The sequence below is a fragment of the Colossoma macropomum genome, unplaced genomic scaffold (genome assembly GCF_904425465.1).
Source record: "Colossoma macropomum unplaced genomic scaffold, Colossoma_macropomum, whole genome shotgun sequence".
NCBI classification, from domain to species: Eukaryota; Metazoa; Chordata; class Actinopteri; order Characiformes; family Serrasalmidae; genus Colossoma; species Colossoma macropomum.
This window is the reverse complement of record NW_023494799.1, coordinates 8,770,555-8,914,733: the sequence shown is the minus strand read 5'-3', so window position 1 is coordinate 8,914,733 and position 144,179 is coordinate 8,770,555. Positions and strand designations below refer to the sequence as shown.

The window sequence follows — 144,179 nt, the reverse complement described above, 5'->3', positions numbered from 1 at the left end:
AACAGAGTTAAAAGCATTTCCATTTGAAAAGTAAAACATGGGCCTTGAGGACACTGCGCTCTCTCATTACATCCCAAATGGCAGTTTGGTCACTCCCCCTTATTTCTTTCTTCAATCTTAAGTGCTAAGCTAATAATTGAGGAGACAAGTGGAAAAAGTAAAAATTTCACATACCTCCATTGTAGAGAACAATTGCAGGTTTTTCCAGTACATTCTTTGTGGAACAGGATGATCTGTGCATGCTGACACCCCTGAACTGTCTTTTAATGAATGCATGTCTGTCCTTGTTGAATAACTGGGTGGCACCTGCAGTTAGTTGCAAGTTCTGAATGTGTTTTAGCTTGCATGGGTCGATTTGTATTTTATGGCAGTAGAGTAGTAGGCTACTCTATTTTGCTGTAGTTAAATAAAGCAGAAAGTCCAAGTGTCTTGGTGGTTTGATCGAAAATTTAGCTGCATAATAGAAGATGCCAAAGATCAGTATCCACATTTACTAATCATGGTCTAAAATACACAAAAGGTAGCTAGCTAGGCTAATTTCTAAGACGTAAACATAGTAATGTACAATCATGGGCGTTGCTAAGCCAATTTTAGTTAGCCCTCAGTAACTGTTATCATCTAGTTATAGTTTATTCTCGTTCACAATACAGCCTACTGTAATGGCAGTGCGCGACCTGGGGGAGGCGCTACTGCTGCTGCTGTTCTAATGCAGTGCTGCCTCTGCCCAGAGCCATGTAGCCATCTAGAAATCTAGCCACGTAGCCATCTAGCCATCTAGCCACGTAGCCATCTCTCTACATGGCTCTGCCTCCGCAGTGCCTACCAGAGATTGACTGACGTAACGTTCAGCCAATTATATCAGACCTCACACACTGTAAGCCAATCATATCAGACCTGGGGGAGGGGCTGAAGACAGGATTTTAGCTGAAAGCTCACTAAAATAAACAGTAAGAGACCTTACTCAAAATCTGTGATATACAGAGTGAAACCGTGTCAAACAGAGTGAATATGTCCACCTACAGTATGGATTTGTGGCAAATTATGGTCAGTACAGCTGGATATCTGTGTTTTTACTTAGCTGCTTCACTCTAGCTGGCTAACTTTAGTTAACATTGGGTTTAAGTGAGGTTAAGAAAGGAGGCTAGGCTAACACTGACACTAGCTAACTAGCTAGCCAGCAGGTAGTTTATCCTCACTTCATTGTGAGTGCGAGAGGGTGAACGAACAAGAGGGATAGAAATAACATTGATAGCTCTTTATATTATTTGTTTTTAGATTTCTCTTCAGTATTTGGACACCAATATTTGCCCTGTATTGCTGTTTAGAGTCAGTTAATGGAAAATTCAAACAAGAAGCTGCTTCAGCTTTGTGTGAAAAGCTCATCATAACACAGTTTTATGTCCCTCAATTCCTCAACCTGTAGACAGAAATTAAGAGACAGCAGCTCCGTCGAAGGCCAGTCAGATAAGATTTCTAGCAGTTAAAAGGAAAAAAAAAAATAAATTGATTGATTATTATTTCCTTGTGTTTTGTAAATGAGTCGAATAAATTAATGTATTACTAAACACAGGAAGAGAGGGAGAGAAGGAAGATGAAGGAGACTGACAGGACTGAAGGAGCAGATCTGACGGAGGTTAGTAATCAACAGGAAAGTGAGGGAGAGAATTGTAGAGGAGAGCGGGGCACAACAACAGATTTTGTTTTTTGTTGAATAATTTTAAATATTTAAGCTGGAATAATCATATTTTAATACAAACAACACATACATCTCTGCTACAAACGAACACTTGAACTTTGTTTATAGCACCTACCGTGTTATAATTTACCCCATTGGTGGTGTTAACTGTAACAGACAGATGGTCAGTTTTAACACTTGTTAGAAAAGTCTGATGAATTAGTGCAAAGACAGTCAGTTTAATATAATTGTGTGTTGTAAGAAACAAATGTATTTTCCAACCATAGTGCATTATATATTATCTACTTATAAGACAGACGACTCAGTTGATAGATACACACACACATTAACTTACATATGAAACATCACTCATCAGTAAAATAGATGGATCATTGTTTCTGAATAATCACAGCTTTACCAACTGTTAATGTCAATTCTATTAATATACTTATTTAAAACCAAAATACCAACATCTGAAAGATAAAGTAGAAGAAAACCTCTGTTTTCAGATGTTTTCTGTTTTTCATTTTAAAATCTGTGTAAACATATGGAACAAAAAGACAAAATTTACTGTATTTGTCTTTGTTTACTAAAAGTGGCTTAGTTGTTATGCTGTATAAGAACTTACCCTGCTGTACGGAGGCTGTACTTAAGCCTAACTAGCACTTGCTGTGAGCTTGTCACCTGCTTCAAGATGGTGGTTAAAGTAATATAAGCTTGCACAAACAGCTCAGTAACCAAAACAAATTGTGTTAAAAATAAATTACTTACATGCCCTGAAAACACTCTTTGGCTAAGATCTCTTCAAAACACTGACGAGTTGCTCTGAATTTTCGCAGGAGACCATGGCTGGAAATTGTGTTAATGTGGCCAGAAGCTCACACTGCTTGATCTTCTTTAGCAACATTAAAAGTCCGTGTTAAATTGTGTCCTGCGTTAGGTTGTTCCCTACGCTCCCCTATAAGCTTTCAATTAATTTAACTGAGAACATACAATTTTTTATACATTTTATATTTTGTATTTTTTTCCAATATATTGAATTCAGTAATGAAATAGAAATTGCGCAGTCAAATTGGCAGAAATTGTAGATGTGTTAACTTATTTTCTCTAAGAAACATGTTGTTTGGCTGTTGGTGTTCAAACTTTTGCATACAACTGTGTATTTGATATGAAAAATGATTTGAATGGATCTCTTCAGTGAAATGTATAAATTGAACACAAGTCCAAGTCTACTAGGTCTAACGCTGGTTTAAGTGGCGTAACTCTCCAAAACATGTAACAAAAGACAACAGTGCCATTAAAAAGACTGACATTCAACCCTTTGGCATAATTGTATATTAGCAGTCTTTAAAAAGTGGTGAAATAATTTTGTTTTAAAGGCATCATTGCTATAAAAGTTTTGTCTGCAAGCATGGTATAATCAGCAAGCATAAAGCTGTATTGCTGTGCAACAATAAAACTATAAGATGAATAATTTAATAATAAACTATATTACAAAACAATCCCTGAGGACCCTTATGGTATGAAGTTCAGTGAATCTTTTAGAAATATCTGACCTCTTTATGTCACAGCATGGTTCACTCAGAGGTAGAATGGTGTAACCTCAGGAAACAGTTTTTGAAGTTATACTTGTATAAATGAAATGTAAAGATGAGAAAAGGAGAGAGGCTCTTTCTTCAGTGGCCATAGCTGGTGGTTACTTCCGATTCCAAAGCAAGCCATGTGACACACATTAGGTTTTATTACAGCGATTTTTCACTACTAAGTGTCAAATTTGGTGGCGCAGCCTTTGCCTCAAGGTTAAAACACGATTAATGGACTAATTTCATGTGGAGACGAAAGAGGAAAGCATTAGCACGCCATAAACTGCAAAACAAATGCTTTTCACTATACAGCCTGCAAAGCCTTCAAGTCAGAGACCACCCTTCGTCTGTTTAATTTCCAGTCAAAACAGCCATTAAATACACTTTATTTTCCGCACCAGGAACAAAACCAGAAGGCTCAATAACTAAACATATATATGTATTTTCTAATGCTGTATTTAGTGCACCCACTCTTTACCTTTAATACAGCTTCTCTCTTTTTAGAAGCCTTGCTTTCAGTTTTTCAAAGAAATCTGCAAGGATATTTTTTCGCACCTCCAAAGTTTTGTCTTGGAAGTTGGTTGTATTTTCTGCTTCTCACGAACCAAGTAATCACAAACATATTCAGTGATGTTGAGGTCTGGACTCTGAGGTGGTCAGTCCATTGTTCTGAGAACACTAGCGGCTTCTTTCTTTAATTTCTTTGTTTGTTTGTCTGTTTATTTTTCTCAATAAGAGCTTTTTGACCGCTCCACATCCTTTAAGACTTATAGTGTTGAGTTGTCTTCTCACAGTGGAAGGATGGACAGAAACACCTGTGGAGTTTTTCAGATCTGAAGCAAGAATAGAGCTTGATAGTTAAAAGCTTTAGGTTTTTTTGCTTGTTTTCCTTTCATGTTCTCCTTCCTCATACATCTCCTGAAAAACAAATAACTTGGACTTCATGGCATCCTTGTCTGTGTGTATCAATGTTTGTATACTGTACATTTGAAAAAGTGAACATAGCCAATAGTGCCAATAGTGTAGTGAACCAGCTTTGGCTAATTACTTTATTGAAAAACAAGAGCTTGTTTTATGCCTGTATCTCTGCCTGGATAGCGATGTACACTGGGAAGGGATTAGAAGTGAATTTGTTCTCAAGAAATGTTTATTTACAGCTTCTGCAAGTAAACATTGTAATGAACAGTTCACGCATACAGTTTCTATCGGGTGATCAAAAGATTGGCAGTGTCATGCAAGTTACACAAAGGTTTATGTGGGAATTCCAGAGAGTGAGTCTATAGAATGTACAACCAGAGATGCTTTCCAGAAAACAGTGGCAACAATAGAACATGCATTATAATCCAGACAGTGGTGGAGTTACCTAAAGCACATCTGGCCAAAGGATATTTCTGCATGAATTACAGTCTCCATGAAACCAGCCAGACAGTTGACAAGAGGACATATGCATGCACTCATGGCTCAGTGGATTTTGAAAGGTAACTGAAGGCCAAGTTTCTGCACTGTGTCAGTTTAATTGGTTGTTATCTTCTGGTTCCAATTGCCTGTAAATAGAACCATACTGCATGAAGTCGATCAGGGACCAAACATTACTGCAGGTAGATTTCCCAGCTAATTTTCGGAATGGTTGACCGACAGGTTTGACCTCCTATGCCATAATCACCAATTAGAGTGTTTTTTATTTATTGGTGAATTTATTCGTTAAAGCTTTGGTGACACATTTCCATTCTATTTTGGCCAAGAAATGCTCAGAGTGCTGTGGGTGTTAGACAGTCTGGCTTTGTCCACATTTTTAGAATCAAACATATGACGCAAACTGTGAGTTTTAAAAATAATAGTCCTTCTGTTGTTAAAGTCTTTGCAATTAGCAAATGTCTGAAAGGTCTTCCCTATATATTCCAAAGTCTGTGAGTACAGTTGGGCTACTGAGAGGCTTTAACAACTCGTCCTGTCAACACCCTGCTTTGCAGACTGAATGCCACAGATGGTAAGAGAACTGGCTAGCAATGCACTGGGTGATGGGGGAAGATGGGGGGGGGGCATCCTACCCACCCAAAGAGAGCGAGGCCAATTGTGCTCTCTTGGACTTCCAGCCGTGGATGGATGTAGCATCACCAGGGATCTTGCAATCTCCTGGTGATAGGGCCAACACTTAGATGGTTGTGTTTCTGGGAGCCCCAGCCTTCTGTGCTTTTAATGCTAAATCTTTTTTTTTTGGCTTTTTGTTTTTCTGCTGTTGTCTCCTGTGCTCTCTGTGTTAGATAAGGTAGTTATAGAGTAGTTTTTCTTCTTTGTCAAGTCCAATTTGGTCCAATTTATAAGATTTTTAGATTAAAAGATTCCAAAATGAACTAAAATTATTAGAAAAATGTGAAGTAATCACAGTTTTGACTTTGTGTCGTTTAGGTCTATGTAATGTGTTGCAGAGATATCTACTTGTGAAAATCTAGCTGTATACCTTCCTCTGAAAGGCAAATTTTTTACAATGTTCAGTGCAGGCAGCTGTTCGCTATTGCTGAGCAGAATTTAGCTGGTAAAAACAAAATTTTGTTTCCCGTTCGAATGGTAAAAAGTACTGTATGTAAAATGCTGTACACAGACATGAGGATAGCCAAATGAGAACTTGACTGATAGAATCCTGATACTTGTGGCCAGCTTTGTGTGCTAAAGATAAGAGCATCTGAGGCTGAGACTACCCTCCAGGTGACAGACCAGGGTTTAATTCTCCACCTGGTCAAGCACATCAGGCCAGAGTCCTTGAGCAAGACTCCTGCACTACATTCATCTACCTTTGTAACATTAAGCAACTCTGGATATGAGTATCTACCAAATGTGTAAATGTAAATATTAAAAAATGTGACTGTTATTTTCATGGTGTGTCAAATGCATTTAATCAGCCAAATGAGATTCAGTTTGGGGAAGGAGGGCACAATCTAACATGTTTAGTTTTTTTGCTAAATAATTCTAAAAGTGTCTAAGCAAGATTAATCACATTTTTATACAAATACCCTGCATATCTCTGCTACAAATGAAAATGTAAACTTTCTAGCGTCTATCGTCTGCAAACAGTCGTTGTAATAGTTGCCAAAAATTGTCATAAGTTCATGCAAACACAATTAATTCAGTAAAATTCTACATTGTTTGAAAAAGACAAGATTTCCAACCTATATACATAAGTAATATACAAACTAACCCTTTAGGGTCTGAGGGCATTTTCTTGATTTTTGCATGTCTTCTTAAATTCGCCTTTAAATGCACTTGCATATAACATGATACCCATGTTTCATATGAAAATGCTCCGTTATCTTCATTGCTACTTTCCAAAACTGCTGCAGCAACTTCTTTGCACACCATTTCACGTGTCTTTGATGTCAACTGAATGAAGAATGGAGTAAGAACGGGTAAGTCCTTAGTGATTTCCTGAGTGTACATTGGTCAGTTTCACAAAAACGTAGACGGACACATGAATCCTCCAGTTATATATTGTGAGAGGCAGATGGCGTGTGTCTCAACCCCTCTTCATAGCCTCATAACTCTGGATGCAATGAGATGGAATGGAAGCCTCTACAGATGGCGCCTCTAAAGATTCAGGAAACTTTTTAACTGTATTTGCAATATCTGTATATCACTATAGTATCGCGGAAGTGGAAGAACTAATGCCAAAACAATAATATTTAAATATATTGTACTTACAACACATCCATGGAATGTTTTAAATGACTGTGTAAAAAAACTTTTAAAAAATCTTCCAAAAAATTTTAGCTTTTTCAGATTTCTATATGGATATATGAACTTCCCTATATGAACTTAACTTGGGAGGCTTAGTTTTAAGACTGTGTAAAAACTAACCATAGTGTGGAGGCTGCACTTTAGTCTAGTTATTTACTTGCTTCAACACAATCCTATGTAACAGCCACCAAGGACCATACATTCAACACTTTAATTAAAAAAATTGTACATTTATGGTATAAAAACAGGGTCTTCAGAGTAAATCTTGAGAAACATCTGTCTGATTGATACCGTTGCTATGGAAATATGAGAAGATGACCAAATACATGTCTTACTCCAAATCTGTTAACTATAGAAAGTCCATGTTACATTTTACCCTGTGTTAGTTTGTGTCCTGCTGTCCTCTACCTTCATTTAAGGCTGTTGATTTCCCTACAAGGCATAGGCCTGGTTTACAGTCATATGTAAGGATGTCACCAGTCAAATTATGTTTTGTTGATTTTCGAAGTGAAAATAAGTTAACACTTCCTTTACAGACAATGCACTTCTGCACATTTTAATGCAAAATTACTGTTTATTTACTGAATTTACTAACATAATGAAAAGAAAGAAAATGAGGCATGTGCAAAAGTTATAGCACCTTTTTATATTTAATCTTTTATTTTTTCCAGTATTTAAAAATGAAACTCTGCAAATAAATAGAAAATGTGCATCAGCGTTTGTATAAAAATGACATATGTGAGTTTATTTATATTAACTTATATATTTTAACTTATTTTAACTTATTTTAACTTAGAAAATCAACAAAACGTGGTATTTGATGCAACCTCTTGCGTACGACTTTACAAGTTTACCAATAGGTTATGGTAAAAGCTGCTGTTAGCCAAATAACTAATAGGAGGACAGGTAAGTGACATTGCTATTGAACAAGCCTCCCCTTTTGGCTTAGGTTATCTAGTTAACTGAGAAATCCTTCTCTGTGAAATGCCCCTTGGGGTGCTGATGTATTTACGAACAGGTTGTGGTAAAAGCTATTATATGGTGGTGCATTACAGCCAACTTCTGAATCCCACATGAATCCCTGTTTGAATACTAGCCTTGGTTTTCAGTCACACTCTGTGATCTACTAGGAAAAACATATTGTATCACTTGGAACTCAAATCTACTACTAGAGTCAAAGAAGGGAATCTAATACTATGAAACTCTTTCAACCCATGCATTTGACCTCCCTTTAGAGCCATGTGTCCTTTGAGCCTTTTTGCAGTATGCTCTTTGATTGTTTGTCTAGTCCAGTGGGATGAGGGCAGGTGCAACAGTGTTAACCTCATTATCTGTTATATGGCTTGAAGGTATCCAATTAACCAACTAAGTTTGTTGTGCACTGGCCTGTGGGTGGCATGAAAAAGAGAACTTTGGAGGCTCACATTTGTTGAAACAAAACAAAAATATCCCTTAAAATACAATGCTCATTTCATTTTTCTGAATATTTTATTATACACTGCCATGTAGCATTATGGAAATGTTACACATCAAACATTTTCTCACACTGAAATCAATTTTGATCCTCAAGTATTTATTCATAGGGTGATTGAACACCAAGCAAGTGCAACTGCATATGTTTGTCACTGGTTAGATATAAATCAGAAAATGATCACGTCAGCTAAAATGTGCTTGCAGAAATATTGCTCTCTGTTTGTTCCATAAATTATTAATTATTTGTGTTCTGGTAAGTGTAAAAGATTGTGACATATCTCTTGCAAAAAAGTCACTTTGGCTTGTGGCATAGCAAGATGGTGAGATTCCTTAGCAATATACAGTAAGCAGGTAATACATAGATTGTAAAACATACTTAAACTTGCACAAAGATTAGCCCAACTTTTAACAGTCCTACAAATGACTGAATGACTGGCTCATGAAAGGTGTTTTTATTTTTTTTTTGGTGAGGGCTCTCAAGTCATTTTCAGAATTATTGCACGTCAAAAAAACAACATATAACCTATTTACAAACCATGGATTTAAACATGCTAATTCACTGTCGTGCATAAAGGTGGTTGGGAAACGCTCTATTTTATGTTGGAAATGTTCAAGAGGTAGTTTTTAAGATGGGATCGATCTTGGTGTCTTTAAATGCGCTAACTGGAAAATCCAAACTGAGGACCTAAGGCTGCTGTGTCATCCATCGTAATCTATTCCATCCAAACTCTTGCCATAGGTTCTGTTTAGTTTGCTGGCTAGATCTGCTTTCCTTGGCCATCGTTAGCTCTGCTTTGGTCAGACTGAAGAATGACTGGGTTACATCTGGCATATTTTAATTTGGAAAAAGGGAGAAGACGAAGTAGCATCCTTTTTTGCTCCATTAAGAGTCTGGTCCATTGCACCCCACATGTGTCCTCTTCTACAGTAATGTCTTTGACAGAATAGCAGAAGCCATCTGTCATTACATCTAAGCTCATTAGGGTTTTTTTTTTAAAGATGAGTAAGAAAGCATTCCATGATAAAGAATTTATTCGGCCTGTTCAAATATTAAACTTATGTGACAGAAGAAAGACCCAAAGACTCTGGTGGTAAATGTTGACCATTTTCATTACTGTAATAAATAAATGGATTTATCCTGAATGTTGCTTTGGAAGCAATTGCCCTGAAGATTAAACAAATGTCTCATTTTATCAAGTGATTTTTTTTTTCTCTTGGAATGAAGAAGCATGTCAATTCCCTTCAGACTCCCGACAGAATATGTCCTTTTGCTTGGAACAGGGTTTGTGACAAATAAATGGGTCTTGCCTCAGAAAACACAGTATCCAACATGCCCAGACTGACCAGGTTTGTCATTTCCATCATCATTTTTGTGAATCTCATGTCTTCATCTTGAATCTCCCCAGTGACCTTTACATGGATGAGAGGACAAACAGGTCAGTCCCTGTTTAGAGACACATTTGATTTTAAATGGAAATAAAAATCAAATGTACACAGTTCACTTACCCCAGATGTAGGTGATCAGCCAAAAAATGTTTGGTGGCCAAATTTTGCTTCTTTAGTTTAGTGCTGGAGCTACAAGGCTAACATACACTATTAGTCAATAGTTACCAAAATCTTTTCTATAAATACATCCCCAAAACTTCTCTCAACCTACTTTAACCACATTCAGGTCTTCATTAAGGTCGCACAGACTTGCCAATGTGGTACAGGACTAAAATCCGCTTCCCCCCTGGAGTCCACTTTGCATGCATGCACATCACACAGGCATATGGACACTAAATTACATTTGTGATTTCTGTTGTTTCAAACATCTATCATAAAAAAAAATCAAGGTTAACAGTTATTTATAAAAACAAACATCAGAAATCATGAACACAGTCTGTGGCGTCCTGCATGACATCTGTCGTCTAAAGTGACTTCCCTCAGTGTTCAGCAACACAGTGAAAGTTTGTTCATTATACTAGTTCATAAGTCTGTGCAATCTTAATAAAGACCTAGATGTAGTTTGAGCTGGGTGAAAGAAGTTTTGCGGATGTATTTATGGACTAATTGCCATTGACGTCTAGTGTCTGTTAGCAATATTAGCCTCACAGCTCCAGTGCTAAACTACTGAAGCAAAAAAAGAATATCAAACATGTCTTGGCTGATTGACAACATTTTGAGGAAGTTGAAAATTGTGTACATTTTGATTTTTGCTGAAACATGCAAAATAATATAATAGATTAACCTCTAGACAGCTCTACTGCCTTGGTTGAGTCCGTGTCCCAGTTCTCCTCCTGCTTGCAGTACCAGTTCTGCGGCCCTGGGTCCTGCCCTGTTGGCCAGAGGGATATGCCACTACCTGGGCTGACCCTCTTCTGACCTGCATTCCTTGTGATTCCCTCATGTCCCGAGCCATCTGTGCCAAGGTTTGGCCTGGATTCGTTTGCAAGCGCTGGAACAGACTCTCACGGTTTACAGTTCTTTTTGGGCAGCTGAAAGTTAAAGCCACTCCAGATTCTGACTTCATCTCCCTGGAGAAACCATCTGATGTTCCATCAAAGCAGCGACCTATGGCAATCTCCTTGGCAATTCGTGGGTTCTGGTCTGTGACAGTGTAGATTCCGTAGTTGTGCCCTAGGGGGTCCACAGGGGCTAACATGTTGAATGCATGAGACTCATTGTTCTGGCGAACAGGTGGGTGTTTTGTAAGGTACTCTTGCAGGAGACTGTTGATGCCTATTCGCCGACAGTTGCCTTGTGGAATGACAGTAATGAGAGACCGGTCAACAGCAGCTTGGTCAAAAAGCATACCGCCACACTTGAACTCCAGGCAAGCTGCAGAGGTGTTGGGATGGCTCAGGTCACGAGTGCTGCGGATGTCTCTAATTCCATACAGCTGACCTCTGGTCATCGGATGGGTGCCACCAAGGTTCCTTGACCGTACCATGACTTCTGTTGCCCCGTGGATCTTCACTTTGATGTAGCAAGCTCTGAACTCCTGAGGATTTGGCCACCAGGATAAGTAATCCCCAGTCCATGTTGTGAGATCACTCTCCTCAAAAGGTACCACGTTGTACTCATATTTGTCTTTCTCCACACGGAAGAACCGAAAATGATTTGCATCAACAGGTGCATTTTCACATGCAATTAAATTTTGATAAGGATATATTGGTCCATTGGTTTCATCAAAATTATTAGGATTAGGTTTGGCCAAATTTATTCTGAAGGCTGTTTTTTTAAGTGCCAGATCGTCATGATCTGAACGTTGGTAGTCTAACTTGTCTAGGTATGGTTGCGACACACCAATAATATTAGGATTCATCTTTGGAGCAGATGGGGCTGCCTCAAGTTCTTCACCGCCCATTATTGCTGTGACATAAGCTGTATATGCATCAGGTCTCTGAGCATCACAGAAGGCTGGGAGACAAGCTCCATTAGGTCCTGTTATCACACTGTCAAATCGTCCCCAAGCTCTAGGATTTGAGGAATAGCCAGGCTTGGGTTCCAGGTTTATTAGGTTGATGACTACTCCTTCAAGTTGCTCAGTAGGCAGGAACTTGTCACTCATGTACGCCCGTACCTTCACATAGCAGCGTCGACTTTCAGGTACATCTAAGTTGAACAACCTACGTTCTCTGATTTCCATGTTTCCAATTAAGAAAGTGCGCTCTTCTCTTTTTCTCCTTCCATTTCCACCAGTGGTAACCTGAGTAGTTTGGAAGTCACCTTCCTCCTCCCAGATACCTGTATCTGGATTAAGAGACCACAGTTTCATAGCAGGAATATGTTCTTGCATTTTGACATGCTCTGTATCCAAGAGCACTTGGACTTCACCAGCTCCAAGCACTTCCTGGTTTGCCTCATCTTTGAAATCAACAGAAAACATTCCATATGTCCTCAGAGGAAGAATGTCACCCTCATCACCCACAAAGTTTAAGTCTCCTGGTGCGGCGGCAGCTGTTGTGATGTTGCGAGGATCAAAGAATGTGACGCTGGCTTTAACTGTGCCCTCGTACGTTTCCCCAGTATTTTTGTGGAAGGAGTTGGGAGGTATGACCAGCTGACCGATGGGATCTTCGCCTTTTATTTCACCCAGATAAATAGTGTTGGTCTCTCCAGCATCAATGTCAACTGGTTCTTGCTTTCTCATGACTTTTACGTCATGGTATACTGCACCACCTTTTCTATCAAAGATGAACACTTTGAGGGTATCTATGAACCTTTGTGATGGGTCTACAAAGTTCACTACTAGGCGCTGGGTGTCAGAAGGGACTTGAATTGTGAATCCACCCTGATATCCTGTGGTTCCTACTCGTTCCTTTCCCATGTAAATGTGTCCGAAGCGCAAGGGTTCATTGTTGTCAGCCGCAACCACCCTACCTCGTACTAGCACTTTGGGCTCCACACACTTCTGGCAGCCACATTCACTCACAGCTTTTATTGGTAAAGTGTAGCTCCCACAGTTGATCTCCTTTGCCTCCATTTGCTTCACCCCACAGCAGAAACCAGACCCATCTCTGCATCGTAGGTCAAAGTCCAGTGATCCAGGACATTTGTTGTGAGGACAGCGACCAGCATTGTAGAACTTTGATTCTGTACCTGGCTGTTTACAGTCTATCGGCAGTCTAATCAGGTGACTTTCAGGTGTAGCATTACATGCTGGGGCTCCTTTAGCTGCAGAACAAGAAAACAGAAAACACAAAGCAGAAAAAAGTTAGCTTACAACATAAAACACATATATTTTTGCTCATTTCATAATCTAATTCTTAAGGATAACTGTGATGGCTTACAGATACATACCGTTCTCTCAACATAAATGCAAAAGACAAAGCATGCAATCAGATAGTAAATCTGAAAGAGTATAAACAAAATGGCAAAGCACATCTGCAACAAATCAATAAAGTAGACTGGCATGATGAAACATAATTACAATAGAATGAAAAGAAAATATAACAAGTCACTTATCATTGCAAATCACAAGCATATGCTACAAGAGAACAGTTGCAGCACTTGAGAAATAAGAACCTAGAGAGGTTCCTCTAGAAAAGTTCCTCTAGAAAAAATAACACAACCAGTTTAATGAATTCACAAGACAGAATATTGTTAAGATGACACACAAATAATGACACTGTAACTGTACCACAGTTACATTGGCAAGCACTTTTTGGGGAGGGGATACTTTAAAATGTATGCTGGTACAGATTATTGATTACCTGTTTAAAAAAGGTAATCTGAAATCTATTTCAAAAGATTACAATATTGATGTAAAGTATTCTGATTACATTTCTTTTGGATTAGTTGCCCTAAAGTCATATAGTTAAATAAATACAAGTTTAAAAAAATTAACCAGACATCTTTAAACATGGCAAATAGTAAAACTGCTCAATTTTTATGAAACAAAATGGCATATGGCTTTTGGAGATGCTAGTGGCATACTAATCCTTTGGACATTTTTGTACAAGTTGCTAGGACACAACTGTTCTGTTAGCTTGTCTGTTGCTTTGTCAACCACAGAGACAACAGAGACGGGTGGAGTGAGTTTATGTTGCCTGTGAAAGTTTGCAAAAATTTAGTAGGAGGCAAATAAAGCAATGTTGTATTCTTGCAGTCTGAAGAATCATGTTTGGTGTGCAAGAGGGATTTTATTGTACACGTATTATACACATTTTAATGCACTATTATTGTTTACTTGTCGAATTTAACATATAAAGGAAGTAAAAACATAAAATAACCTGTGCAAAAGTTATAGCATATTCAATATTTTATGTTTAATTTTTCCCAAAATGTTGAAACTCAGCAAATAAAGATATTGTGCACTAAATGCCAATTTAAGTCCCCTTAGAGGATGTATTAACATGTAATTTGACAGGGTGTTCAAACTTTTGCATCTGCTGTTGCTTCTGTAGTGCATTTTATCTGATGTGTAGTGCTTTCAGATTTGTAGAGATTTGTTTATTTTAAGTATTTTAATCACTGTTTTTGTCATTTTCTTTCAGATATTGATTTTTTGATTAAATCTTTATGGACTCAAGAATCGTGTAACTTAGTCGTTTCGTTCACTGAATGTCCAGATGAGGGGAAAACCCCATGAATGATGATTTGTCTAAATGTTGGCAAACCAATTAAAGCTTATGATGTCATGGCAGAGTTCACAGTCTCCAGTGTCTCTAAATTAATGACTGTAGTCAGATGGTGAGACATAATTACCACATTATACCACTACTGTAAAAGCTAGTAATTCATCTTAAAGAAAGCTGCCATGTAGCCTGATTGAGTACGATGGAAATGAACTTTGTAAAAAGTGTTCTGTAGCTGTAATGGATTAAAACACAGCAACATTAAACACGACTCACATTCATCACTCTGCTTTCAGAACTGTGGAGTGATTCACAGTTGCATTCACTCGAGTTGCGAGACAGAGTGATCATTCAGAAAAAAAAAGCTGTGGCTGATTGTTTTAGCACACCATGCTGCAGACTCTTTTTTGTCAATCTATATCTTGGATAATAAGCATCATGGGAATTAGCGCAATGTGCACGGATGTGGAAAGGCATACTCGTCTGACGAGAGTAAAAAAAAAGAGGATTTATGGAGAGTCTTGGATTTCACTTCAGTATCCAGAGCTCCTGAGCAGTGGGAAGTTTTAATGTGGCCATTGTGACTTCTTGACATCAGTTCTTGCAAAGAAAAGAATGATCTGCAATCTGTACCAACATAAACATAATAAAATGTGCCTTGCCCTCTTACTGTTAGGCACTGGAGGCCTAAATTGGAGACGTTAGTACTTCATGATAGAGTTTTCCTCCATTTTTTATCTTAATTGACAAAAAATATTGTGATGACCTCCACATAGTCCTCCATGTACATAGATGAATTGGTTCTGCACTTACCAAAAACAGTTAAGAAGGCTGGAGTGGATTTGATGCTGCCTGTCAGACTGTTGGCTTTGCAGTAATACTGCCCGGTCTGTTCTGGTTTCAGGTCACGCAAAACCAAGTCTTCTTCATACTTGTAAATTTTCTGGTCCAACAAGGTTCCGTTGTGATACCTGGCGGCCAAATGAATCAGTTTGACTGTTAAATGTAGTGCTAACCCTTACAAATGAGTTATTGCCAGTCATTATAAAAGCATGTTGGCATTTTATAATATTACTCAAACAGGTTGAATTATGCAGAAAGTGCAGATCGTAACCTTTTGACACCATTTTGTTTTGGTAAGTACAACAACAAGAAATCGTGCTTTAATTTTTTGCCAAGTTTTTTGTCATATATCGACACACAGAAACAAACAGAAAAACAAGCAGAATGAGATGACATTGATGGGTTCAAGTGCAGGTTTAATCTATCAATATTGATCTATCAGTGTAAATACATGTTATATACTGTTGTCATTAATAATTATTATCGTATTTAATAATAACTTATACAGTGTAGACTGAAATACTATAAACTAGACAACATGTTTTTAGATGTTTTATTCAATACTTTAAGTTTTTTGGTAACATGATATTCAAAAAAAATGATTTCTAGAAAGCTAAGCTTTGGGATTTAATCATTACTTTTGAAATATGGGGCATATTGGATATGCATTGTAGAAAAAATCTGATATATGTGTGTGTATATATATGTATATATACACTCAGTCAAAATGACTATTAATTACAAATTATTAATTTTTCAAGAGATATTTCTGAGGAGGTCAGATAAAATAATAAACTTTCATAAGGAAGGGGAAAGTCAAAGGACAATAAGTGAGAAAAAGAGGAGTTTCCAAAACTGGAGTTTTGGTAAGAAGCTGCTGGTGTTCTCAGAACAATGGAATGCCCACTCCAGAGTCCAGACCTCAACATTATGGAATTTGTTTGGGAATACTTGTATTACTTGAGAAGCAGAAAACATAACTAGCTTCTAACACTGAACTTTGGAGGTGTTGAGAAAAATTCCTGCAGATTTCTTTGGAAAACTGAAAGTGAGTCTTCTGAAAAGAATTTAGGCTGTAATAAAGGTAAAGTGTGGACACACTAAGAAGTGACGATTTTATTTTATGTTTAGTTGTTGAGGCTTCAGTCTAAATTTCTGTTAAATATATGTTTTCTGTTTTTTTTTCATGACTCTGAAAAAATGAATAAGTTTAATTTAGTAAACTTTAGTTTAGTAAAATGACAATAACAACTCAAATCTTCCCAGAGTAAAAAATAGTGTGATAATTTTTATGAAGAATTAGACGCTGAATTAATAATCATGATTATTTTCCTACCAGTAATATTTGTCTGGGTTGGGTGTTCCTGTTGCTTTGCAGCAAAGAATCACACGTTGCCCCTCATATCGTACTTTGTCCTCAGGATGCTTCAGAATGTATGGCTTCTCTGTAAGGCAGAAAGGTTCCAGCTGCTGTAAATGCACTGAAGCAGCTACTCTAATAAAATGCAACTGTGCCTACTGTAAAGACATAAATACAGCTCTCTGTTTTCATCTGCCGTAAAACTGCTTCCAGAAATCGTTGTTCCAGACAGTGTTATTCTTGGTTGCTGTCTGGCTGCTGTCAGGTAACACTCACTGCAGCTAATATGGACGTTTATTTATTGTAATGAAATGCTTCGCTGGCCTTACCTGAGGACCTGAGAAGAGCCCGTATCCAGAGACTCTTGCTGCTGTTGTTGAAAACTGGCACAGTGGCAGGAGCGAATTTCTCTTTGTTGATGAGCAGTCGAGCCTCAGGGCCAGAGCACACGCCAGGGATTTTGAACAGACCTTTAGTATCTGTATGGGTCCGGATAACCGTGGGCTGGTCTGAAACTGCCACACTGGCTCCAGACACTGGCACGCCGGTTACACTCAGAACTTCCCCCTGCAGTGTTTGTCCCTCACATACACAGTGGCTGCAGTCCTCACTGGGACGTCCCTCAGGACACACAATTTGGCACACTACTACAACATGCAAACATACAAAGCATTGTTTATTTCAGGATTATATTTCAGTGTGAAGGGTGTTTCAATATTCGTGCATGGAATTGCCAGTTTGTTGGCCATTTGTTGGCCATTTTATTGGAAATATCTACAGTATATGGCCGCTTTGGAGATGCACAGTTAGCCTGTCTGCTGCTGCACAGTTTATCAGCCCCCTCTGCCCTATCTATCAATGGAAAGGGACCACCATATGACCACAGTTGATCAAATATTATTTAGCTGTGGACCACTCTCAGCACAGCAATGATGCCAACACAGTGGTGGCATGTTAGTGTTACACTAGTATATTAGCGTTTTTAAGCACTGCATATTGTAGTCTGTTGTGTGTGGGCTGTGAGTTGCAAAAGTTTGGAAAACACTGACAGGGGCTGCGTGTAAAAAGTGGCCCAGATCTGATTTACTGCCCACATCTGATTTCATTGCTTGGTTATTGACATTATCTTTGTAATGCAACCTGTACCTGACATCAGTCTGAACAGTTCACGCTTGTGAACTGACCGGCATGTTAAAAAGAACACTGATTCACCTGGCATGCTCATCCAAACACAGCTGTCCTCTATATTTACCTTAAGACTAAAAGATTCCTTTCACATGACATTGAACTTTAACATGTGCAAACTTATACTTTAAACTTGGAGGACAAACAGCAGATTGACCACGCTAGATGAAATCGCGTAAAAGAGTAAAAATGATAAACTTCTGTGCTTGTTTTATCAATGGAAAGTGACCAATCAGAGATGGAAAGATCATTTTTTTATGTTTACCTGCCATGAAGAAGAATGCTACATTCTCGGTACCAAACTCAGCAATATATATTGGATAAAGAGACTGGATCCAAGTGAGGCTCATTTTACTCTCTTGTTTCTCTTTTTTTCCAAACTATCCTTGAAGTAAAGCTGATTTTGAATAGCTGTTTGATTTCTCTCTTCAGAAATCATGTTTATTTGTTTACATTGCCTGCATTTGTGTCATTCCTGCACAATAAGAGAAGATGTGTAGTGCTGCCATAGTATCAGGCAATTTGATGACGTTGCCATAAAGGGTCTGTTATGAAGGTCTTATGATGATAATTCAATTGTATTTACATAAAAGATGCGTTATTTTCATTACTTCTGTTTGTTTTTTGCTGTTCACGCTGTCACACAAAAGACAAATCTGTGTCACAAATGAAGAAAAAGATCAGATTTGGGCCTTTTTTGCCTGCAGTTTTAATGTAGTTGCCTAGGAGAACAACTTGCCAGCGGGTGGCACCAACATTCCAAAAATCACACAGTGTGTGTACCACAATATTTGTGTGTATATGTGAGATATTGCTGGTGTGGCTTGATGCCGGTTTCATCCCTCTCAATGATGCACACAAAGCTACGTGAGTGCTCAGAGCTCCCCCTTGTGGAGAAACCTCATCCTGCTAAACATGAATGAGCCAGGTCTATGTGCCTTGCATACAAAAACAATAAATCATTACAGCAGAAGCACTCTGTAATTCAACTATAGACAGCTGTGGAAAATCATGAAGTGTTCTATTTTCCAAACTATTAGAACTCACCTGAGCCATGGGGACACTTAAGCAGTGTTTAAAATGCTTTGGATTTTCCTCAGACAGAGAGTATCATAATCTGGGAAGTGCACAGCAGGGAGAGTAGGAAATTTGGATTTGGGGCTGGAGCAATGCAAGCACCAAGTAAGTTTGTCTAGGCCGCCTAAGCTTTGGGGTCCCTACTGGACCTTCTCTTGCCCTTCATCGGTGGTCAGTTGGTGGACTATTTTTATTCATAAGTGGCAGTTAAATGTGTAAAAACTTATACTCACATCACCACAATATACACTACCATGCAACTACGAAATAAAATCATGGTCAGTGGTGGTCCTGTGGTGGTCCCTTCCCATTGATGTGCCTTGCAAAGCACACCTTCATGGTAGATGTTTCTAACAAACTGGCAATTCAGTACATATGCACTTTTAATACATGCAGCACCTGGACATGGCGTATTTCCACACTTCTGGACTTCTACTGGCCGTCCTTTGCATTGGAGCTTGTCCGAGGATTTGATGCACGTTCTCCGTCTGCCTCTTCGACCTTTCCCACAGGTCACTGAGCAAGCGCTCCACAACCCCCACTGACTCCACTTGACTGCTTGGACAAGAGACAGGGGAATGCTGCAGTGAGTTTACAAGGCTGACCTTTTAGGGATCAAATCAGCCCGTCTGGATAATCTGCATGGATGAAAGCCTCTTTGAAGAGGTGGTACATTGATTTCTTGATCAAAGCCTACAAAGCTTTTCCATACATGGAGATGTGTCATAATTAAGCCAGCTAAGTGGATGCCACATGTATCATTACAACATCAAGGGCTTAATGTCCCAAGGAAAGCTGCCTTTAGTCAACAATGTGACAGTGTTTATTCAGAGATCTTGTTTGAACTCAGCTACTGTCAAATGAGAAGCAAACATTTTTACTTTTTTAACCCTTATTTAACAAAAATACCACACTTTTCTTTTTGTAAGCTGTGCAAGAAGCTATTTTATTTCAGCAAAAGTGAACGAGAACATTGATGAAGAGTTTATACACTACCATTTAAAAGTTGCTTTAAAACTCAGTTTAGTTGCAGATAAACTGTGCATCCTTCATTTATTTAATTATTTGGTCAACAAAGGCCATTAAGTTAAGTCTTCATTTTTCAGGATCTATTTCTGAGGAGAATTAGACATGAGATGATCCACTTGCATAAGGAATAGGTGAAAAAAACGAGTTCAAAAAAGTATTAAAAGAAATAGAGAAAACTGGATTCCTAACCACCATGCAAGACCTGGTAGACCACCAATCTTTGAGAGAGAGGAGAAAATCAAGCTCCACTCTTGATTCAGATCTGAAAAAATCCACAGGTGTTTCTGTCCATCCTTCCACTGTGAGAAGACAACTCAGTGCTATGAGACTGAAAGGATGTGTAGCTGTCAAGAAGCCGTTACTGAGATAAGAAAACTGACAAAAAGAATAATAAATGTAAATCAAAGAAACTGCTGGTGTTCTCAAAACAAAGATAATTGGAAGACCAGACCTCGTCATCACTGAATGTGTTTGGGATTACTTGGATCGTTAGAAGCAGAAAGTGCAACCAACTTCTAAGACTGAACTTTGGAGGTGTTGAAAAATATCCCTACAGATTTCTTTGAAAATATGAAAGCAAGTTTCCAAAAAGAATGGAAGCTGTAATAAAGGTAAATGGTAAACACATTAATTGCTGAAAATTTGACATTATATTTAGCTGTTGAGGATTCTCTGATTTTCTGTTAAATATATCTTTTCTGCCACTGAAAAAATGAATAACTTGTGCTTAATGGTCGTTTTGACTGTAATTCAAAAAATTAAATGATGTTTTACACAGAACTGTATAAAATGACTATAATATGCTGGCCCCTAGGAAGCTAGGAAGCAGTTAAAAAACTAAAACTTTTCAGAATGATAATATACAGAATGTCTCATATTTCAAAAGTTATAATCAAATCCTGAGGGAGATAACTTGATGAATATGCTAATTCTTCTATACCTAAATATCATTTTTTTGTCTAGTTTATCTTTAAATATGCACTGAATTTGTCAGTATTGCATATAAAATAACAAAAAAACATTAATGAAACAAGTGATGCCCTGCGATGGACTGGCGACCTGTCCAGGGTGTTTCCTGCCTTCCGCCCAGTGACGGGGTAAGCTCTAGCTCCGCCCCCCCCGGCAACCCAGAAGAATAAGCGGCTTAGAAAACTTGTGTGTGTGTGAGAAACAAGTGATTGCAAACTTTTGGTGTTTTTTTATACCTTTCAACAAACAGTTACACCTTCATTTTGCTTGGCTGGTTACCTTGGCATGGTGGGGTAGAGCACTCTCTGCGCTCGGTGTGTGGGCCGGGACAGGTTGGAGTGAGCAGCACAGGCAGAGACTGAGTGCTCATGCATTTCCGCCGACGCACCTGGATGCCCACATCATTGCAGGCAGTAGTTGAACAAGGACCCCATGCACTCCAGTCCGTCCAGTAGGCTTGAACTGAAGCAGTAGAATAGCATGTGAAATCAATATTTTCTTAAAAACCATAAGCACACTGATCCATCTCTGTCTTGTACACTGCAGGTCATAGCCCACAGCATGGAGGAAGCTACTGTGACTGACTGTTGCTTGACTAATAGTACCTGGTGGACACTGGAATCGCACATGGTAGTTGGAGCAGATGCGTCCGTACGGCTGTTCTTTATTGATGCACCAGAAGCCCTTCTCCAGGCTGGAATGCACCACCTCCCCAGTGTCTGCGGCGGCTACCCAGTCAGTGGTGCGGGCCTCCATGGCCACCGGCCGTGCGCACACCCTTTCTCGGTAGTAGAAACGAATGGCCTCCAGCCTCTCATAGTCTCCATTACCACCCGGATGATCGATGTTAAACCACGATGTCCACTCTGTCACTCCTGTGTTGCAAAGATCAGCCTAAAATCAGCCTAAAATTACTCTCAGGTAAAATAACTGTTGGTTCAATTAAATGATTACTCAAGTAGAGGTAAAAACAGGTTAAGAATATCAGAATTTCCTACACTGTCAGAAAAAAGGTACTGTAAAAAAAGGTACATTTTGTCCTCCAAGGTACAAACTATGTAAATGTACCCTCAGAGGTGCACAGTGTCTTTAAGATGCAGTTGTGTCCCATAAGAGTTTTAAGTTTACACTATATTCACTTTTCCAAATATTTATTTTCATATATTTAGCATGAAAAGCCTAAAAACAGTGAAACAAAAATTGAGTGAACTTTCTGTTGTAGCCATAGACCAGTAGCTTCCAATTCTGGGCCTGGAGTACCCCTGCCCCACAGCCCCTCAGGATGGTCCTGTTAACTTCTTTCCACTGACTCTATAGTGGCCATTTCACCAGCACAATGATAGAATTGATTTGGACACTGTTGGCTCTCTGTAAAAATATTGTCTCACTGCATTGAGCTGCTAGCAAGCAATGATGGGCGAAAGGGAAGAAGTGAAAACCTTGTGCTGTGAAAACAATTCACACCTCCCCACAAAGAGGACTCTGCCTCTATGGATTATGGACAGCACTGTTGCAGCTTTCTTGATATCCTAAAAATATGTTAAAACACAATAAAATCACTTTTATAAATGTTGCTTCCTGGCTCACCTACAAATTCAGTTCTCTTTCAGTTTTGTAAATCATAAACATTTCAAACAAAATATATTCCATCAATGTTGAAACGTGCCTAGTGCAAAAACTGAAGGACCTCTAAAACAGGTGGAAATTTCATTTTATGGCTACTGTGGAAAGCGGTTAATTAGCTGATTAAAAGGATAAGGTGTGTTAGAGCACAGGCTGGATACTCTAGCACCACGATTTGGAACCACTGCCATATAGCTGTTGAGCAAAAAATGTATGAGTAGTGTAGTGCCTCTGCTCAAAGCTTTCTTTTTTAATCCATTATCTTTCAGGCCAAGTCACACTCCAAGGACTGCATTCGGTATACCAGGGAAAGCTGTAAAGACATCCAACTGCTCCTCTTGTTTCAATTAAAATAGTTGGTAACTGCCAGTGTGTCATTGCTTCAGCATTACATCGACTCATATTGTTTGGGCCCACATTCAAGGAGTGCTTGTGGTTCTGATTATTTCATAATTCACACTGCAGGAAGTCACACTTATTTCATATCATTTGGTGCGTTAGACACTGACTATCCTTGCCACAGGTATTAGTCATTATTACTTCCCAGTTCATCATCAGCCAAGTGACTGCTCATGACACACAGGTGAACTGACAACACCACCAAAAGAACATTAGTTCAACCATAATGACCTGTGGTCTGGGGTTCAAAGATGCTGTTGTAGGCCAACTTTGTGTTCCTGGTCCTTTGGCTGGACTTCCGTACCTGAGAGTTGTTCCAGCTAGAACCTGCAGGCAGTAAGAGAGAAAATAACATCACATTGTCGCAAGAAAAACGGGAATTTTATAATAAGGAAAAATCCTTAGATTCCATTCCGAGCCATTCTGGAACATTTCTATTGGCCTATTCCACATGCTATGCTTGCACAATGTACAGGGCCGGTGATTGCAACCGGTGTTAAATAGTGAAAAACAAATGGAATGAAGTGGACAAGCTGTGTCTTATTCATTTGTCAGACACTTTTATCCAAAGTGACATGACTGTAAGATGATCCAGTCCCCAATCAGTCCTAAGTACTTAAAGATTAGTTCTTGACGACACGTTCCTGTTTGCAGTCCATTGTCAAAACAATCCCTAGCCAGCATGTTCCTCAGGTTGCATGTGTGTCTGTGAATGCAGATGGAATGTTCGGTTTCAAGGGTGAAGTCTGTAGAAGACACTTGATCTTCATGTGCTGTCCCTCGGGTGTCTGCCTTTTCAGTGTTCTTTGTCATGGTGCCATCAGGAGTCCAAATGGCAGCCTCATGTACTCATACTACCCCAACACCCAGAGGTGTCAGTAGCCCATCTGGAGTATCTCCAGACAGATGCGTGTGAGCACCTGATACCTGATCCGATGATGGTCAGCAGAAGGGGTGCATGCACTTCTGTAGACCACAGGCTCTCTCCTGGAGAGGAAAAAAGCCCTGGCCAGCCAGGAGCTCCTGCACACATATGGAAAAGTACTGCAGCCTAATTGTATCAGACGTATTCTTCCTCTATTCTCTCTTCCATGACCTCCTTTTTAAGCAGCTATAGCATGAAGGATGCGGTTGTATGTATCAGACTTCTCAGATTAAAGGTGCTGATGTAGGACTATATGTTACTAAACATTTCAGTCAACCAGGTCATTAAAATGTATAGTTCAACCCTCTGGAGTCCACGAATTTGCTTGCATGTCAAATTCAATGTTTCTGTATATGTTTCTCTCTCTCTTTTTGATAACACATTGCAGAAATATGGTTTAAACATTTCCTGAATCTGTAGAGTCTCTCTTTTAATTCCATCTTATCACAAGATTGTTTGGGACTCATATCTGGAGTTATGAGGCTATGAAGAGTGGTTGAGAAACATGTCATCTGCCTCTCACTCTGTGTAACTGGTGGATTTGTGTGTCCGCCTACATTTTGTGTGAAACTGAGCAATTCTGGAATTCACTAAGGACTTACCCATCATGTCGGAAACGCTTCTTCGTTCAGTCTATATCTGAGAAACATGAAATGGTGTGCAAAGAGTTTACAGCTGATGAAGCTGCTGCAGCAGTTTTGGAAAGTAGTGATGAAGTTTTTTGATATGAAACATATGGGTATCGTATATGCAAGTCCCTTCAAAGGCAAATTTAAGAAGATGAACAAAAATCGAGAAAATGCCCTTAGACCCCAGAAGATCAAGCAGGGAATTCAAACAGGGACAGTACAGGGAATGGAAACCAAAACTGAAGAATATTACTTAAATGTATTTATATTAGTTTAGCATTTCCTGTTAGTCATTTCTAATCTCTGGTATCAAAACAAGGCCTCTGGCCCTGTAGTGTGATCTTGAAGAGGTTTATCAACTCAGCTGAGGGGCTAAACTGATGAAGACCCTCGGATGTAACAGTACAGATGTAGATGAAACATCTTCATGTCTATACTTCATAATATTAGACTAGTTTTTGCCTTGCACACCCATATCACATTCTAGAACTTCATTGAGGACACCTGAATGGCACATGCTGCTGGGAGAGGAAAAAGGCAGACATGGTCAACTGTGGTTCCTAAATGAGTCATAAACTAGACATGGGCACAGCTTAGCAGCTAGCCACTGTGCAACCTCTGTATGGGTTTCACCAGACCACCTACCTAAACCCAGAGTTTCAGCTGCCGTCCACAAAAGCTGCATCTATTAATATAAATCTTCACAGGCTATAAAAGATTACTTTTCTAGGAGTGGGCTGTGATGAAAAAATCAGGTCTGAGAAATCTGTGCACACAGGCCATTCTTTCAGAGGGGACGTGTCCAGCGAATGTAGCCAATCCGTACTTCCCCTCTAGAAATAATGCAGTGCCTTGACAGTTGGTCATTACTGGCTCTATTTGCGGCACACACACTGAAGCGCTTATCTTCAGCAGACATGTCAGTTGCAATGTGAAATCTTCCAGGGTGATGAACTCCCCAAAGTCATTTTATGTGATTATACTCCTCTGCAATATAGCAAATGTTTCCTTCACAGGTTAACCTGAGCGAGTTCCCTGACACTCCTTCCCCAGAGCTCCTCATATGACATCTCTAGAGCCTAAGGCCACTGCACACTGGACATGCTGTGTTGTGCAGTGCCCAAAAATTTAAAACCATTGTTTCTAATTAAGATGAATGAAATCAATTAAATCCAAAGGTGAATTAAATTAAATTAATCCCAAAATGAGACCGCACACATCAATGGTATGGATGACATGTGGCTTGAAATTTACACTGGAAAGGCAAATGCTAATGGTCTTTTACTGGGGATGTATACAAGTACTCCAATTTGAGCTGCCAGTACTCAAATAGTTGTTCCATTTCATCACAGGAGGACAGAGAAATTATACAGACTAACAGTTTAATGAAACACTGCTTTTATGTTTGTGCCACTCCAAAATTGATTGAGAAGGCAGATGTAGCTTGGCTGTATTGCTAACTAGGCTAACTACTTTAGCTGATGCTAGTTAGGTTCCAAAACAGCAGAAATATGTTTCTCTGATGAACTAACATGTTGGAGGAGAAAACACCTCAGCGGGTCCCTTCCCTTGGCTTATTATCAATAACAAAGCACATTTTCAATGTATTCCTCTGCATGTGGCTACATTTTTTATGTTACTTGTTTGTTTAGCATTTTAACACTAGAGCTAGCACATAAAAGAGTAAGCCTTCATAGTTACTTGTCCCTTCATCACGATTAACCGGATATTCATTTATTAACTCTTGCAATTACTCAAAAATATCAAAATTATTCAGAATGTACATCCCTATGTGTTACCTCAGCTAACATGGTCATATTGTAACTCCACCTTGTACATTTTAGCTTGAAAACAGTTTATGAAGAGGTTGTCAGCTGGACCAAATGTAAAATAAATTTATAAATGCATAAAAGAGTGCAAAATGAACTTAAGTTTGATGTGTATCAGCACTCACTTTGGGCTTTTTCTGCCATGTGACATTACATGATGCATCCAGTGAGTGGTGGGCTTAAGAGATACAACAGCAATCTAACATGATACTTGAAGATGTTTTAACAGTACATCTTATGTGGGTCAAGTCTGAGGTTTGAAGGTTGGAATGGACAACACACCAACAAAAGAGAAGTAACAAATAATTGCCAAAATGTGATAATGTCATTTAAAAAGCTACTTATTTGCAGTTTGTTGTTGCTGGCCATACAAAATGCCAATTTTACAGGATAATTCAAAAAGTTTGCTTTTAATGAAAGTCAATGTAAAGAGACTTTATTTTAAGCATTTTTTGAGCATTTTTGTTGGTCCATTAATCATGATAATTTCACACAATGTAAAGAAATACTTTTTTTTTGGGACAGTGACATTATGCAGTTACTATACATGGGTTGTTGTTGCTCACAACCTCTTATTAAGTGGTTTAACTTTGTACATGCAGTTGTTCCGTGTTCCAGAAATACTGATGATAGAACAGTGCATCATGATGTAATTGCCCACCCCTGGCGCACACATGCTCTAGAGAAGTTACTGCTTCAATAGAGACTATGCAGAGTTTATTGGACCATTCCTCAAACTGCCCCGCGCAGTCCCTTATTGATTGTGCTACTGTGGGCTTTTATTTCTTAAATTAGCACATCTGGGACCTTAGTGGTCTCCATGAATAAATGGAGAGATTAAAATTGTTTGGTTTAATTTTAGGCCCTCTCAATCTGAAGTTTTACAGATGACCTCATTTCAAAAGATTTGCCAGGAGGTAAATAATTCAGTCAACATCCATCTTCCTCCCAATAATAACTCAGCACAGTAATAGGATACCGCTGCCTTAGTGCATATGGGTGTTGGGGGATTAGCTGTGGCAAAATTTATGTTGCGGTGGAAACAATAGGTTAGCAGCAGCCAGAAGTATGCCAGCATCTTTGAGCGGTACGCGTGGGTCCTCTTAACTTAGCTGCTCCCTCATAACAGCGAGGCTACTGCTGCATTTATTCTGGGAAGCAGTGGTCACTTAAGAGAGGCACTTTCCTCTGAACCCTACAACATTTTCCAGTTTTACTGTGCAGAGTTCAGCTTTACCGGTGTCCTTCCAGGTCTTCTTACGTCACCTTATAAAGTCTGCACTGTGACCAATTCTGTGCAAGTACAAATAATCTATTCATACTATTTTCGGTGTAGGTGGTTTTTAAGGAGTATTGCCTTTTACAAGTGCTTTGCTGCTAAAGGCCAGGAGCTAATAAAAATAATGCATTCTTAAAATTGCCTTGAAAAAAAGGAGCTTCTGTCGGAACTCCTGCACCAAAACTTAGCTGGCAGCGACACAACCCTGTCTACAGGTCTGGGATTGTTTTAGGTATTCCAGACGCTTGTACAAGAAGAAAATGTAATGTTATGTAAGCTGTTGGATAAACTGAGGTTTGTGAAGTGGTGTGATGTAGATGCGTAATAACAGGGGTGGCACTGGAAAGCTCTTTAACGCTGCCCTGGCATCTCATGGAAGCCCAGTAACAAGCGCTTATTTGTTCGAAATCAGGCAGGCGGGAACCGTGGCCAGCTGCTGGTCTCCTGACCACATTCCACATCCCATCATGTATTAATGAATGTGAACGAGAGCCAAGAAGATTTTTTGACCGTGTGTGTGTGTGTGTGTGTTTACTCATGGTTTGCGGACATGTGGAAGCAGTTTTGCCCCGTTGGCTCGTACCCTGGCTGAGGTGCACTCAGATGTTGAGGTTTGTCTGATTAGGTTCAGGATGAGATTAGAAGCCACCGACTAAACATTCCGCAACCTCCACTCGAGTTTGGGTTTGGGTCAGATGCATCTGCGCCCCATTATCCCAAATGGAACTGTCTCCCAGCACTGAATAATGACAGAAAGCTAGCCGCAGCGCTACCTCTGGGAATTTAAAATGTGGTGTGATCTTTCTTTCCATTTTTATCTTACAGTCTAAAGATCAATGACATGCACATGAGCTGACGTTGCTTATTGCAGAAGAACACTTCTAGATGTTCACCCAGATTGCACCGTATCCACTGGCTATGGAGAGGGACATTCACAGCACGTAACCTCTCACAAATCTGCTTTTGCTTCTTGTTCCACATCAAAGTGCCTGAGATACATATCCTCCTCAGGGGGAATGATGGCCAGTTGAATGGAGCTCCAAGCATCTGGAGAATGGATCGTTTAAATGGGGCAGATGAGTGAGCGGCAGTATTTACCTTGGGTGTGTCTCGCCCCATCTCGGACATGCCAGCCTGGCACGGGCCACAGCGGTTTACAGCTTGTTACTGAATGACTGAGCGACATCTGCTTATTTAAAACCCTGATTTAAGGCCAGCGCCAGAGTCGTCCACCGGTTTTCCATTCCACCGGAGCTGCAGCTGTCTCCTGTCGTTAGGAAGCAGGTAATAAATTCCACTAGTGGTTGAGGTGGAGCGGAGATGAGAGCAAGTGACAGAGGACGGACGAGAGGTGTGAGAGAAAGATGGAGAATCGGTTACCTGTCCCGTTTACAGATATTTCACTTGAACATGAATCAGAAAAGTGGAAGTTGGGTCTACATTTTATTCTTCTCAACTGTCAGTATTTAGTGAATGAGTTTGTGGAGGATAAATGGGGACAAAAAACTCCACAGATATTTGTCACTGATGTTCTTAGTGGTTCTCAGACAAATAAGTTAGGTTTTCAGAGAATAAATGGAACTAAAGTTCAGTTATTGGGCAAATATTCCCTAGAGGTCAATAATACCCCTATGAAAGAAGCACATACATATATGCGGATATTAAGAATGTATGTACAATATATGAATGTGGTTTTAAAATATATATTGCTGTTATCGGAACAAAACCTAGTATCACCAAAATGATAACTTTACAGGAGAAAAAACGTACTTTACTTTTAATGTAAGTTAATATAAGCAGACTGTTTCCTAAGTAATTTTGGGCCATTTCTTTTGGTCCCCTCTTTATGAAATTTACACACAATGTAAAGGGCAACAGGTATTTTCAAATTATGTCAAAAACTGAAAAACAACAAAAATGGAGGAACAAGGTTTTGTTCCGACAACAGCAATATTTACCTGTGCTATTATTGAAATCTATGCACATGTAGATTAAATATATCACTGTTAAACCTTGTATCTCCAAACTATACAGGAGAAGCAAAGAACCTACTTTACTTTTAATGTAAGTCAATGGAACCAGACTTTTTTCCAAGTCATTTGGGTGATTTTTTTAGTCCATTCATCATGAAATCTACACACAATGTAAAGAGTAACAGGTACTTTCAAATAATGTAAAAAACTGAAAAACGTCAAAAATGTAGATACGTTTTCTTCCGACAACAGCATATGTAATAGTGTCAGTTTGTAATGTTTACATATGAGCCCTGTAATGAAAAACAGTAAATGTAACATTTTTTTATAAAAATCATATATATAGCATTGTTTGGTGCCCTGTATTTAAAATTAAGGGGTCACTAAAAGGTAATAAAGCATAGTTTGGCCTTTTAATGTAAAAGGTTGTACAAATTAAAGTAGAAAATAAAATAACTGATAATCCAAAAAAGTATGAAATGGTTCTTTGTTGGAGGGACAAACTTATATGGAAATATATTACAAACTTGATATATAATTTGAAAAATTCATTAATTAATATTTTTGACTTATGGGTACTTAGAATATGCTACTTTAAAACTTTAAGTTAAGATCAAGTTGTTCATTTGCTTAGAAAAAGTAAAGCAATTGGTTTCTCAATGTTTTAGAGTACACTCAATGTTTACAGTATATGTGCAAAAACTGACCATCTGGGGGTCCCTGAGGACCACCTTGAACACCACTGCTTTGGGGCACCAAAAGTGGCTTTTCTAAGTCATTGTTTCAAAGAACTATTTTAGAAAACTTTAATATTAAAAGCAATAATGAAAAACAGATTTGGTTAATTGTCTTAATTAGTAGATGTTATTTTGGATTATATTAAATCAATAAGGAATTCTGTTGTTAAAAATACCTGTTTACATATAAACATGAAAGACAACTAGGAATTCTCCAATATGGTGTTTCTCATTAAATCTTCCACTTCAGAAATGTCAATCACCCAAAAGGATGTGCAAAAGTCAAAAACAGAATAAAACAAATGCGAAGAAATAACAGTACAGTGTACAGTACAGTGAATGTACCAAATGTACTCAAATGTGAACACTGGTTTCACATGAATAAAGTATATTACATTGTTACAATATCTGAAAGACAAAATTCTGTTGATTTAATATATTTCATTTATGTGGAAATAAAGTACATATTAGAATCAAGTACATTTAAGTGCTGAACAGTTTCCAATTCATATATAACTGACTCTATATATAGCTATCCAAAGCTCCCCTCTCTTCAGTCTTATTAAAGGCAGATTACTGACATACCTTGAACCAGAGTGAAGACAGAGCACAGTACCAGTGCCACTCGCACCCACGTCCACATGGTGCCACTCTCACAGGCAGACTGCAGCGGGTTCTTCTGGGCTGAAAAAACTATATTCTGCTCTGACTTGACAGGAAAGAATTACACAGGTGGGTTCAGTTTTTCCTGTCCTTCAAACCAAGTCTGATGAATGTTGCACATTTCAGAGAGAACAGAGTTTTAAAAGACAGGCAGTGTGGTGAGTGGTCCAATCCAGCCCCCTCCTGCCTGCCATTGGCCAGAGCACATCTAAGCACATCTGAAAAAAGACAAAGGTAGGAAAGGACTGAATGGTGGAGCCTCGCTTCTTCTTTAAAGAACCATGTCTGTCTACGGGATGTGTGAGTGTGAAGAACCTTTTTGAAGTTGAAAGAACTTCCACATAATGTAGAGGTTATAGAGGTTGTTCCTAGACCTATACATCTAAGTGAAGAACCATCAAGGAACTTGCAGATTTTTTTGTATGAGAGTGAAAATATTGAGAACTACACACTTAAATATAAAGGTGCCAAGGGTTCTTTGTTCAGAGCCATAAAAGAAGCATTTCTGGTTCCCTGTAGGACCTTTCAGTGAATGGTTCTTTGAATCATTTTTTTAAATGAGATGTGAGTATGAGGAACTTTTTTGAAAGAGAGTTGAAAGAGCGTCCAAATAATATAAAGGTTCTTGGGAGAACCCTTAAGTTGGTAAAGAACCTTTTCATTATGTAAAAGTTCTTTAAACCATTAAAAGGTTCTTCACACTCTTTTTTAAACATGGTTCTTTCAAAAGTGGTTCTTCAATGACATCACTCAATGAACACTTTGTGGTACCTTTTTTAACAGTGCAGAAAAGGCACTTGTGGATCCCTATAGAACCTTTCAGTAAATAATTCTTTAAAGAATCATTTTTTATAAATGAAATGTGAGTATGAAGAACCTTTTTAAAGTTGAAAGAGCCTCCAGATAATACAAAGGGTCTTGAAAGAACCCTTAAATTGGTAAAGAACCCTTTTATTATGTAAAGGTTCTTTAAACCATTAAAGGGCTCCTCACACTCCCAAATCTCTTTTTCAATAATCATTCTTTAGAAAACCAAAAGTGGTTCTTCTTCTAATGCATTACTTAAAGAACCCTTTGTGGGATTTTTTTTGACAGTGTAGAAGAACCACTTTTGGTTCCCTAAACCTTTGAATGGATGGTTCTTTAAAAAACCTTTGTGTAAATGGGACGTGTGAGTATAAAGAAGCATTTTTAAGTTGAAAGAACTTCCACATAATGTAAAGGTTCTACACGTTTTTCCTAGAACCATACATCTAAGTGAAGAACCATTAAGGAATTTGTATTTTCAAGCATGCAGATTATTGGATGAGTGTAAAATATTAAGAAATATGCTCTTAAATATAAAGGTTCCAGAGTTCTTTGGTCAAAGCCACAGAGGAAGCACTTTTGGTTCCCTAAAGAACCTTTGAATGGATGGTTCTTTAATTTGTGTAAATGGGATGTGTGAGTGTGAAGAAGCTTTTTAAAGTTGAAAGAACTTCCACATAACATAAATGTTCTAGAGGTTTTTCCTAGAACCATACATCCAAGTCAAGGACCATTTAGGAATTTATTCTTTAAAAGTGTACGTTTTTCCTGGTGCATATAAAACATTAGAAATTAGCTGGTAAAATGAAAAGTTACTATACTTTTGAAGAACTCCTGGGTTCTTAAAGAACCTTTCGGTGGACAGTTCTTTAAAGAACCAATTTTGTAAATGAGATGTGCAAGTGTAAAGAACATTTCTACTACTTTAAAGACCCTCCATGTAATGTAAATGTCTTATACCAATATTTTTCCCTCTAGAACTTTACATCCAGACTACAGGCCATTTAGGAACCTTTATTTTTTAAGATCATACAATAATTACTTAATTTTTTATTCTTAAAGCAAATTCTCAGTTATGAAATTGCTTTTTTCACACAGTCGGTGTGGGTTTTTGGTGAGCACCTACTCAGTAATCTTCTCAGGTGTCCAGTCACGGGTCAATAAATCACAATAAGCTGCTTTTGTCCTTGCAGGAAACATTTTTACGTGGCACAGAAGGACAGCTGTAAACATATTTTCAGCCTGTAAGAAATCTCGCATGACAAATCCTGGACTTCCCCTGTCAAGGACTCTGACTGGCATCAACGACTTGCATTGTTTAAATGTTCCCGGACAGCGAGAGGATAGCAGATGGCCTGCTTATGGTTCAGTTTTCCAACTTTAATGACCACTGATTGCATGACGCTCTATTGCCAGAGAGGGAAGTGGTGTCTCATTGCACACCATTCAACAAACACTTCACACTGGAGGCTTATGTGCTTGTGAAAGCGAATGAGCTAATACCTCATAAGCAGCCATGATGATGTTCTGGCAGATATCGTGACGTATTAAGGATATAAAGTGTCTTCAGCAGCAGAATTCCATTCTTGGCAAGATCTCAGTGCATTTGCAATTTATGCTGTTTTGGATATTTTGAAGAAAATGGTTGAAGATGTCGCTTGTTTGAAAGGATGTAAGTCACAAAAGAGATGATTAGGGAAATCATGCAAAATATATCATCACTGTCCAAAACACAAACAAAAAAGAAACGAAACAAAACCAAAAACATGTATCTTCATTTTTTTGACCAATAGAAATGATCTAATTTACTTGGAAGAAGATCTCTTTACACTGGCTGTCATTTAAAGTTAAGAATGCATGTTTTGCCTTCTCCTGTAAAGTTTCTGTTTTGGAGGTTTTTCCCTTTTTTTCAAATTAAGATCTCTTTTTTTGTACTAAACATGTTTTTCAAGGGTTCTTTGGTAAAGACAGTGGTTCTACATGGAACCATGAACACTCCAAGAACCATTTGCATGCTTAAATGGTTCTTCAGATTGATGGAGAATATGATTCCATATAGAACCTTTTTGACAAGGGTTCTATATACCACCAAAACGTGTTTTTCTATTGTTACAAGCTTGACATCATAACAATAGAAGAACCCTTTTTGGTGCTATATGGAACCATGCACAACACGTTCTCCATCAATCTGAAGAACCATTCCACCATGCACAGAACCCTTTAAGCATGAAATGGTTCTTTGAGTGTTCATGGTTCTATATACTATCTACTAAAGAACCCATGAGGAACCATTGTTTTTAAGAGTCTAGCTGCCCTGTACATAGTGTGAATTAGTCCTGATGAATGGACCAATAGAAATGGTCTAAAACTACTCGGAATAAAATCTTGTTTCATGACTGTAAATTACCTTTGAATTATTTATCTACATTTTTAACTGAGTTATTTCATTACATTATTCATTTTTCAAAGAAAGAGTCCTCAGCACCTAAGAATAAATGAAATCTTTCAGTATTTTTCATTAGTGAGACTTGCTTTCAGTTTTCAAAGAAATCTGCAGGAATATTTTTCCACACTTTTTTTTTTCCACACCTCCAAAGTTCAGTCTTAGAAGTTGGTTGCATTTTCTGCTTCTCACAATCCAAATAATCCCCAAAACATTCAGAGATGTTGAGATCTGGACTCTGGGGTGGTCAGTCCATTGTTCAGCTTCTTTGTTTGATGTGTCTGTTTCCTTTTCTCAGTAAGAGCTTCTTGACAGCTACACATCCTTTCAGACCCACAGCGCTGAGTCGTCTTCTCACAGTGGAAGGATGGACAGAAACACCTGTGGATTTTTTTCTGAAGCAGCTTGATTTTCTCCTCTCTCTCAAAGATAAAAGTGCTGTTTATCTGATGGGGGCAGTTTGGGTGTCTACCAGGTCTTGCAGGTGGTTGTTAGGAATCCAATTTTCTCTGTAGCTTTTAATTATTTTTTAAACTCCAGTTCTGGAAACTCCTGTTTTTTCACTTATTTTTTTTGGACTTTATCTTTTCTCATTCAAGTGGATTATCTCCTAAAAAATAATAACTTGTACTTAATGGCTGTTTTGACATTTTTTATGTGTATGAAATGCAGTTTAGTTTTAGTAGTAAATGTGAATAAAAAAAAAACAACTCTTTTAGCTACAAAACAGCCAAAATTCCCTGTGAAAAGCACAGACCAAAATATTTTCCCTGCCTGCCTCTCAGTCTAAACAGGGTTTCACATTTTCCTTTGTTGCCATATTGAGTGCACATGACTTTGGTAGTCAGTCATCCACACGCAGCTCCCTCTGGGTGTTTGGAGATTAGAGAATCCTTTTTGAGATTCTTTTTTTTTCTGTTTAGATTCTCAGAGCACAGATGCAACTGATGACCAAAACAGAGCTGGTAAAACATTTGAGGGGTTATAAAAACCTGCTCCTTTTTGATAATCTCAGGCGACCTTTTGTTGAAAATGTTGATGAGGGATATAAAGATGTCCTGAACTGGCCTTTTCACCACACTGGGCGTTTCTTCTTGCTGGTTTTATACTGTAATGGTTGTTAGGGAAGGTTTATTCTTTGCACCCACACCTTTTTCCTGACTTTAAGTAAATCTCTGTGTAAAGATAATATACTCTCTGGTCTAAAGATGGTACTAACTACTGCTTGTTCCCAAATATTGGCGATCTGGGCGACATTTCCAATTGCTGGCTTGTCCAAATGTGGCCTTGAATAACCATTAATCTTAAGGTCCAGAAGCTTGTGGGTTAGAAGGATGCCAATGCACAGGAAGTTAGCATTTTCATAGAGAATTTATTTGAATTCAGGATCTAAACTGGCCATGAGCACAATCCAAACTAGGAAACTACAGCTATATACTGATCTACCTACCATGTAACCATACAAAGGTTTATAAGCTTCAGTCTGTCGGGGCAGCTTTGAGCCATTCAAAGGGGCTAATTTTCAAGCATTTGTCTCTAAAATAATAAAAAAAGAAAAAATAGAGACATCTGTAATGTACAATTGTTACTACAGCTATTATAAAAACTGCCTGCAGAAATAATTATCCACTAAAATTATAGGTTGTACACCAGATATGAGGCTCTATCAAGACTCTTTGAATGCATTCACCAGCTTTTTAAACAAAGGAGTTAACAGCCTCTAAAGCCCCAAAATAAATTTTTAACTATAAAAAAGGGAATGAAGGGAAAAAGCCATACAAAGTGCAACAGACGTTCTCCTATAATGAAAAATAGCACAAACGTGCTACAAAAAAAATCTCCATTTTCAAGCAAACGGCAAAAAAAGTTCAGCTCCGCACTATTTGTATCATATTCAGCAACCACAACAGTCTCAGCGCACAAAGTTCTAGACAACAGTATACCACAGTAACGATCTATAAAATACAAAAAAAGTGTATATATATTATCCTTATTTATCCAAAATATGAACTTTGTTGTGCAAGTGTTACAATTCTATAAGACACTCTGTGCCTGGAAATTCGGGCAGATTGAGTTCGTATTTTTTCTGCATGTCATATGGAAGAAAGCGTCCAGCCAGAAAGTGCTTCCCAGAGAAACTCGTGGCACACTTCTTGGGGACCGTCAGAGAGATGAGAACTTCCGGATTTATCCCATCTTTACTTGCTTCGTCTATGTCCCAGCCTTGACAGGGAAAAAGAAGTTGGAGAAAATATGAAACTCGGGTTTAAATGTTGCTGGTACACTTAAAGGAATACACCAGCATTATTCAACCACTGAATTTATAGGTCGATTGCCACAGACAGTAACTGTGATGCATTTCCCTGTGCTTAGAAAAGGGATCGAAAACCTGGTGGCTTATAATAGAGCTTTAATCAGGCTTTAAATTTTGGAACCCGAATACAGCCCGAGAATTTACAGTCTAAACCTGACCCGAGCCACATTATCAAGTTTTGTGTCCTAAACTGACCCAAGCTCAACAAAAAGATAAGTTAAATTACTGCATAGCGACAGCAATAGCCATCATCAGATCAGGGATGAATACAATAAAAAATAATATGAAGTAATGACATAATAATCATATGTCTAAAATTATGTTCCTATTTTAACAAATGTATTCATCAAGCAATGCTTTCAGAAAACATTCCAAAGTTTTATAGTCAGAATAAACTTTCCATAATGTGCTGCTCTCAAATTGTGCGGTGCTCACACTCTTAAAAAAGATGGTTCTTCAAGGGCTCTTCAATAAAGCCAGTGCTTCTGTATAGAACCATGAACACTCAAAGAACCATTTGCATCGTTACAGCATCCTTTGCTTCATGAAATAGTTCTTCAGATTGATGTAGAAATGTTGAAAATGGCTTCTGAAAATGGTTCTATGTAGCACCAAAAAGGGCTCTTTTATTGTTACAAGCTTGACATCGCCTTGACAGTGGAACCATGTTTGGTGCTATATAGAATGCTTTTCAAAAAGGTTCTATATAGAACCATACACAACACATTTTCCATCAATCTGAAGAACCATTTCATGATGCAAAGAACGCTTTAAGCATGCACATGGTTCTTTCTATATAGAACCATTGTCTTTACTAAAAAACCTTTGAAGAACCATCTATTTTAAGAGTGTAGATATTATCTTTTCTTCATCGCTGTCCAATGAAAAATGTGATTACATTTTTGCGATTTTTACTTTTCTGCATAATTTGAGCTCAGCAACTGCTCTTTACATTGTGCAAAAAATTCATCATGATTGGACCAATAGAAATGCTCCAAAATTGCTTAGAATAAAATCTCTTTCCATTAACTTACATTGAAAGTAAAGAACGTTTTTGCTCTCTCCTGTGAAGTTACTTGTTTTTCTTTGGACAGCGATGATATGTAACATATAAAAATATTGTTGGCCAAACAAATTAGACATCCTTTTGGCTGCACTCACCCTAAACTTATTTCAAACACCTCTATGTTCTCACAAGTGTGGGTCTCATGGACCCCTTTGCTTTCTGTAAACTACATGAGTTGGTGACTCCAGCATTCAAGGTAAGAAATTTTCATTGGCAACAAAAGTAGGGAGGATCAGTAAAAATGAAATGAGGGGAAAACTGAAGCAAAGGGAAATGCAGGTCACATCTAAAACCTAAAACTGAAAATTGGGAGGTGGAATTTTAACCTGACTCAAGACTAACACATTTGAGAAATGATGTCCGAACTCGAGGGGAGCAAATGGGTCCTGTCGGGTGTGGACAAATATTTCAAGTTCTAACTTATAACAGAAGCCAATGGGCATTTGCTGACACAACTGACAGTTGTTTTTTTTTATTATAATAAGTTCTTTCAAGCTGCATTATGTAAGATTCTTTTGTTAAAACTGAAAGACGTAGCATTACTGAGTTTGGGGGAAAAAAACTCTTTAAAATACTCTCTACAATATGGTGTACGTGTGTTGCTGTAAGTCGGCCTGTAAAGCCTGAAACAGTTATTTAAAAGTTCGGCAACGGGTCAGATTTTGTAGGAGTTTTTCAGACTATGCCATGCATCTTTATGCATTAACGTCACACACACAGGCTCAAAAAGAAGCCTTGATGTTTAGGTTTCAAATCCAAAATCAACATTATACTGATTTAGATATGATGACAATAGTAGATGTGTCATCTGTATCCTTGGAAGACACGTCCTTCACCAAAACTCTTTCACTGCTCTCACAAACATCAGATTCATCTGCTCGAGGAAGCGGCCCGACCCATGCTGCAAAATGTTTTTTCACACGTTGCATGCGATTACACATTTCCACCAGAGAGGGCACCAAATCCCCAAATCTTACATAGTGTAGCTCTAAGTTTTGTTCTTTCTCTAAATAGTGTTGAAATTGTCAATGGTTATCGACCCTGTGTTGCAGATGCAGCAGACGGAGTATTCCTTTAAGTTGTATTGTCTACAGAGCTGAAAGAGAAGCTACCTGAGGGCACGTCCACACTGGCGATGGGTATCTTCACCTGTTTAAGAGTAAGCAAAATTCCAGAATAGGGCTCCTTCACATCCTTTAGATCTGTTTCTGGGCCCAGGATAGCATCAATCACCAGATTATAGGCATCATTAATGAGCTGGACCTGAACAGCAAGAGCAGACAAGAACAAATGAGGCTTAGAAATAAACACTGACAGTTCATCGCCTTCCAGTCACTCTCTTTCTCTTTGTCATGATTTGCTACATGACACCTACCTCAGTTGGAAGATAAGAAAGGAAAGGAATATCCATCTTCTCGCACTGAACAGTGAAGTCCTGATGTAAGCTATTGGGGGAGCGCTTGGGATAAAAGATGGTGGGCTCGTACTCCTGACAAACAGAGAAGGAAACAAAGCAGTTCAGGCAGAATATGGATGATCTGTGAGGCTTCGAGCAGATACAGTGTCTGCAGTGCTACAGTAGTCCTGCTCCTCTGGGCCTCATCGGCTAGTTGGAGAGAAACGAGCGAAAATGGAAAACCAGACATGTTTGACCACACATGGAGCAGATGGTTGATGCTGTACCTCCATAAACACAATTTGTCTTCACTGCACTATTTAGTTTCTGCTGGTGACATGCTGGGAGGCACTGAGGAATGCAAGACTGCAAATCATCTCACATAATTAGCCTATTCATTTACAGAAGTGATGAAATGAAACTGGGCAAAATTTTGACATTTTACTCTTGAAATGTAAAATAAGGGATGATTCACACAACTATACGCTTTAAACTTTGAAGCACTTTTTAGCTTAGTAATGAAAAAAATGAATACTGAAGAGTAAATGATTAAACAGTGAGTAAAAGTCTGGATTGAAGGGATGTACAAACTTCTATTCTCAACTTCCCTCATGACCTGTGGACCAATTCTGAGATATGGAACAATTTAAGCATGAATCTGTCTAAGAGCAGTTTGGGGGCTATAAAAAGTTAAGTTACATCCCAGTGTTTTGTACATGCATCACGTATTTCAGTCAGTATTCAATTCATCCAGTACTACTTTTTAATTGAAAGCTTATGAAAAATGGGGAGTGAAAAAGAGAAGGTCAGTGAGTAACGTAGATTTGAGTAACGCAAGCTGGCCGAGAACTCATTTTTCTTCTTTTCCACTTTTTTGCATTATCCATGTCAACTACATGAATGCCACAAGGAGTATCCTTTAAATAAAACCTTTCTAAACAGAACATTACTGGACATCATGCTCCGTGTCCTGCAAGAGTCTCAATTACTGTTCACTGTGAATCTAGAAAAGAGCTCTATAAAGTTCAATCACATCCCAGCGCTCTGTGTACACTGACCATTTCAGTCAATACTCAATTCATCCATGACTTATGGGAGAAAATATGAACAGAAAGTTGATGGAGTTAGAAAAAGAAATGGAGAGTGAGGAGGAGAAGACTGGTAGAGAACACTGGGTGTAGAAGGCAGATTTGAGTAATGCGTGTTTCAGACAGCTGTACTGAGTCACTGACTGAGAAGCCATTTTTCTTCCTTTCTCTACTTTTTTGTATTTCCCACATCAAATACGTTGGTGCAAACAAGGTGAGTCTTTTTCTTCTAGAACGTTTCTGGATGTATCGCTCTATATGGTTGTATTGCAAGAGTCTCAATTATTAATGCAAACTGTAAATTTATTATGTATGCGCAAATGTCTATGAACATGCAGAGGAGAGCGAGGCCCGAACTAACACAGGGTAAAATGTAGCTTGGACATTTTATGTAGTCAAACGGGTTCCAGTAGAACATGCTTTGCTAACTTTCTTGTATTCCCATAACAACATCACCCGCAACTTAGGATAGCTAAGTTTTTATTCCTCCAAGAGGAGGAGTGTCAAACTCAACCACTAAAAGGGACATATTTAAAAAATCTCAACAAATTACAGGGCCTGAGAACATCTGTGTCTTTATTTCATTTTTAAATAATACTTTGCTATAAACTGTCCATTATTTATTCAAAATATGGCAAAACATCAACAGCAAAATATAGATGCTTGTAGTACATCTTGAAATATTACATGAAAACTTGAAATATTAAAAGGAAAAAAAAAGTCCCCTGGAGGCAGATCTTTTAAACCTATCTATGTACTTGAACTAACACACATTACGTTGCAGTGCATCCTGGGGATTGTAGTACAGGGCACTGAAAAACAGGTGAAATGGGCTAATATTAGTTGAAAAATAAAATAATTTTGTGGGACAGATAAGATCGTGTCTCAGGCCTGATGTGGCTCACAGGCCTTGTGTTGGACAGTGAGAAAATTATATATTCTCCCATTTAAATTTAAAACAATTCAAATTTTACACTTGACACACTAACCATATTAATTTTCAAGAATGTATTTCTATGTATTTACAGTGTGCAAAAGTTTCAGCACCCCAGGCAAATTACATCTTTAGTTGATTTTCTAAGTGAACATAAGTTAACACATCCTCTACAGAGAACACACTTCTACATATTTAATACACAATTTTTGTTTATTTGCTGTATTTAACAAATGGGGAAAAAATAAAATAAAACATAAAACGTAGTCTGTGCAAAAGTGCACATTTTATATGTTGTTATATTTTTTCCAATATGTTAAATCCAGCAAATAAACAGAAACTGTGCACTAAAATCTGCCAAAAAATGTCTGATTTAAGTTCCCTGTATAGGATGTGTAACTTAGTTTAAGCTGTAAAATCAACAAAATACGTAATTTGACAGACATTCTCAAACTTTTACATAGGACTGTAGGTTGAAAAACTGGTCTGGTTCAAATAGCACAGAATTGTATTTACCCAACTCCCAACTTACAAGTAGCTTCAGTCTGTTACAGCTAACCTTGTCTATGGGGCAGGTTTGCACTCATGCCACTTTCAGCTGAATTGTTTGTAAACGGTAGTTGCTGCACACAAAGTTTATGTCTTCATTTGTAGCTGAGACATGTAGGTTACTGTGTAGGCTGCACCCCACTCTCCCATATGTACCTTAATGCTTCAACTTTTGACAGTTATACCTAAACTCAAGATTCCCAGCAATGCCACAGCCATACTAAAATTACAGGATCAAATACTGTCCAGTGTTCATGTGCTGCAGGGTTTTAGTATGTTATCTCAGCACAATTTTGATCTGCTGTTGTATAAATATCATGGTTTCTGAAACGCTAGTCTTTCTCGAGCACTATTTTGCGTTTAGACTGTTTAGAGCAGAGTTATGTAATATGATTTCAGACACAGTTTAGCTGCTAGAGAATTTGGCAGTGACTAATACTGAAGAGAGAACAATGCTTAAAAAATGCTTTTGGATAAGAGAAGTTCAATCTGTTTTATGCATTCCCAGAATGTTATAACACAGAACTGAACACTCTCTTGAGTCTCTAGCCAAACCACAGTCTTTCAAAAATAGCAAACAGATCACTTTAGCAGATAACATCAATACCTTTTCAACAGCTGAATGCTGATTCTTCATAAATTTATCTTCTCTAACACATATGGGGAAGTTATATAGGAACATTATATTCTAAAACACATATCCTAAACACTTTCTTTTCCCCAGTAGAGGCAGAAGTCCTCCTCATAAAGCAGTATCTTCCTGTGTTTCAGCAGGACACGGTCGTTCTATGTCTCAGTTTATCATAGTGGTTACTCAATACTCACAAATATGCGCAGGTGACGGGCACACACCAGCCCAATGGAGCCATTCTGGTCCGGCCCGCAAATAACCAGCACTGTCGGCTGTTTCTTGCTCAGAGAGCTCAGAGGATAGGCCTGCAGAAAGAGAGAGTGAGAGAGAGACAGAGGGAGAGGTGCCACTGAGATGTCTCCATTTTGCCCAGGAGTAAGCCAAGCTCTTCATCACTGTCAGAGGATCTATCAATAGCACATCTGGGACAAAGGGGAGTGTTGGTATCTATAGCTTAAACCCATTACAATGGCCCTGTAACAGTTGTAACGAGTGGAAGACGAAGTAGAGACAGCACCGGGGGATGTAGACTTTAAATATCGCACTTTCCATTGGTCTTCTAAACTGGGCTGAGCGAGTGGTCAGCACTCATATTTTCCGCGCTGGTTCTCAGCTTCCTTGGCCTAAACATCAAGCTGAAAAATCCTTTGCGTCACATTTCCTACCAGTGACTGTTGTGATCATAGAAGTCTATTCATAACGCATGAGCAGATTGGCTCACTGTGTGACTCATACCAACACTTACCTGAATGTAAACTAGAAATATATTCATTCTCAGGTCAGAGTGAGCGATACGGCCAAAAATCTAATTACGATACAGTGTTTCAAACCCTGAAGAAAACAAAATGTCGGCATAACACTGACATGAACATGCCATGAACATCTCATAGCAGATGTCATATGTTGCTTTGACAGATTATGTCCATTGATTCAACAGTGAGTGTGTTTACATGCACTCAATAATCCGATCATTATCGGATTTCTGCAGTTATCTGATTATTCAAATGGTCATGTGAACACCATACTCCCATCTAGAAATCTGATTAAGAAATCCGATAAAAAAGAGTTGCTTTTTAACTCAGTAATCAGATTTCTCAGTGCATGTAAACTCTTACTCAGATTTCTTCTTCTCACGTCTTCTTCTGTGAGTTTATCAGCTGGTTGCAAAGCAGAAATCTGATTACTATCTGACTCATGTAGACCCGGAGTTTTCACATTATCTGATGACCCAAATACATGTAAATGCGTTGATCGTATTACTGACAAAATCTGATTTTCTGTGGTTATTGGATTATAAAGTGCATGTAAACACACTGTCATTCGACCAATACTGGTAATTCTCTTGACAGATACTGTTTGTTATGTCATGACTTTAAATTAGCATGTGATATAAACTGTCCTGACGTCAAACACTGTAGCTGTCATTACTATTACAAGCAATGATAACATGATGCTGTTATATTAATGGACCTAATCTGTCGTGACAACTCACAACAGCATATCCCATCTGCCATGGCATGTTTATGGCATTATTATGTCAATCACTCTTAAAAAGATGGTTCGTCAAGCATTCTATAGCAAAGACGTGAACACTCAACGAAGCATTTGCTTGCTTAAAGAGTTTTGTGCATCAAGAAAACGTTCTTCAGATTGATGGAGAATGTATTGTATATAATAGCTTCCTAACTCTGCTCACGGTCCCGCTGGTTTGTGCTGTTGTGAGTGAATGGCTAGACTCCTTCTATCTCACAGTCAAGAGAGTGAAAGCTGCCTCTTAGTGCAGCAAATTTACAACTATTCAAAATGCCTGCGCTGCTACTACCAAATTGAGGAGAACAACACAGTCATTTCTTTGAAAAAGCCTCAAACGCATATAATCGCCATGGACAGAAAGGTCTGATTTCTATAATTATCACCCTTGCCTATTCTCAGGGTTTTGTTCATTCAGAAACCACTTCTGCATTTTAACTGGTCCCCTCTCATATATGATTCATGACTTATTACCAATTTCTGCAGTTAAATGTGGGTGTAGTTGTTGATTTCTGAGCGGGTGAGGAAGTGTGGCAGTAATGAAGCTAATGGCACTGGGGATCTGCATAATCAGTTAACAGAGATGTTCCATTAGACCTAATCAGATGGCAAGGATGCTCCGCTGGCGGCTGTCTGAGACACGGTGCTAACAATGGAGGCTGAGAATGCATCTGCCATGATTTTTATAGCTTCAATATCACAGGGTCTTTTTCCCTTTCTGGCTTTTGCTGTCACTGTTGCTCTGAAGATTCTGATGATATGAACAATCTATCAATCTATCTGCAGACCTACAGCGGGTGTGTATATGAAACGGAGTGCAAAATTCAGTGGGGCGTGGGTGTGTTTATTTAAAATGGTCTTTTTCTCTCGCTGTCTCTCTGTCCTGCTGTAGCCCCTGCCCCCTCCACTCCACCCCACTGTCTGCTTTGGAAAAAGAAGGGCAGTAGAAGGTGCTTTGGGCCCGGCGGCCAGAGGCTGTCTTGTTCTGTTCTTTTACAGGTCTGCTGCTGCAGGATGGAATGCTGCGTGCGTCCAGATCCTGCCAGGTCTCTTGAGGCTGCTGCTTCTGTTCATTCACACTGTGAGCTCACAGCTGTCCACACTAACTCACTGTTCATGTACTGGTTTTAATCCTCAACTCTGTCCTAAGGGCAGTTACATTGCTGCATTAACTCAAGAGAAGTTTGTAAAATGGTCAATAAATGTAGACTACAGCAGGAGCAGGAGGAGGAGAACTTGCCCAGACCAGAAATGATTGGGATTTGATGAGTTTTTTCAAATGTTCAAAAGTTTTCAAATGTGAAAAAATGGCAGATACAGCTGTTTATAGGCCAGAGCAATAAGATCCTTCAAAATACTTACTATTTCAAGAACCGGCACATTCGATTTGCTGTGTTCATATTGGGCAAACTACAACTGTTATACATGACCGCTGATTTAACTTTGTTACTAGCTAGCTTGCTAAGGTCTATAGAGTTGGCCTTATCATCAGAAGATACCCGGTGATGCTACAGCCATCCGTGGCCGAGAGTCCAAGAGAGCACAGTGAGCAACGACCATTGTCAAATGACAATGTATTTGCAGCGGTTGGAAAAGATGCGGAGGCACTTCACATGACTCGGAGGAAGCTTGTTTTTGACCCTCCTACCACTGGTGGTATCATGTGACGGGGAGAGTCCTAACTAGTGGACTGAACTGGATACGACTAAATTGGGGAGAAAACTGGAAAAAAAAAAACAAACAAAAAATGATTCACAAAATGTACACTTTTCACTGTATGATGCTTAGACTTCTTTCAAAAATGGTTTACATTTCCAAGTTTCCTTAGCTATCTAATTAGCTCACTGAAGCTAGCTTAACTAAGAGCAAGCACATTTTTTTCAGATTTTTATCCAGTTTTCTCCAAAATACAGTTATGACCATAACATCAGGTCTTTATGCAATGCTACCAAGCTTGGAAGGTGAAGGTTAGCATGTCCTTCCTCTGAGACACATTAAGCCTGCCACTAACACAGCATCATTGGACAGCTAAAAGCATTTGGAGGAGAGCAATAATTCCCAATTCTGTTAAAAGTCGCCCGCACTGGCTAGCATCATGCTGAGTGAAGGAAGAGGGAGGCCCAACCTACCCACCCAGAGAGAGTCTGATTATGTTGTCTTGGAATCCCAGCCACGGATGGCTGTGGCATCCCTGGGGATCAAACTCATACTTAAACAGTTGCACCACTAAGGATCCCAGCAAGCACATTCCTATTAAAAATCTGCTCCTAGTTATCCCCTCCTCTTCTTGTCCTGATGAGTGCCATGAGGGCCAACGTGAGGTGAGTGGGATATGGCATTATTCCCAGTGCTAGTTCTTAACCTTTTGATGGGTAGCATACATGCACACATTTATGCATATAAATGTCCAACGTATTTCGTCAACATTCTCCTCTCTCATGGTCAAATGGGCTGTGCTAATCTGGGGCAGTACATTTGTAAACACTATCTTCACTAGTAACAAGACTGAAGTGGGTTGTCCTGCCCACATATCTTCGACATCACTATGTTCCCCAATGCCTCTTCTGTCTGTTCAGGTCAGAGAAACTTACAGAGAGAAAGCTAAAAACCAAGCGAAAGCTAACCTAGCAAGCATAACTGAGCTGGTAAGAATGTCCATTCATCCGTTAGTTGGTCAGTTAAGTGAATATGAACCTTACATTCTTCAAGACGTTGCCATATAAAAGCCTGGTAATACTTTTAGCGAGCCATAGACACAGTGGGGTCTACAACACCACCTGTGTATGTAGAGCCCATACCCACTCATTTTTCCCCGCTTCGCTCATGCTGTTGTGTTTAGTTCAGTGTATCAGGCTGGGAGCCGTGGACTGAGGGCGTCAATCACGTGTGCACATCAGAAATCTAGGACCATGTGTGTTTAGACAGATCTGATCAGCTATATTTCAGCCAGGTTTTATTATATTTCTATCTCGTTTTTTAATTCAAATGTTGCAGGACGCTTAATATAATATAATAATTTTAGTGTCATTTTTTTACACTGTCTACAATGTTTTCCCTGGAACTTTAAATAATGGCAGTTCAGGTACTGATGATCTTTTGTAGCTGCAAGAAAACACTGTGTATTCAGATGTGATCCAGTATGGAGAATTCCCCAGTCAAAACACACAGACTGTTACGTCAGTCAGTGCGATGAAAAGAACTTCCCGATCACAGACATTGGCCTTGGAACACTTCACAAAGCAAGTGCTTAGCCTTGAGGAGGACGGATGAAGTTTGTTTTGGCGTTTGGCCTCTGGGCGAATAGCTTGGTTGTGAAATCAGACGAGTGGTAAAAATCTGACTACTGTGCTTTTTCTTCAAACAACAGCGATGATGTCATTTCAGGCTCTGAGCTGTTGACCAGCATGTTTTTCTAAGTCGCAATTTATGGCGTCCCCGCAGAGGCCAGTGAGGGGTTTGTTGATGCTAAATGTGATGAGGGGCTTGTGGTCAGAACCCTCAGAGGAAGCAAAGGGCCAGTCAGTAAAACGTCTCCAAGTGAGAGAAGAAAATTTACGCTTAGAGGACATCCATCAGGAAACAATCGCAGGGTTCACAGCACACTCAGGTAAGTCACGGGGAGCCTTTCGGCCTGACTGAATCCAGATGGGCCTACTGGTCTGATTTGGCCTGAGTTGGACAGAACCAGCCAGGCTCTCCGGTTCTGTCTGGCTGGCCGCAATCGAGGCCCCATGACTGCCTGGCTGCAGTCCAGCTGCAGACTGAAGAAACCCTTAAACATGCTCAGTGGCAGTGCCTTAAAATTCACCATGGGGTTTTTTATGCGATGGACCCTGGAAGCCGTCGCGTCTGACAAGTCGTCTACATGAGCGGCAGATCAAAGCCGCAGGCTCTTTTCATGCCTGCTCTCTCCAGCTCTCTTTAGGGGACTGGATTTAAGCTGTCGTGCGGGGACGCAAAAATTGAGATGATGAAAACAGAAAAGTCTGAGCCAGAGGAGGAAAACAGAGCTGTGTGGTCTGTTAGATGTATGTCCTTCAAAGCCTTAGAGCATGGAGTGGAGGTCACAGTTCGCTACATGCTTCAAGTAAATGCCGTGTTCTTCCACATCTTGCTTACTTCATTCACTCCAGTTTCCAAGTCTTGCCCTGTGATAACCACTTATTATGTCTCATATCAGTTTAATGGGCATCAATTAATCCTATTCCTGTTCTTTTCATTGGCGATTCACCCTTGTGCTTGGTTTAGACCAGTGCTGGCTCTAATATGTCTATATCTGTATATTGGACAGTTTTACAGTTATGTATATCGTCACTGATATCAAAACATTGTAACCCTTTCAAAAACTAAACAGCATCTGCCTTTTACATTGTATGCATGAAGTATAGTAGGGCTGTAATGATGCACCCGATTCAATTCATGATACAATATTCTGAACAAAGGTCAAATAGAATAAAGTTTTGACTGTAATTATGTTACTGCGCAGCTTACTAATAACACTAGAGCTGGGAGGCAGGAGAAGTGCTGGTGTGAGCTGCTGATTGGTGCTGATTGCTTGCAAATTTTGGTGTAAAACCAATGAAATTGCACTACGTGGTGTAATTAATAGAATGTCCTTAACACTTTTCTTGAACCCTGCTACTTAACGCTGGCATAACCACACCTTAAACATGTCATGGCAGATGTCATATGCTATTATAAGTTATCATGAGAGACTCTGTTAAGTAATATAACAGTGTCAAGTTACCATTACCAGTTATTGTTTTGAGAGACGCCATGATATTTGAAGTTACGACCGCTTATGTCACATGCTGATAGATGACTTCAAACATGACATCAAACATTATAGCATGTCATGACAATTACCAATAATAGTAATAAGACACTGTTATATTACTGGACGCAATCTGTCATAACAACTTATGACAGCATATGACTTGATTAAGTCATGGATGTGTCAGTGTTATTTAGCAGGTTTGAAGTAAAGTGTTCCCAGAATGTTCATCCTACACAATGCACATTGTCACTGAGTGGCACTGCAATATCATAATGTCATGATGCTTTGTTACACCTCTAATGAATGGACCAATAGCAATAGCCCAAAATTACTTGGAACAAAACATCCTATTACAATAACATACATTAAAGGTAAGAATTATTATGGGTCTCCTACAAAGTTACCATAAAACATACTTTGGTGATGGCGATGGCGCTGGCATGACCCCATATCTCGATCAGCTGCTGCTGTCCAAAGCGATAGTCCCTCAGAAGCTCACTCTCAACAGCAGCCATCTCCTTTTTACTGGAGAGAGAGAGAGAGAGAGAGAGAGAGAGAAAGAGTGAGTCAGTTTTGAGTGATCAGATTTAAAGACAATACTATGTAACCGGTGCATCAACACAAAACTCAAGCAGCACTTTTTAAAACTGTATTGCTGCTATGCTTAAGATTGCAGTAGGTGCTGTTACATGAAGCGAGTCCAGCATACAGTGTAGTGCTGCGGTCAGAGTATGTGTTTATTCTTAGTGTGCTGTCCCTGAGCATCTTCTTGGTGTTCTTCTTCACAAACTGAGTGGTACTTACTATATTGTGGCCGTCCAAAGAAGAACAAGTATCTTCGACATAACAGTTTTGCTTTTAATGGTTGGTTGCTGTAAAGAGATTTTATTCCAAGCAATTTTGAAGCATTTCTATTGGTACATTCATTATGAAATTTTCACACAGTGTAAAGCTGGTGTGCTCAAATAATGTAGAAAAATGCAGATACTTGTTTTTATCTGGACAGCGATGATATTAAAGATTAAGGAAGTCATTTCTGAAGTTTTGTTGTCCAGCTAAGCTCGTCCAGTTAATCCCTTAAAAAGCCATTATCCCAAATTTCTATCCTAATTATGTGCATTTATCCTGCATTTTTTTTTCTTTGAGGTCCACTTATAACGTTTGTATGAGTTTGTGTGCCAAAAACAGACACTTTTTATTTACATGAACATTTCACAACCTCTCTTTATCACTTAGACTTAAACAGGCTTCTTTTGTCTCTGCTTTTAACTTTGATTATACAGAAATGATCTCTGTTCTGATTGGCTGTCCTGTATCGGGCCTCATTTAGAAAGCAGTCCGGGCTGAAGCACTTCTTACTTCAGTGTGAATGGGTGGGGCTAAAGTGTAGCCTCGCCCATCCATGTAAATTAGGACTGTCAAACGATCACAACATTTAATCATGATTAACTGCACTGTCCAGGGTAGAATGGTCCTCATGTGTCAGCATTACTGACATTACTAATATAACAAGGCAGTAACTGGAATAATTGTGTTTTTATCAAGAGAGATGTCAGTGCAGATTGCCATCACAGCTTGCCACTCTACCATCGCAGAGTCACAGCTATAGCACATGAGCAACTGGACTTCAGTCTGAACTACGGTTGGTTAATAGGATTTAACTAGGAAAATGCATTAACAGCATTAAAGGCATTAGTGCTGTTAGTAATTTATCACATTAATCTGTAATTAGCTTGTTAACTTTGCCACCAACTATGTAAATGCATTGGTTTTGTGATCCCACAAAAACATTTCATTGAAAATATAATATTATAACATACTTTCCATATATGGACTGCATGCACTGGTGAGTAAATGGTACATTCCGACTGTTTACTCATTCAAATTTGGTTTTCCCTTATTTCGGCCTTTTAAACTAGAAGCTTATTATTTCATTGTTAATCGTATGACGTATTATTCAATAACTACACTGGAAAAAGTGGTTAAATATACATGATTCGTGCACATCGGTTCCACACAAATGACATATAATACATCAACTTTTAACTGAGCCAAGTGTGCCCCTACAATGAAAAACAATATATGAAACATTTCAACGTTTTTTGGATTATTAGTCTTATTTTATACACCCTTTTACATTAAAAAGCTATGCTTTTTTATGTTTTAGTGACACCTTTATTTAAATATGGCCATGCTTACATGATTTTTACAAAAAAAAACGTATGTTTTTCATTGCAATGGCTCAAATAAATACTTCCACATAGCAACTATGTTGATGTAACATATCTTATTCATGTGAAGCCAATGTACACATTTGAGTCAAGTACATTTAAAGCAACCTTTGAGCACCTTTTTTCAGTGTTTACTATGAATCTAATATATAAGTTTTGTAGTTCTGTGCTTGAGCAATTGAAGTGTGGGCCCACATTCAGGCCCTCAGGCTTAAAGATAGTCTGTCAGCATTCACAGCTGATCCATCTCTATGTTTTTTGATGTCTTACAACTCGCCTACATTGTAAAACATTGCTTTTGGACTGGAGGTTTGGAGCTCTCACCTGCAGTCATTTTCACTCGGTTTCACTCAGTTTCCAAGACAGTGAGTTCACTGAGTTGCATGTGTAGGTTTAGCTGCAGGCGAGTGGAGGACCAGGGGGAACGAACACATATAAAAGTGAATATATGTTGTTGTGCTGGTAATATTATTCACTCTCCTCGCTTCATAAATGAAGTCGTTCAGCGCTCTCTCTCAATTGCTCTCGCTAAAAACTCTTCGACTTAATGAGTGTTGTGTTGAGAGCGCTCAACCGTATGTCAAACTGCAGCCTCAAATGAATCTGTGATAATTATGACTAATTAACTCTGTACTTTTCCACTCTCTAAAAGCACAGTGATGAGACGAAAACATTTTCTTTACACGGAAAGGAAAATAAATAAATTCATTTTAATGAGCAAATTGGTCCCAAAATGTCCTCATCTGCTATTTAATAATATGCACAGGCAAATAATGGTCAAAGCTAGAATTACCTTTTAAGAAAGCAGCCCATCAGCATGTTCAGCTGCAATTCCATTAAAACAGTGAATGAAAAAACCAACGCAAAACAAATCAATAAAGCAGAATTCACAGTAGGCTATAAAATGGACTGTGCTCCTGTTCTATCAGCATGTAAGGTTTATGTCCAACCATAATTTACTACTAATCAAGGCCATAAGGACCACTAAGGCCAAATATGGTAGATTAGGGCTGGAACCAAACTCAGCAGGGTGGTGGAATCTCCAGCAGCAGGGCTGAGCACCCCTGCTATAAAGCGTACTGTCATATTTAGGCTCTGATCATTGAAATGCTAAAGGTCAGCTAGCATTTATTTGAATCAGTAGAACACTTTGATCATTGTGCAAACCTGCTGCATGGGACGTTTGGGCCCCGTGGCATTTGCAGTCTCCGATAGAGCATCACAGCTGTCAACCTGAGAGTGCAGGCGGTTGCTTCCTGGCTTACTGTGATACAGTGATATTTATAAAGTTCACCTCGGTCTGGTGTTTTTTTTTATCTTCTTTTTTATTCATCCATTTATGCTACAGGTCGCACTAATTTTAACATCATGTTTGTGAGCTTAATTTTGAATTTTCTAAAAAATGAAGCCATGGCCTGACTGCTCTTTTGAAGCACAGATATATATACAGGGGGTCCAAAAGTCTGAGACTCCACTGAAAATGTGGGATTTTTAAAATTTAAACCTGGAAAAAAACAACAAAAAAAGTTTGATTTTTTTTTTAAATTACACAAAAATACTTATAATACTCATCACTGTATTTTATATGCAAAATGGGATGACGTTCTCTAACAGATGGAATTTACATTGTCTTTATTTATTTATTTATAAGGCCCTAATTGGTCAGTTGCCCCATATATTTCTAATCTAGCCTGTAAATTCTGCTGCTTATACCAGTCATTCCAATGACTGGCTTACACTTATGGTTCTACATGTTCTTTTTTTTTGGGGAAAACTGGTTTTAACTATAGTGCACCACTAAGCAGGAAAAATTTGCAAAGTAGTCTTAAAATAAACTCTGCTGTTTAATTTCTCATTACTTTGTGTAATGGTTTTAGTATTTTATCGCTTATCTCTTTATCTCTTTCTGTCTTTATTATTCGTCATTGTCCATCTCATCATTTTTAACAAGATATTATTACTTTATTTATACTTTTTTTATTTTATTTTATTTTCATTTAGTAAATTTTCACTTAATATATTGTGTGCTTTGGCCATGTCTCAGCTACTTTAGAAATCAGAGCTTTCCTCAATGATCTCAGAGTCTAAATAATCAACAGCAACAACAACAACAACAACAATAATAATAATAATAATAATAATAATAATAATGGTTAGGCCTAATATATACACATTACAGACTACTTTCATTTTTAACAAACCTGGCACCTACAACAAATGCACTAATGAAATTCAAGCACACTGTCTGCTAACTGTGGTAGCAGACAGTCCACAATCTGTTATTAGTATTATTCTTGGCATGAACTTAAATGTGACAAATGAACTGCTGAAAATATTAAGCATCTGTTGAGTAGTATGATATCTCAGTGGAAAACAGCTGCAAACTCCCTTGGTACAGATGAATTTGAGGTACTTTTGGACAGGCTGCACTGAGCAGGTCTCACCACCAGGGGGAGATGCAACTCTGATGTGATATCATCTGGCTCTGCGTTATTACTTTTCTGTGGTAAGTGTAATTACACTGGTACATTCTATTATGTTTTTGAGCCATAGGCGTGGTCTGGATGAATCTACTGAATTCTGGAAGTGAAGCTGAAATCAAAACTGACCCGTTTTACCTCATTAGCTCAAGTCTCTGGTAATATTAAGCACAAAATAAAAATCCTTATCTTCCATCAAAATATAGTGACTTTCACCTGCCTCTAAAATGTCTTCTGATTTTTGATGACATCATCTTGCACCAGTGGACGGAGAAAAAATCATATAATAATCTAATGGCCTCCCTTTCCCACGAATCCCACCTACCCTCAAGGGACTTCTGATTTATGTTGACATTAAGACACATTCAGTAACTACATGCACAACAAAGGGAAATGCGTTATTAAGTAATAGGTGTGAGAAATTAACATTAAAAGGTTCACTATTTGAACAACACATTTAGGCTAAGCTCTCACACAATGCACAGACATATGCATGCACGGATTCACGGCTAAAGAAGCGACAGTAACACGCTCTATGTTCCCTTGGTGTCCCACCGTCCTCCCCTGGAGTCTCCAGTAATTTCCCCATGGGACATCGCGCTCCCTGCCATATGCAGACCATACAGAACTGCTGTAATTACATGTCGGTTAATGAGGTTGTGTACCTCATGCAGACTGCAGGCCGGCTGAACACACACAGCGGAGCTGCGACAGTGTCTCCCGCACAGGGGCATGCACACACACCCACACACCGAGCCCTTAGTGCTCCTCGTGACTTCAAAACAGCCCTCGTCCCTCAGGAGCAGAATGTCAGGGTCAAAAGGGCTTCAAGATGAGGATGAAAGACAACAATTGTGCCTTCGCTTAATGAGCCTCCTGGCAGGAGGACTGGAATTCTTTTCTCAATAACTGAGCCTGAGTCCATTTTTACAGCTAACTGTGGCTTACTTCTTTTGGAAGCCACCCTTTTCCCCACCCTCAGACTTGCTAGTTATGCACCAGTGCAACACTTTCTCTCCTGATACCGATTTCAATGTCTAAACTCAGGGAATCGGCTGACACCAGTGCTCTAGTACATAAACATACATTTACAGTGGAGACTAATTAGCCATAATGTACTATTCTTTAAAAAAAACTGTGCTAAAACAGGGCTGCCCAAACATTTTGTCTTGGAGTACCAAAGTGCAGTATTTGTGCACAGGGCCAAAAAGACAGAACAGCATATAAATAAAGAATTTAAATCGAGTTTTTTTAAATTACGCTTTATTTTCTTATTAAAATACTATAAAATAAGTCTATAGGCTCTAAATAAGTGTATAAAACTGTATTCCTACACAGAAAGGAATGTTGATTTGTCACTTCTGATGTACCAGTTTAATAAGGTTAGTATTTGAGCCAATATGTTGGATCAGAGCATCACTATTACCAGCAACCTTTATTTTCCTTGTAAAATTCATCCCTTAAACATCCAGGACCCACTGGTCAAACCTTCCACTCCTCACTCCGATAACTCAGTTTGCAACGTAACTGCCTTGGATTTTAAGTGGTTAATTTACAGCACTGTGAAACTGCATCTGTATCAGAAAGCAGCTGCCAGCAGGTCAGCCCTGTGAAAACACAGATAACTTGGCAAACTATCAATGGCCTCTGGATGCAGGTGTTGTGCCATTTGAGGGCACAGCAAACTTTGGACATCCCTTAAAGTGATCTTGTTTAGATAAAGATGGATAGTGGGTGTCGGGGAAAGTGGACAGGAGGATGAATTGGTTCCTGACAAGATCTGTCTCAGTCGGAGGAAGATACTGGAGCTGGTGGTGATGGTGATTTAATCACATCTAGGCTAAGGGCTTTTCAAGTCCTCTTTTTTACGTTGAATTCTCTCCATTTTAATACTGTTTTTAACACAGCCTTGTCGACCTGTCCCGTCCAACTCATCTTGGGGAATCTCAGACTCCACTGTCTGGGCTGTGACTGTTCTTTTAGTAGTTCAGGTGATGTTTGTTAATGACTCATTGGAGAAGTGAGGGGTTGAGTTAACGTGAATTAAACTTAGCAGAAGACATAAGAAAAAAAAAACAATTAATGATTCCAAACCAGCTGTGGGCAGCATATCAGTTGGAAATCTTCTTCAGTTCTTCAGTGAGGTTTGTCTTAACCGTTTTATCGCAGATCACAAATAAGAACAGATAACACGTCATACAAACAGCGCAAACAAAGCTAATGTTAGCTTGTTTGGCTGAATAGCTATGCCAGGGATGTTTCAGTCACGTTTCAAATGAAATGAAAATGCAACCGTCCTTTGATCACCTCTCACTGTCTAGTTCATTGCACCGGAAGTCGTCCACTTAAAAAAACGGCCAGTCTTTTGGGGTTAGCCTTAGCCTAACTGTTTCTAGAGAAGCCGCCTGACTCGTTTAGCTGCATCAGATGAGGTTACCACCTCAGTACCATATCAGACACTGCTGAAATTTGAAAAATAATGCAGTTGATCATGCTATCAGTACCAGCTGGTCCATGGCTTCTTGGCCCAGCAGGTACTGATAGCATGATCAACTGCATTATTTTTCAAATTTCAGCAGTGTCTGACAGTCGTAGGCCTTTTAATTGAATTTCCTGTTCCACCTTAAATGGTGCAGCAATTACATGCAGGAGCCTGTACAAGATGCAGAACGTATACTGCTCCATTTAAAGTGGTACTGAAAAGTCAAATATCAAGTTGAAATGAAGAAATGAAAGAAAATTTTGCACAGTTTTTTGCTGGGAATACTGTAATAATAAAGGAATACTGACACAGGTTTACCTATATACTGCTCAGTTTTGTTTTTACTAATTTTCAAGATAATTCAGATTTCAGATTTACTCTGGCTGTAAAAATGACTCTTATTAAAATGCTTTTGGCCCTACTGCCCGCTAATACTGCAATCTTTACCACATTCAAAGTAGGCTTTGTGTATCAAAGTACACCTGCTGATAACCTTGTTACTCTACTCTTCTAGCTGGATAGTTAGGAAGGACTACACAGTTAGCAACAAGAAAAAAAGGGCAATGCACCATGGTTCTCATTAGAAACCTGAAGCTAAGTCAGTTAGCATGCATGTATGTTTCACTTGGACCTCTGAGAAAACACTTTGCATTACAAAGTTTGCTTAGCTAGCTAATTAGCTCACTGATGTGTTTTCATCAGGGCAGCTGAATTCCTGCTGAAAATCCATGCCTTGTTTTCTCCTCCTCCTCTTCTCGTGCAAGTGGCCACAGCTAAATGTGGCTTACTTCTTTTGGAACCCCCTTTTCCTCTCTAGGTTGCACTATTGTTATAATCCAGTCACCCCACACGGCAACTAAATAACAGCCTCTCTCACACACAACAGCTTGCCTGCCTTCAGCTGCGTTCATCAAGCACCCAGCTCTAGCACATTCAAGTGCCTCTCCCGGCGCAAGTGGAATGAGGGTATGAAAATGCTGTAAAACTAGCATAACCATAACACAGAGCAGGGTGAGATATGGAGAGGACAGCTCGCTATTATTTACAGAACACAAATGTCAGCTCACTTGTGCTCCATGGAAATATCAGCCACATTATCCTGATCTGAAGAGGGGGAGCCTGCAGGCTGCGAGGTGGAGAGGAAGTTTACACTTGCTAATTCTTCCTGCGCTGTATCATGCTCACGTTGTCTCATGCATTTTTTAACGTCATTTGCTGAGAGGGGCCAGGAAAGACTGCATCAGCCGGCATCAATTTAAAATGTGCACAAATTTAACCTTCCTGCTAAGATAATTGTAGTGTAGTGTAAATTGTGTGCAGTGACATCGCAAGCAGTGGAAGGGGTCGCCCAACTCTGGCGGCAAAGAGGGTTCAAAAAGAATGAGATGAATAGAATTAGATATTGTGGCATTCAAGCACAGTGGGGATCAACCAGTAGCCTTGGTGGGAGTAAACCCCCAAAGTGAGGCCTGCCATGAAGAGGAAGTTGGGCTAAAATAGTTGCTGGGGTGCTTCGATCCATTACCTGGGGGTTTGTGTTGGCTGTCAGAAGAAGTAGGAGCACCAGCTTCTGATTTTTTGACTAAAAATGGTCAACAAAGTGCTTTCAGAGATCATCACGGTGCTTTCAGTAGGAAAAGCAGGGCCTCAGGTAGACAACAATACATGGAGAAGGCTATGGCCTCCATATCCTTCTTCTACACAAGTGTCTCACTGTCTTTTGGGGCACCAGATTAAACAGAAATGTTCATTTTCTGTGCTTATGTGGAAAAAAATGTTCAGAATCAGAATGAATTTTTTGTGTTGAACAGTTTTTCTTTCAAAAGCCCAGCAAAAACAAAAATGATCTTCTCGTCTTTTGGCTGTTCCTTATATCCTACACTTCACTTCTACTTCTCTGTGTTCTTATACGTTTTTGTTCTGGGATCATAGCAGTGAGAGGAGCATGGAAAACACCTTCAGGACCAACTTTATAGCATGTGACAAGCTGAGAACGAAGCCCAAAGGAAGATGATGATGGTTGGTGAGTGGACATGCACACCTCACACCTCACTTTCTCCAGCTCCAAATAAACTTAAGTTATGAAAGTCATCCCATTATTTGGGTCATTCTACAGAAACATCCACTTTTTTATCTGTCCATAGGGGTCACTGCTGTTGCTGATCGTCACTGGTGTTACACATAAGAAAGGTAACACCAGTGACAGAAACACCAGAGACATTTTTAATGAAAAATGCATTTTACAACATAACTGTTACAGAGCATCAAACCACATGTTGTCCATAATGGAATATTCACAAAAATATGTAATTTAATCCATTTGTATTCTGTTTTTTCACAATTACCTAAGAATAAAGTGGGTCACACCAGTGACTTCAACTAAAAGCTTCATATGAAATCATGAGTTAAATGAGAAAATCTCTGATAACTGAAAAGACACAGTGGACTCACCATGTGCTTTTCTTCATAGGTCTTCAGAAAATAGGTAAAAGGAAGTCAAGTGTGAGTCAACAGTGTGATTTTTATTTCAAAATAAAAGATTTTTTGTTATGCAGTAACACCAGTGACACGACTCCTGGGGAACTTTCATTATATATTTTATAATATTTATTTGGCATTTGTTTTCTTTATGTCATTTAAATCATATATTCCATAGTCATGTATAGATTATTGCAGTTAAAATAGCAGAAAAAAGTTTTTACCTCAAAATATGGCCATTTACACATGACTGTGAGGACGAGCGCTTCTGTGGTGCTTGGAATTCTACATGATTGATTTAAAAACGAATACTGCTAAAATGACGGCTCAAGAAGGTGTAATTGTTAAAATGACATTGTTTTATTTTAAAACATAAATAAATTGTAACCCTAACATGTTTTTCAAGTGTAATATTTCTGTAAATGCTAGGGACACAAAAATGGACGTTTCCATAGAATGACTCATTTGCTTCTGTATAACGTTTGACCCCAAGGAATCACTAACATTAAGGCACTGCACTTTGTGTAGCTACCAGCCTCAGTGAAAACAGAGAACTCTGTGAACTTTAAATGGTCTCTGGATACAGAGGTTAAGGCATTTGGGGACACAGCACCATTTAGCCCTCAGCTAACTCTCTTGTTGAGCTGGAAATCGCAGGAAGTGATGCTGCTGAGACAAAGATAGATAACGGGTGCAAGGGACGGAGGACAGGAGGGTGAACTGGTTCACGATGACATCTGTCTGAGTCAGAGGAACACGCTGGAGCTGAATGTGATTTAATAGCATCCGAGCCGAGGGCTAGCAGGCTAGCGTTAGATTAAGCTGACACTCATGACCTGGAACTGCAGCAGTTTTGGCAGTGAAGAGCTGAGCTTGGCTGACATGTGTTTAGATTAGGCATTAAATATGTATTGAATGAGCTTCACTTATTTCAGCATTTTTCCATTTTTGATGTTAATCGACTGGCGACATTTCAAAACCTTCAGAGAAGAAGTTTGGTTGTTATCTCAGATTTCAGGAAACACACCGCTCCTGATCCTATCCATGCACTCTGAAGAACACAGAACACAAACAAAAATGAATCTTCTTGTCACTTTCGCGTCTGTTCCTTGTATCCCACACTGTCTTCTGCTTCTCTGTGTTCTTGCACTTTTCATTTTATTTATGCTTCATTCAAACAGATGAGCTCTACAGTAACCTGAGTCCAGCACCCTTAAAAGATCTGGTTTCATTTTGGCTAATCGTTTTTCTGATCTCATTAGTCTCTTTAGTTTTTCCACTGCGTACTAAAAAACAGGAGCTCAGCCAAACATAAACCAACAGAACTCAAGGTTCTAGTTCTGGTTCATTTTCCACCTGCTTGAGCCAGCTAGAACTAGTCATAATAGGCTAGCGTTAATGCTAATAGCATTAGCATCCTAGCTAGACTATGTTACCTTATCAAACTCTTTACAAAGTAATAATTCTATAAATCAACCTGCTTGAGACAGCCTGATAGCAAGCATATATCGGTCCACTGGCCTGATAAGGTTGGCGCCCCACTGACTGTTTGCCACTTCTGGTCCACCCTCGGACCTCCCAGATTACTGTCTTGCATACAAGCTTTAACTAGTTTTTTAATCTCCTCAAACAGATTTTAAATGCATGGAGATTTTATTTTAGAAAATAAATGTAGACAAATATTACAAACGACTGAGAGAAAAAAAAAATAATGACTAGGCCTGATATAAAATGATTTTATAGAAAATGTTGCTGCCACTGTGCAAAATTAAATTTTAATTAAAATTAAAATTATTTGCTAAACTAATTTACAAAGTATAACTAAAGAAAGGAAGGAAGGAGAAATCAGTAAATTTGACTGTGAGGGAAAAATGAGCGATGAAAAGTGGAATTTTGTCTATTATTCTGCTTAACTGCCGGTGGGCTGCCCAGAAAACGCTGAGCAAAACGCCAGTGGACCGCCAGCTTTGCCATTAGCGGACCGACAGTGGTCCAGTGTCCTCTTTACAAAGTACTAATTCTAACAATCGAGCCTGCTTGAGACACATTAGCATTAGCAACCTTGCTAGATTATGTTACCTCATCAAACTCTTTACAAAGTAATAATTCTAAGTATAACAATTGACCCTGCTTGAGACAGAGGGAACCAGTCATAATAGACTAGCATTAATGCTAATAGCATTAGCATCCTAGCTAGATTATCTTACCTTATCAAACTCTTAACAAAGTAATAATTCTAACAGTTGACACTGCTTAAGACACATTAGCATTAGCATTAGCAACCTAGCTAGATTATGTTACCTTATCAAACTCTTTACAAAGTAATAATTCTAAGTATAACAATTGACCCTGCTTGAGACAGAGGGAACCAGTCATAATAGGCTTGCATTAATACTAATAGCATTAGCAACCTAGCTAGATTATGTTACCTTATCAAACACTTTACAAAGTAATCATTTTAAGTATAACAATCAACACATCAGTGTACCATTCTTGCATACATTTTGGTGCACTCACTGGTCACACTGGTCAATAGTGCTTGGGGACCTTATCTTCATTTGGAAGAGTAAAAAATTAAAACTGTTGCCTTCAGCTAAAGACAGAGAAATACATCATTGAGTACTGTTGGTACAATGTTAAACACTTAAAAAGAAAAAAACATAAAACTGGGATCTTCTGTAATGGACCGATGACCAATGGAAAAAGCATAGTTCCAGTTTTCTGGTGCCAAAGGTTTCAGTGTTGGAAAAAAAAAAACCTTAGATACTCAGACTTCACTCTCTAAATCATTTTCTCAGATAATGTGTGAAGAGAATGAAAAAAAAGAAAAGAAAACTAAAATCTCCAGAGAGAGTGATGTGCACCCTGGACAACCATATTGTAAAAGCACTTACTGGTTTCCACTTATGACCACATCCAAGATTTACTTCAATCTGGAAGACTGAAAGCCATGGACTCCAGCACAGATGTCTACTGAGAAGTGATTGATCCAGGGAGTTCGATATGGTCATGCCTCTGTGAGGGGTGAAAAGCTTTGGGGGCAACTGCGTCCATCCACCACACCTGCACATGTCGTCAGGCAGTGACCCAGCTGGCTAACCAACCACACAACGACTTTCATCTGGACAGATAAGCACGGTAAACAATGGCAGGCCACATTAGAGCTTAAATCATTTTTCTCCCGCACCGCTGACTAGAAAAGCTCTTCAAGTATACCACAGAGAACCATACTAAGGTCATTTTTCAGGCTCGAGACAGGGAAATCGATGAGCAGACCACGAACATTGTCTCGACAAGTCCCTGTGGGTCTCACTGACCCCAAAACCTATCTCTGTGACACCTCAGAACAGGCTTGCTAACTCAATTTGGAAACTCATTAGGCTGGCCGGGGCTGGAGACTACAGGCCAGGCTCTCTTTGGTCTCTGTCGCCAAGAAATGACAACAATACATCAACTGTTCTGTTTCTGGAGAGGCGCTATATGCCGGAGAGACTGTGCGGGTCTGGGAATCTGGCAGGGTATATATGCGATCCGTAGTTGTTTCCAGACTTTGGCCCGTTTCTGCAGCCAGACCGCTCCTGGATGGCTCACCACATCCATGACAGCACTTTTGATGACACTGGGGCTTGACTGAATGAACTGTGCTTGGCTCTGGAGGACTTCTTCTGGACCCCTACTCAACCCAAATGTCGTGGGCCCAGTTGTGTCCATGTGCTATAAAATATGAGCTGTTTTCTCAGATACTAAAAAAGTCCCACAGCGGGACGTCCGACTGTAAGACAGACCATTGAGCTTCAACAGACCATACAGTGGACTGACAGAGTGTCTGCCACAGTTATATAGTGCCAACGACTGGAAACCATGTCTGTGAAATGTGATTAACAGCCATATTTCATGGATTAAGCTTACTTCAGTGACACTGCATTACACAGACATTTTTGACACAGCAATTGCCCCACGCTCATGTAATTAAATCCTGCCTCATGATTGGCTCTATTTGGGAGCATGCATCCGTAACAGTGCGCCCAAGTTAAGAGGAAAGGACCACGGTGGCAAGTGGCGGAAACCATGGTAACGGACAGAGAGTCAGCTGTGGAGCTAACAATGCCTGCAGACACACTGCAGAGAGAGAGCGAGAAAGAGAGAGTGAGAGAGACAGAGAGGAGAAACAGGTACAGGTCCGTCAGGCCCAATTAAACCGTTGCCAAGCTGCAGTTCTGAGGGAAGAGGAGGATGTTTCGGACAGAGAATGTATGCATGTTTGTCAGCATAGGCAGTGGCTTCTTGGATAATCTTAACAGCCGTGTCTGGCCCTGGACAAAAGAACAGCCTCGCCAGGCCCGTAATTACTTCAGCATGTTCCAATGCACATCAAATGGAATTCTGAATTGGGCATTTAGTGTCCAGAATGCAGCACTGGAGAAACAGTGTACTTCATCATTTAACATCAGACAAAGAACATTGTAAAATGGTAAACTGGACGCTGTTTTAAGGTACAGTGGGGTCCAAATGTCTGAGACCACTAGTGAAAATGCTTCTATTTTGCATTCCTTTCTAAGTTAATACAAAGTTTTTCATCCCAAATCATAACAATTTGAGTGAAAAGTAGAATCTTTGAATGTTTATGTGAATTTCAGGATTTTTTTAGTTTTTGGTGCCATGAAGGCCATAATTTTGTGCAAAAGCCTCTGATGAGCAGATCAAATCCACCTGAGAGTCATCTGAACGTGTCTCAGTGAAAGAGATAAGACCAAAGAAATGACCTTTTTGTACAAAGGCCTTATGGTTAACTTCACAAATCTGCTTCAATTTCAATAGTGACCTCTTCTTTGTTTAACATTTTTCAAGATTCTACAACTTTCTGTTGTTTATTTCCATATTTAAATGAAAAACACCAGATTTTCAATGTGGTCTCAGATATTTGGACCCCCTGTAGATTTAAAGTCAAATTGAGTATCCTACACTTAAAAGTTCAGCTTGTTTGGCACACATCAAACTGAATTTTCAATAATACATTCAGTGCCCTACAATCAGCCAGCTGTGTTTTTTTTGTCCAACTCATTTTTGTGAAAAAAGTGCACAAAACACTGAATGTAAATGTTGGTTTGTTGATAAAAAAACTGAAACAGGAACAGATTTTTTGAAGAAGTGTTGACGTTAAGTGTTGACAGGAATAAAAGTTACGTGTCTGGCACCACATCCTCTCAGAAGTGTTTGCCCCAGTGGAGTTTACAGTGATTTGGTGGGTGATGGCGAAGTGGGACAGTGACTTCAGCCCTCATTAAATGGGCCACTGCCCACTTCACTCGACATCTCTGAACTGTTAGAGCTGCAGTCATGCACAGTTGACAGAGGGCTGTCAAAACTGTTCTAACAAGACCCAATAAAGGTTCTTCCATTGTATATGCCACACATGGTGAGTGAGACTCTGGGGTGGGCTTCATTTCCGCTCTGTTTATAAATGGCACATGATATGGCGTATGCGGTTTTTGCCGCCTGAAACATCTGGCTCAGTTGGCGAAGTTGCTTCACATCCGTGAGAAACCATGGCAAAGAATGGTGAAATTCAAACGTACATTCAGAATCCACAGAATGCTGGTTCATCCTCAATAAGATAAGGTACAGCAGTTTCTAGTGACATCCTTATTTTAATTGTAGCTCTGCTACACAACAATTTATCTAAGACTCAGTTTAAGTGGCGATGACACTCCATTCAAATGATTTGGACTGGTAAATGCAGCACACCTGTTTTGCCCGTATGTCGCAAGCATTTCTCTTTCTCGTCCTGTTTGGTCATGTGTTTCAGGTTGGCAATGCGATGCTGACATGATTGGTTGCTCCAATTGGCTTCAGCTATAAAACCTTTTTCCACTCGTCATTGGCGAGCGTTTTGATTCAGCCCCACACTGCTCCACTGGCTGCCCACCAGTTGGTGGATTGAAGTTGGTTTCAATTTGTTTAAAACCTAGTGCGTAAAAATTGTTTGCTGTGATTCACTGGTTTACACGCAAATGTCAGTGAGTGAAAAAACTTGGCTGATAAAGCTGTGTATTGGCAAGAACCTGGCGATATGATATGTATGATACTCAAGTGTATCGATATTTTCTTACATTCCCAGTGGCTAAAAGTGCTTTTTTACAGAGGCTAAATAAATGTTTGAATCTGCGATTGATGTGTTTTCTATTCAGGATTCATTTTAATTTTGGTCAGGCGGCTAAGCGGGCAGTCTTGCTTCCTCTTCATTGCATCTGACCCCTAAGAGACGTGATACAGCTAGTGATGGTACACTGTATGGTGACGAATGGGGCATGACTGGGTGTAAGAACTGAAGGCCCTCATTAGGGCATCCAAGATTCAAGAGGCAACATATGTGAAATGAATAAAACATTTGACTCGCCAAGTATCAGTTAAAACAGAGAGCACAGGCAATAAACTATTCACAGGCAATGAAATCATGGAATGAAGTAATCCAGTGTGCTTCACGTAATATAATGCCTGTCTCTGAAGGGGCTTTTCTGAAAGAAATTTCCTCATTTATGGGTTATAATAAGCTATGTGAGTCAATATCTGCTTATGACCCAAATCTACTCTCATTACTGCATAACATAATGAAGCAACATATCCCCTGGCTTAGTCTTTCATGGTTCATGTAATTTAATGCTTAGAGATGCTATTGCTCCAATTTATTGTTACAGATCATGCTATTAGCGTCTTCGGAAAGGGAGTCTTATCACCTAAATGTGTTTCTCTTCTGAAGATAAGTGAGAAAACTGATGCTGAGGACTGACAGTATCAGGCAAAGAGAACGGTTACTCTGTAGAGAGTCTAGCTCTCTGTTTGAGGCCTGTACCTTCTGTCTCCATTTCGCTTTCTTCCAGCTCAGTGCTCCTGTGCCTGTGAGAAGCATAGACTGTCCAGTATTCCACACCATGGCTCAGAGTCCCGAAGTGCTGTGGTCAACAACCTGACCCAAAGCTCAGTGGATAAGAATTTAATCAGTGAACCTGTCAAGCTGACATGCCTTGCGGTGTAACCCTGGGCAAAAGCGCCTTGGGTTAAACAGCACTACAGTGTAGCAAAAGGTTGTGTTCATTCACCTTCGTAAAAAGCCAACTATAATACTCATGTTGGCACTGATGCAGAACAGGAGCAGGACTAGAAGCTTTCCGAAAGGTTACTGAAGAGGTAGTTCTATCAAACTAGCTGACAGGCCCCATTAGGATTGCTAAGTTTAACTGTTTTAACATGCCTATCGTTCGGCTTGAGCAAGAGCAAGAGGCCAAGATACAATTATATAATAAAATTATATAATAAAAATTTTATATAGTTCACACAAAGAAAAGACTAAAAATGGAAAATTCCTACAGTGCAAACTAGATACAGTACGTTCTAGCAAATTATCTTTCAAAGATCACATCAAACTGACCCTATATGTCCTTTAAATGTGGGTCCAGCTTTTAGTGTAGGAGAATGTGACCGCGTGCTGTGCTGCTCTCTCGCTCTCTTTCTCTCTTTCTCATTCACTTTGACATTCTGATGTCCCCTGCTGTTAGTTCCTCCAAGGAAAACGGCTAAGCATTTTCACAGAGATTCCATCAGTCAAAATAGCCTGCTGTGTCTGAACACCCACTTATATAGGCCTAAAATAATGAGCGAAACATTGCCATAAACACACACTATTGACATTTACTGAATCTTTTTTGTTAAATGATTCCACTAAACATCTCACTGGACACTGTATTAGGTACCTTGTATCTACACTCACTAGCTGTGTTTACATGCAAAGATTTTTGCCAGTTGAATACATTCTGAATAGACCGAGGTGTTTATATGCTCACTCTACTCAACAATCTGATGAAAATCTGATGAAAATCGTTTACATGTACAAGTAATCTGATCCAAAATTACGCCCTTGCGTAGAGCATCACTTAGTGTAGACGTTACCATGACAACGAGTATTGCGTGAGTCCAGTCAGAGTGAAACAAGCAGCAGTGTGTTTACCTGAGATTTCAGCTGGCACGCTTGTGTTTTTAATTACTTTAAAATTATGGCAGATTCAGGAAAACAAACTTCACATGTACTTATTAAAGAAGGCCGAGAGGAAGACGTCATGAACTTTTGCACATGCGCAGAACACACTTCAACTTTCCGATTGGGAACGTAATCGGATACAGGCGTTTACGTGGTTATTATTCTTCTGTTTAATGGATTATTTACAGGATTACCCACCTCGTTCAGTCAGATAGAAAATGTATTCTGAATGGCCTCAATCGGACTAGTCTATTTCGATTGAGGTGTATACATGGACATAATCTATTCTGATTGAGCTATTAGTCAGATTACTAACACATTATTAGGCTGCATATAAACGTGGCTACTGTCTTTTATCAGGTCCACTTGCAATTTATAGTTCTGTGATTACAAATTCTAGTCTGTCTGTTTTTCTGCATAATGTGTCAGCCTTTTAGTGGTCAGTTTCAGGCCACAGGATGCTGTAGGCTGGACATTTTTGGTTGGCAGGCTATTCTCTGCAGTGACACTGAGTTGTTTAAGTTGATTAACCCTCACCCTGGCCCTAATCCTAACCCTAACCTTAACCTCAACCCAACACCTAATTGGGTGGCCCTATTCCTAACCCTGACCTTAACCTCAAACCAAAACCCTCATATGTTTCTGACATGTTACTGAGAGTCTGTTGAGTGTTTGTTTCATCTAAAAAGTGTCACCCAAATTACAGGCAAAAGACACTTTTTATATTTGTAGGTCTTAACACCTTAAAACGAAAAGGCTTATTACACACTAAGGCTTATTATTCAGTAACTACAGGGACTTCAGTGCAAACTGGCTGAGCTATTCTTAAATTACAGAAGTGTGTAATAAAACTTTGGGCCCACCGGTGGTCCCTGGCGATTTAAGGGGATAAAGTGTTAAAATAGATGTCGCTGACATTTACTCCTCTGTTAAATTCTCCAGAATTCACTACTTACTATCATCTTCTCTGACACGCACTCAGCCAGCAGCTCAGCAGGAGTGTGAAGCTCATCAGAACCTGGAGGAAATTTGGCAGCGACCCAAATTAACCAAGAGCTACTCTGGGATTGCATGTCCCCCTTCAGTGCCCACAAACATCAAACACTTCACATTATGTTATGGTCACGAAATATTAATCAAACCTTAATCAAATCAGGATTAGAGGAGCCATGCAGGTGATGAGAGGATGTGATTAAAATCTGCATCTTGTGCAGGGGCGTCCATACTGGAGCACAACAGGGAGGAAATAAAGGGCCAAGAGAAGCTCTTATTTCCTGGAACTGGATGTAACGCTGACATTGCAATATCAGATTGAATCTGCAGTCACTATCCATTAAAGCTTTAAAAGGAACAAAGCTCAAAACAAATCAGTTCATGATGATGAGCTGAGGGCGACTTATGAAGCCTCATGATTTCTTTGTGACTACTTCTCAAAGATTTACCAAGCAACAAATATAAAGTTTGTTTGTTTGGGTAGGAATAAAATGATCATCTGTGAGCTTTGGCTATATAAAAGATTAATGTGTTTTCTAGGACACTCGCGCTGTGTTTATTATCCTTTTTTAATTTTTCCAGAGACATGCAATATAGGCAAAAAAATTAGATACAGCATCAATGTGCACAAGCAGAGAAAGACCAACAGTGCTGTATGGGGGATGTGACTTTTGTTCTGGCTCTGAACCATACAGTGCAGTTTGTACACATCTGGATACTATATGACTCAGTTTGTGTTTGGCTTTGTATTTCAAATCAAACTTTTAGTTAAAATTAAAGTTAAACTGTCAGCTTTAATCTGGGGATATGTGGATTCATAACTAGTGATTTAGGAGGGAATTGAAACCTTTTTAGACAGCCTTCCCAGTTTTGGAGACCAAGAGGCAGATTAAGACGCACTGATTACTGACAGTCTACTGACACTTTGCGCTGGTGGGGGTGGTCAGTTTAGTGGGTTATGTACTAATAAAGGGCCAAGAGAAGCTTTTATTCTCTGAAACTCGGTGTAACGCTGACATAGCAATATCAAATTGCTATGCAAATGAACAGAGATGCAAATTCATAATTAACATATGACCAAAGCAATATAAACCACTGTTTGGGTCACACGCTTTCTGTATAAAGCCCAACTCCAGAAGATATGAAATTAGTTTACAGTCAAATTCAAATTGTGACTTGTTAAGTCAAAATAATGACTTATTTTCTCAAGATTTTGACTTATGACAATTGAAAAGATAAAGTTAGTACTCGTCAAGAAAAAATATGGTAAGTTTGATATAATTATTAAGGTATTATTAAGAGAAACTAAGACGTTATTGACATATTCAGCAAGAAATTTGAGAATCTAAGTAATGATTTTGACCTTCTGTTTTAAAACACATTTATGTTTGACTGGTGGGATGAGTTGAATTCAAGTTCCGTGCCAAGTATATTTGGAAACCGTGTGAAGTCTCTGCTTAATTTTCCTGAGTGCATCGGGGTTGTTTGGGAACAGTGTGATTTTGAACTCAATTTGGTTACATTTTTTTTTAATTCCATCATCAAGTCAAGAAAATTTTGACGATAGGCACAGATGAATATTTTTATCCACTGATGTGCATGAAAAACTCAAAATCTGTGAGCACAAACATTGCCAGCCATGTTGGCACCAAAAATACACCAAGCTTGTCACAGGTCTTACTATTTACTACCAGTCTTGGCAAATCAGAGCAGGTGCTTTTATTTTACATTATAAGTCCCTCACAGTATTTTGTGCTTTGAGAGTGAAACTCCTATAAACACATAGACAATGAGGCAAAAGTGCAAAATAGCAACAGTTTTCTGATTAATCTTGTTACATTAGTGCTGAAGTGCCATTGTACCTATTTAATAAATCGCAGCAGCCACTTTTTAACACAAAAACAGGGTTTGCCAAGCCTCCCCCACAAAAGTAAATGGACAATTGGCTGCTCAGTTGTTTCTTGGCCAGTTGTGTGTCAGTGCATCATTAGTTCATACACAACAGAGCTAAGAAAAGTTCTGGAGTTGATTCTACATGTGGCATTTGGAGTGTTTTCCTGTTCTTTTCAGTGTCAATGCCAGACAAGCAGGCCATCATGAAAAGTCAAAACAGAAGATTCAGAGACGTGACCAAGAAAGACCCGAAGAGCTGCTGAACACATAAAAACCCTACCCAGTGTCAAAGAGTGAAAAGAGAATAATACATCAGAATAGCCTCAGCCAGTTCACCACAAGATGAAAAACCAATAGCATGCATCAAAAACAGAGAAGCCAGGTAGCCAGAAGAGCTTGCAGAGCTAAGAGACGAACATACGTCTTGTATAAAAATGGGATGAAGATTAGTCTTTAGACTGGGGTGAGTAAGAAATCATACCACCTGGTGGCATGGACATGCCTGACCCGCAGTGGAACTGTCTCATTTGTCTTTATTAACGATGTGACGGGGAGAAAAATGAACTTGGAAGCACACAGAAGTACTCCATCTGCTCAGACCCAACCAAACTCCTGACAACTAACTGGATGGTGCTTCACTTTGCAGCAGGACAATGGCGTGAAACACTCTTAAAGCAGCTATAGAGTTTTTCAGGGACAAAAAAGTAATGTTCTTGACCGGTCAATCCCCCAGCCTGAGATAAAACATCCTTACAACAAGCAGGAATTGGAAATAGCTGCATTACAGATCTGGTAAACTTCAGGCAGCCATCAGTGTCCAATTCATTTTAGTCTCCTGGAACAGCAGAACTCTGAAGGCTCTCAACTTCGCCAGATATTTGTTATGTTAACCTCACAGTAATTTCATTTCAGTAAAGATATTAGATTACTGCCAACATATTCCAATAAATGAACGTCAATCCAGGAGAAATGCATGATTTAAATTACATTTAATTGCTAATAACACAACATTTTCCACTGGTCACCATGATCTAGCTTGCCTGAGAGTCCCATTGGATCATCACCATGGCATCTCTGCTCTGGCATAGCGAGTGCTTCTGTGTGGGTGTCTAATGCCAGGTGCCACTTTGTTGCTGTCCAAAAAGCCTCCATAATTGAAGGTACAAGCAGCTGGGGCTCTTTACACCTGAATTACAATCAAATTAAACAGTTAACTGAGTTAATTTGACCTCTAACAGTCACAGCAAGAGGATCCATGATAAAGGAAAGGATTGGTGAGTTCAACAACTGAGCAATGAGAACATCACAAAGCCCATTCATCCTTCAGGTCTTATAAAGGCTTCGGTGGGCCTAGATTAAGCTAGACTAAGTGGGATCCTACCCTCCACTGCAGTTTAGACCAAAGGCCAGAGCACACCAACCAAACAAACATCAACAAACACCGACAAACCGTTCCTGTAGTGTGACTGTTCTCTAGGCTCTAAAGCAGAGGTCTCAAATATGGACCCTAAATCCAGTTTCTGGTCCAGGCCATTACAAAACACAGGACCAGGACCTGGATTCATGGTCTGAATTTCAAGACCTCTGTCCTGAACGTTCTCCCCCATTCACACTGTTCTAGAATGCTCCTTCATCATTAATACTGTTCTAGAATGTTCTTCTCTATTTACACTGTTATAAAATGTGTTTTCTTCATTCAGGCTGTTCTCGAATATTTCCTTATTCACATTTTTCTAGAATGTTCTACAATGCTCTCTTCCCACTCACATTGTTCTGGGATGCCTTTCTTCCACTCATGCTCTTCTAGAATGTTCTCCTCCATTCACAATGTTCTAGAATGTTTGCATCTGTCCACATTGTTCTCCCTTTATTCATGCTGTTCTGGAATGTTCTCCTCTATCCACAATGTTCAAGAATGTTCTCCCTCCTCTCACATTGTTCTGGGATGCTCTTCTTCCATTCACACTCTTCTAGAATGCTCTCCTTCATTCACAATGTTCTAAAGAGTTTACATCTGTCCACATTGTTCTAGAGTGCTCATCCTTCATTTATGCTGTTCTACAATGTTCTCCTCCATCCACAATGTTCTACAATGTTCTCCTCCATTCACATTATTCTGGGATGCTCTTCTTCCATTCACACTCTTCTAGAATGTTCTCCTCCATCCACAATGTTCTAGAATGTTCTCCTCCATCCACAATGTTCTAGAATGTTCTCCTCCATTCACATGGTTCTTGGATGCTCTTTTTCCATAACACTGTTATAGAATGTTCTCCTCCATCCACAATGTTCTAGAATGTTCTCCTCCATTCACATTATTCTGGGATGCTCTTCTTCCATTCACACTCTTCTAGAATGTTCTCCTCTTTTCACACTGGTTCATTTGGTTTATCAGTTCTTCAGTTTCTTTAAACACTCTAAAGCCAAACTAAACCGCCAGCATTAGAGTTTGGTGTTTTAGGAGAATGTTGGGTCAGTCTGCTCTGGCCTTAGGATTAGATTTAATCAGACAAATTTGAGAAACTGACCCAATGAGTGGAGAAAGGGACCATTTCTACAAGAGATATTGCTGGAAGACTGACTTAACCCTGCCATGTAGTGCCTGCTGACTTTGATTACCAAAAAACCTAATCAGCCAACCACTCCCTCCTCTAAGTAGCCAGTCCTCGCCTAGAGCCACAGGCCCTCTAAATCACAAGACACTGATGCAAGAAAGGCAGCTAATGCTCAAAGCATGAAGATAAGCCGAGTAATGCGAGTAATTTTTCCCATTACGTTTCGTCTATTGAGACAAGAAGGTCATTTATATAAGGGGCTATGATGTTCTACATGGGACACCCAACACAGTGTGCTCAAACTAAACCTCCTGTTATTCTCAAATCTACTAACATCTTTTATCCTTGAGGTCAGTTTGACCCAGCAATCTAAACCTCCAGGAAACATCAAAGTTCTGGTGGGAATTATGTTTTCCCCATGTTGTGTGAACTATCAGTGGTTCTTGCACTACTACAGGCTTGACTATGTTAGGTTAGGTACATTTTTCTGAAGATCATAAAATGGCATGTTATTGTGATCTCATCATCCAAAACAACCAAATGTGTGTAAATGTTGGTATTTCTTGTGTTTTATACTGCTAAAAAGTCAAATTAACCACAAAGAACACTGATACATAAAAAATGAGTACAGGACATTGTATTGTATGTGTTTATACAGAGCGACGATGTTGCCCATCATTTATTTTGAGACGTTAAACACTGAATGGGGCCAAACTGATCCCAAAGATAATAGGAGGGTTAAGCTGACATTCTGCACTTTTGGACCTCATACACTCATAAAAAATAAATGTGCCAACAGGGGTTCCTCGGTGGGACACCATAGAAGAATCACTTCTGGTTCCTTAAAGAGCCTTTCAGTGGATGTAAATGAGATTTAAACGTGAAGAACCTTTTAAATGGTCAGGGCTCCCCGGGAGGCCCAAAGTTTTATTACATACTTCTAGAACCTAAGAATAGCTCAGCCAGTTTGCACGGAAATCCCTGTAGTTACTGAGTAATAAGCCTTAGTATGTAATAAGCCTGGGATTTTAAAGGGTTCAAATATAAAGATTCTACATAATTAAAAATGTGTCCTCTAACTATACATCCAGGCCAAGAACCATTCACTAACCGTTATTTTCAAGAGTTTAGTCACTGTCTACGAGTTTTGTGCAGTACTGTATGTCACTGCTGACAGCTTACATGGCTGGCAGTACTGCACGTTTACAGGCACATAATACATATTTTGGCAAATATTACAGGATCTGTGGGATTATTGATAACATTCCTACTCCTCACCCAAAGCCACAGACACCCAAAATCACAAGACACTGATGCAAGGCCATGAGCAGAAAGGCAGCCAGTGTTCAAAGCGTGAAGATGAGCCTTACACGGGTATTAAAGGTCAGCTGGTTCCCCTCAAAAAACTCCTTTTGTTGTTGTTGTATAAAGAAGATGTGTAAAGCTGTACCTGGAGGCCACTTTGTATTCTCACTTTAGACGGCATGCACACAGACCTGCTCTGATAATGGCTGTTGTCTGCCGTTGCTGGCAGTCAGAGGAAGAGGTGATGAGGGGAAAGGAAGGAACGAAGGAAGAAGAGGATGATTACACCCCTCGAGCTCCATGCTGGCAATCAGGAGACACAACAGTGGAGAAATAGCCGCCACCAGAAAGTGCAAATCAACCCGGAGAGGAGGCACAGCAGACGCAGCACCAGTCTAGAGACGTGACAACTCCCTATTCTCCACTTTCATTAAGGTCACACATAGCGAGGCGTTCAAAAACGCCTCAGCCATCTCCGCAGCTGTCCTCCGTGGGGGCACGCTAACTGCATTACATCCTCCACTACAACCCACCATTTCCTAAAGGACTTCCTTGGAAACAGGCAAAGGTGGAGAGCCTGCTACGGCAGCTGATACAAACTGCTGCCAGAGAAGGTGACAGGACGAAGGAGGGGCTCTCGAGCCCGGCTTGTGAAAACTAGATTAAAGCATCACCTGAAGCAAGACTCAGATAACAGACGCCAAGTCGAAAGCTTTGCCGAAGGAGAATGCATTTGCACTTCGAGCGCGCGCTCCCCCTCTGCTATTTCTGTGACAGACTTGATCCGAGACACCCCGCAGCGAACCATCACCACTATCAACATCAGCGGCTTCGTAGACCATCTGGAAATGTCTCATTAGTTTTCTGTCAATACTGCACTAATTGCTTGCATCCCAGCCAATTAAAGATTGGGAAAAGCAACACTCCAAATTGCAGAAACAGTTACTTTATTGCATATTACTGCTCTACATCTTGAAACCCTACACTCAAAAATAAAAGTTCCTCAATGGTTCTTGGCTTGGATGTAAAGTACTGTGCAAAAGTCAGAGCCTTCATTTATTTAATTTCCAGTCTGAACAGCCATTAAGTACAAATTATTAATTGTTCGGCAAAGATTTCTGAGGAGATCAGATATAAAATGATCCAGTTGCATAAGAAAGTGGAAAGTCAAAGGACACTAAGTGGAAAAATGATCAAAAGATATAGAGAAAATAGGACTCCTAACATTGTAATAAACCATCCCCATCAGATAAGCAGCACTTAAAGCTTTCATCTTTGAGAGAGAGAGAGGAGAAAATCAAGTTCCACTCTTGTGTCAGATCTGCAAAAATCCACAGATGTTTCTTCCACTGTGAGAAAAGAACTCAATGCTATGGGTCTGAAAGGAGGTGCAGCTGTCAAAAAGCTGTTACTGAGGAAACAGACAAAAAAGAAGAACATCTGCAAATCAAACTAAGAAGCTGCTGCTGTTCTCAGAACAACGGACTGACCACTCCAGAGTCCAGACCTCAGCATCATTGAATGTGTTTGGGTTACTTGGATTGTGAGAAGCAGAAAATGCAACCAACTTCTAAGACTGAACTTTGGAGGTGTGGAAAAATATGCCTGCTGATTTCTTTGAAATACTGAAAGCAAGTCTCGTGAAGAAAAGGGAGGCTGTAATAAAGGCACATTAAATACATTTCTACTTTATTTTTTACTCTTAAAGATGAATAATATGTACTTAATGGTCATTTTGAATAGAAATTAAATAAATGAAGAGAGGACTTAGCAATGTATGGTTCTACACTCTTCAGAAAGATGGTTCTTTAGTAAAGAAAATGGTTCTATATAGAATCACAAACACTCAACGAACCCTTTGCATGAATAAAGTGTTCTTTACATCGTGAAAGGGTTCTTCAGACTGATAGAGAATGTGTTGTAGATGGTTTTATACTGAACTCTTTTTACCCTTTTAGAAAAAGGTTCTATACAGAACTGTTACAAGGAAAAGAACCCTTTTTTGGTATTATACAGAATGCTTTTTGCTAAGAGTGTGGTAAAAAACTATTAATTGGCATGAACGTTTTAGACGAAAGATTCTTTAAAGATGTTCCTCACACTCATGCTTCTCATTTCCATCACCTGAAGGGATCTTCAGGCAACCAAAAGTGGTTCTCCTATGGCATCACTCCAAAGAACCCATTTTGGAACCTCTATTTTTAAGTGTCAGATGTTCAAGTGTAGAATGCCAAATTTGTGGAGGCTCTTTAAACTTTGGAAAGGTTCCTCACACTCTCACATCTCATTCACAAAACAGTTCTTTAAAGAACCATCCACTGATAGGTTTCAGCAGAGGTTCTTCTATGGCATCTCTCCAAAAGACACTGTTTAACACCTTCATTTAAAAAAAAAAAGTTTTTAACATTGGTTCAGGATCATGAGCTGCTTGAAATCTCTCATGAACTTGCTGTGAATGTTTTGTGCCTTGGCATATACGGGGTGAAAACCTGTCGTGCAAACAAGTTGTTTGTGAGGAACAGAAGCAGACATTTACATAATCAAAATTCAGAATGGGTATTCTTCCAGCTTTTACCAACAGCAAAATGGCCTGTTAATGAATGTGTAACAGAGCGAAACAGTGAACCCAATTACACTCCAGCCTCCTGCGCTACACAAGGGCAGGGCTGTGAGATCGGAAGTTCCATTACACAGCGACTAAAAAGCCTGCCATGAACAGTTATATCCAAGCTGTGTTACTTGAGAAAAGGGCTGCACAGTATATAGTTTATAAATCATTATTGTGATATTGGCCATTATTGTGATATTGGCCAGTGCTGATATTGTTGAACGCTGCAGTTTGCAAAGCTGCATATATGCAGTCTAACCAATCACAGTGTTTTTACTGAATGCTGTCATCATCTTGAACAAACACCCTGGTGGTAACATGCCGACTGTGGTGGGCACGTCATCACCATGACTGAGCCTTTTTTCCCCCCAGTGAGAGCACTGTTAAGTATAAAAGGGCAACATGAACATGAATTAAACTTAATTTACTGTATATTGCACTCAGTCTTATCAAGAGAGTAATCATGGTTTGAATAACACAGAACAAAGTGTCACAAGTTTGTCCAAAGAAAGCCAAAAGCACTAATGTTACTATCTATGCAGAGACGTGAACTCCAGTGACCAGAGCCCAAAACTGTGGTGTTACTCACTACACTCTCAGAAAGTCACTGGGGCAGTACCCCTCTTGTCACTGGGGTGGTGCCCTCAAGGGTACATCTCAGTATCTTTAGTCAGGGAACATAACTGTACCACAATCCATTGAAATGATGTTCTCTAAGCTGTATTGACTCCACACACCCCGTCTCGTCTCCAGGCTTTTTATTTTAAAACATTAAGTTATGAAAAGGCACAAATATGTGTTTTTCACCTGGAAAAAACTTGATACAGTTGGACCTTAAAACCACTGTTGTATCTTTAAGGGCACATTTACATTGTTTGTACCTTGATGAACAAAAATGTTCCTGCACAGAACCTTTATTTCTGACAGTGTACACTATTTATTCACTACAAAGCCTTTACTTATAACTATGTTTAAGAGAGTCACAGAGTCTTATACAAATCCCTGGTTTTTTACAATAAAGTAAACTTTAGAAACTTATCAACACCTTTTATTGCTGACATTATGTTTGGTTGTTGTTCAGAGTAACCACATTATGGTATGTGATCCTTTCATAAAGAGATTATCGGTGTTTTATTGGTGGGTTTTCCAACGCTGTAGCAATGAGTCACAGGTTGGAGCTACTGAGACGAACCACAGGCGATCGGTACTGCACCAGAGGGGGCGCTCAAGAGCAATGAATCTCATAGAAACCAAATCCAACCCACAAGCTTTGCATGGATCTTGAACAATGACAGATAATATTTCAATACAATTATTATACACACCAACCAAGAAGGCACTTGTACAGTCTGAGGGCAAAAGGGGCAGGGGCTTAAGCCCGTCCTGGCATCTATACATGCACATGCCTGGTGTCCACTAAGTGTTGCACAAATAACAGAAGAGACACATGCCAGTCTAACTTTTGTTTGTTTACCGTGACCTAGACGCCCCTAGAAGCACTCGCATTACCTGTGCTGCTGCATTATGTGGCTTCTGGTATAAAACAAGCTAATTTGTGCAGCTGATCTTTTATGTTCAGTGATACAGAGCGTGCAGTAGACTTACTAAAGCTTATCTATGTTAGCATAATGCCAAGATAGGCCTATTCTTTATTCTTTAATGCCAATAAAGTACTGAACAAATATGCAAAGTTTTGCATTCATGCCACCCTAACGCACATCCACCCCAACCAACTCGCCCCCACTTCTGCGCTTCTGCCAACTGTATCTCACTGCAACAGCCCTGCACTAAGCACATTATCTCTGTGCATCCTTTCTCAAGGCTCTCTGTAAGCTATAGTTGATTTGTTGGTCAGAGCATAGGTCAAGAAGTTGATTTCTGTTTGGCTTGTTTTACAAATAGTTTATATTTTGTTTATATTTTATTTACTGTGCAAAAGTTTTAAGTATTAGGTTTTTTAGGTTTAGTATTACCTGTAGATGTCATCCAACACCTGGTTTGGCTTATCAGTACTTTATTAAGATTAAGATTAAGTGACCCTTATTAGTCCCACAACGGGGAAATTTCACCTCCGCAATTTAACCCATCCATGCAGTGAAACACCACACACTAGTGAAGACACACACTAGGGGGCAGTGACCACACTTGCCAGGAGCGGTGGGCAGCCCTATCCGCAGCGCCCGGGGAGCAGTTGGGGGTTTGTTCTTCAAATTCATAACTTTTCTTAAAATTAAGAAATTCCTGTTACTAATTACTGTTTTATTATGTTTAATCAATCCACCTTGGAAGCCACAACATATTATATCCATTTATTTAAGTAACATTTTACCATCTTGTCTGTAAATTTGTCTCAGTATGTGCGAATGTCTTAATGTAGACTAAAAAATATTATGTAAAGGAAACGCCCACTAACACTGCTCTTCTTTAAGCTTTAGCTCATTTATAGCCCTCTATTCTCATTTGCCGGATTCTTGTTCGAATTTTCCTGTTCCACCTTAAATGGTGCCTGACACGTCAGAATGTAACTGCTGCACCATTTAAGGTGGAACAGGAAAATTCGAACAAGAAGCAAGAAACAGCTTCGCGACTTTTTAGTGGTTGACAATTTCAGGAAATCAGGAACTGGAAATCACAACCAGCTGGAGTGATTATAAATGCAAATAAGTCCATTCGTCTCCAAATTATGGATGTTCGTCTTAAATCTTTCTCTTTGCCATTTCGTTAGCTACTAGCTAGGCGAGACTGTTATCTGAGTTGCGATATCTTTTGCACAGTACTGTATATATTTATATGCTGTATAACTACTATATAAAGCAATTTATGTATACATTTTTTGTATATGTTTATAGTAGCTGTTTATATTGATCTCTAGGCTGCTGTTGTGCATGTTGCAAGTTTTTCTACATAAGAATTTACTAAATGTACATATTGCTCCTAACAAAATTGGCATGTTGAAGAATCGTAAGCTCATCTCAAGAACATGATTCCCACTGAATCAAGAATTGCAGCCCTTGTGAAGTCAGTCTTTAACTGTGTCATTACTGATTCACCAGTTTGTTTCTAATGTACTGCAAGCCATATCACAATCGCAATATGTAGCCATGTAATCACAATACTAGTATTGTGCAGCCTCATTTGAGGATAAGATTCCTGAGATAAGTACATGTTCAATTAGAGTCAGAGCTGGAATAGAAGCGCAAGTCACTCTCAGTCTCAGTCCGTCTGTCTCTTTCGCTCTTTTTCTGGCTTTTTCACACACGTGTGTAGTCACCCGTTCTCCAGCCTGCACGGCTTCTACTCCCACTGTTTCTATGGTGACGTAGCCATGCATGAACAGGGCTGTCAGCAGTTAATAGACACTGAAGCATGGACTCAGCCATCAGGCCTTCCTGATCTTATTAAGTGTTGACAGCCCTTCATAGCACCTTTTTACTGGGAACAGAAGCGGCAGTGAGGGGGGTGGAACAGTGCTAGTATCATGTCAGCACCTTTCACCTTTCTCAGACCATACACGCTCGCTAGAATGGATTTTGTGAGCGTTCAGGTAGATGACATATATCACTGTCAGCCGCCTTGTTACCTTGTTTCTATCGATCCGTTTATCATACAATGTTAATTGTAAAAAAGGGAGAAAAAATGGTGTAAAAACAGAAAAACTACCAAAAATTGTATTTTTCTGAACAGCTATGGAATGCTAGTTGGTGAAATATACAAGACAAATAAAAAGAGATCAGTAGTATTTCTTTTTTCATGCTGCTCTGGTCAGCCTCAGTGACCTTTTAATGGACATTCTCAATGATAACCTTAAATACCCCATTAAGGGCACAAATAGTATGCATTTAAGCCCAAAAAGAGAATTAGTATAATGAAGAGCATGGCGGATGTTTGGGCCTTGCTCTCGGATCCTAAAATAACCCCTAGGCCGCCCCAGCACTCCTCTCCCAACTCCCACTGGAATGTGGCCCTGCTGTTGTCATGGAGATAGAGAAAATGCAGGAGGACCATTTTTTTTCGGAAGCCTCTGATCAAGCTGGATCTGTCCTCCCCTCTTTCTTCTCCTCTAATCTACTGTCCACCTACTGTCCAGATCCTCTTGGTCATACAGCTTGTTTTCTGCTCCTGCTCACATCGCACCTCAGCAATCATAAAGACGTAATGAAACATTTTAATGGCCCACTGCCAGCAGCACTGATGGACTGTTATTTCTCCCCCTGCTGCACTGTGGTACAACGCTTGTACCAATTTATGAGTGAAAATGGGGTGATTTTTTTGGCAGAACGTCAGCCTCTAAAGAAACAGAGGTTAAAAATACTCTATATTCCACTGGGGGACTGTTCTTTAGTATACATCTACTAGCCTCTTGATTAGAAAGCCTTATTTGTAGCTGTCCTTCGCTGGTGTACCGTTAGAGACTGTAGCCCATCTGTTGATACACAATCTGTATTTGCCATCCTCAAGCCCTTAATCAGTGGTGAATTTTAGACCACAGAGCCACTCTTGGCTGGATATTTTTGAGTGGTGGACTACACTTAACCTAGCAGTGACACTGATGTGTAAAATCATCAGCAAAATGACTGATACTTTCATACCACCATGGTATGATACACACCGATGAGTCAAAACATCTTGACCACTCACAGATAAAGCAAATAACACTGATTATCATAACAACAGCGCATGTCAAGGTCTGAGATATATTAGATGGGAAGCAACAGTCGGTTCTCATTGGAATCGGGAGAAATAGGCAGGCGTGAAAACCTGAGTGGCTTTGACAAGAGCCAAATTGTTACGGCTAATAAGTGTTGGAACTGGACCTTGGAGCTACTGAAGATGGTTAACTGCTCAGAAGAGTCCCGTTTTTCTTATACATCACATGGAAAGTCGGGTATGTGTGCAGTGTTTACCTGGGGAAGTGATAGCACCAGGATGCACCATGGAAGATTAGTTTGAGTTCAATATGTTGCAAAAAAACAAAATCTAAAATATTTCTCATTACTTGTACAAGTTGCATTTTATGTTTTTTTTTAATATGTTAAACAGATAATTGAGCATTAAATGTGCAGACGTATGTTGACCTACGTTGAACTATGAACTTAAGCCCTTAAAATCCAAGGCTTATGACATACATTATTATACATTGATTACATGGACTACAATATAAATTAGCTGAGTTATTGTAAGGTCATAGAAGTGTGTAGTAAACCTTTGGGCCCTTTGGTGGGCTTTGGCCATTTAAAAAAAAAAACGTCACCCAGATTTGATGATGCCCATTCATATATATATATATATATATATATATATATATATATATATATATATATATATATATATATATATACACATTGTCATTTGTGTATCTGCTCTGTTTTCCAATGTGTTGTGTGTTGCACCACGGGGCCTGAAGAATGACACTTCATTCTTTAGTTTACAAGTTATATTAAGAAATGAAATGACGACAACTTGACAGCTAACAGCCTGTTCACCTATTCAATGGACCTATAATGTAGGAGCTAATAAAGTGGGCAGTCAGTGAAAGCAGCGGCTCTAATAAAGTGGATACTGAGTGTGGCTATTTAAGTCAAATCTTGCATCCCTGCCTGTGTCTCTGACTGCAGGATGGAGTGGTTGGGTCATGAATGGCAGCTCCAGAGGACTTCTTGATGAAGGTTCGCCACTGAGATATACTGATCAGTAAAAGGCCCCAGAAGAGAATCAAGCCCAGTTACACAAAACACCTTAGCACTGCTAACAACACACTCTTAAGAATAAAGCTTCCTAAATCGTTCTTGTCTTAGATGTATAGTTCTAGGACAAACCTTTTTAAGGACTCATTTCATAGAAAAACAAAAAACTCTCACTTTTTTAAATAGAAGAGTTTCATGTGGTAAACATTACTTTAGTGTCACTTTGCTGGCTGAGGTGTTAAAAGCACCTGCTAACGTTGCTAATGTTCACATGGGCTGTGTACAGTTACAGAAATCCAGTAATCAGATTACAGGTACATTAGAAAAATAAGGTGCTTATCTTACATTACCACTCACACACTAACATCAGTTTTTGGATTGCAAAAGCATTTCCTTATTCATCCTCTGTTTGATTTTTGCCAACTTCCACAGGTGAAACGAACTTGCTCCACCAATAACTGTTGTCTCTGGGGTTGGCATAGCAACACTCATGCTAAGCAGATGGTTGCATTTCAGCAAATAGAACTTTTAACAAACATCAACAGGATTAGTTTGTCCTCTGCACAGCCTGTGCATCTCCAAACCTGCTTAAACTTGGCTGCAGTCATCTGAGCTGTGTGAGCACAAGGCTTCCTCTTTTCTGAAATGAACAGTAGCTGACCCAGTGGCGCTTTTGGCCTTTTTTGGCGAAGAGCAAAGGATATCTGTCACTTCAAGACAACAGTTTGTTTCGTCAAATAAAAGTAACACCCAAACCAGATGCTATCACCATGGCGGCATTTACACTGCTGCACGGGGCTTTGTATGAGGCATGAAATCTACAGCTAGTGTTGAATGAGGCAGAGCTCTGGTTAATTAGTCTTTAACCGCTGCTGTGTTAAAGGTGAGGTCAGCAGTTTAATTTCCATTTTTTTCTCTCTGACTGTGGAAGCGACACAGTACGCTAGTGGGCTAGTTGGTATTTCTGTTTGCCTTGTTTAAAGAGTAACAAAACCCTTTTCATATGTGTCCTTGATCACGTCGGAAGGTGGTTTGAGTGATCGGGTCACCCGCCTCACACCTGTTTACACCTGTATTTAGCGCCAGAGCTGGTCGGCCCTATACGCCCCACAATTTATGCAAGCGCCCTGCCTCGCGTAAAGGACGAGAGGATGAAGCGGAACTATGAGACCATGAGAGTGAATTGTGGGAACAGCAATCAGGTAAACTTGGTTCCTCTCCTCTCCAAGTTTGATGTCAGAAAATAACAAAAAAGTGAGAGTGAAATACAACCAGTTATTATGTTTGATGAACGCCGACAGACAACAGTGTTTACAAACTGCAGCTCAGAAAAAGAACCACGTAGTGTGTAAACATGTTCATATGTGCATATGTGAAATGTAACTTGCTCTTTGCAGCAGTAGCCTATGTGGAGACCAGTCCAGACCAGAGAGTATATGGATGTGACTGCACACTCCTCATAGGCGCACAATTAAGAGCAATGGACCGACACTGACTACTGATTAAATGTTGAACTGGACAATATGGATGTACATCTCTCTCTGTAAATGACAACTATCAAGTATTCAGCTAAGCCATAGTATACATAGTATTTTATATTTGAAATGCATTCAAGGAAATCTGGGGAGCCAGTTTGAATGGGCCTGATGCAGCTGATAAAATTAGTAGTATTATCCATAATTTTAAATATTGTTTGTTTGTACTTCATTCTGTTCTGTATAGGTCTACTCATTCTTAGACTGACAGATGAAGGAAGGATTGTAGTGGGAGGACTGGGGTGTAAGGTAGGATTGTGTGGCCATTGCAAATGTTTTACATAGCTCACGTGGATCAGGTACGAGGGCCCCTTTGCAGAATTTTGCCTAGAGCCCCAGAGAGGTCAGGACCGGCTCTGTTTAGCGCTGCCCACTTATAATTGGATCACTTATGATCCAGCCCATGAACCAGACAGTCATTTTTTCCACACTGACTACCTCTGTGTGACATGATCAATGCAGCTGCATGACTGCTACAGCTCACACACAACGTCCATACAGAACGCCTGCGCTGCAAAACCGTTTGGCAGATCTACACGCTGAAATTTTCATCGATTGCAACAAAGTTCTACAGACACCACAGACAAGCAGTAAGTCTTGCTGTGGGATTGATAAAGAAGATCGTGTTAAAAGCATGCGCATGTGTTTGTACTCAATTGTTTTCTGGCTTATGACTGGACCATCGTGACATCAATCCTTTAGCTACTGAAAAAGCCTGACTAGCTCAGAATGTTTAGTTTTTCATTTAATAACAGCCATAAATTATATAATTCATGAAATGAAATGTATTGTCTTATCCATATGTTCAAAGCGTAAAACAAATAGTAGCATGTTCAAAAAATGTTTTTGAAATTTTAATTTAGGTTATTTGTCCTGCAGCACTTATTTGCTGGGTTATTCTGACAGGGACTCTTATTGTGAAGGCAGGGCAAGTCACTGAGCTTTGTTTATGTGTAGATCACGAAAAACTCAGAGCCAGTCTAGCGCTGACGGCTGAGAGAGGAAGACGTAGCGAGACTAGAGCAAACTGTTAGAGAAAACTCTGCTTTTGTATGGCATAGCTGTGGCCAACAACAGCTGGTCAATAAAGCACCACAACTTGTGTGAAAGCTGTGTCCTTCTTCTAGTAAGGTTTGAGCTTGTATGTTGAAATTTACAGGCCTAGTAGTCACACAGCTAACCACACGGCCCTTCATAACACTGGAATAGTAACGTCACTTGCATTACTGTAGCAAAGCAACATGTTTTTCCAGCTCACAGACGGCCACAGACCTTCACCGTCTATTCTACTTACTGCCATTTTGAGCACCACTGATATTAAATAACAGCAGAAAATTGTGTGTGTATAACACAGTACTAAAACATATGACCTCTACTTTTTAGCACCAATAAACCCTCTAGTGACTGTGCCAGTCCTAAATGTGCTAATCTATTCTCTTTATAACACGATGAATGTGATACAAACACAGACCTTTAGGGAGCTGATTCAGCAGAGCTAAACATAAATACAGAGCTAAGAGTGAAATAAGCCTAATTGTGCAAAGCTAAGCGGGCACAGAGGGTGTGCAGCTACAAATTCTCTGCTCTGTAAATCACTGGACAGTGTCTGACAGTTCTGTGGCTTCATAACTGTCAGGCTAAGAATGTAAACTAATCTGGTTACTTTTGGAATATTTAATTTTCCTTCACTGGTAGATTCATTTCATTTCATTTTTTCTTTCCCCCAAACTATTATCAGTCATACTAATGCAGCTAGTACACAGTTTATGGACACTCTCAGTAAATTAGTTAAAAGACTTAACTATTGATGTTGCCTGCATATTATCTAATGTATCTTACTCTGATTACTTAATTTTTGTATTCAGATGATGTAATCTGGATTACACATAATCAGTTACTACAAAGATTATTTGGAGCAAAATAATTAGTTTATTAAAATCAAGAACATTTCATTCTACAGGAACACATGTGGAGCTGTGATTGGTCAAGATCCTCACATCGTCAGAGTCTTAGTGAAAACTGCATAAGTGGGAAATTTCTTCTTAAGAACAGCTGGTGAATGAGGCCCAATGAGATTGGTCAGAAGGCTCCTTTTCATATTGCAGATTTCCATGCATATATCAGCACCGCAAAGGCTAAAACTGTCATAAGGCTGCTACAACATGTTGTGCAGCCTTATGACATACAATAAACATCACTTTACTAATAGTGAATAATCCACAGTAGTCAGTAAACATTAGGATTAAGAATTCTATAATAAGCCTAGAGTTTAAAGGGTTAAAGAGAAAGAGTGTAATATTTTCCTCCAAACTCTAAATGCACTCCAACTGTTCACTTTTTGTTCTCTAATTAATATTCAGTTTTTAGAGCTCTTTTAGAAAGTTTCTAGAACTGAAGTGCAGCTACAGTGGATTCCTGTTCAGTAAAGGCCAGTTCAGCAGAAAGGAAACGTCCTACTATTCTACTGATTCACACCACGCTGTTTACTCTGCTATCCCTTCATCCCTTTCCCTTCTCTCTCGCTTTCTCTCTCTCTTGCGCACGCACACACACACACACACACACACACACACATACACATACACACACACACACACACACTTCAAAGGAGTAAATCGAGCAGTCTCCTCTCTAATCTAACTTTAATAAGGGCCGTTAATAGCAACACATTGGCTGGTAGCGAATCACAAATCATTGAAGGTTCCAATTTCCTTCCCCTTAAATAAAGCCAGAGAGAGAGAAAGAGAGAGAGAGAGAGAGAGACAGAGAGAGAGAGAGAGAGAGAGAGAGAGAGAGAGGTGGAGAGAGATAGAAAAAGAGAGAAATATTCAACATAGAGAAAGAGATGGTGATGGAGGGACAGAGTGAGATAGAGAGAGAGAGTAGAGACAGATGGCGAGAGAGGAAGAGAGATAGAGAGAGAGATAAAGAAGACAGAGGAAGATGGTCATGAGGGGAAAGAGACAGAGATGGAGAGAGAAATAAAGAAGATAGAGAAAGAGATGGTGATGGAGGGAGAGAGAGAGATGGAGTTGGAGAGAGAAAGATAAAGAAGACAGAAAGATGGTCATGAGGGGAGAGAGAGATAGAGATGGAGAGAGAAAGAAGATATAGAGAAAGATATGGTGATGGAGGGAGAGAGAAATGCAGATGGAGAGAGAAAGAGAGAGCGATAAAGAAGACAGAGAAAGATGGTCATGAGGGAAGAGAGAGATAGAGATGGAACGGAGAGAGAAAAAATAAGATATAGAGAAAGAGATGGTGATGGAGAGAGATAGAAAGAAATGGACATGGAGAGAGAGAGAAAAAGAAAAAAGAAGATATAAAGAAGGAGATGGTGATGGAGGGGGAGACAGAGATGGAGAGAGAGAGACAGAAATATACAGAAATAGATGGTGATGGAGGGACAGAGTGAGATAGAGACAAATAAAGAGGATATAGAGACAGATGGTGATGGAGGGGGGAAGAGATACAGAGAGAGATGGAGATGGAGAGAGATAAAAACAGCGAGAGAGAGATAAAGAAATTATAGAAGATATAGAGAAAGAGAAGGTGATAGAGAGAGAGAGATAATGAGATGGAGATGAGAAAGAGAGAGAAACAAAGAAGATAAAGAGAAAGGTGATGATGGAGGGAGAGAGAGATGGAAAGATGGAGATGGAGAGAAAGAGAAATAACGAAGATATAGAGAAAGAGATGATGATGTGATAGAGAGATGGAGAGAGAAATAATGAAGATATAGAGAAAGATGATGATGGAGAGATAGAGAAAGAGAGAAAACAGAGAAAGAGAGGGATAGAGACAGACAGACAGACAGAGGAGTGAGAAAGAGAGAGAGAGAGAGAGAGAGAGAGAGCTGTTGAGCTGTGTGGAGGGGAGAATGAGAGACGCACTGCAGGACCAACACCCAGAACATTCAGTCCTGATGGAAACACGGTAATAAGAGGGTGTATAATGTTCCACATTTGCATAGAAATAACACAAGACATAAAGCAAAAAAACACACTCACAATGAAAAGGCTGTCATACGCTGCAGTTGGGCTGCACATTATATTATTTGTTAATAGTTATTACAATACTGGCCTTTGCAATACTGATATCACAGAAGGCAATATGCAAATGAACCCTTTAATAAACCACAATCATGTTCATTGTGTGCTGTGAGGATCCTGAAAAACATCCGATGTTTAAGATGAGCTTCTGTGGGTGTCTTGATTAATCAATGCATTTACATGATCCAACATGCATTCCCACAATTAATTATGCATTTACATGATTAATTAATTAAGATCACACAGGAGCCACATCTTACATTTTTTTAGGTCCAAGTCTGGTATTTGTGTGGGTTTATGTACCGAAAAGTACACAATCACAACCATTTTCCAGCTTCTCTGTATCCCTTAGAATTAAACAGGTTGATTTGTCATCGTGCCTTTAAGACTAATGTATGTAAATAAGCTCTGTTCTGATTGGCTGCTCTGTATTGTACTTCTTTCAGAAAAGCAGTTTAGGCTGAAACACTCCTCATAACTTCAGCATGAATGGGTGGAGCTAAACTGCTGGAGGCTGAATAGGAGGATATTTGTAAATGTGTTGGTTTTTGTGACATCACAAAAACAATAGCTTCAAAACAGGCTGTTTTTCCAGCTTAGTTGCAATGCTTTGACTGTAATAATGCTTACATGCCGTCCCCTTGGAATTATAAGGTTCTATCTGCATTCTGAGCAGTCTGGGATATTGAGCTTCAAAGATTTTGCATTCCAAACAGCAAAACTGATATGTGGAACATGATTCTTTCATACATGACAGTGACAGACACCCTAAATGCATTCAAAATGTACAACATCAAAATTCTATCAAATATATATATGAGTTTTTTGGAACAGGTCAAATGCAGACAGAACCTTCTAATCTTAACAACCCACTTTCTGCCTGGAGTTAAAGGTTCTATCTGGCAAAACATGAAAAGAAGCAACGATTTTCAAGGAACACAAACAAGTTACTTGTAAATTGTTTTAAAACAAAAAAATTAGTGTAACAGAGAGTTACATGTGTCCAGAAGTAAAATGTAATGCTTTCTATGACATTTTTATGGCATTTATTTTTATTGTTTACATATTTTTTATGACATTTGTTTCTTGTTTTAGGACAAATCATCTTTTTCTTATTTAAAAAAGCATTGATTGGTAGATTAAGTATAAAGGTCAGTGCTAAATGTTTAGTCCAGTGCTGGTTTCATTTTTAGGTAGGAACCATACGTTTAAGCGTCCTTCAGGTCAGACAGTGACCAGTTACTGTAATAACCCTTCCCAGCAAGTAAGTGTAGCAGGTCAGTATAAAGGCAGTGTGAGGTTTTGTTTTATATCTATACTTTTTAATTATACTATATATACTATTTAATTACATTTAAGGCTTAATATTTATAATATTTAAGACAATAGGACGTTCTGCAGAACTGCAAGAAGACAGGCAGAGTTTCAGCAACATGTTGTCAAGTTTCATAAAGTTTTGTAAACATTTCCTGCAGTCACTGAGCAGCAACATGACAAAGACACAGAACCTGATTGGTCCTCTTGTGTGTATTCGAAGTGCTGATTGGCTCACAGATAGAACCTTACAGAACCTTGTAGAAGTTACAGTTTGACTATGGAGACAGAACCTTTTGTTTTCTAGGTAAAAAGTCCAAAAATGCACACGACTTAAAAAAACACCTCACAAAATGTTAAGAAGTGTCATAGAATAAGAACATGAGAATAACTTAATTTTGACAAAAATGTCAGATAGAACCTTATAATTCCAAAGGGACTTATACCTATATCAAAAAAAAAAGAAAAAGAAATGAGAAAATTTGGTTTTCCATGATATGGGCACCTTAATATATCAAAGCCTATCAGAATCGCATTATATATATCGGTATAATCACAGTATGGTACTTTATCCATATCGCTGAATTTCTTTTATAACTAAAAATCACTTATATTGGTCCATTCATCCTGCAAATTCTGACAGTGTGGAATAACATTTTCAGTATATAAATAAAAAAGCATTCCTAGGTTTCCAATGGAATAGAAGCCATTTATAGGTTATAGAACCAAAAAGCCAAGCTGACACTGCAGACACAAACACTGTCACAAGACAAACGCAGCGACACACTGAGAGGTTATGTGACGCCTTGAACACAAAACTCCTCCAAATCCACAACTTAAGCCCTTAAATCCTATCATTGTGGTCTCGACGAAGCATATAATTTGCCCAGTCTCTCGCTGACTGCCTTGTGTTTAAACGTCCGTGGGCTGACGGGATAAGATTCAAGGGCCTCTTCTGCCAACAAAGCCATCATTATGGAAAACAAACTGTTTCTGCTCATATTCATGATCAAATCGGCTTTTGTAGGGAAGCCGGAGGGGGGGAGCAGTTCTGGAGAAAGGCCTACACAGGTCAGATGTTATATCCACAGACTGTGACTTCATTTATTTCGTTATTTTAAAGCATGCATTCTACCATGGCCTTATTCTCCCATTTTTTACCTCATGCCACATTTCATTTGCCTCTGCTCAGAAGAGAAACCCATAAATATAACACAACCGCAGGGAATGACTTGTGCTAGGCAAGGGTGTCCCTTATGGCCAGGCATTTAAAGAAATACTCCAATGTTTTTTTCCCTGATCTTTATCCGCTACATGTGTAGAATATGGTTGATTATATGTACTTACACTGTGTGGCCTGAAGTATATTGCCACTAACCCACAGCTAACAGGTGTATTAAATCAAGCAAATAGCCATGCAATCTCTGTAGACAAACTTTGCCAGTAAATTGGGTTGTACTGAAGAACTCAGTAACTTTAAATGCAGAACTGTCCTCTGACACCACCTTTGCCACAAATCATTTTGTGACAATTCTGCCCTGCTCGATCTGCTCCAGTCAACTGTAAGTGAAATGGAAGCATATAAGAACATCAACAGCTCAGCGTCACAGCTGTAGATCATGCAAACTTACAGGGTGGGGTCACTGAATGCTTAAGCACATAACACTTGAAAATCACATATCCATTATTGCATCACTGGAAGCTCAGCACAAGAACTGTGCATCAGGAGCTTCATGAAATGGGTTCCCATGGTCAAGCAGCTGCAGACAAGATTGCTATGGGCAAAGCCAAGCGTCATGCTTCACTATCTGGCAGTCTGATGGGTGAATCTGGGTTTGGCGAATGGTAGGAGAACACTACCTACCAGAATGCATAGTGCAAACAGTAAAGTTTGGTGGAGGAGGGATAATGGTCGATGGCTGGTTTTTCAGGGTTTGAGATCAGCAATTTAGGGAATACCCTTTCTTGTTCCAACATGACTGTACTCCTGTGCACAAAGCGAGGTCAATAAAGATATGGTTTGACGAGTTTGGTGTGAAGGAACTCCAGTGGCCTAGACAGAACCCTGACCTGAACCCCACAGAACACCTTTAGGATGAACTGGAATGTTAACTGCAAGCCAGGGCTTCTCGTTCAACACCAGAGACTGACCTCACAATTTTGACTGAATGGGCACAAATTCCCAAAAACACACTCCAAAATCTTGTGGAAAGCTTTCCCAGAAGAGTAGAGGCTGCAAAATGGGGAACAACTGCATATTGAAACCCATGGTTTTGGAATGGGATGTCCAACAGCTCATATAGGTGTGATGGTCAGGTGTCCACATACCTTTGGCCATACAGAAATCACTGACTTGTGCCAGGCCAGATATGGGAACAATGTGTCAAACCAACAAAAGACTTTAGCTAGCAAATTGTTATCAGTAGGCAAAGGAATTGTTTTTCCCTTGCGAGAGGTAATATCTGGAGTTTTTAGCCATGCTAACTTACATAGCATCCACGGGCTAACGACAGGCTTGTTGTCCATCTAACAATGTTGATGAGTCCAGCAGCACCTGAGCTTCGCCTTCACGAAGCATTGGACTGGTTTAGACATTTCACACCCAGTTGTTCCCACCTTAATAAGCCCATATTTAGCCCAAAATGTCTCATTACGAGACGTCTGTCCCCATGAGACTAGTGAAGCACCTGCCCATTGCCTTCGATTATAAGTGTGTTTCAAGTTAATCGTTCTCTGTTCTGTTCTTTTACTAAGTACAAGGCAAATGTTGAAATCATGGTCTGCGGTAACTGATCACATATTAGAGATACAGCAGGTTTTAAGGTTCAGGTTTGGAAAACACTGGAGGCACAGATGGAAAACGAAAAAGGGGAATCTGTTGAATTTCAGATCTTTTGCAAAACTGCCCATTTTCTTTCAAGCACGGCAACTGTTTCTCCCAGAACTACAAAAAGGGGGAGATAATACAAGATTAATAGTCAACATTCAGCCCACACATGTTTAAAGAGCAAAGCACCGGCCGTGACGTTACCATCACAACGGCAAGCGAAATGTCACATCGCTTCTGTCGAGTTGCAATGCGCCTCAATCTGCAACACATTATAGAACCCAACTGAAGTGGAAAAACAGCTCCGGCCTGGCGCTTATGGTGCTTTCAAAGCCACACCAGGGCTCTTGGGCAACTGCACTGTTTTGAATGTTTGCTGAATCACTGAACAGAATATAATTAGCTCCTGGCTGCAACAGTAAAAACATGTCAGGAGAGGAAACGTCCCTTAGGAGCGCATTTGATGCTGTGCAATCTGTTGCTTGATTTCCATATGGGGAATGTAAAGCTGGATTAGGCACATTTAAGAAGTGCTGGAAGCTGGAGCGTTCTTTCATTGAAGTTCAGATACAGAAACTACGATAGAAAATATATCTCTCAGCCTTAGAGCCGCCACTAGGGCTAATCACTGAATGAGTCCAAGATAAGAAATAGACTGATTTTAAACTATTAGTTCTAGCAGCATTCTTATGATTACAGTATCAGGCTCAATGAAGCTGGGCAATGTGTGACTTGGCTTACCTGAGGTAGCGCAGTGGCTCTATGGTCTCTGGCTCTTTTTCACTGGAGCTGTGGTTCATCTTTGCCAGGCAGCGGAGCGCTGGATACAGGTGATGAGATTCAGCAGCGGATCCTTCTGCACCAGTCAGCCTGCTCTAGTTTTCTCTCTTGTTCTCTGAGCCTCTCCTTTCCTCTCTCTCGCTCTCTCTCTCTCTGTCTGTTCCTCTTCCGTGCTGGCTCAATGGCTGATAAATCGGGCTTCACGCGTGGATCAGCTGCCCTCACTGCCAGTGGCAGCCAATTAAGAGGCAGGCAGAACCAACGAGAGGTGTGTGATTGGCCGAATGCCTCAACGCTACAAGCTCAGCCAGCCAGAGACGGCATCGCCTCCAGAAGCAGCATCCTCAGAACACGCACACGGCACAGCTAATCCACAGGCAGTCACATCACAGCCCTGATCATCCCCGACAATCATGGATATTTTGGAAGTCATTTGCATGCTTATAATCCCTGAATAGAAATCTTACAGCAGAAATCCTATGGAATTATTTTGGAATTACACTGGACTCAGACTCAATAATAATCATTGACAATTGTTATGATCTGCATGTATATTAATTGTCTTGTAGTGACCCCACAAACTGAAATTAGGTCCTTTAAAACACAAAAGCAGATTAATCACAGTCACAAACCATTAAAAGCAGGCCTACGAAAGGAATTTCGAAAGAAAAAAGGGGATTTCCATGTAACTCGTCCTTGAAAAACAAAAACGTTATATCGTTTACTGGAAAGCCGAGAGAGGCGGGAAGAAAAATAGGACAATTATGAGCACCATTCAGGCAGAGTTAATTTCACTCATATGGGAGTACAAGAGCTTGCTTCTGCTCACTTCTGCTGTAATACTGATTTGGACAAGCCTGTTCAGATTACACGTTTTGTTGAACACATCCTCCATAGAGAACAAACTTTTGCCCATTTTAATGCAGAATTACTGCTTTTTTGCTGAATTTAAGGGCATTGGAAAAGTAATAAACATAAAATGCGGTGTGTACAAAGGTTATAACTCATTTCATGTGTTATGTTTTATTTATATCTTATTTGTAGTATAATTTGTCTGTTAAATTCAGCAAATAAATAGAAATTGTACTCTAAAAATTTGCAGAAAAAAGCCCTGCTTAAGTTTTCTGAGGATACCTTATTTTCATGTAGACAATTTGACCAGGGGTGCCTTAATTTTTGCATATGACTGTATATGATCATCACTGGTTTAATAATAATCCCCTCAGCTGTTTTAATATAAAATTCCTGTTACAGGCCTTGAATGGTTTACGACTAAATCTGATTATTATCATTGTAATAACAATAATTCTAACAATAAATAGTTGTATAAATGAATAGCAGTATTGTAATAAAGTATTTTTACAATGAAAAACACCAATTATAACTATTATGACTAATATGATTGACAATTTACAACAGTAATTATTATTACTGTTATTATTACTGTTATTATTATTGCTGTCGATGATCTCAAAAGGGAAATACCCATTGGTCTAATGTGTAATTGAATATACTCCAAGGATTTGCAGATGCTGGGGTCTGCTGGCCGAAGCTGAGGGTAAACACTGCCTCCTTCAGCTGATATCGAGTTATTGCAGTCTGCCTCAGGGACTGTAGAATTGAGCAGTGGAAACTCAGCACTGACAGCTGGAGATAATGAGGCTCATTTCTGTTCATTAGACACACACTGCCATAAACCCAGTGAACCATACAAACACTCAGCGGCACTCAGATTAATGTGGGCGATAGCGAGCTGGACAGCGCACTCTTGTCACCTAATACACGAATTACAAGGCATGGGAGAAAAATATCTTAGCATCACAAATATAATGAAGTTAAACAGCAATACGGCGAGTAAAGCAATTTAAGCAGACAAAAGAGAAAATGATTCCAAATGCAGGCCAGTACAGGTTTCTACTGTTTCTATTTTGCATGGTTTCCTATTGTACAAACTATAGTTCCAAAAAATTCAGGACAGTGTAACGCAATTAAAAGGCATCCAAGTGCATCAGCGAATAATCCAACAGTTTAACAACAAGGATCCTAGGAGGAAGGAGTTTAGGTATTTTACTCTCTTGGATGCATAATATAAAAAAAAAAAAGATTCAGCAAATCCAGAGAAATTGCTGTGTGAAAAGCGCAAGGACAACAACCACAACTGAATGCCATGACCTTTGATCTCTCAGACAGCACTGCATTAAAAACCAGCATGCTTCTGTGATGGATATCACCACATGGTCTCAGGAATACTCTGACAACCTATTGTCAATACACAATGTTCATCGCTGCATCCACAAATGCAAGTTAAGACTGTACAATGCACAGTGGAAGCCATATGTTAACAACGTCCAGAAACACCGCCAACTTCTCTGGGCTCAAACTCATATGAAATAGACTGATGCACAGGAAATGTGTATTGTGATCTGACAAGTCCACCTTGCAGATTGTTCATGGAAATACTGAATGTTGTGTTCTCTGGGCCAAGGAAAAAAAGGAACATCTAGCTCAGACATGTCAAACTGGGGACCTTCTGGGCCAAAATGCTGCAGAAATTTGCATTTACCCTTGTCTAACACTCATAATTCAGTTCATGAAGGCCTTGATAATTAGCTGATGAGCTGAATCAGGTGTGTTTAATGAGGCAGTGTGCTGAAGTCTGCAGTGTTTTGGCCTGCAAGGACTGACATGTGATCTAGACTGTTACCAGCATAATATCAAAAGGCAGGGTCTGTCGTGGTACGATGGTCTATAAGTAGGTAGCTAGCACATCTGTGAAGGCTCCATTAATGCTGACAGATATATACATTTTGGAAGAACATATGTTGCCGTTTTCAAGGACGTTCATGGTTATTTCAACATGAGCACTAATATACATTGTGTTATAACAGCATGGCCGCATAATCGGACAGTGCGGGTGCTAGACTGGCTTGTCTGCTGCCTAGAACTGTCTCCAATTGAAAATATGTATTACTGAAGAAAAAATCAGTTTCAAAATTGGATCATTTTGTGTCTTCAATTCTCAAATGATTAACAAATGTTGTTACATGACAAGGTGATGTAACACAGTGGTAAACATGCTCCTGTCCCAACTTTCTTGGAACAAACGCGAGCAACACATTTGGAATAAGCATATATTTACCAAAATAAAAAGTTTGTAAGGCAAAAAATAAATGATGGAGGTTTTGTACTGTTTTCATTTCTTGAAATTCTAAAAGCAGTGGTCCATATTTATCAGAGTATGAATGCTGATGTGGGATCAGCTTACAGCTTTTATATAACACTGAATAAAATTTCAAGAACTGATGAAACCTGATCTTAAATCAGAGTTTGAAAGGCTTGATAAATATGGTGCATTACGTATATACCGACCGGCCACTTTATTAAGTACACATCATTGTATCTACCCTCACTGTCAACTTACCATATTGGTGCACTTTGTAGATCTACAGACTGTAGTCCATCGGTTTCTCTGCATACTTTGTTAGCAACCTTTTACACTGTCCTTTAATGGTCAGGACCCCCACAGGACCACCACATAGCAGGTTCTATTTGGGTGGTGGATCATTCTCAGCACTGCAGTAACACTGACGTGGTGGTGGTGTGTTAGTGTGTGTTGCACTGGTATGTGTGGATCAGACATAGCAGTGCTGCTGGAGTTTTTAAACACTGTGTCCACTCACTGTCCACTCTATTAGACACTCCTACCTTATTGGTCCACCTTGTAGATGTAAAGTCAGAGACGATAGCTCATCTGCTGCTGCACAGTTTATGTTAGTCATCCTCTAGTCCTTCATCGGTGGTCACAGGACGCTGCCCACAGGACACTGTTGGCTGAATATTTTTGGTTGGTGGACTATTCTGAGTCCAGCAGTGAACTGAGGTGTTCAAAAACTCCAGCAGCACTGCTGTGTCTGATCCACTCGTACCAGCACAACACACTAAAACCCCACCACCACGTCAGTGTAACTTCAGTGCTGAGAATGATCCACTACCCAAATAATAGACTATCTGCTCTGTGGTGGTCCTGACCATTAAAGAACAGGGTAAAAGGGGGCTAACAAAGCATGCAGAGAAACAGATGATAGTCTATAATTGTAGGACTAAAAAGCGCAGGCGGGCTAGCAGAGCAGAGCCACACAGTTCAGGACCAGGAATGATATTTTATTTTTAAACTGACCTGTGAGGCTCTTTCTGTCGAACATGTGTTATTTTTGAACATATCGAGCCTTTTTTACAAGAGCTCCTCTCTCCTCTCAGCTCCTCTTCTGCTGGGTCCGCTTTTATCCACCGTCCGTTTCCACAGTGGCGACGGAAGCATTAGAGAAGCTAACAGCGGGTTCAGATTCAAACCGCGCGCTAAGCTAAACATGGGTTATGAGCAGCTTCCGCAACTGTTATGAACTGTTATTGAAGAGAAAATGTTAGAGTCGAATAACAGACTCGAGGCCCAAGTTTCAAAAATAACTATTATATTACAGAATAAATCCACTGTCACTAAAAACTGACCGCTAAAGCGGAGCCACCGTCACTTCAGCTCCGGCCCAGCTAAGGGAGCTGCTCAGGGACTTTCACTGGAGGGCCTAATCGGCTCCTACGGTCATCCACAAAGAAGGACAGAAAGAAACACAGAAAGAAAAAAAGAAAGAAAGAAAGAAAGAAAGAAAGATGAAGAAAGAAAAGGAAAGAAAGGAAGGAAGGAATAAAGAAAGAAAGAGGGATGCATCGCTGACCGTCCAAAACTCGACACTCTACATTTTTTTCTCCTCTTTCACGAGGTCAAATAATCTGTGCATAAAGGGGAACTCCACCGATTTTTCCAAATTTCTGCAGAATTCGATCATTAAGGTGAACAAATTCATTAAACAGTGGTTTGATGTGAAATGATCTGTTCTAGAAAGATGTACTGTTAGTGATGGTGGAAGTCCTGACAGGCTTTTAGATAGTTATACTTTTCTGGATTGTTATCTCGATATCACAACTTATTTGTCTTGTGATATCAAGATAAAAGTTACTTTCTCAAGAAAACGTGAGATCTTGAGATAAGGACAAACAGGTTGTGATAGAGAAAACAACTTTTGTTATCTTGAGATAACAAGACAATTTAGTCATGATCTCAAGTTGGCAGCCCAGAGAACTGTAACTGCCCCATGGCCTCTGTGGACACCTGTAGATGTCTGAAACTTTTAAAAGGGGAATTCCAGCAATTTTTCAAAATTTCTGCATTAACCGTTTAATGCCCTCACCAAGAAAAAAAGCAATGTATTTTTTATTTGTGTGGGGCAATAATAAAAACAATTGGTGTTTTTTTTGTTTTTTAACCCCACAATTTTTTTTTAAATATTCACAACTACCACTCAAAATGTGCTCTACCAAATAGTTAAAGGGTTAAGAGGTTGTGATGTAAACAAAGTTGTTCAGAGTGGTTTGGTGTGAAATGCTGTTCTAGAGAAACTTACAGAGTCAGAATCGTTTAAAGTGGTGGTGATGGGAACCAGACACCTCAAGCATTTGATGCCTGTAAAAGCTCCCTCACAAAAAGTTATCAGATTTGGTCCTAAAACATATTTTTTAAAATTTTCATTATGGAGAAGTACATGCAGGATGTCAGACGACAAAATAGTCCCCAAAGAAAACTTATTTTTCCAGATCTACCACTATTAACCATAATCAACATTAAACAAACACACAAAGACGTCTATGTTGGTTATTTTGGATAGTAAATCAAAGGCATGTGTTTGCATTGTAGACATTGCAACCCCCGATTCCTATGACCACTACTGTAAATACAGAGTCAAGTTTCTCTACAATGCACCAAATGTAATCAAAATACTCAAAATGATTTGTTTACATCTTAATGATTGAATTATGCAGAATGTTTTTAAAAATGGTGGTGTTCCCATTTAATATTACTACAGCATTACACACTAATAGAATGCCTTTAAAAGGTTTGCTGCACTGTAGCAGCCTATTGTGACACGGAGAGTGAAGGCGCCCTTATGTATGTCACCTTGTGACATCACTTTTTATACTTTATGACATCACAGCAGAATCTTCTAATTCTTCAGAAAGACTCTCGCAGGTATCAGCCACAAGTAGAAGAGACTTGGCTTGGAAAACGAGTGGCTCATGATGGTTTCTTAACCTTCTGACTCAGCTCCGCGTTGTATCCAGGGTGAGAAAAACTATGAATGAAAAAGTTCTGAAAAGGCTGGGCTACAAGCTCGGAGCCACTATCGGTGAAGGGAGTTTCTCCAAGGTCAAGCTGGCCACATCCAACAAGCACTCCACACAAGTTGCCATCAAAATAGTGGACCGCAAGAGGGCACCACATGAATTTGTCTCAAAATTTCTGCCCCGGGAACTGGCCACTCTAAAAGCTGCAAGGCACGATCACATTGTTCATGTTCATGAATTCATCGAGGTCCACAACGGACCGCTGTACATCGTGATGGAGCCCGCCACAACAGATCTCCTCCAGAAGACCCAGGAGCTCAACTGCATCCCCAGCGACCAGGCCAAAATGTGGTTCTCTCAGATCCTCAGTGCCGTGACCTTTCTGCACCAGAAAGACATCGTCCATCGAGACCTGAAGTGTGAAAATGTGCTACTGACCGCTGACCATCAGGTCAAACTGACAGACTTTGGTTTTGGGCGGTTTGCAAAAGGCTTCCCTGAACTAAGCCAGACGTTCTGTGGCTCTGCTGCCTACGCGCCACCTGAGGTGCTTTTGGGTGTGCCCTATGATCCGAAGAAGTATGATGTGTGGAGCCTGGGGGTTGTTCTTTACGTCATGGTCACCGGCTGCATGCCCTTCGACGACTCCAATGTGAGCCGTATTCCACGGCTCCAGGGCAAAGCCTTGGTGTATTCTGAGGGGATCCCAGTGGAGGAGCCCTGTCGTGCCCTCATCTCTTATCTGCTGCAATTCTGTCCCTCCACACGGCCTTCAGTGACACAAGTGGCACAGCATCCTTGGCTACAGTAAGAGGCAATGACGTTAATTAAAACGCTGTGTTGGAACATGACTCTTTTCTGAAGCTTTTCATCTACTGGTCTTTGTAGCGCAGGTAGGGGTACTTGTGGAGCAAGAGGTGCCGAAGTACAATATACAGTACTGTGCAAGTCAGTGACCCTTCATTTATTTAATTTCCAGTCCAAAAGGCCAGTAAGAACAAGTTATTCAATTATCAGGAGATATTTTCAAGAATAAAAAAGGCAGGAGTTTCCAAAACAGGAGCTCAAAAATTCAAATTCAGAGAGAACTAATAGAGAAAATGGGACTCCTAACAACTGTGCAAGAGTTGTTAGGCCACCAAAACTGTCAATAGCAGATAAACCGAAACAAAATTAAGCTCCAATCTTGATTTAATTGCTTGGATTAAGTTTTTGTAGACTGATGAGTCTAAATTTGAGGTAACATAGTACGCCAAAGCAATTTAACATACTTCGAATTAGGCTGTCTACAACCATCAGTCAAGAATGAATGAGAATCAGTATTTGGGGATGTATAATGTATCTGGAGTTGGTGATCTGCTTGTGAATGAAGGCATGATGAATGCTACAAACAAATTTTACATCACGCAATACTAAGCAGAAAATGAAACCAACTTCTAAGACTGAATTTTGGAGGTGTGGATAAATATCCCTGCAGATTTCTTTGAAAAAGCAAGTCTCCAGAAAAGAATGGAAGCTATTATAAACAAAATAATAAGTGGTACATCCCCAGCCATTTTGACTGGAAATCAAATAAATGAAGGGTGGTCTCTGACTTTTACAGCACCGTAGCTGGAGACGTGCATATCAGTTGAGTATTTGCAGTGTTTTTCAGACTTCTTCCTTGGCCTCCTCAGCATGAACGAGCAGTGCTGTGGTATATTTTAGGCTTCTAATGAGTGCAGTCTTGTAGTGTTTCAGTACAAAAGCCTACATGTTGACTGGTGAATGGCTCATGGAAAAACCTCCAGCCAGCACAGACACTGAAAAACATGAAGGGGACTTTTAACACTTAACAGTTTGAAGTACATCCACATCTCCAACGTTACCAAAGTAAAAAGAAAGACAATAGGTTAAATTTGGTTTTTATTATAATCATTAACCGATAGACCAAAAATAAATGAAAAAAGGGGAACTTTTTTTTTTTTGTACAATTCATAAAAGGGACACAGTGCTGCAAATAGCGCTAGCATCCCTGGACAATGGAATGGTGTTAGTTCTCAGCAGCAGCAGGCAGTAGTCAGAACAGCAGTGTGAAACAGAGGCCTCCAAACCCCACAGGCAGCTACGGCCCTGAGAGAAGGGCTCAAGAAATGCTAAGAGTTTGACAAGACGGGTCAAGGATGACCAAACGCTGGCTATAATCATTTACTTATGTGGGGGAGGGAGAATTGAGGTACTACTGTTGATCATGGACTAGCCCCCTCCTCCAGCTTAGCTGAAATGCCAGGCACAGTGCCAGCAACTCAATTTATGAATAACAGGGGAAAAACAGGGCCATAATTTCGTTCAGCCCCACAGGAGAGCAGTGAGGCGATGTCTCAACAGCTCTAATAAGCATTGCTTTCTTACAAGCATTGAACACTATATACCTGGCAGCTGATTCATCTCCTGACACGTTTATATTGAAACAGAGTTCCTGTCATTGGATTTAGTCGTCAATTGATCATGTTTGAAAATTCTAAAGGAAACGAAAGATCTAGTAGTTTAACAATTTGGGCCACCGGAGTTTCCTTCATAAGAAGTCTGCAGGTGTACAGTTTTAAATATCCCCATGTAGAGACATAACCTAAAATCATAAAAAAAACAAAACAAAACAAAACACACCACAAACTTAGCCTAAAGCTTCATAAGAAGTCCCACCCAAACCCCTATGCCTCTGCAAAACCATGCCATCATGCCCACCTGATTTTGACAGGAGTTATAAAAAGGGGAGGAGGGGGAAAAAAATTGCATTGTAGCATTTCAGTAATCCCTTTTCCCCCCCAAAAAAGCTTGGTTACATTTTTTTCTCGTATTAAGCTTACGAAAAGAATTTAAGTATTTAAAAATACACACTAAACTGGCAGATGTAAAACCACCTCAACAGTATAACAATACCTTTTTTTTTTCTTTTTTTTTTTTAAACTTCGGCCCTCAAAAAAGGACAGCTCGAAAAGAGGGGGTGGAATGAGTCCACAATGTAAGCCCAAAAAAAAAGTTGACATCAGAATTACATACTTGCACTCCCATATCAATGTTTAAAGAGGCAGCATGTGTATTTGCGCCCCACTAAATATGTACATTTTTGCAAAGCTGAAGCATTCTCCATTCTCACACATGGTCCAAAAAACAGTCCAAAAGAAAAAAATTATCAAAACTTTCTGGCTTCACGTGCAGTCTGGGCACCTCCACTCTTGTTAAGAGGAAGTAGGTATGTCCACTAAAATGGAGGGGGCCCTTGTATACTATGACCATTCTATCGCCTGCAGGGCAGCCACAACCAGAAATAGAGATGAACGAGACAGTGGGCTGTGGTATCCATCACCAGTGTGGACGCGGCAGGATCACTGCAGCTCACGGGGCAGTGAACAGACTTAATGCACACATGGCCTCTTCGAAAGGTCCCCATCTCTCTCTGTTAACATTAATCCTTGACCCAGTCTCTCAGGACTCCATCACTGTCTCCTTGTATTCTCAGACTGGACCAAGGGTTTCCAATAAGCAGAGAGAAAAGGTTTTGTTGTTATATTATTGCTGGATAGTTGGTTATCGCATATCGATATCCAACTGTTGTCCAAGAATCAGGATTATAATGAGATTATTTCAGTAAAGGATGGTGAGGGAGGCATTATTTCCATGTGTTTGTCGTCTGGGAGATGGAGCGGGAGGGGATCATGTCTAGGAGATACTCCCGCTGACGGTCCACTGGAGAGGTTGTCTTGTGTACAGACAGGCTGGGGTTGACGTAGGCCATAGTGACACCTGCAGAGAAAGGGCACAATAATCAATATAAATAATACAGAACACAGTAATCAATACTGAACAATAAATAGAAACAAACAAAATCTGATCCACACATTACCAGAAAACAGAACCCTTAAAGGAAGTTTACAGCAACAAGGTACAGAGAAAAAAGGTTTAAAAGCATCTGTGCAGTATTTCTGTATCAGTACAAACATTTACACTTTGCACTAAACAAACTAAATGGAAGATTTAACGTGTTAAGAACAAAAAATAAATAAATAAAAAAAAATAAAATTAATCTGTATTTTGAGAAGTCTACAATATACACCAATATTTAAAAAATACAATTAAAAATAAATTTTTAAAGTAAAAAATAATTTTTTTACTTTATTGCATGGAATCCTCTATATGAGAGAAAGGAAAAATGTGAAGATTTGTTGTTCAGGTACAGAATAAAAATAATGGTTAGTCTCTTTAAAAAAAAAAAAATACTTATGTTGCTTAGCTTTTTTTCAACAAAACTTCAAAGGTTTTTATCTCACTAATTAGCAACCCTCCGTGAGGTCAAGTCTAAACACATTCTACAGCAGAATCGGAAAAATGCACAGGAGAGAGTAAAGGACAAAGGAAGACATTTTGGATCTGTCTGGTTTCGGACGGCATCATCTACCTGCGATGCTGCTGTTCTGCTTCCTCCAGGCACTGGTGGCGGGGTTACTGCTGCTGCTGCCGCTGTTGCCCTTTGACCCTGCCCTCACGGCATGCTTACCTGGCCTGCTGACCAGCGCGGCGGCTGTAACAGCATTCTGCAGCTGAGAGGACGTGGAGAAGCCGTGACTCAGCCCACGTGAGCTCGCACTGACAGCTGCCTGCTGCATACTGCGAGACAGCTGGCCTGGACTCTGCTCAGAGAGAGGAAAACATACAAGTGCAAATATATGAATGTGTGTGTATGGATTTTATAGGGCCGCCATGACTAGCTGAAGTCAATTAGTGGGTAACGTTGATTACGGCAGAGGAAAAAGTTTGTTGTTTACTTAAAAGTGCAATACAGAGCAAAAGTGCAATACACATTAAAAGAAACAAAAGAATTGCCCAAACAGAGCATTAAGTGCCATGAGTGCAGTTACAGCCAAAGTGAGAGGAAATGCAGAAGGAAGAAATGGGTCAATTATTTAATTAACTGAATAAAAGTCAATCAAATAGAATATAAACAGCACAACCGTTAGCTGGCCTAGCATTTAAATGACTACTCTATACGTGGTTCTGGGGACCCTGATTAACCAATGTGTGCTAGAATTGCTACACTAGGCATGCACACTTTTCAGTTATCCCTTTTCCCCCCAAAAAAACCTTGTTTACATTTTTTTCCCCGTATTAAGCTTACGAAAAGAATTAGAAAAGAAGTATTTAAAAATACACACTAAACTGGCAGATGTAAAACCACCTCAACAGTATAAAATGTGCAGAAGCGTGTTCTCTGTAGAGGATGTGTTAATATAATTTTATTTAGAAACGTAGTGACCAGGAGTGCCCAAACTTCTGCATACAGCAGTATTGATCGAATGTAAAAATTGGAACTATATCTATAAGGTCTAGCATTAGTCATTTGGATTACAAATACAGTGAGATTGATACATACAATGGTTAAAAATTTAATTACGCTGATTTTTTTCTGCCTATATAAAGCACAATTAGCGTGTCAGGAAATATCGGTTTGAAACATCTGTCCAATGTTGATCACAGGGGTTACAAGAGTAGAACATTTTCAAAGGTGACAGTGACTGCATTATGAATTAACCCAAAGCCTCTCAGGGTGACAGCTGTCATGCAACAGAGAAGAGATATTCCATGGAAGGAACTGTAACACTGACAGAAAATACTCCTGAGTTTGTGGAATGTAATACAAAAACAGGAAATATCAAACAGGAAGCTCTGGGGTTAGTTTAAATCACAAAGGAGGGGGAAATAATTTGAACTGTGGCCTTCCGCCCAAGTAATGCACACAAGGGTTTAAGTGAGAGCCCACCTGCTTGATGCTGGAGTGGTAGCGGTTTACTGCCGCTGCCCTACTAGCTTGATGCTGATGGGGCAAGGAGGCACGAGCCGGTTTATACTGCTGCGACACCAGCACATGCTGCTCCGACTTGACGACTGGTGAGGAAGAGGAGGATGAAGATGAAGAGGTGGCAGAGGTCTTGGGGCTGGACGAAGCGGCCTGCTGAAGGATACGCTGCTCGATCTCCTGCTCCTGCTGCAGGGCCTTGACAAAAGCCTCTTTCAGCCGGTTGGTGTGCTCAGCCTTTAGGGCCTTCTTCTGGTTGGAGCTCATGCACTGCTCGCACAGAATGGAGCCGCTGCCCTTCTCCTGCCTCCAGCGTGAGGTGAAGTCCGTCTGGCACTGCACACATGTGAATGGGTCCTTCACAGCCGACGCCGTGGCAGAGGTGTCCTGCTGTGGCTGCTGTTTGCCTAGGATAAGGAATGCCAGCAGTAAGATTTTAGCTAATGGTTATATGATCTAGCTCTAGTCCTGGTGTGCCTTCACAGTACAGCATCTTGTTTGCTACAACACACCCGACTTAGTTCATAAAGGAACGATAACTGGCAAGTATGTGTGTGTGTAAAGGAGTGCAGAGGTCCCTCGGGACCAGGATGAGAGGAGCAAACAAAACTTATCATGCAAGAGGCCATAAATTAAGAACATGTGAAACATAAATAATACCCATAAACAATTCTCCAAGGATAACTATTGAATGGTACAATTCAAGAAGAGTCAAGTCTTTCCAGGCATGAAAGCAAAGTACTTACTCTTAGCCAAATCCAGCAGGTTCTGCACCACCATCTCCAGCCCAACAAGGTAGATGAACTCATTGTTGGCAGCAGAGGGCAGGAAGTTGAGCTCTGGTGGAGGGGGTTTTGGAGGAGGAATCTCCAACAGGGTCTTCTCTAGCTGCTTCCGCAGGGCCAGCTTGGCAGCAGCCTGTCGGCTGGCCGGAGAATCGTTGGCGCTAATGCCTGACTGGGAAGAACCCTTCAACGCAGTAGGTGAGCCCTGAATATGGAACAACGGGACATACCTTATGAGTTTTATGACACTTCAGCTATACTTAAATTCTTAAAGCCGTATACAAACATCATTTTTGGAAGGCTTGGAATTTTAATAGAGCATGAAGGTACAAGATACAGCATCAATAGTCTGTTGTATAATTGCACTACATGTGAGCTGGCTGCCATCTGAAGTACATAAGAGCAAAGAAGCATGAATCACCTCCCACGCATGAACTTACTGCCAAAAACAGCAAAATGATGGTAAGGCAAGGTGGATTTTAATATGTGTGCGTAATTATAAATATATAAATAAACTGTCACAGTATACCACAACATACTTTTCTGCACATATTGTAGATACTTAGTACTCAAACAACACTGAACAACTGCTTGTTACATTAAAAAGAAGCATAATTAGGCTATTTAACTGGATTTAGTCCAGCATTTTATATATATATATATATATATATATATATATATATATATATATATATATATATATATATATATATATATATGTGTGTGTGTGTGTGTGTGTGTGTGTGTGTGTGTGTGTGTGTGTATATATATATATATATATATATATATATATATATATATATATATATATATATCATAGTATCATGATATTGTATTTTTGCCAAAACACCCACCCGTACTCATCTACTATTGCATAATTTTGTAAATATGATGAATGTATGGTGAACTGTAGGGAACAGTGTAACATTCACATGAACAGCAGCTAGCACTTTACAAAAACTACAGAGTAACACCAGAACAGAAACAGTGCTCTGGACTGAGTCAGAGTAAATGTGTACTGTCTTACCTGTGGGATGTTGACCAGGACATTGGTGTTGGCTACGTTGGCCACTCGAATCAAGCCCTGCTGAATAATCCTCTGGCCCTGCACTTGGACGTTGGGCACAGAGGTGCGAGGGCCCAGCAGCAGGGGAGGAGGTCCTGAGCCAGAGTGTTGCTGCTGTTGCTGCCTCAATGTGGCAATCTGCTGAGGAGTTACAGGAATAGTCTAGTAGATGAACGAACCATGGGCCGACTGATTACATTTAAATCAATTGAATAAAATTTTAATTAAAAAAGAACAAGATTCGATTGCTTCGAAAAACATGTGTGAGTAGCAGATAACAGTGCCCTGTGTACCTGTGAGCCCCTGACTAAGGGTGGCATCACTATTGATGCATGCTTGGAAACCTGCGCTCCACCCCGGACCAGAGGAGGAGGAATGACTGTGCCTGAGCTTCGATTAGATGACACCTACGCGCATACAGGGGAAGAAGTGTACAGAAATGTTTCTTGTTCTTGCATAAGGTAAGAGTGCGGATCTGAGAAATGCAGGAGCACTGACCTGTAGGGGACCTTTGCTGGATGAGATGCTACCTCTTACAAGAGGTGGAGGGTTGGATGTGGAATTGGCTGCCTGTTAATAGTGGATAAAAATAAAAATAAAAAAAGAGACAGGGACAAAGGAAGAAAGAAGGTGAGGGAAAAAGACAGAGCATGTATGAGAGAAGAGAGAAAAAACTTGGAACACAATCTTTGGTTTGGACTAGGGCTGAACAATATGGACAAAGTTTCATATTGTGTTCATATTGTTGCATGTTTCAAATACTAGGCGTCTTGTTTGATGTGATTTAAGACTGGCCTGTATTATTTTAAATGATAAAGGAAATATTTTTTTTTGTAGGGACACCTAAACACCAGGTTTACCTTCTGCACCACACTCTCTTTCTGGATCTGGCTCTGCCGGAGTTTCTTCAGCAGGACTAGCTTGGCCTCCTGCACACGCAGCTCCTCCTTCAACTGCTTTATGATCCTCTGGCGCTCTTCAGGGCTACTCTTCTACAAATCACAATACAGAAGGAAACAAATCTCAGCATAATTCTCTCAGCTGAAGCAGGAAAAGCTGAAACAGGACCATACAATGTGTGCTGGCATAGGGTCACTGGTTCCCAGAACTAGAATAAGACTAATCCAAGTCTATAATAGATTTCTGATGGAGAATCTCCACTAACTATGTACAGAAAACAAGCTTAAGTGTGCTGTCACAGTACTATTAATTTGAAGAGAAGAAGTCACATGAAGTTCTTAGCATTATGTTATCAATTAGTACAACAACAGATACAATGCAAGGAAATACTTTTGAGGTTTACCTTAACACAAGGAAAAGGTACAAACTCAGTGGTTTATGAATGAATGTAGACTCTAGGCACTCAAAAGAGATTGCAAAGAGAACAGAGTACTGAACGCCAACAGTTACCATGAGCATTTCTGTGTCCGTTTTCTTGACGCTGTGGCTGATCCCATTCATACATGGACTGGAGGGCTCATTGTCGGACAAAACAATTACATCGTCTGGCGTCGGTGCCCTTTCTTTCTTCACCTCGCTATGAAAGGGACAGAGACAGAGAAGAAAATATCAGAGCACACATGGAAATGCAACTTAATACAAGCATTCGCCACTTGCAAATCACTTAATCTGCTACACACTATTATAAAAGGAAAACAATTATCATAACAATGGCATGGACTGGCCACAAGAGGGCAGCACAAGATCATAATTTCTTTTTTTTTTTGCCAACAAAGTGTCAGACTTTGCATCGCACTGGCATGGCCTTTGATTTCAAAGCGAATATGTAGTTTAGTATCTTAGCATGCAGAGGATGGTCAGTATTTGACCAAGTACTTCTACACATATCGATACAATCTCTCATACAAGACCAACCCCACAAGGCCTCCTCTAAAGGCCTCAATAAGATGGACACGATAAGCTGCTCCCAACACATCTGCCTTCCCTGTTCGCAGCAGGGTGCGAAGGCTGTTTTGCATGTTGACTCTTTGTCAGGACAATCTTTCCATGCCCAGAGTGGGTCTGTGGCCCCTCCCAGAGCCTAACTGTTTGAGACAGAGGAGGAGGGGGATGGGAATGGCTGGCGGCCAGGCCATTGTGTACGCTCTTCATCCTCAATTCTCACTGCAGGCAGGCCACCCATTTCAAAAAGGACGATGCACGACATCTCAGGCCTCAATGGACACCGACAGAACCAGACTTGGTGGTGGGGTGGGGAAATTCTGAAATTCTAGGTATAAGGGATGAGGTCAGGCCAACTGTATGAAACTAGTACAACTTCAGAATGTCATATTATATATATATATATATATATATATATATATATATATATATATATATATATATATATATATATATATATAAAGCTGTCCAGGTATCATGCAATAAATTCCCTGTTTTTAATCTGTCTCTCTTCCCTTCGTACCAAACAGGCCGCAGGTCTCATCTCTGCAACAAGCTGGCTCATTTTCTCTTCTTCTTGTGCACAACATTGAACAACCGAACAGTTTAAAAGACCTGTATCATCTGAAGAAAAAAAAAAATGTCCTTGCTTTCCTTTTTAATAAGAGTTTGATGTCTTATTAAAGCTTTTAAAGTTTCAAAATGTACCGTTCACTCCCCAGTTCATCTATGGAAAACTATGCTGCAAAAACAGTCCACTAAGAATCCACTGTTTTTGTAATGTTATGAAAACATTTACATATATACACACACACCTGTTCAGCAGTTTAGCTCCACCCATCCATGCTAAAGTTAAAAGGAATGTTTCAACCTGGACTGCTTTTTGAAGGAAACGTCATATAAGATATCCAATCAAAACATCAGCTCACTCAGCCTTAAAGGCACAGTAACAAAAACAGCCTGGTTAACTCTAAGAGTTAAAGAGTTTGAGAAAAGGTTGTAGAAAATTAATTATGGCTATTTGAGATAGATAAGCCTATATAAAACATCATAAATAAAGGGGGGAAATAAGAAAAACGCAGGATATGGGCCCTTCTACTGAACGTACTGTTTTCTAGCTCTAGCTCCAGAAGATCTAACAGCTTAATTTGTGACTGGATTTCATACGGCTGTCTGCAGACCTAGTGTTAGACTGCTTTCACATAAGGCTTAAACTTTACGGTAGAAATAGCACTTAACCAAGTCGCCATTCTCAGCAGTCTCATACCACAAACCTCCAATCCGTTTCTCATCTGCGGTGCTCTGATGTTTGATAGCCTGTGCAAGTCAGCCTTACTGTGACGTGTCAACCTTTTCTGTGGTCATTTCTCCTAAATATGTTCAGTTAAACAAACATTTGTGCCATAATTGTTATTGCTTTCTAAAGCATTTCAGTGTAACTGTGGACACTTAGGCATGTGGACATAACCCTCCCTCCTTAAGATTTACAAGATGATTGTATGTACTTTATTCAATACTGTAAATGAGATGCCTACGGCTCTTCAAACACAAAGGCACATCAAAGCAAACAGAAGTATAGCACACTTCCCAACAGCACTCAAAGGCAAATGAGGCCTTAAGGCGATATATACACATCAAAAAGGACTCATCAAAAGTACCTTTTTATAAGATCTGCCATATCTGAGATGACGTAGCATAATGGGCAGATTTTTCTCTCTCCTCTTACAAACACAACCAACACAAACACAGCTATCAGAGAAACAGAATTGGGAAAACAGACTGGGACTTCACGGCTGCCCAGTGGAAGTCAGGAGGCGCAGACAAACAAAGATAAAACCGAAACTTTAACCTTCTCGTAATCAACATCACTTCCTGGTTATTAATCAGTACCTAAGAGATCACATGACTCACACTCTCCCTTTTCTTCAACGGTTCCTTCCAGTGTGGAAACCATAGCAACGGCCGGCTGGAACCAGTTTGTGACACATAGGCTTCATTTTGCGACGGCAGGCAGGGTTCAGGTGCAGCGGAAAATGGTGCTGCCTAAAAGTTTAAGGGGTGCACAGAACTGATTTAAGTGTTTGGGTGCTGGGCATCAGTGCACTGGGGAAGTTTTAAAGGCTCGTCAGTAATGGACACCACGTCTGGTATCGCACATTCAACTTTTTGCCCCTCCCCCCGTGCCACACGGTAATAAGTCACCCCTTTGTCCTGCTCAGAGAATGACATCATGAAGGAGCCATTTTCAGTTCTCATCTCAGCATCTAGATCCACAGTCCATCACAGCTGTGCTGAAGATGCAGACATTCAACACAAGATATAAGTCAACTTATGGACTTTTCATCTCAATATATTTCACAGACTGGCACTTCTGCTTGATTATAACTGCTGTGAACAACCAAACGTACTTAGAACAGAGATTAACGGAGAAACAACTGTTTTGACCTCAAAGCTGGTAAAACCTTTAATGTGCTCTGTAGTTATTTTAAACAGCTTTCTCACTGCACTTGATGGTTATTCTAAACAATTTTTAAAAGGCCACATTAAAGCCATTCAAAAGCATTTCAACTTAGGGTTGGACAATGACAATATTTAAGGTTATCATTATAAATTACGTTAGTTATATGTGACAACCTGCTTTTCTGAGCATATTGTGGATATCTGGCTGCATGTTTGATTATAAAAGGTACAGTTAGTCCTCAATTTTCTTTCTGACTCTAACATTAGTGGGTTTTCCATCCACCAGTTCTTTGTGAATTTTGAAGATGCGCAAAAAATGTGAAAGGAAAAAGCCTGAAATTAAAAAACACCCAAATATTGCAAAATATCACTTTATGCTAGGATGTGGTAGAAAAATTGGAATATCAATAAAGCCGAAATCCAAAAGAGTGAGTTTTTTAATACAGGTTTTTTAAAAATAAACAATGATGGATCAAGCCGTATGTAAGAAACGAGTGGCCCTACAGATCATGTCCAATCATGGCGCACAGCTTTTTGAAGCTCGCTTTGGTATTCTGAAACACCTGATCGAAAACTCGTTTGAAAAATGGCTCTGCACAATGTGCTCCAAAAACTGTCTGGTGCACTTGCGTTCCCAGATGCAAGCTGGATGTTGTCGGGTTGGCACAGAGATCTCAGCCCTCATTAGATGGGTCACTGCTTGTCCTACCTGGCGTCTCTGGGCTGCCAAAAACGCTGCCATAAAAAAAAAACCTGGCAAATGACAGTAAAGATAATTCTACGTGAAGCAAAACTGTTTAATCTCTCCACCTTGTCCCTAATCATATTAGCCTATGTCATCTAAAGTTTCTTAGGATTACTGTAGTGGATGGAAAGACAACTTAATTAGCTTCTTTTCCTGCCAAAATTTCAGTAACGCACATAACATTTGCGAAATGTTTGAATGGAAACCCGCCCATTTATAAGATCTTAAGACTGCTTATTGTTCAAATCACAACTCCTTTAGAACTGAGACCCCACCTGGGTAGCATTAAATTACCAGCTGTTAAAATATATATATATATATATATATATATATATATATATATATATATATATATATATATATATATATATATATATATATATATATATATGTGACTATATTGTATATTGTCAAGATTTTATAAAAACAACTAAATACTTGAGGCCTTTAGTTACACTCTTCAGCACGGGCAGGAGTTAAACTCTTACCCAGCATCACTGTTTAATCATGGTAAAATCATTTTAACTCACAGCCTTGAATTGCCTTAATATGCCAGCACTAGCAGACTGTGGCTGTGCACGTACAACAAGACTCCAGATTCTTTAAACATAAAGCAACTGGGCTGGGCCGTTTTGTTTTCACTATGCACAAATCAATCAGACCACAAGCAAACCTAAAACGAACTGCACTGAGACCACCTCGGGAGTTTGTGGGTCTGTTTAGTTCACTCATTATGCTCACATATGAACAGGACCGCTTAACTCAGCATCTGAGACCATTTGAAACATATATGGTCCAAGACTGGGGGGGACCCTACGACAGAAACGCAGGAGTATAAAACTTGTCTTCACAAACATCAGAGGGACTTATATTTGACAAAAGCTTTCAACTAAACAGAAATTCAATTAATATTAATATGAGTTAAATTCATATCAAATCAAGGCTGCCTGTATTGACTCCAGATTGCTGCAGAGGGGACAAAGACATCTATAAATGTGACACCAGCACAGTGAATGCGTTTAGCACTCAACATAAATATGGATCAAAGCTAAAGTACGATTCAAAGCTTAAGTTGTTGTGTCTTGTCAAGACTACACATTCCAGCTACTTAACAATTACCTGATAAATTTTCGATTTCGATCACAAGCGAGATATTAAAAAGTGCAATTAAAGTAGATATACTATTTTATAATTAAACACACAGTTTTCTTTTATCTGGCATATGAGCTGAATGACCATTTTTTCCTGATGTATAGCTCATTACAAGGCCAGGTTGACCCAGCCACATTACTCATTGCAATCTGTGCATCTTTTCAGTTTTGCATAACTCCATTTAAACTATCCTCTGTGAAGCATTATTACTTCAGGCTATAGCTATGCAAACATTATGAGAAAAATAATATGTAAATAATATGTTGAGAATACATGAATGTGTGGAGGAGTAAACCATCTTTGAATCCACCTACATATCAGGACTCCACAATCTTGTTGACACTGAACAAAATTTGACAACCATTGGGTGTCTATGCTAACCAAGCTCAAATTTGCATGACCATGCAAAGCTCTTAAACAGTTACAAAACTAACCCGTGGACAGGGCCAGAATAATCAGTTTGCATTTGGTTCTGTGCATGCCAACCTAGTGCACCAATTACCATGAATGTCTTAAGGCTACTCTTTGGAAATCTGTTGGACATAAATTTGCACCTAGGTGACAATGCATGACCTACCTTCTGGACGTGCTCATGTCCACAGGCTCATCATTGGCCTGCACTTCCACTTTGATGGTGGCCTTCACTTCGCCAGCCTTCAGGATGCTGGCCACTTTGCCAGACCCCAGCTCCCCCCTCTCCAGCTTCAGTCGCTTAGAGTCTCCATCCACGGCAGGAGCCTCCCGCTCCAGTGCTCTCTTCTGGCTGCGCGTCTGACGCACCACCTCCTCAGACATCTTCTCACCTGCACAAAAGAGGGCCAGCATGTGAGAAACCTGGAGGCAATTTATCCAAACATAAATGAATCTTATTCATACAAATTTGCTAGATAAACACTAATACTACTGTACATCAATATAAAATTAACGACAAATAATTGCTTAAAACTTTTTTTTTTTTGCATCAGACAGATGTTTAGATCGGCAGATATTTCTAATCAATATTTGATGACGTATTTATTGTACTCTAGAAGAGCAGTCGATCCTAGGCTACTGAAATATCTGCATTTTATTTGTAACCCTACATTAATAAATCTTTGATTTCTCTGTAAAGTTAATCCAATCCTAATTATAGTGCTAATTTCTACACGTTACAAATGTTCATGTTTCAGCATCAGCACTGGCAACAGAAGATTTGCACATGAAAAATATCAGATATTAGTATTGGCCCACAATTTCCATGTCAGTGCATCCCCACAGAATATCAGCTCAAGGATAAACACTACTGCTTAATAAAACAAAGCAGAATAAGTCTCAGCAAGGTCAACCCAGCCACACAGAGAAGAAGATATTACTGACAGGGACACATTATAAACACTTTCATTCAAAGCACAGAAATAGGACAAGCTGCTAGCCATTCAATTTTTTATTGATGAGCTGTTTTGCTGCCACAAACAGGCCTTAAACCCTGTAGCTACCACTGCTACACTTCAAAAATAAATAATAAAATTTACATACATAGACAAAAAGTCTGCAACCTGCAAATTGATTAAATATTGATATATTAATTTTATGAGCGAATGCCTCGCAGCCCATAGTGGACCTGCTCTGTGCCCTACCTGTGTCATGCATATCTGGTATCTGACAGTCAGAAGCAGAGCTGACTCAACACTGAGGCCTTCTCTCATCTCCGTGACATCACTAGGGCTGCACATGACCCTTCCCAAGATTCCATGGGACACACAAAGCACTTCCCTGAAAACCAGTTTAAACCGGTCTGCGGATGCAGCCAAGAGGCTACGGCAGGTTTTTAACCCCTCGAGAGACTGGCAGCAAGCACGGCCGCACACACGCCTGCGTTTGCCCAGAGGGGGAGGGGCTTCCAGCATTCCGAAACACAAGAAGGTTGGAGGGGAAGAAAAAAAAATAATAATAAAAAAAGCATCTTCCTCCCTGCTGTTCGTCACAGAGAATCTACCAGAAGCCCACACAGCCCTAACTCTCCCCTTACAATCACGGCCCAAGCAAAGATGTCAGACTACAGTATCCCATCAATCAAGCAATGATCAATTACGAAGTAAAATAAAGCGAGAGCGAGTCTGATCGACTGAGGGACTCTGTAATGTAAGTGAAGACAATGCCCTTCATCCACTTCCAAGAGTCTGATGATGAAAATAGACAAGGAGACGCATAATCTCTATACCAGCACAGGCTGGTTTAAAGAACTGTTGGTTTTGCAAGCCTTTTGAAATGCAGCTGGCACAAAAGGCAGGAAGTAGTCAATTTTCAATGTGGCAACACACAAATTGACCAAACAACACTGGACACACTTTATGAAAGTAGGTCAACAAGCATGTTCACTCGACACATCATCCTACATAACCAGTAAATGACTGTCATTAAACAGAATGCTACACTTTACAAGGCACTCCATTTCACTCATGATATCTATCCTATACAGGCCTATATCTTCTGAACAAGGTGAATAAATGAAATCAGAACTCAACGCACCAAAATGTAAACGTCATCCATTGTATATACGGCTTAGCCCATACTAGGCATGTGCAATTTAACGATAAGATCATCCCTACACAATCTTACACTACCATGATATCCAGTGTTATCCCTGCCCCGATTATATTGTTTCACTAATTACATAAGCGTGTCATTTAACTCTTGAAATCACTCTTTAATAAAAATATATGAGATTCTATTATTCTCTAAAATACCTTTTAAAACAGGCGCTGTGACCTCGATACGAACCCCTGTGTTGTGTGCGTAATTGTGGAAAGATAATTGCACAACTCTTTCAACAGAAAAACGCCAAATGTCCCAATCTGGCAACTTTTTAGATGTAAACCTGGCGAAAAGGGTCAACTACTCAATCTAAACAATGTGACGCACATAAACTAAACTAACGAACAAGTCGTCACAAAAGATGGTAGCACTTCAAATTTTCAGAATCATCCCAGGCCAGCTTTACACTGTAAAACTTTCATGGAGCTTTAGATGCTCGATGTGGAAAAAATGAGTGACAGTGCTAAGTACTTCACACTAACATCAAGTATTAACTCACAACCGTACACATCTGTAAATGGAAAACAGTGAGTCTAACTTAGAGTCAGAATACCTCAAGACCAGCCATTTCCCAGAGATGCAGGTGAGCTACGAGCTTCCTTGGAGGTGTGGAAGCTGGAGGAAAGTCGCATCTCCTACATCACAACCAATAACAGCTCCAACTCTGTGGCGGCTGTCAAATAACTGATGAATAACTGAATAAATCGATAAGATGTTTCAGACACAAATGTAGGAGTGACAAACTCTATAAAACTGAGCACTAGTTGACATTTTCTCACAGCTGGCAGCACAAGAGGCAACTTCACACTGTCCTAATCAAGCTTGACCTCCCTCAGCGCAGTAAAAAGCTTGTGCATAGCTGCACTACTATTGTTATTATTTTATTCATCATCATCGCTACAATTTACGAGTAACTGAATAAAGCTTGTTCAAGGTGACATTCGACTGCCCAACAGAAACGTGCTGTTATGTGATGCCCGTCTTTTCATCCTAATGACACTCAACAGCGCCACTCCATGTTTTAGGTTTTATTTTTCTGCAACGCTTTTAACTCTAGATGATTACATCATTAATCGAGATTTCTTTAACATGGTAAATCAAGTGCAGAAAAATAATAGCATCCCTGTCTCAATCAATCCAGCAGCAGTGCAGAGATAAGAGCAAATGAACAACCTGAGCTGATGTGATTTAACAAGAATGAGGAAAAAAGCACCATACATGCTGTAGGGTGCTGTTCATGGCAGGATGAGCTTGGTATCTTCACTTCATATAGGCACGCAAACTCTGGAAAACACAGCCACCGATGCTAAAGCTACCGCAACATGACCACGAGGGCATAAGAAGGGAAGCGCTACATGAGTCATTGATACTGAGAGGGTTTTCCACGCTTTCACACTGAGACAATCAGTAAAGTCATTAGTAAGTTTACTGTTCCAGTAAGAAAACAATGACACAACAGCTAAACCAATGCAAGAAATTAGGTGTGACCATCAGACTCTATGACTTACTGTAAGAAAGTAGGAGATACTGAGATATGCATCATCGTCATGCAAACTGACTATTATTTTTTATCTTTGATCAAGTAGATTGCAAGACTGGAATGTTCCAACCTGGAGCGATTCACGATAAGGCTGAAAGATTAATCGTTTTTATATCAAAATCGCAATTTGAAAGCGTAATTATCAAATCACAAGAGTTGCAATTATAGCTTTTACATGATCAAGTTTTAAGTATGAAAATGTAACCCAAAAACATGAAGTCTGACTGTAGTACTAGCACAGTTTGCTGATTTTCCTACCCAAAAACAGCTGATTTCAACTCAGCGGCTGACTGCACAGTTTAGAAGGTGAGAGCAGAAAAATAACCAAACTGTGCTGCAATCCACTCTGTGTGCTTGTACAGCATCTCATTCTCCTCATACATGTGAATAGCTTTCCTTTCTGTAATCAATTCTTTTTCTCCTTTATTTTCCATATTTATCACAGATTACTTACTGAAACCTTTGTAGTTGTGTTTCTTGTCTTGGCTTATGCTTATCCCTGAAGTATTTTAATCCTTTTATAAAAAGATAAATGCAAATAAATCCATCCTGGTTTGTTGGTAAATAGGTTAAGTACTTGGTAACTTGGTCTGGCAGTGGACTCAGGGAGACAGTCCACCTTATTTTCATGTAACAGCTTAAGCTACAAACAGAGGAAGCTTGTCAGTGAACCAAAGCAAATACACCTCCCATCTCATATCAAGCTCAGGTACAGCTTGAGAAGACAAAAAGACATCTTTAATTTTGAAAAGGCAAACGTGCACTTTCAATAAAATTAATAATAAAGGTGAACATGTAGGTATAACCAAGAAATAACTAATCCACTGATGTCCATGTAAAAATGATCTCAAAGTCCATTTTTAGTGCAAAAGCATCCATCAGTGACAGTGTGTGCTCTGCTGGAACACAGTGCCTGTAAACAAGTCAGGTTTAGGGCTGTGATATTCAGCTTTTGGTGGAGTACTTGAAGTTGAGAACAAACTAAGGGAATGATAACAGGGCGTAAAATCATTTTACGATATTTCCTAGAACTTTGATAATAATGTGATGGACACTGCACGGTGAAAGAAATCAATGCAAGACATGAGAACACTCATCTATGGCCCACCCGGTGAGGAAAGGAGGGGTTTCTCAGGAGACGAGAAAAGATTAGAAAAACCAAATCTGCAGAGTTCACTTGTTTATGTGACAACGAATCAAGCTGTTAACTGCCAGTTTCTGAGGCGTCTTCAGCAACGGCAGTATCAGTATGCAAATGACATTGTTTTAAGCAATGGGACCATCTGAAAAACAAGTCTCTGCATGCCATAGTGAGGTGGGCTGAGAAAGGAGTGACTATTTCCTCATGTGGCCTCAAGAAGCTGTAATGACCGCCCATAGGGAACAGGCTGAACAACACAGTCCTCTGTGACTAAGCACAAGTGCACAGCAATGGAAGAGAACAAAAACAGACAAATGACGAGACAAACAAGCAAGCAAGCAGCCTGAGGTCAGTAGATTAACCTGTCACTGGGCAGGATTAAACCATCCTGTACTGCTAAACAAAGCTGACATGACATTTTTCATCTTAATTTGCTCTTTTTCTCTTACAATTACATCAAAAAGGAATCTTACTCAGCATCGGATGAGCTGAACATGACCTATACCAGATTTACAAAAGGAAACTTACCATTTTCATTCTTATGTATTGTAAAGAGTATTTAGCAGCCAGCAAATGTCTAATAAGCTACATTCAACCAAGATTGTTATCTATCAATATCACCAGAACTAAACATCAAAACTGTTGCAGAACACCAACACCGATATAAACAATATCAACACGCGCCGAGATCAGCATGTGATATTCAGCACTTTCTTGAAGACCACTTGAACCTTAGAGCTGCTTTCCCATTACTCTGTTCATAGGGACTTCCTCAATCCATCCACAATCAAAAAATAAACTGATAATTGTCAAAAAAATGAACAGATTAGATGATGTCTTGTTACAGGATCTCAGTTTCTCTAAGCTGGCTCCTTCTTGTCCTGTAGTCAGCTGTAAGGCTCAGTGAGGGTGCCCCTGCTGACTCAGTCCTGCACATCAAGGGTTAAGCCCTGCCATTTTAACACCACTGACAGATCAGGCCACGAGGGTGTTACCTAACAAAATGGACGTCTTTAACCCTGCATCTGCCACAGGCTCCACCTGGTATTGCCCCTAGCAACAGGATAACGAGTGCTGAGCCAGGAAGTAGAGCCTATGTCTCTTCATGTGGGCACAAAAGAATGCTCACACTCAAAGAACATAGCCTCAGTCACCCCTCACAACCCCTTACAAACGCGCGTGCACGCACACATCAGAAAACCACCTACCCATCCCCCACGTTCACACACATCTCAAACAGACTACAGTGTCAACCACACACAAACACACACAGGGATACAAGCGCACTCACGCGACACACAAAAACAGTGGATCCGCCAGGAAATTTATAGATAAGATTCAAAGGCTACTCTGAACAGTTACATGCTTTTAGACTATATTTAGCTGCGGGGCACAAACCACACCAAAACCTCAAATAATTAATGTCGGGATAAATCTTCAATCTCTGGACGAATCCATTAGAATAGTTCATCATCACAATCAGCTGATGGCTTGACGTAGTTTTAAACTGCTGTTTTGAATACAAGGTCTTTCTGTTTTCACGAGGCGAAGGAGCTGATGGAAAGTGATGTACAGTTACGAGACACACAGGCGAAATCAGGGGTGGGTGATAACGCATAAAGATAATATCAGGATACTTTACGATTCATGATGTCATATGCTCTCTTTGTAATGAGGTTTGGTCAGTGCTCTAGAAGTACTTACAGTGTCCATGAGGGACACAGAAAAGCATATTTTGGTGTAACGTTACCAATAACGATAAATATCGTCATGTCATAAGTGAAGTCAACCAAGTCCAGTAATCAACTCGGTCAGAAAATAAATGCATCGTTTTACGTTTTTGCCTCTTACAAAGATCAGTCAAAATAATGGCAAAGCAATTTCCAAATACTGTAAGTCATCAGTAAATAGCTTGTATATATAATAAGTCTGTGAATTAATGTTACTGTTAGAGTAACAACACACAACATGGTCTTAATCCAAGGGCATTCACAGCACTTCTTCCCCAATAAAATACAAAGGACACTGTTTAATTTGTAAAATGTTCTGCTGTTGAGTTTAAATTGTTAGTTAATATTTCAGTTCATTTAAAAGAATAAGTTTAAAATTTCACAATGTGCTCCCATTTGTACATAACATGTACAAACCTCAGTCAATGTGGGCCAAAGCTGCCCCCTTTAATAAGTTATTCCCACCCTGAATCAACTCAGTCCAAATCTGGACAATACATAATTCATCTCATTCAAGTCTCCTAACTCTCAGTGCTCTGTAAGCACTTTCCGAGTCTACACTGTGCTCATTCCAGGACCAGTTTCAGACCTGATAAACTGGTGATTCTGTAAGGATATTTATCTTATAAACGTGTGTGTAAACTATAAACAAGAAGAGTTTCTCGCCTTAGAGTTCATAACACAGACACGTTGCGACAAGGAACGAGCTTTTAAAGTATTAGACAATGTGCTCTTTCATGATTTGTCAATCTGTATAAGAAAAAAGTTTTTTTTTTCTTTTGATGGAACAGAAATGGTACCAGCAAAAAAGCTGTCAAATAGAATATATGACATTAACAAATATCTTAAGGAATCTGTTTATAAGTAGCTAAAGCAACATATACGCAAATGGCAGCTGTGATGACGGAGTCGATCAGGTGGTCCTTCTTTGCTACTGAGGACGCATCAGGGCGCTTTGGCATTCACTACAAATGTTACGTGACCAGAGGCGTCCCTGACCACCTTCGAGGGTGGGTTCAAAAATAAACTGGAGCCCGTTCACATCGGTACACAATGATGTCCACTTATTATGATCGGATCATGCAAAAGGTTTGTTAAGACCAGGTGTAAATGGGTTCTTGGATGCCTGACGTTGTCGGGATTTGAACTCAACCTCCTGACAATAAACCAAAACTAACAGCTACGCCGCTTGAGCCTCTTCTAAACTTATTTCTATTAAAACGCACAGTTGGTCTGTTTCGTGGAAGCACTGACCACCACAAGAGTGTTAAAAAAATAGGAAAAGCTTACTGCAAAATAAAATTATAAATGATAATGTTATAATGATAACAACCTCAAGTAAACTATCCAGTATCTCCTCCTATCTGCCCACTTTTTTGATTACGAACACTGTCCAGTAACAGCTGTAGCAGATGTCTACATGCTTCCTTACCTCAATCTCTGACATCACTGGTAGTTAGTATCACTGTACTAAGCAAAGGCTGAATGATCTTGAGAACAGATTTCAGTACCAGACAAGCCTGCTGTTACTGCATTGTGCAATCCTGTGCGTGTTCTGTCTTAGGACAAGATGTGGAGCATATCTTTTCTCATCACAAGCACATGACTGAACAGCCTTTGTCCATGAACGAAGGAAGATGCATGATAAGTCTGAATAGATGTGAGACGCCCATAACTTAGTAATTGTTAGTAGGTGTAAAATGTACCAAAAGAAGATACTTAGCGGTAAAGCATTACTCAGTAACTAATGAAACCAAGAAATGGCCTCTCCACACTGCATTAGCAGTTGGCCTCCTCTGTCTTTTTCAGGCCAAAGGAGAACAGGCTGACAAGCCAACAGGACAGTGAGCTTTGTCAGTTCATATGCATTTATTATACGCAAGACATTCCTAGGATTACGACCAAACAAAGCGTGCTGCAGCTAACACCCACAAACACAAATGTCTCAATAAGTGGTTTGTGCCATTTCCAAGAGGAAGAGCTGCAGCACACCCACAAGTTGTGCCCTCCTGGGTGAATACCTTGGTGCTGCATTCATGTCACTGCAGCACACAGAGAGTTCCAGAGTTGCCCTGTCAGCAAAGCTCAATTCCATCACACGCGGGTAACTGTTGTCACATTCTTTCCAGAACTTCTCCAACACGAGCATCTTCTACAGCTCCACAGTGTGAAATCATTCTTGAAGTCAACACGCATTAGAAATCAGAACACGTCACAGTGTGGCATGAGAATGTGTTTCAGAGTGCAATATGGTTTCAGGAAGCATCTCTGAGCTAACTCAGCATTTTCACTCAAAGATGGGTGGAGGTGATTAAAGAGGGAGGTGAAACACGATATTATTGGTTAACATTTTTCTTCACCCGCTGGTGCACAGGACGATCAAAACAGAAGGATGAGAGGAAAACAAGAAGTTTGTGTTTTATATGACACATAACACAAAGAATCATGCTTAATATCAACATGTAGCTTAATAAGCCATGAAATAAGAAGGTAAAAACCAAACATGAATATCAAATTGATTTTACACATGTGACACTGTAACTTAAAGGGTCTGTACTCTACATTTTCTTTTCTTTTTTATTTTTTACCCTGAGGTCCACTTATAACATTTGTGTTGCTTTACGCACCAAAAACAGCCATCATTTATTTTTACTTTTCTGTTTTCCACCCTCTCTCTTATGCCTTACAATTAAACAGGATGTTTCTGTTACTGTCCCTTTAAGACCGATATGCAAATGATCTCAGTACTGACTGGCTGCCCTGTCTTGTGCCTTATTCAAAAAAGCAGTCCAGGCTGAAACGGTCCCTTATAACATTACTGTGAATGAGTGGGGCTAAACTGCTGTAGGCTGATCGTGTATGGATGTATGCGTGTAATTACACAGATTTTCACAAAAACAATTAATTTAAAATGGGGTGTTTATGCAGCCTAGTTTTCATGTTTGGATTGGAGAGCGAATGGTTACAGTTGTCCTTAACAGAGTCTAATGAGTATTTAAAAAAAGCAAAGACAATTCTGTTTTTCCAGAATATGAGCCCTTTATGTGCCCACAAAATGAAGTGTATTTACTACACCTACCCTTCAGACTGACAACAGGTCGCAACTGATACAGTCTGCTTGAGAAGAAGCTTCATATTCACCATCTGCAACCACTTACTTACTCTACATTTGATCAGACTGAACTTTGGCCCCAAATAAACAGCTTTTCACTGAGTGACAACAGGAATCAGCAGTCCTTAAGGATTTTTCCATATTCAAACCCTCTGTGGTGACAGGAAATGGAGGTGGAAGACAAAGAACCTTCACCCAGTTGCTGTAGCCATGTGTCAATTTCTAGCGTTTCCTGTTTATTATAGGACTCCATCTTTGATGTCTTGGGTATGGCAGTCAGAGCATTCAGACACACTAGACAGGCCTATCCATGCTCTCTTAAAGCAAGGCTTATTTTAGCAGTTAAAGACGCCCGAGATTCAGGCTGGTTGTAACTAGAATTTACATTAAATAACAGTTTATTTTTAGAAGACCTAGAAGAGCTAAGAGTTAGCATGTTAGCATGTAGGCTAAGGGTAATCATTCCCAGGAGGACCATAGCAATACCGTGCTGGCATTATTCCAATAAAAGTAACAATACACATACCTTTAAAGTTCGACACAATTTGATTTCGAGATCAAGACCTGATTTTCAATAAATGGAGACAACTGAAGAACTTTAAGAGTTTTAATTTTACAAATCTCAAAATATATCATCGCTGTCCAAAGAAAAACATGTAACTCCGATTTTTTTTTTTACCTTTCCACATCATTTGAATGTGGCAGCTGTCCTTTACATCGTGTGATGATGTTTCATGATGAATAGACCAAATGTAATGCTTCAAAACAGCTCGGGATAAAATCTCCTTACATTAACTTATATTAAGAGTAAAGAACATTTTTGCCTTCTCCTGTAAATTTTCCACTTTGGAGATACTTGTTTTACTTTGGACTGCGACGATATATACTACACAGACTGGTTTTGCCTCAAATGCCAGCCCACTGACAAAACAAGCCCCCAAAAATTGCCACCTATAGAATTTACAAGCCAGCACAAGCCCCACCCACTTTACTCTGATAGGACTCATCCAGATGCCTCAGTGACAACAGTTTCCACAAAAAGATGCGCAAAAAAAGGGGTTAATTTTTTCTATACTGTATTGAAACCATCACACCCTCACAAAAAAAACTCTACCATTACCAGTTACCTCATTTCTCATCTTGATCCCAGTTTAAACTGAAGGCCGTTATCCTTTCACTGCTCGGCTCTGGACGATTCAAATGCCAAGTAAGACCGCAAGGATCTTTCAAGATCACCACCACCTGCGAGATGGACTGCATCATCAATACTAAACCTATTTCACTAAAAGCTCTCCAACTGTCATGCACTTGATCTTTAGTCAGCAAAGTCATGCCTGTCTGACTACATTATTCTTCAATGCTTCTCTCGTGGAGTACAGCACTCCTCCGCAGGCTAGTCCACGGCCCTCCATGAGATTCAAAGAGACACGTCCCCTATTACACACCAAGGGGTGCCAAGAGTTTACGGTGGTGCTCAACAGACAGGGAAGATGGACTGCCGGGGCTCAACAACACCTGTCCTGCACCACTTATAAAAATTATTGTGGATCGGGCAGGTTTGGTAAGATTGTTACACAAATTTACTGATGTAATCATAAAAGGGGAAAACACACCCAAACTCCAGTGACTCTTACACAATGACGTAATAATTCAATAGAAAAAAACTGATCAACAAATGTAAGAAAGCTGACCTCCAACAGAACAATGTTTGCAAACAATCTTGTGGATCCTGCCGATGCAAATGAGCTTTTTCTAAAATATGTTTATCTACGTAGATCATCCTCAGAATGGCATTCATAGAAACTGACTGTACTGTCATTAAAACGTAAGATGCCTGAATGTTAATACCCAAGTAGCCTAAATGTTTCCCCCCACTTGAGTTCTGAGCCACTCATTACATTAACCAAAACAAACAAACAAACATGGCTGCAGTTTCAAGTAACTAACTGTTTTCATTTTTTTAAGACAAGAAAGCATCACAGTCCAGCACCCTAAACGTCAGCACCCTCACATTCTCCTCAACGAGTCATGCACTGACCAAACGACAGTATACCTATCTGAAAGTGCAGTAGTGGCAAACAAACACTACGAAAAGGTCAGCAGAGAAGTCAACCCTAAGACACGGTTAAACCATGTGGTGAAATGCACAAATCAGATTTGGGCCCGTATTCAAGCTTCTCTGCGTAGGAGTGCTCTCTTGTTTACTCCGACCTAACTTACAGGAACAGATCCTAGAGCAACACCTCCTACTCTGAGAAGCTTTATGAAATGCTGGCCCAGGTTAACTGTTAGTGATTGTCACTTCTACTAAAAGTAAAAGATCACACAATACAGGATGGTGGCGTAAGAGTAGTGAAATGTTGACTCATCTCAGCTCAAGAATTTCTAGGAAAGGTAAAAATATAAATAAATAATGACCACTCAGCAACACCTAAGCCTAGGCTGAAGGTAGTATATGGGTAAATAAAACTAGCCATTAAAAGAACAGTGTGTCCTTCAGGAACTACCCAGCACATCTCAGCTGGCTCTTTCTGATCTGCACCTCTCCGCTAGTTCAATCAAGATCGCTCTTCCAAAAAAATTGGAAATAGTAGCACGGTTTATGGGCAGACAGCGCAAAAGAGGAACTTCTGCCCAGAAAACCAACTGTTTCTCATCTTGCATGATCCGAACTCGACAGTCTGCAAGATAACCCCACCTTTGTAGATGTTTTCTGTGTTTATGACAAGCCAGATCGTTTTAAGGGTGATAAAGGACGGGCTGGCAGCTAAGAAGATCCTGCTGTGTAAGAAGTCCACCGGCATAAGTACCAACATAAGCCTCTTCAGCTTAGATGGCAATCGTGTTATCATAAAATCGCTTTAAAACATTAAAAACACAAATGGCAGAAAGAAAGTTTTATTTCTGGTCAAAAACACAGCAAAATCGATCTAAAGGGTGAAAGAGATTCGTTCGCTTTGGATCTTAATCTGAACGTCCATCATCAAAAAAACGACTCTAAAACGAACTTTTCGCGTATCCGAAAAGCAAAAATAAAGCTCCTGAATGTCTAATCGAGATATTCACTCTCAGACATCGGTTTAAACTGCTTAAACTTAGTCCTCACAGCGAGTCTTACCGGTGCGCTGGTTAGCCAGATAGCTAACTAGCCCGCTAACTAACCGATAGGCTTGCTGAGAGCTAACCTAGCCAGCTAGCAAACTTGTTCGTCGATAAGAGCAATGAACTTTTGACAAAGGTGGGCTACAGCGTTAACCCCCATTTTACCTTTTCGCACATTTACTATGAAATTTCTCAAAAATGGCAACTACAGCAGGCTGTTAAAACTTGTTAACTTTACTAGCGACCAACTCCATTGAACCGCAGCCAGCTAGCAGCGGCTAACGCGGCTGAGAGCGAACGGACAGACGGACAATGTTCACTCACACAATCGTCAAAAAACAGCTAAGTTAGCAGGCTAGCCCCGATTATCACCGTTCTCTAATGAGGCGGATTAAAAAAGACCGACTAATTAATTAACCATTTCGGAAGAATTCACGCTCTAAAGTTACCCGGTTACGTTATCGAGACATCAGTTAGACTAATCTGCAAGAATCCCTGAACAATTTCTCGTTTTTTACCATATGTGATTATCGATTTCCTGAAGTGTGGCTAATTAAAGAGCAGACCGACACACAGCTAGCTAAGCTATCACCGCTAGCCAGTATGCTAACTTATCTCTCAATCTCTAGTCTTTCTCTGTGTCGTCTGTTAGCCTTAGCCTAGCCAGCCAAGCTCTCGTCAACTTGTGAAGAACTTCAGTTTACATAAAATCCCGTAAAAGAAACCGACTCCCGCCCGCCCCTCCAAAATACACCCCGAGAACGGTAGCTCACCGAGAAGGGGAGATGCTAGACGCCTTTCCGGTGACCTCAGTGCGGTGAAGTTTTCTCTGCTAGCTCGTAATCTGTCTGAGGAGTCCCGGAGATCCCCGCCGCCGCCGCTCCGGTTCCGAATGAGCTGCGAGCGGCTCAAACGCACGGAGCCGCGGACACACTGCAGGGCGCATGCGCAGTGAGCAGCACTGAGAGGACAGTGACCAGAGTCTTCGCATCTGAACGAGGATTATAACCTCTCACTGAATCTGACTTTCTCTTCTAATCTAGACAACTTTAAACCAGCATAACCAGATGTGGGCGGAGTAGCCTAAAGCCCAGGGTTGGGAGGGTTACTTTAGAAATGTATTCAGTTACAGACTCATGATTATCTGTTAAAAAATGTAATTGTAACCTAATCCGAAGGATTACCGTTAGAAAGTAATGTAATCTGATTACTTTACGTTACTTTTGGATTTCTTGGCTTTAATTAAAGGTGTTTATTTAAATAAAGGAAAAAGGTAAATAATGTCAAGACTTTTTAACGTTCAGTAATTTAACAACACACGTCAAACACAAAAACTGCACTGTTTTATGAAACAGAATGATAAATTATAGGTGACTTAAATATTGTGCCTCACAGAAACAGTCAGTGATCTCACTTTTAGCGAAACGGCCAAGTCTAATATATGAAAATACGTAAATTATAAAGATGACAGATTACACATTTGTGTAACAGTTTACTTTGAGTTTAGGCATGTTTGCTCAAACCTTGAAGTTTAAAAATCAAGATTTGCTTCCCAGCAACAAAAATTGTGTGATTTCAACAAGAAAAAAAAGACTGAAACACATGGGAACAAGTAATCAGTGTATAATGATCCAGTCCATTGGATGAAATGCAAATATTAAAAAACTATACTGCGGTCCTAAAACTGTTCTTTATTAAAAATCTATTGTTATTCATGCCAAAGCCAAAAGATCAATCTGGTGAAAATCTTCTTTTGAGACTCCATAAATAGAGGCCTTTCTATAAACTCTGACTGCCCATCATGTGTGTTTATCTGCTAAAAATTTTCATGTTGGTGCATCGTGATTGGACTTTGATGATGGTAATTTTTAGACGCTCCCTAATCAGCTCTCAGAAATCCTATGAGTTTAAATAGGCATTAAAATAGGCACTAAGTGTGAGCTGATCGTCTTAGTTACAAATAATGATTATTTACACATGTTAATATTTCGAACTACTGAAGAAAGAAATCATACAAGTGAAAACGAAACTATCTGCTGACTTAATTCACTCTCTGTTCACATTTAACGCTGTTAGTTAAAACCTGTCAGGTTTAAGTTTTCAAAAGTTTGATTTATAATCAGTCAAACCGTAGAACTGTACGGAGCAACAGACGAAAATAAAGAGTTTACTATCACTATTATGAGACACTAAGTCAAGATTATGAGATACTAAGTCATAGTTATGAGATACTAAGTCATAATTCTGGAAAACCTTTTCATTATAATGACTTACAACAGGGCTGTATATTTTTTTGAGTGTCAGAAAAGGGCTGTGCAAAACAACAGCACAGCTGTGCAAAAGTGGGACTGTTTTCATTTCAGATGGGTTTTTTCCAGGCGAAGTGGGACAGTGACAGTATGTCTGGTTTAAAGGGGAATTCCACAGATTTTTTAAAATTGCAGCAACTCAATCACTATAATGAAAACAAGGCCATTAAGATTAGTATGATATGTAATTGTGTATACAAGATCTTTAAGAATATATACATATATATGTTCTTTTTTTTAGGCCAAAACCTTATCACAAAACTATCATAGAACAACATTTCGGGCATCAGCCAGTGTATTCCTGGCCATTTAATGCACCAACTTCCTGTGAGGGAGCTTTTAGAGGCATTAAATATTTTGGATGTCTGGTTCCTATCACCACCACTGAGAACAATTCTGACTCTGCAAGTGTCTCTAGAACAGAGCATTTCGCACCAAACCACTCTGAATGACTTTATTTACATCTTAATCGTTTAATTATGTAGAAATTCCCTTTTAAGCTTAAAGGAAATGTATCTACTGGAAATACAGCAACCGCCTCTGCTTTTTCTGCTTTTCCTGGTCGTTCTGGTTTAGATGCCATCATGAGTTATTTTTATGATGATTCCAGGCCAATGAAAACAAACGCTGAATGGTGAGCACGTCTGTGGTGATTGTTCATGACGGTTATATTTGACTGACTCTTGTCACTCAAAGAGCAATACAGCGTGAAGCTTTGAAGTCTGCCCCACTTTACCTGAGGTATAACGTAAAAAATAAAAGTACCTTTTCAGAAACAACTTAGAAGTACAAAAGTAGCAGCTCAAAAATAACTTAAAGACCCAAATCCTACATTTTCTTGTACTTATTTTTTTTTGCTTTCCCATTTGTGTAGTTTATGTACCAAAAATGGTCTAATTGATTTTTACATGACCGTTTCCCAACATCTCTTCATCTCTTAGAATTAAAGAGGCTGTTTTTTTTTACTGTACCTTTAAAACTGATATAAGACAAATTGCCTCTGTTCTAATTAGCTGCCCTGTATTGTGCAGCATTCAAAAAGCAGAAACACTACTTATAATTTCAATATGAACATGTGAAGCTAAATTGTAAGCCGAAAAGTTGATTATATGTAAATGAATTGGTCCTTGTGACGTCACAGAAACAGTTTATTTAAAACAGGCTATCTTTGAAGCTTAGTTTCCATATATGGACTATATGGACTGGGTAGTGAATAATATGTTTTGAAACTTTAACAATGTTTACATATTATTGCAGAATCCTCTATTTCCAAAAATGAGGGAAATCCATTTTTCCACGATATGGACCCTTAAAGTACTTAACATTGTACAGAACTGCAGTGGAACTTCTACATCCAGTATCAATCAGCACAGGACCTGCAGTTTGTTGGGATCCATGTGTCTCAATTTGATTCACTCTTAATAAATAAGCCTCAAAAAAGCAGCACAGACGCTGTCTCCAACAGAGCGTAATTTAATTAAACACTAGAAAGAAATTAGTAACTAAACATTAATAACTGAAGTGTAACTGAAAAGTACTCAGACTATTTATTCAGCCTACAACGGTTTAGCTCCACCCGTTTTAGCGTTGAGTGCTTTTTGAATGAGGCACAACACAGGGCAGCCAATCAGAACAGAGCTCATTTACATATATCAGTTTTCTGAGTGATTCTGAGAGATAAAGAGAGGTTGGAATATGGTCATGAATTAAAAATATGTTGACTGTTTTATGACTATTTATCTACAACTTTTCAATATGTAAAACCTCACAAATGTTATAAGTGGACCTCTCATACTGATACTGACCCTGTAGCCTTTGCAGGTTTTACAGACAACTTTAATTAAGAATTATGAACTCCTATTATAACTTCTCACGCTGATATTGACCAAGGACTATATTACTATATACTATTATACAAAACTGCAACACAACTATCACATAACTATCACCATCACATGCACAAGAACAGTATGTAATATGTTTTAGAGTTTACATTAAGCAAATGTCTACAAGTATTTAGATGCCTTATAACTAGTGAATTCAGCTACTTTAAGGTGCACTCATTGCTGACACAGGTGTTCAGTTGTGCACACAGCTTGTATAATCTCCATAGAAAAACATTGCCAAACATCTGCTAGAGGGGTATAAAGCCCCCCAGCATTGGGCTGTGGTGCTGTTGAACTGCATTCTGTGGAGTGATGGAGCTCCATACAATACCTTTGGGATGAGTCAGAGTGATCCAGAATTAATCATCCAGCATCAGTACCTGACCTCACTGATACTCTTGTGGCTGAATGCAATCAAATCCTCACAACAATGTTTGAACATCTAATGTAAAGTCTTCCCAGAGCAGTAGAGGCTGTTACTGCAGCAAAGCAGGACAAACTCCCTATTTTTTTTCTTTTATTAAAGCATCGACACATACAAACAAGTAAGAGGTAGCAACCATTTAAAAGAAATGTAATACAACATAATGATGAAATTCAGCACAGAAGGAGCCAAAGACTGGTGATTTATCAGTTCATTTACGTTAGTGGATAAATAATTTGGACATAAGAATAACAGTGTTAATAAAAAGGTGTTGGATGAGCAAATGTCTACAAAACGTTTGGATACAGAGTGAAAATGTAGAGTTTTATTCCAAAACGAAATAAAGGTATGACTGTCTCTGGGGTAGTGCCCCTCTTGTCACTGGGCTGGTACCCTCAAGGGTACATCTCACTACCTTTAGTCAGGGAACATAATTGTACCATAATCCAGTGAAATCATGTTTTCTAAGTTGTATTGACTCCACACCCCGTCTCGTCTCCAGGCTTTTATTTTATTTTATTGTTCTGTTTTAAAACATTCGGTTATGAAAACGTACAAATATATACTTTTCACCTGGAAAAACCTATTTAAGGTACACAATTAGACCTTAAAACCACTGTAGTACCTTTGAGGGCACATTTACATTGTTTTTACCTTAATGAATGAAAAATGTACCTGCACAGAACCTTTATTACTAAATATCCATTCATCTATCTTTTAAGCCACTTAACCTTCTGGGTCACGGAGGGCACTGGAGCCTCTCCCAGCGTTCATTGGGCCGAAGGCAGGAAACACACTGGCCAGGTCGCCAGTCCGTCTTGGGGCAGACACACAGACATACACATTCACACTTAGGGCATTTTAACATCTCCAGTTGGTCCCGCACAGACACAGGGAGAACACACAAACTCCACATGGAAAGGACCCTGGTCGCCCAGCTGGGGAATCGAACCCAGGCATTTCTTGAGGCGACAGCAGTACCCACTGTGCCACCGTGACACCTGGTATAGACTTCAAGAATTTTTTTTTACTTTTATTGAATGATATAGATTGTTAGCAGTGGGCTTTACACATATTGGAAATATCAATGTTATATTATGATTGATAACACCTTTATTAGAGAAATAAAACGTTTTTTCAGCTTGTTGTTCTTTTCAAAAACTCATTCTATCCAAAACTGCTACAAATCTAAACACAGCATTTTGGATTAAACTCTTCTTATATAGTCTTTAAAACAGTGAGACCTCTGATTGATGCTCTAGGTTGCATTTGTAAGCCACTTATCTTCCTGGGTCATGGGGGTGCTGGAGCCTATCCCAGTGGTCATTGGGAGGAAAGTAGGAAACACCCTGGACAGGTCACCAGTCCATCACAGGACAGACACACAGATATATACAGTGACACACGTTCACACCGAGGACCAATTTAGCATTTCTAATTGGCCTCACTGCATGTCTCTGGACTGTGGGAGGAAACATGCAAACTCTGCATAGAAAGGACCCTGTTTGCCTGGCTGGGGAATCAGACCGAGGCAGGCCACATTTGTGATTGACGTGAGATGCTGTTGTCCACTGTTTTCCAGTTTCCAGCAACTTTTAGCATACATAGAGTTCTTGCTGACTCATGGATGACCTTTCTGATCAGATGTCCTCACTGCTTGGTGATCCAGTTCAGAGGAACAACTAAGAGTGTGGCATACTGTTTCAGTCATGCTCTAAGGTGAAAAAACCCAGCTCAAAGGTTTTCTTTCAAAGGAAGGATCATGTATAAAAAAATGAATAATCAATAATTGTGTTTTATCATATTTTGCCAATATTAGCTGTATGGTTTGTCCCTGTTTGATAGAAGTGGAAAAGAACATATTTGTATTACATTATTTCAGTTCAGGAACACACATGTATATAAAATGTATTTTGTGTATTATGTGGTATTACTTCATATGAATTTCATTTTCATATTTCCTTTGTGCTCATGATACATAAATCATTAAACATCTGCCTATTTATATTCATATTTATACACATCTGCCTGTACATATAGTGACAAAAGAGGAGAAGAGGAGGACAAGAAGCTGAAGATGAATTCTATTATGGCAGTGCCAAACTGGACCAGCAGTGCTTGAGGCAGCCCAAATTTCTTGAATACAGGCGCTGCTGGGTCTTTTTTGTGAAGCTCTGCTCGGCTGGTTGAGGAGCTGTGCATTTCCAGTGGACACAGTGGTGGGTTTCTGTCTGAAAACAATGGTCATCACAGTTTTTTTGTGTGTTAAATAAACAGAAGAATTAACAGAAGAAGATGAAGAAGGGGAAGAGGATGAGGAGGGCAAGAAACAAGAAAAGAAGAAGAAGAAGAAGAAGAAGAAGAGGAGGAGGAGGAGGACAAGAAACAAAAGAAGACGAAGGTGAAGAATAATAAAAAAAAAGGAAGCAGAGGAAGAAAGCAAGATTTAGAAGAAGATGAAGGTAAAGAGGAGAAGGGCAAGAAACAGAAGAAGAAGAAGAAGAAGAAGAGGAAGAAAAGGAAGAAGAGGAGGAAAGTAAGGGACAGAATAAGATGAAGATAAAGAGGAGGAGGGCAAGGATAAAAGAAGGAAAAAGAAGAGGAGGAGGAGGAGAAGGAAGAAGAGCAAGAGAAAGAGGAAAGCAGAAAACAGAAGAAGATGTAGAGAATGAGGAGGATGAGGGCAAGAAACAAAAGAAGATAAAGATGAAGAAGAAGAAGAAGAAGAAAAGGAAGAAGAGAAGGAAAGCAAGGAACAGAAGAAGATATAGATAAAGAGGAGGAGGGCAAGGATAAAACAAGGAAAAGGAGGAGGAGGATGAAGAGAACAAGAAGGATAAGAAACAGAAGAAAAAGAAAAGGAGGAGGAGGGAAAGACAAAAAATTAATAATAAGAGGAGGATGAAGAAGAAGAAGAGAAGGTGGAGGGCAGGGATAAGAAGAAGAAGAAGAAGAGGAGGAGGATGAGGAGGAGGAGGAGGAGGAAGAGAAGACACTGTAAATAATAAAATAAAACAAAGCTGAGGCTGAATCACCTCACTCATCTGAACATCTGTAACTGGGTGTGTAAACAGCGTTCAGAGGGCTTCACTGTCTGACGGTGTCAGTGGAGAAGATCTACTGAGGAACATAAACCCTCATTTAATTCACTTCAGTTCAATTCAATTCACTTCAACTCCTTTCAGTTTTATTGAGTTACCACTTTTTACAGTAGACGTTGTTAAAGACTGCACAGAGAGCTCCAGACTCCCCTGCTGAGCAGACTGAGAGCGAAAAAACCTCCTGAAACATCATGAAGAGGCAGAAACACAGAGAAGTGTGAAGACCTCCACCATCCTGAAAGTCATCAGAGTCAGTTCAAACAATTATATATTGGCAAATGAAAGCATATCGCTGCTGTCAGATCAAAACCCCGTATCTCCAAAATAGTAACTTTACAGGAGAAGGCAAAAACTTACTTTACTCTTAGTGTAAGTCAATGGAGCCAGAATGTTTGGCTCATTTCTTTTGGTCCACTCATCATGAAATTTACACACAATGTAAAGGCCAACAGGCTTTTTCAAACGTCAAAAACTGAAAAATGACAAAAATGGAGAAACAAGGTTTTGTTCCGACAGCAGCGATATATAAAATAGCCAACACACTTTATATATTTACTTCTCATTATGAGTTATTATAAGAGTATTCTGCTTATTTTTAGATGTGTTTTGCTTATTTTAAGTTATTAAATTAAGTAAAATTCAAGAAATAATGCATGATAGAAGTAAAATTACACCCAGTGGAGGATGATAATCTCACTTGATTTTAGGTATGGAATAATGTTTAGAAATAGGTTAAATAAAATGAGAATATTGTTACAATAATGTCATAATGAGAAAATCAGAAATATACTGCCTACATTTAAGATGTTTTTACTTGCCAGTGTGTCAGTTTACTGTAGTGTGGTCCAAAATCTGGGCATTCCACACTTCATTTACTGCTCACATGAGAGTTTTCCCCGTGTCCAACACATCTGACTCAACTCATCAGCTAATTAAAAGGCTCTTAATTATGTAAAAATGATTTTTTATATCAGAGAAGACTACACTGGAGTTAGAGGAGCAGAGCTGGGAAGAGTTGCTCTGCCTGGGATTGTAAGTGTGGTGATGTTACACAATGTGACTTTACTGACACCTGCTGGCCACTTAAAGCAAAAGCAACTTTTATTAGGCGATCAAATGCGCTGTTTCTCATGCATTGAAGACAAAATCACGGCGGAGCGCGCCAAAATGTGACAGACAATTAGTTCATGTGGTGATAATTCATAAAAATGCAAGAAAAATGAGAATTATTTTTAGTCATTTTCATACAAAAATGCTTAAAACCTCAAATCAAATCACTGTGTTTGGATGCTTGGTTACTGCAAGAGTGTACAAGACTATTTACACTAAAACATATATGTACCCTTCTTACTCTTTAAAATAATCTTAGTGCTAGCGATCGGTCACAATATTATCTATTTACCAATGTATGTTTTATGAACTAATTTCAAATTATGAACATATAATAAATTATAAACCAAAAAAACTTTCAGTTTTTATCAGAAAGCGGTTTGAAAATCAACTATATGTCAACTGAAAAGGAAAACAAGAGATTCCAAGAAAAGATAAAGATATAAAGAATTTGACTGGTTCCTTTCACCACCACTGTAAACAAATATGATTCTGCAAATTTCTCTGCAATGAACAATTTTACATCAAACATCAAACCACTTTGAATGACTTTATCATATCAGTTATTTCATTCCACAGAATTTTGTACATTTTGCCTTTAATTGAAAAAAAGTCTACTGTATATTCGCCTCACTTTCAACCAGTCTATACATAAGTCTTTATGTGACTAGACTTGTTTAGGCTTTATGAAAAATTTACTGAAATATTTTTTAACATTTCTATCACTTCATACATTTAAAAATATATTTGTATTCTTTTCTTTCTCAGATCCTCTTGTGTTTTATTCCCCCCCTGAGGTCCACTTATAACATTTGTGTGGGTTTATTTACCAAAATTCAATTTTACTTGACCATTTAAAGAAGCTCTTACTGTGTCTTTAAGACTGCTATATGTAAATGAGCTTTGTTCTGATTGTCTGCCCTGTATTATGCCTTATTCAAAAAGCAGGCCAGGCTAAAATACTCCATATAACTTAAGTGTGAATGGGCGGGGCTAAACTGTGATAGGCTGAAGAGATGGATATGTTGGTTGTTGTGACATCACAAAAACAGTGGGGCTGTTTCTTCAGCTTAGTTTCTATATTCACTATATGGACAAAAGTCTTGGGACACACCTCTTAATTATTGAGTTCAGGTGTTTCAGCCACACCCATTGCTAACAGGTGAATAAAACTAAGCACATAGCCATGCAATCTCCATAGACAAGCACTGGCAGTAGAGTGGGTCGTACTGATCAGATCAGTGACTTTAACCATGGCACTGTAATAGGATGCCACCTCGGCCACAAGTCAGTTTGTGAAATTTCTGCCCTGCTAGATCTGCCCCTGTCAACTGTAACTGCTATTATTGTGAAATAAGCCGTCTAGGAGCAACAACAGCTCAGCCACGAAGTGGTAGACCACGCAAACTCACAGAGTGAGGCCGCCAAGTGCTGAAGCGCACAGTGGCTATCCTCTGTTGAATCAATCACTCTGGCCCACACCCCATCGAAGACCTTTGGAATGAACTAGAACAGAGATTGTGAGCCAGGCCCTCTCGTCCAACATCAGTGTCTGACCTCACAAATGCTCTTCTGGATGAATGGGCAAAAAATCCACAGACACACTCAAAAATCTTGTAGAAAGCTTCCCAGAGGAGTAGAAGCTGTTATAGCTGCAAAGGGGACCAACTCCATATTAATGCCTATAGATTTAGACTGGGATGTCATAAAAGCTCCTGTAGATGCAATGTGTAGGTGTCCCAATTATTCTGTCCATGTACTTGAAAGTTTGACAATGTTTACATTTGGTTTTCCATAATATGGAACCTTTAAGATACAAGTTATAACTTCATCTCATTGACATCCTACACATGATCTATGTGTTTGTCTTCAATGTAAGCCTAGCTGACATTGCTTGAATGCTAACATCATACAATAATTGTAAAGGTACCATTTGGAGAGATTAATTAAACAATACAAGCAACTAAAACAAATAAACAATTAAAAAAAACTATTACATTAGAAAAACAAGAGCTCAGCATTCACACAAAACATAAATATCTACAAAAAAATTAGTACTCATTGTTCCATCTAATAGACGTTTATACAGGAGGCTAATGTTTAGGAAAAAGTAATGCTTTAGAAAAGGAAAAAACTGCCAACATATCTAGAACACAACAGAATCACGGTCAGGCAGATTAACAACAATCAACTGGTTTCTGAGAACTCGCTTTGTTGCAGTTCAGTACTGAACCACAAGGCGGCGCCAAAAGCTAAACAATCAGTCAACGATGCGAAATAATCCGCATTTTAGTGTTCAGAATAAACATGTAAAGCTCCTGTAAGGTAAAGATCATGTAAAGTTCATTCCGTTTGCAGGTTGATCGCTCTCAGTGCTAAGACTGAAGCCAACTGAGCCATTTCTCTGGTTGTAAGAGGTTATATAAGCCCACTTCAGTTAGTAATGTAAAGGTGATACATCATCCAGCGCCACTAGGGGGCAGTGCAGTAAAGTGCTTAGGTTCATTATATCCTAATCGCCCTCTGCCCTGAACTTGACCTTGTAAGAAGAGTGCACCTAAACTCCGTGAGAGGAATTATTACCTTAATTTTGTCTTATTAACAGGAATGTGGCTAAAATCCTAATGGACTCACCAATTTAAGAACCAAAGGCAGGTTATAAAAATGTAATACAGGCCTATTGTACACTACATTAGGCCTGTTGCCTGAGCAGTTCTACCCTAAATATATAGTTTATTTTATATATAAACCCCTTTGTTGATAATATTGCAAATAAAGGATGAATAATTTATGTATCAGTCATTTTAATAATGATTTACATTTTAATAATGAGTGACCGTTAGCCGTTAAACACATTGACACAGCTTGACTGATCAGCATACTTTGCCGAGCATTTGTATCGTTTTTAGTTCATTTGTTGAAGCTTTTCTGTAGATCAGCAGTGCCGGTCACCCCAATGAGTCCTGTTAATTAATCAGTCCAGTGGGTGTCTTTTTGGGAGGTTGCTGACAAGAGGATATGAGGGTGGTCTTCCTGCTCTTAACCTTGAGAGCACTTCCTAAGCTGCATCCTCCACCAAAGCGTGAGGATTGTTTTGAGGACTTACAAAGCAATAGGGGCTCTCGGAGGAGGTGCGGTTGCCATAGGTACGCGGCCTAGTCCTGCAGAAGTAAGAAAACCCATTTGCATGTATTTAAATGATGCATGAATAATTTACTGCAGAGGCCCCAAGCCAAGCCACCAATGGGTGGGCACCCACATAAAAACACTCAGATACCATATTTCTCTTGTCCACTGACTGTGTGGGAGCAGCAAGAAGGTTGTTGTGGAAGGATGGAGGCAGGAAAGGAAAAAAATCTGCTAATGAGTCAGCTTTAAATGCTGCACTGGAGGAGGAAGGCTTTATTTCACAGAACCAGAATCATTTTACTGGCCTACATGAAATTAGTAATAGAGGATTTGGTGCAAACATTAAAGAGGAATTCAGATTTTTTCAGATTTTCCAAAATTTCTGTATAATTCAATTGTTGAGACATAATCAGAGTCATTCAGAGTGGTTTGGTGTGAATTGTTGCATTATAGAGAAACTTGTAGAGTAACTATTCATTTCTTTACAGTGGTGCAGGCGTTGTGAGGTCTACAACACAAATATAGCCATTTTATTTACTATCTAGAACCACCAGTGAACCTACATGTGTCTTACATGCGCTGTTGATGATGGTGAAATAGAGATTAAACTGAAAAATATGTTTTATTTCGGTACTATTTTGCCTCACAATGTCTTACATTTACCTCTCCACCATGAACACTTCAGACGTCTGGTTCCTATCACCATCATTGTGAACAATAATGGATGTGGACGTTTCACATCATCTACTCAGAGTCACCTTGTTTACATCCTAAAGGGCCCATATGATGGAAAACTCCCTCAACTATCTGAAATAAAATATGTGATGTAAATGTAAACATTGTTACATTTTCCAAACGTATCATTTAATTCTCAGTCCATAAAGCCATAAATCTAAAAGAAGCTGCAAAAACAGCCTGTTGTGAATTCACTGTTTTTGGATGTCATCCTACAGCAGTTCAGCTCTGAAGTTATAAAGAGTCATTTATGCATATTAGTCATAAAGGCACAGTAACAAAAACAGGCTGTTCAATTCTAGGAGATAAAGAGAGGTTTGAAAATGGCCATGTAAAAATGAATTATGACTGTTTTTGGTACACAAAACCACACAAACGTCAAAAGTGGATATCAGGGGAAAATATAAATACAAAAAAAATGAGGATAAGGCCCTATAATGATTCAGTTATACACCTTGTGATGAACAAGACAGAACAGAAATAGTAAATGATACAAATAAATGCAAAGTTATGATCATGATAGACATAACAAAATATATATTATCCAAAGTAAGTACTGCATTGAATGTAGTACATAATGTTTTGTAAAATATGTGCGAAATATGATATTGTTTCATTTTGTGCTTGTATTCCCCCTCCAACCTTTATTTTTACTTGCTAAAGTCTTTTAAACAGCACAAAACACTGTGCCAGAAAACCTATGACGCATTTTGTGATCACCAGTAAACTCTGTACAAGGCCTTTTCACAGCTTTCTGCTGTTCTACTCTTTCACAAAAGAGTCTAAACAGGCTGTGAATGTCCACCAGTGTGCATTTTGCTGATGGTCTGCGAGTAACAACCTGCTACAGTCACCCTTCATAAATTTAGCCACTTTAAATGGCCTGGATGACATTATGGGCAAACATAAACAGCCTTGTAAAGATAGCAAGCAAAAAAAGACGAATAAAATAATCCAAAAGGTGGATAAAATGAGTAATACATGCAATACATTCATTTCCTATGTGAGAAAAAAAAATCTTCCTTTTATGCAGGATATATTTTCACACACTTGGCTGCCAGCGCACTCCTTCACACCCCACTTTCAAGCCTGCCTTTCTCCACTCTCGTTAATTTTATAAGATAGAGCATATTGGTGCTTATCGGCCGGCGGCGCAGTAAAAGTGCCGGGGGTCAGTGCATTACTGAAGCAGCCATTAGAGACAGTGTGCGGCCTGGGCCGAGCCTCAGCCAATCACACACGGCCGCTCCGCTGTACTATTGTTCCAGCTGTAGGTGGGCTGCATTCTTCCAGACCACCTTCTATATGATTTGAAAATAAATGACACATAATTGACAGACCCCTCCCCACCCTAACTGTCCCTGTCCCTTGAAAATTCGAAGATTATAGACAATGCCAGCTTTTAGCAAGTGCGCCCTACGCTGCGTCTGGAATATGCCTTTTTTCCCCAAGACAAGCAATGATTATAGTAGATGCATTAAGTACAAATGGGCTGCCCTATAGAAGAAGCCATTCAGTTGAAGGCAGATGACAGAAAAAGGACCCTCTAATTTCATTAATAAGAGGCCAGACAGCCAGCGAAAGAAAAAAGGCAAAATGGGACATCACTTTTTTACATCTAATGCATTCATCGTGGACTTCTGTAATGCACATAAATAAGCATATAGACTTGTGCCGACAGAAATTAAACACATTTAAGTGTAAGGGTTTGTTTGCTTTACAGAGAATTGACCTGTCTGAGCTCCGCCCACAAATTCCTCCTTAGCAGCCATTGTTGATAGCTTTACATAACGTTAACATAAACCCCACTCAAATTAAGAAGAAACTAACGCACAACTCAGTTTCTGTCAAAATACAGACATGCATAATGTGTTATTAGTGTGGAATTATCTTCATTTTGCATGCGAGTGACAGTGACAGGTCACGCTGTTAGTGTAGATCGGGTGTCATTTTTTTGTTGTGTAGACTAATCAAGCTAATGTTAGCATGGTGGGCAAATTCACTGGTGTTTCAGCTGGAGTTTAGTTTTGCTACTAAATACTGAGCTTCCAGTTTAAAATGCTTCACTACTGAGCTGGACTATGTTGTAATTGCCGAATGAAACTAGGCAGCTTGGAAGTGACAACAAATTTGCCACAGTGCTAACATTAACTTGACTGCATGACAAGTTTGTGTACATGTTTTTTCCTTTATTTTCCTTTGTTTTACTGTCTTTGTTATGTCTTCCAGATATATTATAGTTATATATTAATAATAAATATTAAGTGATTCCTGTTATATGTTATTGATATATGTGTGTGTGTGTATGTGTGTGTGTGTGTGTATCAAGTGATTGCCATCCTATTTGATACAATTACCATTGTGATTACTGTTATATATTATTGATATATATTGATTGCCATTATATATTATTGACATATATTGTTTAATGTTACATATTATTTATATTACAACTGTGATTACTGTTATTTATTATTGTTATACATTTTTGATATATATATATATATATATATATATATATATATATATATATATATGCTATTGCTGATATATATCATTGATATATATCATTGATATAAATTAACAGTGATTACCATAATATATTATTAATATATATTAATTGATTGTTGTTATATATTACTGATATATATTACTATTGCGATTACCATTATATATTATTGATATATATTAGGTGATTGCCACATTCTGCACAAGGCTGTGTATCAGTCAGATCAATCGGAGAGTGTGGGTGGCCGGCCTGCAGTCCAGAACTGTCTCCCCTTGAAAACATGTGTCTTAATCAGCTCAGAATGTGTCAACAGAGACCCTGTATGGTTGCACAGATAAAGACTTGTATAACAGAAGAATGGTAAAAATTCCTGGATCAGTTTTCAGGAAGTGTTTTCAGTCCCCAAACATTTATTAAGTGCTGATATAATTAAAAGGTGATGAAGCACAGCAGTAAATGTGCTCCTGTGCCAGCTTTTTTGGAAGGTGTTGCAGGCATCGCATTTGCAATAAGCATATATTCACAAAAAACAATGAAGTTCATAAAGGTAAATAGCAAATCGTGTCTTTTTGTACTGTTTTCAACAGAATACAAGTAGAATTTGCTGATCACTGTTTTCTTTTCTTGGAATCAGGTTTGTACTTGCTGCCTGCGATGGGACACAATGTGAATAATTTGTGTCATGTGACATGTTATGCCCTGAAATGATGTTATAATGTTTTTTTTCCCTGTTTTTGGGTTTTTTTGTGTTTTATATAACAGGATTACGTGTGATAACATAGCAATCTATTTAAACATGTTACACCATGAAAGTACATATTAAGAGTCCAAAATATGAGAAAAAAACACTTATGAAGTGTCTAAAAATGTTTTATTATTGTAATAATTGTGATTATTCACGAATGAAAGTCTGATTTTTTTTTTTCTGTAGGAAAAATAATATTAAACTCTACATAACATAATTTTACAAAAACTGCACTACAACTTTTTTCCTCTACATTTTTTTGCTCTATTTGTTTATTTTGCTGCTGCCATCAGGTTATGCCTTATCCTGCTGTTTATCTATATTTTCATTGCCTTATCACAATACTGATTTCTATGATTGAAATGAATGACTACATCCTGCTTGTCCAACCTAGCAACAGTTGCTAGGAAAAATAAAGACAACTGGAGTTGTAAAGATTTTGCATGGTGATTACATGACTGGTTAAAAATCTTTTACACCAGATGCGCCACCATCGCGTATTCACTCTCAGTCAGACTGAGCAGTAAAGTAAGCCTGTAAAGGTAAAGCTTTACTCTAATGACATGTAGCTCTGTCATGCTCCGCAGAGCTCCTCAGCCATGCATTGAGCAGCGAGGCCCACTCAATGCAGCCCCATTTAGAGACACGCACGGATTTGAGCGTATAGGGCCGGTTTTGCATGAGAAAGGCCGGGGTCCTGTGAATGTCCTGCACCCTGCGTGCGCATTCAATAGCAGCAGCACGGTTAGCATGACAAACTGCACTTCAAGTTCACAGCTCCCCCCTCCCTTTATCCCCCTGCCCCCCTCAATCCCCCTCAACCCCTGATCCTCCTGCCCCAGACCCCTCCATACACTTCAGTCTCACTACAGGACAGTTCCTCCTTCAGCATCCAAATAAAAGAAAGATTAAATAGAATTAGCTGTTGATAATTGTTAATGTAAATGTTAGTAATTAGCAACAGCTATAAAAAGGAAGGAAACCCGTTTCCTCCTTCAGTATCTAATAAAATTAGATTGAATGGAATGAACTATTGTAAATTGCTAATATTTACTACCACATATATGATATTTACTACTATATATAATGAATGAACATATATATATATATATATATATATATATATATATATATATATATATAAACTTTCTAAGTGAAAATATATTAACACATCCTCCACAGGAAACAAACTTTAATGTATTTTTCTGCAAATGTTAATGCACAATTTCTATTTATTTGAGTTTAATACATAAAAAAGTGAACATAAAATATAAAAATGTGCCAAAACTTTTGCACAGACCACATTTTTTTTTCCCAAAATGTTAAATACAGCATATATATATATATATATATATATATATATATACATAAAGATGAGGTTTTTTAATGGTAAAATAACTGTAAAAAATTGTTTCTGAATGTTTTTCATAAGTGAAATTAAAGGGTACAGTCTTCAAGGTCAATTCAAGGTTAAATTCATATTCATATTCTTACTTTCTTAGAATTCATTTCTAAGAATGTGAAAATGTTACATGTTTTGAAAGTGTGGCCATTTTAATTGAAGATTGCTGTTATCACTGACTATATTTTAAATATTCCATACACTCACTGAATATCAACATATTCAGTTCTACACTGAAATGGCATTTCTGATGCTTCATGTTTGATGAATGCGTCTTTGTTAGAAGGTATGTTTAAAAAGTTCACGGTCATGCTGAGGTCAAATGCGTCACCTTGTGCATTTTCTGCAGAAAGCCCAGAAACCAGAGATGAAAGATGCAAAAGATGAAAAGCTGAAAAGCTGCTATTAAGAAAAAATATTTCCAATTAACTAGAAAACATCAACTAGAGAAATAAACTCAGCTATTAACTGTTTCCAATCAACGAATCATGTCAAACAAACAACAGTTAGAAAAACTGAAAATGGAGTGTTGAAAATAATCATTTATTTCCAGTTTAATAGAATGATATAACAGAGTTTATTTCTGGATATTAAATAATTAGAAACACTTTCGCCAACAGAGCCTGATATATGATGTAAAACTGAACTGAAAAAAGATGCAATTTCAATTAAATTTGTAGACAAAAAATCATCAAAGCGATTGCTCAGAAAATACTGCGTATACAAAATCCTGATATTACACATTGCACTTGTACAAATTGTACAATATTACATATTGTACAAATAAATATGTTTGATATCATAATTCGATCATTCTGATAAAATGCACTGATTTCTATTTAATGAATAATAACAGAGTAACAATGTCATAATAATAAAAATTGATTCATTTGGTACAATATTTCTATAACTAGGACAAACATTCCCAGAACATCACGCTCTCTTGTCTTAAGGGAGTTCTTCAAGGGTTCTTTAGTAAAGCCAATGGCTATAAATAGAACCATGACTAGTCAAAGAACCTTCTTTAGATGGTTCTTTTAAGTCTACACTGTTAGAAATAAAGGTTCTCTGTAGGTACATTTTTCGTTCATCAAGGTACAAACAATGTAAATGTGCACTCAAAGGTACAACAGTGGTTTTAAGGTCTGATTGTGAACCTTAAATAAGTTTTTCCAGGTGAAAAGTTTGTATTTGTACCTTTTTATAACCGAATGTTTTAAAACAGAACAGTAAAATAAAAGTCTGGAGACGAGACGGGGTGTGTGCATCTCCCTTTTTTTAACTGTGATTTGGAGGATCTAATATCAGCAGCAGATGTGGTCTCGCATTGTGGAAGACACTGTAACAAGATTTGTCACTGTGAACATTTCACATCAACGGATCCCACAAATTGGTGCTTGTTAAAACAATACTGTGCTATTTGTCATTGTTACTGTGTCACTATACAGTACTGCCTTGTTTTTGCTGACATCATTACCACAACAGTTACCAGCTTTGCTAACAAAAGGCTGCTAAAGAGGCAGAAACAATGAAGTCCAGAGCCACTACAGGCAGTTTCAATTGGTTCCTGGCTTACATGTACAGTACTGTGCAAATGTCCACCCTATATTTATATAATTTCCAGTCAAAACAACAATTAAAGTTATTCATTTTTAGGGGACATTTCTAAGAAGATTCTGGAGTTTTGGAA

General features: G+C 39.3%; 4 protein-coding genes across 6 annotated transcripts; 1 reads left to right on the top strand and 3 right to left on the bottom strand.

The window, feature by feature from the left end:
- Positions 1 to 8,897: 8,897 nt before the first annotated feature.
- On the bottom strand, positions 8,898 to 31,229 carry cilp2 (cartilage intermediate layer protein 2). Of its 2 annotated transcripts, none has more exons than XM_036586969.1 (10): positions 30,965 to 31,229; positions 23,239 to 23,334; positions 21,591 to 21,860; positions 21,265 to 21,447; positions 19,387 to 19,545; positions 17,055 to 17,372; positions 16,702 to 16,810; positions 15,336 to 15,493; positions 10,691 to 13,119; positions 8,898 to 9,870 (listed from the first exon to the last, which is right to left on the bottom strand). In XM_036586969.1, the coding sequence occupies exons 1-9, from the start codon at positions 31,020 to 31,022 to the stop codon at positions 10,703 to 10,705; spliced, it is 3,768 nt and encodes a 1,255-aa protein (XP_036442862.1). In that variant the 5' UTR covers positions 31,023 to 31,229; the 3' UTR covers positions 8,898 to 9,870; positions 10,691 to 10,702. The 2 variants fall into 2 exon arrangements, with proteins under 2 accessions (XP_036442862.1, XP_036442863.1); XM_036586970.1 differs by having other exon boundaries at positions 19,387 to 19,542; positions 30,965 to 31,228.
- Positions 31,230 to 35,644: 4,415 nt separating this feature from the next.
- Positions 35,645 to 92,042, bottom strand: yjefn3 (YjeF N-terminal domain containing 3). The gene is made up of 6 exons (XM_036587311.1): positions 91,788 to 92,042; positions 48,994 to 49,102; positions 42,465 to 42,575; positions 39,048 to 39,161; positions 38,785 to 38,935; positions 35,645 to 36,515 (listed from the first exon to the last, which is right to left on the bottom strand). Exons 1-6 carry the CDS (start codon positions 91,844 to 91,846, stop codon positions 36,319 to 36,321), a joined length of 741 nt encoding a protein of 246 aa, XP_036443204.1. The 5' UTR covers positions 91,847 to 92,042; the 3' UTR covers positions 35,645 to 36,318.
- A 5,766-nt stretch (positions 92,043 to 97,808) lies between these two features.
- On the top strand, positions 97,809 to 98,811 carry tssk6 (testis-specific serine kinase 6). Its single transcript, XM_036586981.1, has one exon. The coding sequence runs from the start codon at positions 98,011 to 98,013 to the stop codon at positions 98,809 to 98,811; it is 801 nt and encodes a 266-aa protein (XP_036442874.1). The 5' UTR covers positions 97,809 to 98,010.
- A 1,076-nt stretch (positions 98,812 to 99,887) lies between these two features.
- gatad2ab (GATA zinc finger domain containing 2Ab) lies at positions 99,888 to 126,096 on the bottom strand. Of its 2 annotated transcripts, none has more exons than XM_036586442.1 (11): positions 125,913 to 126,096; positions 112,518 to 112,743; positions 107,092 to 107,218; positions 106,542 to 106,673; positions 106,180 to 106,251; positions 105,975 to 106,088; positions 105,643 to 105,822; positions 104,577 to 104,820; positions 103,795 to 104,237; positions 102,436 to 102,667; positions 99,888 to 101,783 (listed from the first exon to the last, which is right to left on the bottom strand). In XM_036586442.1, exons 2-11 carry the CDS (start codon positions 112,733 to 112,735, stop codon positions 101,650 to 101,652), a joined length of 1,896 nt encoding a protein of 631 aa, XP_036442335.1. In that variant the 5' UTR covers positions 112,736 to 112,743; positions 125,913 to 126,096; the 3' UTR covers positions 99,888 to 101,649. The 2 variants fall into 2 exon arrangements, with proteins under 2 accessions (XP_036442335.1, XP_036442336.1); XM_036586443.1 differs by having other exon boundaries at positions 105,643 to 105,819.
- Between the last annotated feature and the right edge of the window lie 18,083 nt (positions 126,097 to 144,179).

Excerpts from the sequence above, each read along its gene's own strand:
- yjefn3 (XM_036587311.1), bottom strand. The coding sequence starts at position 91,846 with ATGAACCACAGCTCCAGTGAAAAAGAGCCAGAGACCATAGAGCCACTG. Across the intron at positions 49,103-91,787 it reads GAGCCACTGCGCTACCTCAG|TAAAAAGGAGATGGCTGCTG; the intron begins GTAAGCCAAGTC and ends CTCTCTCTCCAG. Across the intron at positions 36,516-38,784 it reads CAGTGTGGACGTGCCCTCAG|GCTGGGACATAGACGAAGCA; the intron begins GTAGCTTCTCTT and ends TTCCCTGTCAAG.
- cilp2 (XM_036586969.1), bottom strand. The coding sequence starts at position 31,022 with ATGTGGACGTGGGTGCGAGTGGCACTGGTACTGTGCTCTGTCTTCACT. Across the intron at positions 21,448-21,590 it reads GCGATTCCAGTGTCCACCAG|TTCAAGCCTACTGGACGGAC; the intron begins GTACTATTAGTC and ends CTACTGCTTCAG. Across the intron at positions 19,546-21,264 it reads CTCTACCCCACCATGCCAAG|CAGTCAAGTGGAGTCAGTGG; the intron begins GTAACCAGCCAA and ends CTCTTGTCCAAG.
- gatad2ab (XM_036586442.1), bottom strand. The coding sequence starts at position 112,735 with ATGTCTGAGGAGGTGGTGCGTCAGACGCGCAGCCAGAAGAGAGCACTG. Across the intron at positions 106,674-107,091 it reads CGGACACAGAAATGCTCATG|AAGAGTAGCCCTGAAGAGCG; the intron begins GTAACTGTTGGC and ends TGTGATTTGTAG. Across the intron at positions 106,252-106,541 it reads AAGAGAGTGTGGTGCAGAAG|GCAGCCAATTCCACATCCAA; the intron begins GTAAACCTGGTG and ends CACTATTAACAG.
- tssk6 (XM_036586981.1), top strand. The coding sequence starts at position 98,011 with ATGAATGAAAAAGTTCTGAAAAGGCTGGGCTACAAGCTCGGAGCCACT.